Source organism: Budorcas taxicolor, chromosome 20 (genome assembly GCF_023091745.1).
Source record: "Budorcas taxicolor isolate Tak-1 chromosome 20, Takin1.1, whole genome shotgun sequence".
Lineage (NCBI taxonomy): Eukaryota > Metazoa > Chordata > Mammalia > Artiodactyla > Bovidae > Budorcas > Budorcas taxicolor.
The window spans coordinates 69,590,669-69,734,847 of record NC_068929.1 but is presented as its reverse complement, the minus strand read 5'-3'; the positions used below and the strand labels follow the sequence as shown (position 1 = coordinate 69,734,847).

General features: G+C 49.7%; 1 protein-coding gene across 1 annotated transcript; it reads left to right on the top strand.

Moving 5' to 3' along the window:
* The first annotated feature begins 62,370 nt into the window (after window positions 1-62,370).
* On the top strand, window positions 62,371-117,690 carry UBE2QL1 (ubiquitin conjugating enzyme E2 Q family like 1). The gene is made up of 2 exons (XM_052659180.1): window positions 62,371-63,186; window positions 116,373-117,690. The coding sequence occupies exons 1-2, from the start codon at window positions 62,395-62,397 to the stop codon at window positions 116,502-116,504; spliced, it is 924 nt and encodes a 307-aa protein (XP_052515140.1). The 5' UTR covers window positions 62,371-62,394; the 3' UTR covers window positions 116,505-117,690.
* Window positions 117,691-144,179: the final 26,489 nt, after the last annotated feature.

The window sequence follows — 144,179 nt, the reverse complement described above, 5'->3', positions numbered from 1 at the left end:
TTGGAACATTTTCTGCCATACATTCTCATTTATTCTGAGAATCAGATTCAGCTGAAGTTTAAAAAAACTGCAGCTCTTCTACCAAGAGGGCAAAACAGCTGGTTTCTGCCTTTCTCTTTGAGACTTTTCCCCACATTAGCAGTTCTAGCAGAAGGGACTATTTGCCACTCTGTTGCTTTGATGACGATCATGGTGATGGTGATGATGATCATGATCATGATCATACCGAGGCCAACATCTAGCATTTTGCTGAGCCCTTTATATAGATTATCTCATTTATTCTTCATAACCCTAAGAGGAAGCCACTATAATGTGCACCATACATGGTCAAATGGAAGCCAGAAAAGCTTCCCTAAATACAGAATTGAGAAGCAGAATAATTCCAACTGGTGAAGGATGCTGAAAGCATTTTTCCGTAAGTACTTCATTGACACATGAATGTTCAAATAAATCAGATTTACCATTTATTCTATTAGGGTCATATGCCAGTGAAAGTGCGTGATTTGTGCCATAAAAATAATAATTTGTGTCTTGGTTTTACACTGGTAATTATTGAGAGGCAGTAAGATTTCTCTTCCACTTTCTTTGACTTGAAACATCTGTTGTTCCACCTGAAATTCTATGTGATGAACCTGTGACAAGATTACACTGCTGTTGCCTACAGATTGTCATGTAAGCCAATCAGAAGATGGAAGTATGCAGTTGACATTCACCATTAAGTTTTGATGAAAAGTTTTGCCACAAGTTCAAGAGGAGACAGGGATAGCATTATGAAAAGAGGGAAAAGCTGAGACATCTAACTCTTCAGCCAGTTATACACACAAACACGGAAATACAAACCTTTTAGACTCCATGCCAGTTTTCACCCTGTTAGCTCCTTCAGTACGTTGCTGAAGTCCTGAGATCTCAAACCCTGGTGTAAAAACTGATGACATTCAGCAGAACTCTAAGTCTGTCTTAAACACTCGGAAGAGAAATGCATTGGGTGCAAGTAAGCTCTTCCAAATATGACAATCCAGAAAGCAAATCCTCACCTTGCAGAAAATCATTGTGCCCAAGGGTGGAGAACACCTGCTTCTGGTTCTGATCAAGAAAGAGAACCGGGACACTGCCAGCAAAGAGCACCCGAAATAAGCAAACAAGAAGCAGCTTGTGTCAGAAGACGAAGAAAAATATATCAAAACCCTTCAGTCTGGAAGACGGAAGCTGAGAGGGGCCGTGGTCAAGGTCTGCACAACTTTGGTTGTGAGGGATGCCAGAACTAGTGTCAACCTCCTAACCTTCTGGAAAATGGCTTTAGTTGTGCCAGTATTTCTCCTGTGAGAAGCACATTCCAAAATGGGCTTGAGCATCCAAGACATTTTTAAAAGAAATATTGGTGAAAGAAAATTGGGAAGGAATCAGAAAAGACTGGGAGAACCATCAGACCGAAGTGAAGTTCTGACCCCAAGAAAAGGAGAGAAAGAAGGATGCAGGGAGGGAGGGAAGGCGTGAGGGGAGGAGGGAGGAAGGAATGGGGAGAGCTGGCAGGCTAGAAGCATCTTAGATGGCAGGGCAGTTCTAGGGAGAGTTAGGAAAGACTGCTATGGAGCCTTCAAACCCAAATTCCTCGCCAGCAGACTCCCACATCTCTCAGGACAGACATGACTTAATATTCCTGCCTCACCGAGTCACTGGCTGGAAGCAGTCCCTGGGAGCAATATATTTCCGAGCAGAGCACTGGGGCCTCTGGTCCATGCTGGCCGCTGCACTTAGGGATCTGAGAGCTGCTTTTTCGCAGGCACCACATCAGGTCAAGTAACAGTCAAAACCACAATCATGACTATGGCCATTCACCGACAGCCTGCTCAGAGACGAGCATTACGCTAGATGCTTTACATATATTAAGCATAATTTTCAAGCAGCCCTCCAAGCAAGGTACATTTGCTCCCCAAGCTGAAGCTTGGAAGGGTAAGACCCTTGCCAAGACTATACAAGTGGTTGAGGCAGAGGTGACAATGAATCCTGAGTCATATTCTTCCCACAACAAATAGATAAGAGGACTTTCACTTCTGCAACAAGACATACTGACTCCCCTGAACTTAAGCTAAAAAAATAAAAAAGGCAGTTTTTTTAAAAATATAAACAATGCTGAATATGGGGCTTCCCTGGTGGCTCAGCAGTAAAGAATCCTCCTGCAATGCAGGAGACAAGTGAGTCACAGTTTCAATACCTGGGTCAGGAAGACCTCCTGGAGGAGGACATGGCAACTCGCTCCAGTGTTCTTGCCTGGAGAACCCCATGGGCAGAGGAGCCTGGCGGGCCACAGTGGACGGGGTCACAGAGCGTCAGACACGACTGAGCGACTGAGCGCTCAGCGCTGCACATGCCTGCACAGCTCACAGGTGACGAGATGTGAGAGCGACACCTCACACTCTCCAGCAAATGACTCCTCACAGCCCTAGATGTGGCCCTGGGCCCTAGGTGATTCCAAATGGCATTCCTTGAGTCCACCCGACTGTCTACAGATGGAGCTCGGGTGTGGCCAGCAAGGGACAAAGTCCTAATACTTCCTTGCTGCATGGCTGTAAGAATCACCTTGGTCATCAGCGTTCTCCTCCTAGAATCAAGGTCATGTCCATAAACACATAAAACCTCCAGCATGGCACCCGGCACGTGACAGGCCTTGGACAAACATGGTCCTCTTCTGTGAGCTTCTACCAAACACGCACAAAGTCAAGCTGTTCTTCTTGTACCACGAACTAACTCTCCAATTAACATTAGCTAGAAGGCAATGGCACCCCACTTCAGTACTCTTGCCTGGTAAATCCCACGGATGGAGCAGCCTGGTAGGCAGCAGTCCATGGGGTCACTAAGAATAGGACACGACTGAGTGACTTCACTTTCACTTTTCACTTTCATGCATTGGAGAAGGAAATGGCATCCCACTCCAGTGTTCTTGCCTGGAGAATCCCAGGGACGGGAGAGCCTGGTGGGCTGCTGTCTATGGGGTCGCACAGAGTCGGACACGACTGAGGCAACTTAGTAGCAGCAGCAGCAGCATTAACATTAACTAATAATAACTAATGATAATATTATTAATTATATACTTAATATAATTAATAATAATAATAACCTGCGGTAGATTTTTACACTCTCTGCGTAACGCCATCCACACACCCCCGCGTCCTTGCTCTGCTCTGTTAGCCCAGTTCTGCGGGTGGACTGGGTGGGGCAAGCAGGCGCACCTCCCTGAACAACAACATGAGACCCTCAGAGGAGTAGACTGCATAGTCTGAAGATTCTCATCCTCCGGCAACTTGGGCTGCAGCCCTCATCTCCCCTTTGAGAGTTTTCAGGCCTCAAGAGGAATCCCAAGGGACTTCCCTGGTGGTCCAGTGGTTAAAACTCCATGCATCCAAGGCAGGGGGCGTGGGTTCAATCCCTGGTCAGGGAATTAAGATCCCATATGCCATAGGGCATGGCCAAAAAAATAAATTTTCTAATTTAAAAAAAAAAAAAGAATGAACTGCAAGTACTTGCCACCCCAGGGCCTGGCTGGACCCTGATGCCCCTGCCTCCTTTCTCTGTTGGGTTCCTCCCTCTATGTGAAAGTGCCCTTGCACGCCTTTGTCCCATACTTGGGGAACTCACTTGTCTGTTTCAGGACTGTTTTCACTCCCTGCCTCAGGCAGAACTGTAATTCTCTGGTCAGAGCTCTGGCATGTTGGAACCTGTTCTCTCCTGAGAAGGCAGTGGACCCACTAGAGGCTAAAACCAGAGACCCCACCTTCAGGCAGGTGAGCGTGGTGGAGACTGCAGAACCCAAATAAAACCCACCCTTCCTTCTTCCATGAAATTAGAAGACTCTTGCACCTTGGAAGAAACGTTATAACCAACCTAGACAGCATATTAAAAAGCAGAGACATTATTTGCTAACAAAGTTCCATCTAGTCAAAGCTGTGGTTTTTCCATAGTCGTATATGGATGTGAGAGTTGGACTAGAAAGAAAGCTGAGCACTGAAGAATTGATGCTTTTGAACTGTGATGTTGAAGACTCTTGAGAGTCCCTTGGACTGCAAGGAGATCCAACCAGTCCATCCCAAAGGAAATCAGTCCTGAATATTCATTGGAAGGATTAATGCTGAAGCTGAAATTCCAATACTTTGGCCACCTGATGTGAAGAAATGACTCATTGGAAAAGACCCTCATGCTGGGAGGGATTGGGGGCAGGAGGAGAAGGGGATGACAGAGGATGAGATGGTTGGATGGCATCACTGACTCAATGGACATGAGTTTGAGTAAGCTCTGGGAGTTGGTGATGGACAGGGAGGCCTGGCGTGCTGCAGTCCAGGGGGATGCAAAGAGTCAGACAAGACTGAGCAACTGAACTGAACTTCCTTCTTCCATAAAAATAGAAGTGAAGTCTGGCCCATGACTGCCTGTCTGGTCCACACTTCCCAGGTATGCATGGCCTTGACACTAAGAAATTCAAGCAGAAGCAATGTGGCCAGATCTGGGTCTGGGACTTCACATATCTGCTGGGTTTTCTCCTCGCCCACTCCCCTCAGGTCTCTGCCTGGACCTGGACAAGGCAATGACTGGCCAGCAGATCTTCCTGAGATGATGGAAATCTTCTAGACCTATGCTGTCCAAGGTGGTAGCCCCTGGACGTTTAAAATGTGGCTAGGGCAGCTGAGGAATCACATTTTAATTGTAAAATAGCCTTGTCAGCAGTGGATACTGTATCAGGCACTGGCATCCTTGGTGATGGAGAAATAAAGACATGGACGGAATATGGGTCTCGGGACGCCTAGCAGAGCAGACTTACCCCACCAGTACGGACCACTTGGCTCAAAACTGTTGAGAGTGGGGGAGAAGTCAGTATCAGTATAGTGTGGCAGGGTGGTTATGGCAATGACCTGCAGGGGTCACTTCGTCAGTTCCAATTCCACTTAGTTAGCTCTGCCGCTTAATATCTGTGTGACCTTGAGCAAGTTGCTTAATGACCTATGCCTCAGCTCTCATCACTGTCCTGGGGAGGTGAAGACTACGCAACATCAGTGGCTGCAAGAAGCAAATGGAGTAATACTGTAAAACCCTCAGAATATCATATCTCTGTAATTGTGAGCTATTGCTATGAAATCTGGGGACTCTTTGTCACAGCATCTAGCTTTGCACTTGCTGATACATGTGGGTTTGAGTCAGGCTCCACCATTTACCATTTGTGTAGACACTGGCCAAGTCCCTTCACCTCTCTGTGCCTGTTTTCTCTGTTTATTATACAATGGGGGAAACAGGCTCTTTTTCCATAGAGTTCTTGGGAGTGATAAATGACGGGAGACTGGTACAGTGTTTACACAGTGTCTGACGCACATTGAGTGACGGGAGCCAGCACAAGGAGTCTCGCCTGTGGCAAAGGTCATGAGGTTAAGGGGTCTGACAGGCAAAGGCGAGTCCAGCCTTAAGGGAGCCTCGCTGGATTTTCTCGAGCATCTACCCCCAAAACCAGAGTCTGCGTGCCGTTATGCTTTTCGCTTATGCTTCTGACATTAACAGGGGCTGTCCCCTCACCACCTCTTTCTGGAAAAAATTAATTTAGAGCTTTTAGATAATAAGTCTCCTGGGCATAATAAGAGTGTTTCAATCCAAAAACCCCTCTGATGGCTTTCTAGCCTGCCTACAGGACTCTTACAGCTGCGTATGTGATTGTTTGCGGCCTCCCCAAACGAGAAGCACAGGAAGCTCAAAACATTCTAGGAATGTAGGGGCTTCCGAGGAGTCAAAATCATTAGAATAGGTCTGACTAAGGGTTTCATTTGTTGAGCCAATACTTGCTGCCAAATTTTCATATTTTTTATTTGTTGATATAGTTGGTATATTAAAAAAAAAAACAAGTAGCAACATAGATCTTTGAGTTAAGTACCTTCTTTGTTATAACCCACTGCACCTTTGTTCTATAGGAATGTAACTTTAGTGCTTTGAGGGTGATGCAGATTAAAGAAGAACACTTCAGGGGAAATGAGATTAACATTCATTAAGGAAGAGAGCCATAAAGTGTTAACAGGCCTCTTGGCCAGAAGATAATGTAAATCACCTGAGACCTTTTGTATACAAAAAGATATACCGAAAGGGTCAGGACCGCTGCCCCTGAATGACTCTGTATCTTCCATTATGTAAAACTTAGGGTATATAAACACCTTTTAAAAATAAAGTTATGGGGTTTTTGCACAAGCTTGGCCTCCCCGTGTCGACTTCCTCTCTCTCCCTCTCCCTCCCTCTCTTTTTCAGGCTGATCCCTTGGAACGTGGAGGCTCTCCATGTCTACTTATTTGCCCGGGCTTCTGAGACCCACGCGAGAGGGAGCCCAAGGCGGGGCACCCTCTGCTGTTCAAGCGGGTGCCTGTGGCCTAACGTAGACGGTGCAAGTTTCTTGCCTTGAGACTTTATTAGCTTTCTGTGTAAACCAAGGAATATCAGTCTCTTTTCTCCACTAATTTTCCTATTACACTATCCTTTCCTAATCTCTCTTTATATCTCTAATTAAATAATTCTTTCCTAAGACACCGACTCCATCCCTGCTTCGAATTCCCTGGATCCACCAGGGCTGGACCCCGGTAGTTGAACATTCTGTAACTATTACTATAGTTACTATAGTGGTTACTATGCATGCGTGCTAAGTCGCTTCAGTCATGCCCAGCTCTTTTCAACCCTGTGGACTGTAGCCACCAGGCTCCTCTACCCATGGGATTCCCTAGACAAGAATCCTGGAGTGGGTTGCTGTGTCCTCCTCCAGGGCAGCTTCTTGACTCAGGGATCAAACCCATGTCTCATGTTCCCTGTGTTGGCAGGCAGGTTCTTTACCACTAGTGCCACGTGAGAAGCCCAATAGTTACTATCATCCGTAACTATTATTATAGAACATATCGTACAGAATAGACAGTTGTTGAATTATCCCTCTGCTCCAGGCTACAGACTGTCATTAATTTTCTTGTTCTTCAGTGATGAGCACAGTGAAGATGCTCAACAAATGTTTATTGAATGAATGAATAAATAAGTAACTCCTCTAGTATTCATTTACCTGAAAACCCAATACCTTAGCTGTTGAATTGCTGCTTCTGAGCCTTCCCTTGGATGTCCAATCACCATGGCAGTCCCGCAGCAGCCCAAACAAGGGTTCTCTGTCCCCGCCACCCTGAGCCTCCCCAGGGAAATAGCCCTTCCAACCCTCACAGAAAGGTTACTATGTAGCCTTCCCTGAGCACAAAGGCTGGCCGGGATGACTCACTCCTGTGGGCTCTTGGCAGAGGACACCTTCCAGATCATTCTCATCAATTCCAGTTTATCAAGTGTGTGACCCCGAAGGGTGCTGGGGGCAGGTGGAGACGTGAGGCTTGGATCTAAGCGCCTTGGCAGAGGCAGCACTGTGCCCCGACTCCCACAGGTGACTTTCCTGAGCGGGAGCCTGGCCGGGAAGCTCTGTTCAGGTGCCAGTGGAAGGGGAGGGTGTGCAGTCCTCCCTGCAGTCAGGGCTGGACCAGGGAAGAGCTGGCCAGTGGCAGTGGCTAGAGGCCCACCTGCACAGTGATCAGGCAGTGAGCCTGGGGGCTGTGGCCGGCCAGCCCAGGCTCTCCAGAGAAACAGAACCAGTAAGACACGCAACTTATTGATACACATGTAGGTCTCTTGCTGTTGTTCAGTCGCTCAGCCACATCTGACTCTCTGTGACCCCATGGACCACGGCACGCCAGGCTTGCCTGGCCTTCGCTATCTTTCAGAGTTTGCTCAAACTCAAGTCCATTGTGTCGATGATGCCATCCAACCATCTCATCCTCTGTTGCCGGCCCCCACCTTCTCCTGCTTTCAATCTTTCCCAGCACCAGGGTCTTTTCCAATGAGTCAGCTCTTCGCATCAGGTGGCCAAAGGATTTGGAGCCTCAGCTTCAGCATCAGTCCTTCCAGGGAATATTCAGTAGCAGCGTGAAGGCCTGAAAACCAGAGGAGATGAAAACCTAAGTCCTGATCTGGGTGTAAAAGCCCAAGAATCAGGAGTGATGACGTCCATGGGTTGGACATGGATGTCTCCACTCAAGCATGGCGAATTCATCTTTCCTCAGCTTTTCTGACCTGCTCAGTCTCTCCACAGGTGAGGGGGTCTTTGTTTGCTCTGCTGAGTTGAATGTGTTTCCTTTCTGGGTCTTTGTTTGCTCTGCTGAGTTGAATGCTCATCCCTTCTGGAAACACCCTCACAGACACACCCAGAAACCATGTTTTCCCAGCTATCAGGAGGCCCCTTAGCCCAGCCATGTTGAGAAATGCAAGTAACTGTCACACCCATGGTACTTTCTGCAACCTGAAAACCTGACTGCCAACCCAGGTGCTGGGCCACTGTTGGGGTTCAGACAAGAGCCGTGGGTCTGTCCAGCGGGAACAAGTGAATGCTGTTGGGTGGGGGCCGATCCACAGGAGCCTCTGAGGGTGAGAGCTAAGTGAGCGTGGGCTTGGCTGCCGTTCTCAGCGGTCCTGGCTTCCGCACAAGTCCGTGTGAGATGGGAAGCCTGAGTAGAGAGGTGGGGTGTCTGTGGGGACACTCAAGGGAACTCGGCTGGAGGAGAGACCAAGGGAAGAACCATGTGTGGCTCTGTGTTCTGGCAGGAAGGCGAGGATGAAGAGAATCCAGAGGAAGGACGCGAGGGGCAAGGAGTTGGTCCCAGCCACGTGGAGGTTGAGCTGCTTGCTGGGGGTTCCCAGTGGAAATGCCCAGCAGACCGTTGCGAAGATGCCCTGGGTGCTCAGTGTCAAGGTCATAGCCACAGTGGGAGGGGTGAAGGGGACCCAGGACCACAGGTCACAGATGCCAGGTATGGGCTGAGAAGTTTCAGGGAGAGTGTGTGGGGTGAGACTCGAAGGGCTCAGGGTCATCCAGGGATCATCCAGGGGTCTGCAGTGCACAGCAGAGGCTGGAGAGAAACCCAACAATGTGGGGACAGAAGGGACCTTGGAAGGTTCAAGGTGATGCGGGGCGTAAGGACCTGGAAGGGCAAGACGGAGCAGCAACTCAGACGGGAGCTGGACACAGGGACAAGTGACCACAGGGAGGGTGAGCAGGAAACACACCCATGGTTAGCAGAAAGCGAGGCTCTGGAGGGGCAGGTGGGGAGTCTCCTCCAGCATCACGTGGCAGGTGAGCAGGGATCTGCCTGAAGGGTGATGCAGCTCGCTGGTTTTAGAGTGCTGTCCTGCGGTGCTTTTGGACTATGGACGAGGGCCGCGGCAGACAGTCGCATTCTGGGTGGTTGCAAGTGAGACCAGCGCTTCTAAAGAGGCAGCATGGGCCAGGCTCCTCATAATCACCTCACACATTTTAACTCCGCTTCCCTTATGGCTCAACTGGTAAAGAATCCACCTGCAATGCAGGTTCGATTCCTGGGTTGGGAAGATCCCTTGGGGGAGTAAACGGCAACCCACTTCAGTATTCTTGCCTGCAGAATCCCCATGGACAGAGGAACCTGGCAGGCTGCAGTCCACAGGGTCGCACAGAGTCGGACACGACTGAAGCAACTTAGCACGCACGCCACGCACACAGTTCTCACAGCAACCTTGTGATGCAGTGTAGCCCGTAGATGCTACTGCTCTCTGTCAGATTCAGGACAGAGGCGGGTGCAGGCTAAGCAGCTTGCCCGAAGCTGCGTGGCTGGTGGAGGCCAGGCCAGGACTGAGTGCAGGCAGCAAGCTCCAGAGAAGAGGTTTCTAAGGCAGCAGGGCCACCAGGCACAGGAGGAGCAGCTGGTCAAGAGATTCCACCCGACAGGCTTCCTGTGTCACTTGGATAATCTTTGTAGGGGATTGAACAGAGGCCTCTAAGAGACATGTCCATTGGCCCAGCCCCTGGAACCTAGGAATGTGGCCTAATTTGGCACACACGCACACACACACACACACACACACACAGGCCTCTTCATGTGTAATTAAATTAAGGATTTGGAGGTGAGGGGATCCTTCTGTTACTGTTCAGTCACTCAGTCGTGTCCGACTCTTTGTGACCCCATGGACTACAGTACACCAGGCTTCCCTGTCCATCACCAACTCCCAGAGTTTACTCAAACTCATGTCCATAGAGCCTGTGATGCCATCCAACCATCTCATCCTCTGTCATCCCCTTCTCCTCCTGCCCTCAATCATTCCGTGCATCAGGGTCTTTTCCAGTGAGTTGACTCTTTGTATCAGGTGGCCAGAGTATTGGAGCTTCAGCTTCAGCATCCGTCCCCCCAATGAGTTTTCAGAACTGTGAGAAAATAAATTACTGTTGTATTGAGCCATCAAATTTTTGGCAATTTGTTGCAGAGGCAGTAAGAAGCTAACACACTCTTATCAAATCACAAAAGACATTCTGGAGTCTGTCCTGAGTTCACTCCCTGCTAACCCTGAGACATAGACATTCCTGTTCCCATTACCACACCTGGAATCCTAGCTAGTAGCATCTCCGGGAAGTATTTGAAAATTCCATGAGCCACAGGAACTTCACCCTGAAACACTCAACTCGGAATGTCTTTCTAGGACTTTGGGGCACCTAATGTGGCACCCACAGCAGTCAGATTTATGAACTCAGGTGAGGTGGGGTTTTGCACTGACTTGCCTGTTAGCAAGAAGAGCAAGGCTATATGACCCAGCATGGAATTTGCTCGGGTTCAAATGCTTACTAAATTTTTTTTTGTATTATACAACTTTTTTTTAAAGTCTGATCCTTTAATTTTATTTATTTGCTTTTGGCTATGCTGGGTCTTTGTTGCTGATATGGGCTTTCTCTAATTTCGGCTAGTAGGGGGCTCCTCCTTGTTGGGGTGCGTGGGCCTCTCATCGCAGTGGCTTCTCTTGCTGCAGAGCAGCAGCTGTAGGTGGGGGCTCAGTAGCTGTGGCCCCTGGGCTTAGTTGCTCCATAGAATGTGGCATCATGCCAGACCAGGGATCAAACCCCTGTTCCCCACATTGCAGGCAGATTCTTAACCACTGGATCACCAGGAAAGTCCTGTATTATACAACTTTTACTCCAATACTTAAACCCATTCTCACCATCAGAAATAATTCTCTGCCACACAGTGGGGGACGACTCATCCAGCCCCTGCCCCCTAATTGTCCTCCGCAGCCTGCCTCCATGCCTGGGACTTGAAATGTACCCAAGGTGCTAAGGCCGGGTCTTTGCAGCCCCTCCCCATCCGTGACAGCACAGCCCTCTAACGCCTTTCACGCAGACACACGTAGTTATCCTGGGAGTTAAGAGTTGAATATTCGTTCATTTCAACACCATGCCTTTTCCGACCCTTAGATAAAGGTCTAATGACTTGTTAGACATGTAAAATTGTTAAGAAACTGTCATATCGAGAGTGCCATGGGTCTGTTCATGGGGTCTGCTCGGCTGAATTATGTATGTGTACCCACAGGCAGAATATCATCATCCCAAGAGCTGTGTTTTCTTAGCTTTCACTCTTTCATGTTAATCTCGTCCGTCAATCTGAGGATAACATATTTCACAAACATAATCACAGAAGAAATTATCCAGCTTGGGTTCTGATTAAAAGCATAAATAACTTTTTTGCATAATCATAACAATAAATTTAAAAACATCCAGCCTCTAAATTGTCAAAGGACTTTTGTACTTAATGCATAAACCACTAAGATAAATGACCTTTCTAAGGTATATATTTTATCCCAACTATATATTTTATTATACTTTGCATGCTCAGTCACTTTAGCCGTGTGAGATCCCACGGACTATAACCCGCCTGGCTCTTCGGTCCCGGGAATTCTCCAGGCAAGAACCCTGGAGTGGGGCTGCCATTTCCTCCTCCAGAGGCTCTTCCTGACCCAGGGATGGAACCCACATCTCCTGTGTTTCCTGCACTGCAGGCAGAGTCTTTACTGCTGAGCCATTTATTTTTCTACAATAATTGCTAGAGTTTTAATTCCATATTTTCCAAATAGCATATGAGTTCTCATTCCTTGAGAGGGTGAATTAACACGTCTCAAAACTTAGTACTATTTATAGAAGTTAAATTGGGGACAGGGATTTTTTTATGCTAACAAGTATTAAGGAACCTCTCCATTTCAAACACTTTTACATATGTTACTGTAGTTAATTTTAGAATTTCATTTTTCCTTTATTACTTCTCGGTGCAGCTCCTTGGCCTCCCTCATTTTCTCTTTTCTCTGTTATAGGCTATTTCTTTACGGGAGCCCTTTGGGTAGAAACAGTGGTTTTCCCACAGATTTTCCAGAACTCTCTGGAGTGTGCTGAGGTTGTAAGACTCACAGCTGATTAATTCCCGCTACAGGTACCCCAGCGAACACCCCACCCCCGGTCACCTTCTTCCGACAGGAGTCAGTCATTGCTCTGAAAAGTCCCCTCAGGTCGTGTCCTGGAGGATCCGGGGATGCTCGGCACATGTGAGTGTGTGTGAGTGAGTGTGCCTGTAAGGTGTGCAACTGTGTAGGTTGATGGGGGGTGTTCAGAGGAGAGAGAGAACCATAAACACCTGGTGAGAGATGATGTTTTAACTTCAAAGTTTTATCTTCACTCAACAACCAATGGATAAGCCCCTTGGACATCTAGAAATTGAAGCAAGGTACTCACAGTCTCTTCCAAGCTGAGGGCAGCCTGCATCCTTTGGGGGAGAGGGCAGGAAAAGCGGGGAATCTCTTGGGATGGGGGAGGGTAGGGATAGCAAGGGTATGAAACCGGGAACCCAGAACTCAGATCAGAACGGGATCTCCAGTATACAGACCAGAAGTTTCCATATCTGCTCCCTGCCCAGCCCGAGGCAACCTAATGAAACTCCTTTTGTGGTTGGTTTGTTTGTGGTTTGTTTTTTAATATATTGTATACCTTTCCCAACTTCTATGCACTACATGAATAAAAAACTCAAAACATACAGGAGGTCTTACAAAGAGCAGCTGTCCTGGGCCCCTTGCTTCCCAAATGCCCTCTCCTCCCTGCTGTTTCCTCTTCCAGTGGTTCCAAGCATATCTCTACAAAATGTGCTTGTTAAAAAACCATGGCGCTGGGAAAGACTGAAGGCAGGAGAAGGGGGCGACAGAGGATGAGACGGTTGGATGCCATCACTGCCTCAACGGACGTGAGTTTGAGCAAACTGCTGGAGATGGCGAAAGACAAGGAAGCTTGGGGTGCTGCACTCCAGGGGTTGCGAAGAGCCAGACATGACTGAGTGACTGAATAACAATGATGGGCTTTACTCAACCTGTCCACTGCGTGTTGATCTCATGCTTTGACATGTGAAGGCTTTGCTGTGCCCCACCCCTACTCCCCAAAAGGGCATCTCTATTTTCAGTTTCCCTATTGGTTCCTTAGTAATTTTAGTAATGCCCTCTCATCTCTTAACTCCATCAGCTATAAACCACACATCCCTCAAATGTATGAGTGACTTAGCCCCTAGCAATGAGCTCTTCAGGGCTTCACCTGTAGGGCTGGCTCCACACGTTACAAGGCGGCCAGCAGTGATACCCTCCTGAGACTCTGAAGTTTTTTGAGAACCAAACAGTGTGTTTTGAATCCAGTCCTTTTATCGTACTGTTCATTGTTTTTCTCATGTCTTTTAAGGACTGGCCTTGTTCACATCTTCCCCACCACCTTCTCCAGTATCTGTTCTATCCAGTCAAAGCCTCCTTCTGCTGGAATGACCTGTAGGAGTTCCCCATCCTCACCCTCCTAGCCTGGATCCGCTTTCCAGGCCACATCACTGACATCTGGGAGCTTCTCTCCTACTGGGTGTGGCTCACTGTCTGCTGGACCCCCCATCTTCCTCTTGTTTGCCTTGCTCAAGTATAAACTTAAGTGAAAGTGAAAGTTCCACAGTCCTGTCCAGCTCTTTGCAACCCCATGGACTGTAGCCTGCCAGGCTCCTCTGTCCATGGAATTCTTCAGGCAAGAATACTGGACTGGGTAGCGGTTCTCTTCTCCAGGGGATCTTCCCAACCCAGAGATCAAAACCAGGTCTCCTGCACTGCAGGAGGATTCTTTACTGTCTGAGCCACCAGGGAAGCCCAAGAAAACTGGCATGGGTAGCTGATCCCTGCTCCAAGGGATCTTCCTGACCCAGGGTTGAACCGGGGTCTCCTACCTTGCAGGTGGATTCTTCACCAGCTGAGCTACCAGGGAAGTAACTTTAAAATATATATATTCTTTAATTATGGAAGTATGATAGCTCATTCACAGGAGACTTGGAAAATATAAAACAAAAATGTAAGTAACTTTTGATGAGAGAACACTGGTCAATAGAATTTCTGAATCTTCACACATCTGAAATGTGTTCACCCTGCCTTTGTAGTTTATACTTTGATAGTTTGGCTGGGTAGAGAAATCTTAGTTCCAAGCGACTTTCCTTTAGAACCTGAAAGGCCACTCCATTATCCTTTAGCATCCAATGTAGATAACAAGAGATCTAATTTCAAACCAATGTTTATTTACACAAAGAGCCTTTCTGCACCCTTGGTTTTCTGAAATCCCCCCAGCAATGTGTCAGGGCTGGGAGGGGGGTGGGGGGGGGGGGTCTCAGTCATGGCACTAATAACTCAGTGGACTGTTTTAATCTGAACACTTGTGTCCCTTAATTCTGGAAAGTCCTCAATCTCTGTTATATATTATTCCTTCCCTCTGTTTTCTTTAATTTACGCCTATTAGTCACATATCAGGCCTCATACATTTTTCCTTCAGGCCTTTTGTTTTTTTCTCCTATTCTACCCTATTGCTTCCCAGGTGTCTTCTAGTGGTAAAGAACCCACCTGCCAAAGCAGGAGACATAAGACACACAACAGGTGTGGGTTTGATCCCTGGGTCAGGAGGATCCCCTGGAGAAGACACCCACTCTAGTATTCTTGCCTGGAGAATCCCATGGACAGAGGAGCTGGTGGGCTATAATCCATAGGGTCTCAAAGAGTCAGACACAATTGAAGTTTATGCTTATATATGTGGTCTCTTCTGCTGTTATTCTGCTGTCTGGAAGATTTTCTCTATTTCATTTTCCAACTTTTCAATTTTTTTTTTGTCCCAGCAATTATCTTTTACATCAAAAAAAGCATTCTCTTATTCTCCGATTGTTCCCTTTCTTATTTAGTAGAAGTGTTATGTCTTGAATCTCTGGGAACACTAAATAGTGTGGGGGGTGTCTCTTCACACGCAGTAAAGGGCTCTCTTGTTCCCTGTATTAGTTCCATTTGCTTTGCTCTGTTTCTTCTCCTTTTTCTTTCTTTTCTTGCAACGCTAACAGGGCTTTGCAGCCACTGTGAGCACTTTTCTCCTCAGTTGGTCCCTGCTTACCCATTGCTAATGAAGTGCAAAGCAAGAGCTCAGCTGCCTGTGGGCTGTGTGTGTGTGTGGGTGGAGCACTTTCACTCGGCTCAGCTGGGGATGGTGGGGTACAACCAGCATGTTTCAGGGCCCTAAATGCCACACAGGGAGGATGCTGCTTGGAAAACCAGTTCCCACAGCTAGCTGCCTGGATTCTCCCAAGACATATCACTGAGTATCTTCACAAAATAATTCTGCTTTCAGGGAAGGGAGGCAGGTGAGATAATAGGGATTGTTTGTGTTGGCTGCTGTCACTGTTGCTGTTTTTAGATAAGCTTAGTCGCTAAGTCATGTCTGACTCTTTCGACCCTGTGGACTGGGCCCACATAAGTCACAGCTGTGACTGTGACCACATGCTCAGTCCTCTGAGTCCTCCTGTGTGTGTGGCTCAGTGACTCAGCCGTGTCTGACTCTTTGCAACCCCATGGACTGTAGCCCACCAGGCTCCTCCGTCCACGGGATTGCCCAGGCAAGAACACTGGAGTGTTCTTCCAGAGGATCTTCCTGACCCAGGGGTCAAACCCGGGTCTCCTGCACTGCAGGCAGATTCTTTACCAACTGAGACCATGTTTTTGCTAGGAAATAAATTCCCAGGCATGGAATGGTCTTCCTGAGAGATGGAGGAGTGTTTGATCCCTAGAAAATGTACAGCATCTCCTGCAATTATGTCAAAATCCTCTAAGTATAAAGAACAGGGGAATCAAATTGGATATTTCTGTGACGCCAAAATTGGTGGAACCAAACCCCAGCTGAAAATTGGTCTGGTTTTCTTAGGTCAAGATGAAGCAATTTCTAAAACATCCCTGACGAGAACAAAAATCAAAGTATGATGTTTTGCAGCCAAATGAAACAGAACTCTTTCATCATGTCAAAACGAGGATGTGGTCTATTCTCAAATGTGTATTTCTGCTATTCACAGATTTCTCTTGCTTCTTTATAGGCATACTCCTCAAATGATGTATGAAACCAGATAGCCTTGCTTATGAGTATGAAGCTTAAAATTGAGAATGTTGTAGTGGTCACCTAGTTTCGGTTCTAATTTTAGAGACAAAGAAACTAAATCCCGTGGGAGGCGATAGAAGAAGGGACCCGGTGTGGGTGGGGTGCTTCCCTGGTGGCTCAGTGATAAGGAATCCACCCGCCAATGCAGGAGACACAGGTCTGATCCCTGGGTCGGGACAGAGCCACATGCGCGTGAGACTGTGGACCGCAGCCACTGAGCCTGTGCTCCAGAGCCCGGGAGCCAGAACTACTGAGGCCGACACGCCCTAGAGCCCGTGCCCCACAGTGGGGGATGTTGCTACGATGAGGAGCCTGTGCACCACAACCAGAGAAAATCCCACACAGCAACGAAGACTCAGCCAAAAACACATCAGTACAATCATATAAACTGGAAGAGACCTGGGGTCAAGAAGGGAAGACCTGGGTTTGGATCTAGGTTTCCTAGTTTGAACTGGCCACATTGCCTGGGATGTGCTTCCAGTTGGTTAACATGTGAGCATGAATCCTGATAACAGAAATCTGGGGTGTTCTAGGTCCCAACAGACCCTGAAAAATAGAAAAATTATCTGAGACGTATAGGATGAGCATTCCAGATGCCTTACTTTAAAGGACAGGGAAGACCCTAGACATTCGCTCGAATCCATTCTAAACATTATTGCTTCAATGTGCAGCTGAATTTTCAGAAACCAGATTGTTCTCCGATATTCTTCATGGAGCTCTCAGAAGCAGTGGAGAAGGATCTGAAGAGGGGTCAGAGATTTGAAGAATCAGGTGATACACTCCGATGCCTTCCCTGTTCAGGAGAAAAACAGCGCTTATAAGCAATTTGACCAAATGACACAGCAAGTTAAACAACAGAGGCCAGAGGAGCTGCAAGCCACAGGAATGTGGATGTGTGGATAAATGCTCACCAACACGTTCTCTAAGACTGTTCCCTCCAGAACCACATGCACCATTAAAAAACAGGTCAGGAAACCATGATTGGTAAAGGTAATCTCTGGGTGATTAACATCATATTAGAGACATGTGGCTAGATCCTAGTTGATGAGTTTTAGCACTATTTAGCATTTATTTCGGAGAAGGCAATGGCTCCCCACTCCAGTACTCTTGCCTGGAAAATCCCTTGGATGGAGGAGCGTGGTAGACTGCAGTCCATGGGGTCGCGAAGAGTCAGACGTGACTGAGCAACTTCACTTTCACTTTTTACTTTCATGCATTGGAGAAGGAGGTGGCAACCCACTCCAGTGTTCTTGCCTGGAGAATCCCAGGGATGGCGGAGCCTGGTGGGCTGCTGTCTCGGGGGTCGCACAGAGTCGGACACAACTGAAGCGACTTAGCAGCAGCAGCAGCAGCAGCATTTATTTAGTATATGAAAGTGAAAATGTCAGTCAGTGAGCCGTGTCTGACTCTTTTTGACCTCATGGACTGTAGCCTGCCAGGCTCCTCTGTCCATGGGATTCCCTAGACAAGAATACTGGAGGGAGCAGCCAGTCCCTTCTCCAGAGGATCTTCCCAGCCCAGGGATTAAACTGGGGTGTCCCGCACTGCAGACAGATTCTCTACCATCTGAGCCACCAGGGAAGTCTCTCATTTTGTATACAGTAGTGTTTAGTGCTATATAATATATTTACATGCACATTTAAATTCCTGTTAATTTCTCTTTTGAAATTTTTATTGAAGTATAGTTGATTTACAATGTTGTATCAGTTTCAGGTACAGCAAAGTGAATCACTTATATATACACATATACATACCGTTCTTTAGATTCTTTTCTCCTATAAGCCATTATGCAGTATTGACTACAGTTCGCTATGCTATTCTCAGTTCAGTTGCTAGTCGTGTCCAACTCTTTTCGACCCCCTGGACTGCAGCACTCCAGGCTTCCCTGTCCATCACCAACTCCCAGAGCATAGTCAAACTCACGTCCAGCAAATCGGTGATGCCATCCAACCATCTCATCCTCTGTCACCCCCTTCTCCTCCTGCCCCCAATCCCTCCCAGCATCAGGGCCTTTTCCAATGAGTCAGTTCTTCCAATCAAGTGGCCAAAGTATTGGAGTTTCAGCTTCATCATCAGTCCTTCCAATGACTATTCAGGACTGATTTCCTTTAGGATGGACTGGTTGGATCTCCTTGTAGTCTAAGGCACCCTCAAGAGTCTTCAACACCACAGTTCAAAAGCATCAATTCTTCAGTGCTCAGCCTTCTTTATGGTCCAACTCATATCCATACATGACTACTTGAAAAGCCACAGCTTTGACTAGACAGACCTTGTCAGCAAAGTAATGTCTCTGCTTTTTAATATGCTGTCTAGGTTGGCTATAGTTATCTTCCAAGGAGCAAGCATCTTTTCATTTCATGGCTGCAGTCACCATCTGCAGTGATTTTGGAGCCCAAGGAAATAAAGTCGTCACTGTTTCCATTGTTTCCCCATATGTTTGCCATGAAGTGATGGGACCAGATGCCATAAGCTCATGAGTTTTAAGCCAACTTTTTCACTCTCCTCTTTCACTTTGATCAAGAGGCTCTTTAGTTCTTCACTTTCTGCCATAAGGATGGTGTCATCCATGTATCTGAGGTTACAGATATTTCTCCCAGCAATCTTGATTCCAGATTGTGCTTCATCCAGCCCAGCATTTCATATGATGTACTCTGCATATAGGTTAAATAAGCAGGGTGACAATATACAGCCTTGACATACTCCTTTCCCAATTTGGAACCAAGTCTGTTGTTCCATGTTCAGTTCTAACTGTTGCTTCTTGACCTGCATAGAGATTTCTCAACAGGTGGGTAAGGTGGTCTCATATACATGCAGTTTTTATTAGTTATCTATTTTATATATGTGGCTGTGTATGCTAAGTCACTTCAGTTGTGTCCTACTCTTTGCAACCCTGTGGACTGTAGGCCGCCAGGCTCCTCTGTCCATGGGATTCTCCAGGCAAGAATGCTGGAGTGGGTTGCTCTTTTATATATAGTAGTGTGCATTTTATATGTAGTAGTGCCCTGGGATTTCTTTGGAGGGAATGATGCTGAAGCTGAAACTCCATTACTTTGGCCACCTCACTCGAAGAGCTGACTCATTGGAAAAGACCCTGATGCTGGGAGGGATTGGGGGCAGGAGGAGAAGGGGACGACCGATGATGAGATGGCTGGATGGCATCACCAACTCGATGGGCGTGAGTCTGAGTGAACTCTGGGAGTTGGTGATGGACAGGGAGGCCTGGAGTGCTGCGATTCATGGGGTCGCAAAGAGTCAGACACGACTGAGTGACTGGACTGAACTGAACTGAACTGAACTGAACTGAGTGTGCGTTTTATACATAGCAGTGTGCGTTTTATACGTAGTAGAGTGCGTTTTATATGTAGTAGTGTGTGTTTTATACACAGCAGTGTGTATTTGTCAATCCCAATCTCCCAGTCCATCCCTTCCCGCTTGTTAATTTCTAAATAAATGCCCATCAGCATCCAGAATCCCAGTGGAAAGTATTTGTTTCCCGGACCAATTGGCACACACAAGGTCCTCTTTTATCCATCTGGGCTCTCCCACGTCCTGATTTGGCCCAGGGGGTTTCAGAGCAGGACCGAATCAGCTGTGGGTGATGACCCGGGCTGCTCCTGACCACAGGTCTCCTGACTGTCCTGTCTGATGGATTTCTGCGTTCTTAGGAAGTAGGTGGTTATGGTCAAATCCTGGGAGGGAAATGTCAAGATAGAAGAAAAGAAGCTTTGAGAACATGGGGTTGAGGGGTGGGTGGGGCGTCCAAGCCACCCGAGACGCTGTTTATGAGGCCAGCGGAGGCCTGCTTCCCCCTGACCAAGCGGTGACGATGTCCGCAGGGCCGTCCCGCAGGGCCGTTCCCGCAGAGCAGCGCTGCCCCACCCTCCCTGGTGGCCGCCTCTGAGTGTCCCTCATCCTCCTCCGGGCTCCAGCTCGCTCATCTGTGAGATGAGGCTCTGGGGACAAGGCCCCCGGGGGCTGTCCCAGCACCATGTTGCTTATCACAAATAAGAATAAAAACTGTCTCCCTGCGGAACATGCAGCCAGCACCAGCCCCGTCAGCGGCTTCTCTGATCTGGCGGCAGAGTGTAGTCACTGAAGTCTGTGGAGTTTTTGACTCATTCCGGGTTGCACAGAAGTTCCAACTTCAGCATGCCTTGGTGAGAAACGCGTTAAAAATGTCTTTAAAAGCAGTCACGTCCACTTCAGTGTTTCTCCAGCCGAGGGACCTATTTTATCTTGAATTATGACGTCGACAATGAATTTTAGACACCGCTGCTGCTGCTAAGTCGCTTCAGACATATTCAACTCTGTGCGACCCCATAGATGGCAGCCTACCAGGCTCCGCCATCCCTGGGATTCTCCAGGGACCAGAGGTGCGAATATACCTGTCTGGTTACGTAATGCAGGTGGATGATCTTGTTTAAATGAGTAAGCTTGATTAAAAGCCTCCACAGACGCTCCTATCAGTACTTTGAAATTGATACGGTGACTTCCTTTCTGGCACAAGCACCAGTGAGCAGGAAATCTCGGTCATGAAGCCCATTCCTCTTTGACCAAGTCCCATTCAATAGGCTGCCTGCCTCGCTCACCCTCAAGGTCAACAGCACGATGGAGGAGTTAGGGAAGTACAGTGATATAACTCCTGACTCATGACGGCCAGGGCTGGGCGTCCACCCCAGAGGCTACATAGCTGTGGTCACCTCGTCTGGTCGGCCAGGTCCCTCTCAGAGAGGCCGTCTAGTTTCTGGCCTGCTGCCCCCTCTCGATTCCAGCAGCCCCAGGAATGCCTGTTCCAAGCCAAGAGCTTCCCTGGAAAAACACAGGTTTACGGCAGAGCCAGCTGCTCTGTGGGCAACGACCTGACTCAGCAGGACAACCAAAGGCAAGGTCAGACAGGAGCCGGCGGTGAGCACAGGGCCCCGGCGTCCATTCTTTCTCTCCCGCTCTCACTCTCCCTGCCTTTAATTTTGTTCTGTGTTCACAGGGTCCTCTTTTAATAAAGGCAATCGAATCTAAAAAGAACAGAGGATTTATTTAAATGTCAACCCAGGAAACTCTTGGGAATGAGCTGGCGGTCATAAGGAAGAAAGATGTGTGTTTTCAATGACAGAATTGTAGGCTGAAAAAAGCACATGCAATCTAAAGGTTGAGAGTTCTGTTTTCTTCGGTGGGAATTTTTAGGACTCAGGCCCAGGAGGCAGCATCTCAAGTGATCATGAGAGAACGGCTCCAAGGAGGTGAGGGGAGGAGCTAGCTCACAGAGAAGTTTTGCAACAAAGGACAGGGAGCCTGAATATTAAGAGGTTATTGATAAATAAAGCAAACCATTTATCCCGAGGTAAGGAATTTGGCACCTTCCTATCGTATGGAAGTGGCAGGAGTCCGGCTGCTGAAGCCTTTCCTTTCACGGGCTTCTCAGCCACCCGGAGCCAGTGTCCTGCGCTCTTCACATGCTGAGCTTCCTTTGCTCCTGTTGTTCTGTCCCTCAGTTGTGTCCGACTCTTTGCGACCCCCTGGACTGCAGCACGCCAGGCTTCCCTGTCCTTCACTATCTCCCGGGGCTTGCTCAAACTCAGGTCCATCAAGCTGGTGATGCCATCCAACCATCTCTTCCTCTGTTGCCCCCTTTTCCTCCTGCCCTCAATCTTTCCCAGCATCAGAGTCTTTTCCAATGAGTTGGCTCTTTGCATCAAGTGGTCAAAGGACTGGAGCTTCAGCTTTAGCATCAGTCCTTCCAGTGAACATTCAGCGTTGATTTCCTTTAGGATGGACTGGTTTGATTCCCTTGCAGTCCAAGGGACTCTCAAGAGTCTTCTCCAACACCACAGTTCAAAAGCATGAATTCTTCGGTGCTCAGCCTTCCCTATGGTCCAACTCTCACATCCGTACAGGACTACTGGAAAGACCACAGCTTTGACTATGCTCACCCAAGGGAGTGGCTGTAGTCTGATGACTGCTAGATGACAGGTATTCTCCTTCCTGAACATCCTCAGGGCTCACTGGTTCACATCAGAGGGCTGGAATTGCCGAAGACTGTGACATCCTTGTTTACTGATGTGGCAGGAAACCCTCCATGTCTCAGAATGCACCATTCCAAGCACAGGTCTCCTTCTGAGACTTCTCTCGAGCTGCAGGTCAGCAGAGCCGGGGTACTCTGCACCTTCCGCCCCCAGCACCTTGAGGCCAGGACAGACCAGTGGCATGGTGGGGAGAGTGGCAGAGGGGCATGCCAGCTCCTTGACAAACAGGGTCCTGCAGACGGAATAAGCCAACCCCCCAGGCCCTCTAATTTCAGATCCTTGGCTGGTCTTCCAGAGAAGTTCATTTCTCCCCCCCACCCCCTCATCCAGTGGCCTCCATGAGGATTTCACACGGATGTGTCTAGAATGGATCCCTCTCAATAGTCCAATTCCAGAGCAAGCAGACTTGAGAAACAAAAAAAAATCAGACCAGACTCTTGGGACCGATCAAGCAGAAGTGAGTGCAGACAGTGGTCTCTGTGTGACTGTGATAAGACAGTGGGACGCCCACAGCGTCACCAGCTCTGAGTACCGTCCAGGCACACACACTGCCTCCTCACCCAGGACACCACCACCTCAGCACAAGCCCTGGGCTGACCTTCCCACCTGAGTACCAGCCTTATTTCCTTTTCTGCCTCCAAGAGAGCAAAGCCAGGAGGATCCCATGGGGGTAAATGGTGCTTCCTCTCCTGACTCATCAATAAGTCAGTATCACGAATAAAAACTGCTGCATTGGGGGTTTTGATTTTAGTTTTCTCAGGGGGGTGGTGTATACCCTGAGAAAACCATCATTCTGAAAGACACATGTACCCCGATGTTCACAGCAACACTATACAACAGCCAGGACATGGAAGCAAGCTGGATGTCCATCAGCTGATGAATCGGTAAAGAAGCTGCGGTACATCTAAGCGATGGAGCAATTACTCAGCCATAAAAAAGAATGAATTCGAGTCGGTTCTAATGAGGTGGATGAACCTAGAGCCTGTTATTCAGAGTGAAGTAAGTCAGAAAGAGAAAAACCAATACTGTCTATTAATGCATATATATGGAATCTAAAAAAAAATGGTATTGATGAACCTATTTATAGGGCAGCAATGGAGACATGAAATTAAAAGACCCTTGCTCCTTGGAAGGAAAGCTATGACCAACCTGGACAGCGTATTAAAAAGCAGAGTCATTACTTTGCCAACAAAGGTCCGTCTAGTCAAGGCTATGGTTTTTCCACTGGTCGTGTATGGATGTGAGAGTTGGACTATAAAGAAAGCTGAGCACCGAAGAATTGATGTTTTGAACTGTGGTGTTGGAAAAGACTCTTGAGAGTCCCTTGGACAGCAAGGGGATCCAAGCAGTCCATCCTAAAGGAAATCAGTCCTGGGTGTTCATTGGAAGGACTGACGCTGAAGCTGAAACTCCAATACTTTGGCCACCTGATACAAAGAACTGACTCATTAGAAAAAAACCTGATGCTGGGAGAGATTGAGGCCAGGAGGGGAAGGGGATGACAGAGGATGAGATGCCTGGATGGCATCACCGGACATCAGTGGACATGAGTTTGAGTGAACTCCAGGAGTTGGTGATGGACAGGGAGGCCTGGCATGCTGCAGTCCATGGGGTCACAAAGAGTCGGACACGACTGAGCGACTGAACTGAACTGAACTGAATGGAGACAAAGATGTTGAGAATGGACTCATGGATATAGTGGCGGAAGGAGAGGACAGGACGAACGGAGAGAGTCGCATGAACTTACATACACTATCATGTGTAAAATGGATAGCTAGTGAAAGTCGGGAGGTTTTACATCAGAGAAGAATGCAAAGCTCCCTGGGAAGAGCTCAATTAATAGCTTCCAGACCCCAATCTCTTTTTGATAACACTGTTGACATCCCATGCAAAAACCTAATAGGAAAGAAAATGCACCTGAAAAGGTTAGATTTTCAACAAGATTGTTCCCAGCATGAGTAACTGAAATAATTGATAGACAGAAAGTGGATTTGAACTGTCACAACCCAGCCCCCCAGACCTGGCGAGCCTTTTAAAGAAGTAAACCTCTGTTAGCGAAACTACTCAAGTGTAAATGATCTCGACAAGCAGGCTTTTGACACAGAAGAGGGAGTTTAACAATAGTTTGTGACAGGTAAGTTTGAATGTGCAGAATTGGAGAAGATAACATTTCTCCACTGTTTCTTTAATTACAGCTTTGAGAGAGGAGGTTGTCAGTTCCACCTCTTTCAGGAAACTGTCTTGTGATGTCTCTGTTAATTAAGACTGTCTACCTGTTGTCAGGCTTCCAGGGCAGCTCAGCTGGTAAAGAATCCGCCTGCAATGCAGGAGACCCCGGTTCGATTCCTGGGTCGGGAAGATCTGCTGGAGAAGGGATAGGCCACCCACTCCAGTATTCTTGAGCTTCCCTTGTGGCTCAGCTGGTAAAGAATCTTCCTGCAATACGGGAGACCTGGGTTTGATCCCTTGGTTGGGAAGATCCCCTGGAGAAACGAAAGGCTACCCACGCCAGTATTCTGGCCTGGAGAATTCCATGGACTGTATAGTCCAAGGGGTCACAAAGAGTCGGACACAACTGAGGGACTTTCACTTTCACCTGTTGTCAGGGAGGCTCCTCCTCATTCCCCAGCCTTGCGGTAGGTCTCAAGCTGGGGTAGTCAGTGCAACTCTCCAAAAGAGGGCACAGTGGACAGGCCATCCACTTGGACTCACATAGCCTACTCATGCTTTTGACAAGAAGTCCCTTCCAGCACGAGAGCTACGGCGTGTTCATGGCATGAGCCCCCTGGGAACCAAGCAACAGTGTCCGTCGTGGTCATCCCTGAAGAAGAAATGTTGGAGCCACTGACGTTTTCATCACCTGTTGTCTGCAAAGAGATAAAGTCCGGGAACATCTGCACCCACTTCTCTTGAAAGCCCTGCTCAGGAACGAATCCAGAAGGTCCATGTAACTACTTCCCCCCCCAGCAGGTAGAACATAACACCATTCTTGCCCCACCAAGGTGTGGGCTCAACTCCATGACCCTTGATTCCAAAAGACAGAATATGGCAAGGGGAGGGAATAACGTTATGGTGGAAAAATCTGGGAATCTCCACTCCATATGATCAGGGTTATCCTGCCCAGGGATGTCATGTCCAAATCAGGTGCCCCTGATGTGATGGGCTACAGAAGACCTCCCCTTCCTCCCCCAAACATCCTCAGTATCGACATGAAAGAAAACCTCCAAGAAGATAAATTGAGGGACATTCTAACAATACCTAGACTTCTCAGGTGGTTCAGTGGGTAAAGAATCCACCTACAATGCAGGAGACTGGGGTTCGATCACCAAGTGGGGAAGACACCCTGGAGGAGGGCGTGGCAACCCTCTCCAGTATTCTTGCCTGGAGAATCCTATGGACAGGGGAGCCTGGTGGGCTACAGTCTGGAGGGTCACAAAGAGTCAGACATGTGTGAGCACACACAGCACACAGCGAATAATAACAATTCTGCAGGGGTTCCCCGGGTAGATAGCTGTGTTTAATGACACCCAAAAGGACACCTTGACTTGGAGCTTTATAAACCCAAGGGATCTGTTGAGAATGTTGGCCCCACGCCATTAAAAGCGTTATCAATGGACTATACTTACAGCTCATAGCCGACTGAGCATGATATTTGGTGGATTCTGATAAGACTCCTCAAAGAACTAATTCCAGCCCCAAATCACGATGGACACCATCCCAGTGGAACCAGACTTGTGAGACCCACGTTATTCTTCCCACATGTGGCCTGGGCTGCTTGAGCGGTGCTATTACCTGGCGGACCCGTGCCAGTGGGCCATGTCTGCTCTGAGCCTTCACTCAGGGAGCCTGAGAGGGACCCACACAGCACTCCGAGTCTGTCCCACCATCCTGTGGTGTGGTCCCTCTGAACAGGGCACGTTTCATCAGCTGTGCCCTTGATAGATCCCAGCGAGGAGTGGGCAGGATGGAGGGAGAGAGAGGAGATGTAAATTCTCATAGGGAAGAGCATCACCTCCTACTTGCACTGAGAGTTTAAAAAACGTTCTCCTGTGTGTGGCATCACAGAGCTTCCTGTGTGATGCCACCAAACACCCACCCATGGAACACGGATTCCAGTTCTACCTCCTCCACTGTCCAGGGCTAGGAGAGGACCGAGAGGAGCTGACCCACCCCCGGAAGATGACAACGCTGATGTGATGTTGGCACAGCAATGAACAGCTAAGCAGTTTTAAAACTGACAATGTTGAAAGAAAAAAAAAGGAAGACTGGAAAATCTTGCCAGAGGAATAGCTGAATGTCAGCAAGGAGAAAGAACCCTGAATAAACCCAAAATATGTTTTAAGGAAACCCTGAAAATGCTTCTGCATAACATTATCTCCCGCTGCTAGAACTGCCAATTTTTAGTTTTCTCACTATTTTTATTTTCTTGAGAAATGATCATTTTTATAAATAGCTTTCTAAATGTCAAACTAACTGCTGAATAATTTATCTCGCCTTATCCTGAATAACTTGTATTGTTCAGTCGCAAAGGCGTGTGAGACTCTTTGCAACCCCATGGATGGCAGCACACCAGGCTTCCCTGTCCTTCTCCATCTCCTGGAGTTTGCTTAGATTCATATCCACTTAGTTAGTGATGCCTTCCAACCATCTCATCCTCTGTCATCCCCTTCTCCTCCTACCTTCAATCTTTCCCAGCATCAGGGTCTTTTCCAATGAGTCAGCTCTTCGCATCAGGCGGCCAAAGGATTGGAGCTCCAGCTTCAGCATCAGTCCTTCCAATGAATATTCAGGGTTGATTTCCCTTAGAATTGACTGGTTTGATCTCCTTGCAGTCCAAGGGACTCTCAAGAGTTTTCTCTGATACCACAATTTGAAATTCTTTAATGCTCAGCCTTCTTCATGGTCCAACTCTCACATCCATACATGACTACTGGAAAGACCATAGCTTTGACTAAATTAATCCTTGATTAATTTTCTTGGGCATCACGAAAGGGTGGGGGGAAGGGATCATCAATGTCTGGAATGCAGTCATCTCTTTGAATGTCCTGTTGGCTTTGGCCATTCAACAGTGACAGCCCATGGCCAAATTCAGGTAAGGCAGATTGAAGCCACCGAGGATTAAAGACAGGAGGCACGGGAGTGCTTCCTCTGTAGCGACAGTGAGCCTGTGACTCTGTTCCTCAAGGAACAGAGTGTACGTCTACCTGGTCCAGAGCACTGTGGACACTTGTCTACTTGGACGTACTGGTCTCCTTTGTAGGGGCTGCAGAACTAGCCTGCGTCCAGGAGAAATCCAGGAGACTTAGCTTGACCTGGAAGGAGGTTCTGCAAGGGAGCATTTGCATCACCTGGTGTGTTAGAGGTGCACTGGCTGAATCAGGAATTGGGGTAGAAGAGGGACAGTGACCTGTGAGTTAGCACACTCTTGGGGTCACTCGGATGCACCTTCATGGGTGAGGACTCCTGGTCTACAACCCTGGTTCTCAAACCTGGCTGAACATTAAAAAATAATAATAATAATAATAATAAACTGATGTGTCTGTGGAGCTTACGGTCCATTGACATGGCATATGGGATGGACACAAAGGTTTTCAAAACTGCGCCAGTGATTCAAATGGGCAGCAAAGCTGGGGGCTACTGGTCAGGAACAACCCAGAAGCTCTGCGTCCACATCCTGCCCCAACACACGCATCGTGGGAATCCTGCAAATGTCTTCCAGAGCCCAAATACTCCTTGTCTCCCAAGGTTGTTCTAGAACAGGGCTTATTCTTCTCCTGCATGTCAGAATCTTCAGAGGAAGTCTCAGAGATTTTCATTTAATTGTTTTTAAATTGTTATTTATTAGGTCATTCTATTGTGCAACCAAGGTTAAGACTCAAGGATTACAGAAGCATCCCACATTCTCATCTGGAAGGATTTCTCCTTTCCCAAAAAGACGCTGAGTCATCTCAGAAACGGGCTTGGCGATGTGATACTGTGATTTGTAAGGGATAAGCCGGGAGGTTGGGTTGACTCATGAGGTGATGGCAGTGCTCAGTCAGTTCACGAGTGTCCAACTCTCGGCAACTCCGTGGACTTAGCCCGCCAGGCTCCTCTGTCCATGGAATTATCTAGGCAAGAATACTGGAGTGGGTTGCCATTTCCTCCTCCAGGGGATCTTCCCACCTGGGACTGACATGTACACATTACTACACATCACGAAGAAGAACCTACGATATAGAACAGGGAGGTCAACTCAGTCCTCTGTAATGACCTGTATGGGGAAAGAATCTAAAAACGGTTATGTAAATATATATATAACTAATTCACCGTGCTGTACCCCTGAAAAGAGCATGACTTGTGAATCAGCTTTACGTCAATAAAAAGAAAAGAAAGAACGAGATACTTGAGCCCCGGTTCTGGCACAGAGCTCCTAGAACCCTTGGCGAGTCCTGTGTCTAGCGTTCTGTTAATGAGATGATTTTGGAAGGCAGTAAGGAGGAGGGCGGGTGGGCAGGGACTCAACCTTTTAGAGTGCTTTAGACGGTGGATCTTTCCGTCCCACCCCGAACTCACGGGAGCAGAGGCTGGAGATTGAACGACGCAACCAATCCTTCCTCTGTACTGAAGCCCCCATGAGAAGCTGGAGTGGGAGGGCTTCTGGCTTGTGAACAGGAGAAAATCCAGGGACTCTGGCGCTCAGATGACCGAGGCTCCCAGCCCCTCCCCCACGCCTCGTGCTCCGCGTCTCCGCCGTCTGCCTCTTCCCGAGGTCCCTCCTTTTATAATAGGAGAGCCAGGAAGTAAGACGTTGCAGCTCTGTGAGCCGCTTTAGGAAATTAGTCAAACCCGAGGAAGGCGGGGAATCACTGGACCTATAACCGTAGGTAGGTGGGAAGCACAGGTGAGCGGGCCTTGGAAGTGGCCTAGGGAGGGAGGTGGGTCCTGTAGGAATGAGCCCTCAGTCTGGGGGACTGGACTGTGTCTCCAGGTGGGGGTGGGGATGGCGGGACCTCCAGCTGGTAACACGGAACTGTTTGCGGGGTGGGGCAGGGCGCTCCACACCCAGCGGGCGGAGTGGGAAGGGTCAGGTGGGAAGCCTGCAGGAACACAGCAGACTGCTTGGAACGCAAACCCCTGTCAGAACAGGAGGAAACTGGGAAAGGAAGGGGGTCAGATCTGGACAAAATACAAATCGAAATCATAAGACCAGTGAGCTCTGCACAGTCTCCTTTAAACACATATATTGTTAAAGGAGATTGCTCAATATGCAAACTCATTCAAGTCCCGCTCCCTTAAAAACAAGAGTGCTGTCTACTCTCCGCAGTAGTTTGACACCATTTGGCTCCTAGGTGTTCACAAGCCCACCCTCCTGAGGGACATTTTAGATGAGCCCTGGGTTCCTGCACCTGTCTTGGGACCCGGGCACATCAGAGATGTCTGAGCAACACCTTCTAGGATCTCAGCTTCCTGGGCTGCCTCTTAGCAAAGCTCTTTCCTTCCAGGCATTCCTGCTTCTATAAAGAAACGAAAAAGATGCCTCTCTTCCCCTTTAATTTAAGGAACATCCTTAATTAGGGCAATTTGATTAAAATCTTTTAAATAAATAATCCCAAATTTCATTTTAACATAACCAGTTTCAAAGTAATTAAAATGTCCTGGAAGATGTGAATCAAATCTCCCAGAGAAAATATCCTGGCCTCCATTTAAATTTCTAAAACAAGTGTGCAGATTGCTACATAAAATCATCTTGACTCAGCTGCCGCTTCCTCCAAGAAGCCCTCTGTGACTTACCCCCAAAGTAGACAAAGCCCCTGCTCGAGGGCTTCCCGACTCTGTGGACCTTTCTCCCTGTCACTCAGCATCCTGACCATTGGTCCCTAGCTGATCGACCCCTCTCCATCTGCCGAAGATGCAGCCCTCTGGGTGGCTCTGTCTTGCACCCGTGGTGCGTGGCCCAGCGGCTGGTGCAGGTAAACAAAGAGCTCTTCCTTGGACTCCAACAAGCCCGTGCTCTTTCTCTCATCTTGCAGCGTCCTCCAAACAGTCGGGTTGCCCAGGGGCACTCGAAATCAGGAGGGATTCAGGAAGCTCATCACCCGGCAGGGAAACTGAGCACCAGGAGCAGGAGAGCCTGCACTTCAGCAGGGCCAGCTGCAGGCCGCTCGGTCTGGTTCAGTCCATCCTGGCTCGCTACCGCTCCAGATGAGCAAACAGAGAGCAGCGGCCATTCCACAGTTTGGGAGATCAGAGAGCCCCGAACGAGACATTAATAAATGCTACCACGCTGAGGGGGCCCTGGAGAAGGGCAGACATGATTCAAAGTGGAGGCTCCTCCTGCTGATTCCCTGGGACTGAATGTGTCCCAGGAATCTCTGGTCAGAGCTACAGTTCTGGCATTTGTCCTGGACTGAATTGTGTCCTCCAAAACTCACATGTTGAAGCCCCAGCCCTCCAAGTGACTGTATTTGGAGGCGGGGCTTCTAAGGAGGTGAGGAAGGTCAAAGAGATTGGAGGGTATGAGCCTGATCCAGGGTGTTCTTCATGGAAGAAAGGAGACATGCAGATGGGCTCTCTCCCCCTCCCCTTGTCTCCCTGTGAGCACACAGAGAAATGCCATGTGAGGACACAGCAGGAAGGAGCCATCTGCAAGCTGAGGAAGGCGGTCCCACCAGACCCAGCCCTGACCTCAGACTTCCAGACTAGAACGTTGAGAAAATAAATTCCTGTTGTCTCAGCTGCTCTGTCTGTGATTTTTTTTTTTCTTTTTTTGGCTAGGAAAGCCCTAGCAAACTGATGCAGCATCAGTCATTTCTGCTTTATCAATAACTCTGTGTTTGATTTCATCATGTAAACCTGGAAAAATAAATAAGATGACTGGCTTTGGAAGGTGGAACCGCCCGGAGGAGAGAGGTTTGCTTGGCTTCCTCAGTATTCCAGCAGGAGGCCTTGCAAGTCAGCAGCTCAGAGTTCACTCACATGTGGCCCTAGGCCTTCTGTCCTTGCCAAATGCTTTACCCTCTTTCTGTAACCCAGAGGTTTGCCGCGGGGGCAATGGTGTCCCTCCACAAGGTTACTTGGCAGTATCTGGAGACACTTCTGGTCCTCACAAGGGAGGGGGTCTCTGTAGACATCCAGTAGCTATAGAACCAGAAGGCTGCAAACACCCTGCTATACAGGGAAGGCCACCAAAGAACAAGCCCTCCCCAGGGACGATCGTGCTGAGAAACCTGCTTGCACGCCCCCTCCAGACTCCGATTCTAAGTTGTCAGTGTTTTCAGATGCCACATTCATTCATCCAAACCAGTCATCATCAGTGGAAGAATGTAAATAATTATGAAATCAAAACAAAGTCGTGGAAGAAAATAAAAAGCAAGCAAATATGTCAAGATTAACTTTCCAGTTGGCGTTGATTAACCTTAAACAACCAGTCTTATCACATCACCGTGCAAATAAAATATCAGAGGCCAAATAAGAAGAGGGTTCCTTTTCCACTGGCTTTGTCACTCTGGCATGTTTCCTGACGAGGCTCATGTTTAGCATGGTGGCGGGAGCCCATATGACATTCGCCCTCTGCATCCAATGTCAGCTGATGGGGAGGCATGTCATTATACCTGCGGGAGACTCAGTTCACTTTCCCAACGTCACGTTTTATAATTTAACAATTTCTCATATAATTAGACATTGTTGCGGCACGCGATATCACCAACACTCAGAACTCTTCTTGGGGGAATTTTTCCATGCCTGTGCTGCACCCAAACGCTTTCCCAGTCTTCAAGATGTTCAAATCTTTTTATAGATCTCGCTAATAAAAACAGAGAAAGAAATGGCCAGGCAGCTGCTAAAGGGGCCTCTTTACTGGAACGGTCTGGGTCCCCATGGTGACTGAGCGCCACAGCGCTTATGGAGGTGACACTGATCTTGCCCTGGGCATCGTGTGGCTGGTAGAGTGGAAATGGTCCCCATCTTGGGTAACATCTGGCAGATCAAAGGACTGACTCCTACTTTTGTGGTGCCCCAACCGCTGTCTGTGAGCTACCTGGGGCTTTTGTAGCAAAGTACCAGCAACTGCAGAGGCTCAAACGGCAGAAATGCATTGCTCACAGGACTGGAGGCCAGAAGTCCGAGATCAAGGTATGGCAGGGCCACGCTCACTCTGAAAGTGCTAACCTGCTCCAGGCTTCTCCCCAGGACTGGTAAATGGCCACAGTGGCCTCTGTGTATGCTCTTCTCAGCATCTAAACGTCCCCCTTTTATGAGGACTCCAGTCATATTGGATTGGAACTCACTCTAATAACCCATGCTATGGACCGAATGTTTTCAGTCACTAAGTCGCGTCCAACGCTTCACGCACGCACACATGAATGCACACACGGCCTGCAGAGCGCCAGGCCTCCCTGTCCTTCACCAGCTCCTGGAGCCTGCTCAAACTCATGTCCATTGAGTCAGTGATGCCATCAGACAATCTCATCCTCTGTCGTCCCCTTCTCCTCCTGCCTTCAATCTGTCCCAGCATCGGGGTCTTTTCCAATGAGTCGGTTCTTCCCATCAGGTGGCCAAAGTATTGGAGTTTCAGCTTCAGCATCAATCTTTCCAATGAATATTCAGGGTTGATTTTCTTTAGGATGGACTGGTTTGATCTCCTTGCAATCCAAGGGACTCTCAAGAGTCTTCTCCTGTGGACTGAATGTTTGCCCCTAAACTGATATGTGGAAGCTTTAGTCCCCAGTATGATGGCATTAGAAAGTGGAACCTTCAGAAGGTGATTAGGTCACCATTGTGGAACCCTCACAAATGGGATTAGTGTCCCTACTAGAGGACTTTCCCAGGTGACGTTAGTGGTTGGTAAAGAATCCACCTGCCAGTGCAGGAGACCTGGTTCAACCCCCGGGCTGGGAAGATTCCCTGGAAGAGGAAATGGCAACCCACTCCAGTATTCCTGCCTGCAGAATCCCATGAACAGAGGAGCCTGGCCAGCTACAGCCCATGGGGTCACAAAGAGTCAGATGGTGGACTCGCACTTCCACCTTCTTTGTTTTCTAAAGACCCCGTCTGCAGGTAAGCTCACGTTCAGAGGCCCTGCTTGCATCGGTTTCTTCCTTGAGAAATGTGCTCTGGGTGTCATGCTTGCAGAGGGGCTGCAGAAGGCAGGCTTTGAGCAAAGTCCTTCATACACAGTCTCAGAGTGAATCCCTCCACAACCCAAGGGTGGGTTGAATTTACTCTCTCTTGTACAAAGCAGACACTTAAATGGGATCCACTGTCACAGCCGGGCATTGCACACTCAGGCTTATGAACAATGTCTGACCAACTCTAAAGGCCACGCCCTTTCCCAGTCCAACCTGCTGCTCCCAACAGTTTCTCTTCATCCTGGTAGTTGAGATGAATCAGCTTTAATTTAGCTCTTCTAAGGATCTGAGGGCCTTCGGAGCCCCTAGAGAAATCCACTGTGTCACTCACATGTCACCAGGAAATTCGCTTCCATGATTCTGTATTTTCAACAAAGGGGACAACTACAGCCTTCCAGCTTTGCGTGATTTTTCTAAGTCTTGTCAGCAGGGTATCAGAGAGCTGACAACTGATTATTTGTTTTCCGTTTTTTTCTAAAGAGACAATTTCTTGCCTTTGAAGCAGAAGGCAGCTTTGCCCAGCTCTAGGGGGCCCTGTAATGGCAGTGAGGCCAGCTCCCAGGTCAGTGGGCACCATCACAGGGGCATTGGATGGATGGGCCCCCAAGACCTGGACTGAGGTCAGGATTCAGCACGATGTCGTCACTTTTTCCTTTCTCGCAGCCGCAGGTTCGCCTGTCTTTCCCTCCGCCCCACAACCCAGTCCAGCCTAAACGTGACTTGAAAGACAGACTGTGTACTTTGGTCCACAAACCAAGATATTCACCTCCCGATTTAAATCATGCCCATGATGTAATGAAGGAGTCCCAGGTTCGATTCCTGGGTCAGGAAGATCCCCTGGAGAAGGGATAGGCTACCCACTCTAGTATCCTTGGGCTTCCCTAGGAGCTCAGTTGGTAAAGAGTCCACTTGCCATACGGGAGACCTGGGTTCAGTCCCTGGATTGGGAAGATCCCCTGGAGGAGGGCAACCCACTCCAGTAAGTATTCTTTCCTGGACAGAGGAGCCTGGCAGACTACAGTCCATGGGGTCGCAGAGTCAGACACGACAGAGCGACTGCGCGTGCGTGCACACATACACACACGCACGACCTAACACCATGCTGGCAAATGGAAACTCACTGTCCTGTGAGCTGGATGCATTTCCTGGGACAGACGTAGCCAGTAGAGGACTTGCCATGATCGGCAAGTTCATATAACAAAAAACCCCCTCCCGGCCCCCGTGGCTCTGTTCCCCATCATCCCCGTCTCCCCCTTACTCCTCCTTCATTTTTCACCACCTCCCACACTAGCATGCTGTGTTATTTTTTCTCATCTTCTGTTATAAAGTTGTGCCCCAGAAAAGATAAGTGCAGTCCTCAGAGTGCAGGACAGGGAAGCCTGGCTTGCTGCAGTCCATGGGGTCGCGAAGAGTCGGACACAACTGAGCGACTGAGCGACTGCACGCTGACACCAGCGGCAACCCCTGGGACCTGTGAATGTGCTCTTGTGCATGACGGCCTTCCGTACAGCTGTAATCAAGTTAGGAAGAAGCCATTAGGGTGAGTCCATGCCCAGAGAGCAGGGTCCTTAGAAGAGGAGAAGCCACGTGAACACACAGATACACACAGGGCGGTCTCCCTGCGGGGACAGAGGCAGCTGCAAACCTCGGAGCCCCAAGCATTTCCGGAAGCCGGCAGAAGCCAGAAGGAGGTGAGGAAGGGCTGACCTAGAGGATCAGAGGGAGCTCAGGCCGGTCGACACCTCGGTCTCCTACGTCTGCTCCCCCAGAGCCGGGAGAGAAGAAACTCCCGTGGTTCTGAGCCACCCAGTTGGTGGCCCTTCGTCACAGGCACCGCCGACATCATATTCCTTCCAGCAGCCAAAGACCTCGCCTGTTATGAGCCATTCAGAGTCTGGGGCAGTCTCAGATAGCTTAAATAAAATTCATCTGAGAACTTCTCCTAGCGGTAAAAAGCTGAGTTCATTTCAAACAAAAGCACACAAGCAGCGAAAAACCTCCTTTAAAATTGAATGGGGCTTCCCAAGTGGCTCAGACAGTAAAGAATCTGCCTGCCAATGTGGGGGACCCGGATTCGATCCCTGGGTCAGGAAGATCCCCTAGAGGAGGAAATGGCAACCACTCCAGTATTCTGGCCTGGGAAATCCCACGGCCAGAGGGGCCTGGAGGACTACAGTCCAGGGGGTCGCAAAGATTCAGACAGGACTGAGCATAGGTGCGTGCAAAACTGAATGATTTCTGTTTTATGGGCAGAACACAACATCCCCAGCACTTCCTGCCCGGCCGCTCTGTCGAGAGTTGGGACTTGCCATGAGCTCGTGCTCAGGGCGGCAGTCCCCGAAGGGCACCTGGGTCGCCGGCACAGATCAGCAGCAGGCAGACTGCTGCCGGATCCTCGGTGGGACAGGGTCTGAGGGCACCTTTATCACCAGCCAGCTGGAGGCCCCTTCTCTCCTTCAGCACTTTCCTGAGTTGCTGCCAACTGGCCTGGCTCAGCTTCATCCATTAAGAAAAAGTACTCACAGGGGAGAGGCTCTGTGGGCCATGAAAATGATTATGGACTCCGACCTGGAGGATCGAGGAGGGACAAAGGGAAGGTCAAAGGGAAAACGGGCAAGACCTGTAATATATATGGTCACCCACAGTAGGGCTTCTCCATCCCTCCCTGGACCCCTGATGCTAAGAAGGCTTGGTTCTACAGAGCACGTGTGTAGCTATCCATCTTCTTTAATAATGGCCATTAATTGCCCACAGTTTCAATCTAGAGGACAATACAGACGAGGGAGGGAGTTCTGATTAACTGTGTTCCTTAGAAGCTTCTGAATATTCATTGGAAGGACTGATGATGAAGCTGAAGCTCCAATACTTTGGCCACCTGATGGGAAGGACCAACTCAGGACAGGAAAAGACTGTGGCAAAGATTGAGGGCAGAAGGAGAAGGGGATGACAGAGGATGGGATGGTTGGATGGCATCACTGACTCAATGGACATGAATCTCAGCAATCTCCGGGAGATGGTAATGGACAGGGAGGCCTGGCGTGCTGCTGTCCATGGCGTCGCAAAGAGCCAGACAGGACTGAGAGACTGAACGAAGCAGCTGCTAACAGTTACCAGGCTGCCATCTCCACAGCTCTTCTCGGTGGAATTCCCATCTCAAGTCCACGGTCACCGGGGCAGTGATAAGCAGCTTGTTGCCCCGTCCCAGCTGGGCATGTGAGTCCCGTGGGGGACCCTCTACACCCTCTGGAAGCACTGTCTCTGACTCACCAGCTTGGCCTGGAGAACACACCAGGAGTGGCCTGTCTGTGCCAATACTGTGCAGGACCAACGTGTCAAGGGACACAGACCACCCCTCTCAGAACCTGCCCTGGGCCCAGCAAGTCGCCGCGGGGCTTCCAGACCCAGGGTGCAGCCCTGGGGGAGGACACTGTCCACGTGGGGCCACTCTGGCTCCAGCTGCTCAACCAGCCACACTGGCCGTTTAAATCACTGCCCACGGCACAGAGTGCGATGGCTTCCTGCCTGTCTCACCAGACCAGCAAGCCCAGCCCGGCCAGAGGTGACGCTGGGAAAGCAGTCCAATTGCCCAGATCTGAGCCTCACCCAGGAGGCTCTGTGTAATTGGCCCTGGGGAAGTGGACGTCAGTTTACCCCAAGAGAGCCCCACGCACCCACCCCCGTGAGCCTATATGTAGCCAGATTGAGATGGCTGAACTAGAATATTAACCCCTGCCATTTCAGTGTTGCAGTCTATACTATTCTTTTAATTATAAAAGCCTAGCCTCGTCTACCACATTTCACAAATACTTCTTGAGTGCATGAATGAGTGAATGAATGAACAAATGAAACCTTATCTGACTTCTTCAGGTTCAGAAGAAGAGCTTTAATTTTTAAAATTTATTTATTTTAATTGGAGGCTAAGTACAGTATTGTATTGGTTTTGCCATACATTGACATGAATCCGCCACGGGTGTACATGTGTCCCCCATCCTGAACCTCGCGCCCACCTCCCTCCCCATCTCATCCCTCGGGGTCATTCCAGTGCACCAGCCCTGAGCACCCTGCCTCATGCATCGAATCTGGACTGGCAATCTGTTTCACATGTGATAATATACATGTTTCAATGCTATTCTCCCAAATCATCCCACCCTCGCCCTCTCCCACAGAGTCCAAAAGACTGTTCTATACATCTGTGTCTCTTTTGCTGTCTCGCATACAGGGGAAGAAGAGTTTTAAAAGTGATCTGCCAATTCTGAGACATAGAGATGAAGGTTATTTTCCCCCTCAACAGTGATTCAGTAGAATTTGTTATTTGGCAGGAAAAGGGCAATGCTCTATGAAAAGTGAATAATAAGTTTTTCACACCTGCAAAATTGCCTCACAGCAGACCTTGTTTGACCCAAATAAACCAAGAGTAATTTGACTTTGGAATTAGATTAAATATGGAGCGTTGCAGACATACGCCACAACTTAGAAAATGGAAGCAAATGGAAACTGATGAGTAAAAGGAGTTTCTAATAAACCATTTGCAAGTGTAACGGGGGCAGTGAGCTGCCAGGGCCGTGCTGGAACTCATTAAATTTTCTCATTCTTTGTATAGCAAAAGCCCTGGTTAAATGACGTCTTATTTATCGAGCGTCAAACAAACAACATCTCATTAAATTCAACTCTTGGCTCAAACATTTACACAGTAGGAAAAGCAATCTTTCAGAAAATCAAGAGGTTGAGAAATAATTTTGAAATTATGTAAGTAATGAAGGAAAGTCTGTGTGTGTGCCTGTGTGTTCTTAGTAGCTAATTTGTGTCTGACTCTTTGCAACCCCATGGACGGTAGCCTGCGAGGCTCCTTTGTCCATGGGATTTGTCCAGGCAAATATTGGAGTGGTTGTCATTTCCTCTTCCAGGGGATCTTCCCCACCTGGGGATGGGACCTGCCTCTTCTCGTCGCCTGTGTTGGCAGCTATTTCTTTACCACTGAGCCACCTGGGAAGGCCAGTGAAGAAAAGTAGCAGGAGCCCAGTGCAGGAGTCCCCACATCTTCATGGAATGAGATCTAGCAAAAACGTGCAGTGGTACACAGAAACGAGGGTGTTATAAATGCATAAACAGAGGCTCAGCACAAAGGAATCACCGACTGGAAGAACATGGGAAAAATATTTGCAAAGGGAAATAGTAATAACAGCCTCCTATTTACCAGGTCATTTTTTTTTTACTTCATAAGAAAATATATATTTAATAATGTTCTCATGTTGCTGCTGCTGCTGCTAAGTGGCTTCAGTCGTGTCCGACTCTGTGCGACCCCATAGACGGCAGCCCACCAGGGTCCTCTGTTCCTGGGTTAAGCTACGTGTTTGTTAAAAAGATGCTATGTTAACTCATATGCTGTGCTCTTCTGGATTAATATGACCTTGAGAACAGAAAAGATGTCTTCTTTCTCCTGACCTCCATGTGCAAACCCTACGCCTAATGCCATTTTACTGCAGAGCATACGTCTGGAGTATCTTCCACTAATTATATCATTTATAATAACATAAAAGCAGGTAAAGAATCCGCCTGCAATGCAGGAACCGCAGGAGATGCAGGTTAAATCCCTGGGTCGGGAAGATCCCCTGGAGAAGGAAATAGTAACCCGCTCCAATATTCTTGCCTGGAGAAGCCCACGGACAGAGGAGGCTGGAGGGTTGTGGTCCACGGGGTCATGAGGGGGCGGACACTGCGGAGCACAGAGGCCACAGGTACGCATGACCTGCTTTACTGCTGTCGCGTCCAACTCTCTGCGACCCCGCGGACTAGGGACCAGGCTCCTCTGCCCATGGGATTCCCCAGGCAAAAGTACTGGAGGGGGCTGCCATGCCCTCCTCCAGGGGAGCTTCCCAACCCAGGGATTGAACCCAGGTCTCCCACATTGCAGGCAAATTCTTTACTGTCTGAGCCACCAGGGAAGCCCACATGTATATATAATATATACAAATAGTACTGTATAATATATGAACAAAGCTAGTGGAGGTGATGGAATTCCAGTTGAGCTATTTCAAATCCTGAAAGATGATGCTGTCAAAGTGCTACACTCAATATGCCAGCAAATTTGGAAAACTCAGCAGTGGCCACAGGACTGGAAAAGGTCAGTTTTCATTCCAGTCCCAAAGAAAGGCAATGCCAAAGAATGTTCAAACTACTGCACAATTGCGCTCATCTCACATGCTAGCAAAATAATGCTCAAAATTCTCCAAGCCAGGCTTCAGCAGTACATGAACCATGAACTTCGAGATGTTCAAGCTGGATTTAGAAAAAGCAGAGGAACCAGAGATCAAATTGCCAACATCTGCTGGATCATGGAAAAAGCAAGAAAGTTCCAGAAAAACATCTACTTCTGCTTTATTGACTATGCCAAAGACTTTGTGTGAATCACAACAAACTGTGGAAAATTCTGAAAGAGATGGGAATACCAGACCACCTGACCTACCTCCCGAGAAGCCTGTATGCAGGTCAGGAAGCAACAGCTAGAACTGGACATGGAACAACAGACTGGTTCCAAATAGGAAAAGGAGTACATCAAGGCTGTATATTGTCACCCTGCTTATTTAACTTCTATGCAGAGTACATCATGAGAAACGCTGGGCTGGAGGAAGCACAAGCTGGAATCAAGATTACCAGGAGAAATATCAATAACCTCAGATATGCAGATGACATCACACATCACAGAAAGTGAAGAACTAAACAGCCTCTTGATGAGAGTGAAAGAGGAGAGTGAAAACACTGGCTTAAAACTCAACATTCTGAAAACTAAGATTATGGCATCCGGTCCCATCATTTCATGGCAAATAGACAAGAAAACAATGGAAACAGTGACAGAGTTTATATTTTGGGGCTCCAAAATCACTGCAGATGGTCACTGCAGCCATGAAATTAAAAGATGCTTGCTCCTTGAAAGAAAAGTTATGACCCACCTAGACAGCATATTAAAAAGCAAAGACATTACTTTGCCAACAAAGATCTGTCTAGTCAAAGCTATGGTTTTTCCAGTGGTCATGTATGGATGTAAGAGTTGGACTATGAAGAAAGCTGAGCACCGAAGAATTGATGTTTTTGAACTGTGGTGTTGGACAAGACTCTTGAGAGTCCCTTGGACTGCACAGAGATCACCAGTCAATCCTAAAGGAAATCAATCCTGAATATTCATCAGAAGGACTGATACCGAAGCTGAAACTCCAATACTTTGGCCACCTGATGCAAAGAACTAACTCATTTGAAAAGACCCTGATGCTGGGAAAGATTGAAGGTGGGAAGAGAAAGAAATGACAGGTGATGAGATAGTTGGATGGCATCACCAACTCGATGGACGCGAGCTTGAGTAGGTTGCAGGAGCTGCTGATGCATGGGGAAGCCTGGGGTGCTGCAGTCCATGGGGCTGCAAAGACTCAGACGTTACTAAGAGATGGAACTGAACTGAATATAAACATGCTATATGTTACATATTATACTATTCACACTTAAATATAATGGTTTCCATTATGTTTAATTAGTATTAATAACCATAATAATTTTGTATGTATATATTAAATCTTTAAATATATATCATATTGGAGACCCTAAAGTCTCTTTGAACTTTCCTTTTTAGATAGGTTCATGTTAAAAGCAAATGTGTTATTCTATAAATAAATTCATTTGTATTCTTTTTTTTAAGACTCCACATATAAGCAATATCATAAACTACTTCTCTTTCTCTGTCTGACTGACTTCACTCAGTATGATAGTCCCTAGGTCCATCCATGTTGCTGCGAATGGCATGACTTCATTCTTTTTCACGGCTGGGTCGTATTCCACTGTGCATGCACACCTCATCTTTATCTATTCTTCTGTCAATGGACATTTAGTTTGCTTCCAGGTTTCAGCTATTGTGAACAGGGCTGCAGTGAACAGTAGGGTGTATATATCCTTTTGAACCGTATTTACAAAACAGAAACAAACTCACAGACTTAGAGAACTTATAGTTGCCAGAGGGGAAGAATGGGAAGATGTATAGTAAGAGAATTTGGGACTGATACGCACACACTGCTGTATTTAAAATAGATCATCCACAAGGACCTGCTGTAAAGCACAGGGAACTCTGCTCGATAACTCTGCTTGTAATAACCTAAATGGGAAAAAAAATTGAGAAAGAATAGATACATGGATATGTACGACCGAATCACTATGTTGTGCACCTTAAACTAACGCAACATTGTTTATTAACTATGCTCCAACATAAAATTAAAAGTTAAAAAAAAAACAGCAGATGAATTCAGCTTAGGAAATGAGCAGCCCCGGGGCAGCTACATTGAGAAACTCCTAACCTTGTTTCAGCTACCCCCTCAGGGAACTCTCCTTGGAGACAGGGTAATATCTTCAGGATGACTTCAAGACGTTCTCTATTTACATATTTCTAGTTTAACACTACTTTCCTATCTGAATAATTTAATGTCAGTCCCGAGTCTGAATATTTTTACATTTTCCTATTACAAAACTCAGCAAACTCTAGACTTTTAACAAGGCAGTTTGCATGTGCCCTCGTGACCTCAGAGTCAGTGACGTCTGCAGATCATCAGCAGGTGAATCATTATTCCACTTTGCAGGCAGACTGCTTCTACGTCACAGACATAGCTCTTGCGTGTTACTTTTAAAAATAGCTCACTCTGGTTGCATGCCTGGGCTGTTTGTCCCTGCTTCTGCATTGCCTTGGAGAGGTTCCCAGGCTGGGGGCCCAGCAGGGCTGGGCTGGGCTCCAGAGTCTCCTGCAGCCCAAGGCTCATCCACTGGGAGATGGGGGAGCAAGCAGCTCCTGGCCCAGGAAGCTGATGCACCTATCCCTCAGGGGCCAACCTCCCCTCCCCCGTGGTGCCAGCCTCTCCTCCCCCACGGGTCCCAGACCCCTCCCCCATGCTGCCAGCTCCCCTCCCCAATGGTGTCAGCCTCTCCTCCCCCACGGGTCCCAGACCCCTCTCCCCCATGCTGCCAGCCCCCCTCCCCCACAGTGTCCGCCCCCCTCCCCCATGGTGCCAACCTCCCCTCCCTCACGGGTCCCAGCCCCCCTCCCCCATGGTGCCAGCCCCCTCCCCCGTGGTGCCAGCCCCCTCCCCCGTGGTGCCAGCCCCCTCCCCCGCGGGTGCCCACCTCGGTCGGCAGGCCACTCCTCTCCCTGTGTGTCTCTGCGCCCTTCCTTCTCTTGCTGTTGTTGTTCCGTCTCTAAGTCGTGCCCGACTCTTTCTGACCCCATGGGCTGCAGCACGCCAGGCACCCCTGTCCTTCACTATCTCCCAGAGCTTGCTCAAACCCAGGTCCATTGAGTCAGTGGTGCCATCCAACCATCTCATCCTCTGTTACCCCCTTCTCCTCCCGACCTCAATCTTTCCCTATATCAGGGTCTCTTCCAATGAGTCAGTTCTTCGCATCACATGGCCAAAGTTTTGGAGCTTCAGCATCAGTCCTTTCAATGAATATTCAGGGATGATTTTCTTTAGGGTTGACTGGTTTGATCTCGGTGCAGTCCAAGCAACTCTCAAGAGTCCTCCAGCACCACAGTTTGAAAGCATCAATTCCCTACAGGGTCCCTAAGACCTGACCCTTCCCCTCTTCAACAATGGAGCATGGGCACAGAAGTGAAAAGAGCACTGGGTGAGACCACCCACGTTAGGAGAGAAGACGACAGACGGCCCCCTCTGCCCTCCACTCCCTCCCTGAGAACATGCCCCCAGCAGCACACTCCCTGGGCTCCTGGCGCACACCCTCAGGTGCCAGGTGCTCTGCTGGACATTGAGGGCTGCAGAGGAGAAGGTGAGGCCCCAGCTCACAGGCAGTCAGTTCTTCACCCCCGGAAACAGGCAGAACCCTCTGTTACAGCGACAGGAATGCGCATAGCAGGATGAAGGGAGCCCCGCAGGACTCAGCTCCCCCTCCCAGCCCGTCTGTCCTGAAGAATCAAAGCTACTCCATTTTGTAAGGTTCCGGGAAAAGAGCCTTTGGAAATCCCCTGACCTCACCCCACCACCTACGAGCCAATCAGAACCCTTGGCCAGCCCGGGAAATTCAAATCAAGCCCGGGAAAGGAGAACCAATCAGAACTCAACACCTAACCCTTCACCAGAAGGTCACCAATCAGACTCGGAGACTCCCGTTTTTCAAATTTTTCGCGCGATAATACCCTATATAAGCCATGTAACCCAGAGCTCAGGGCTCCTCCCTATAGCTGCTGCATCGGTATCAGTGGGAGCCCCAGCTCGAGCTTGGTAATAAAAACTCTCTTGCTTTTGCATCGGATATCGGCTCCCTGGTGGTCATTGGGAGATTTCGCGACTTGGGCATAACAGTCCCAGATCCCACCTGGGTGGTCCCAGCGCACCCCAGCACCACTTTCTGGGACAAGCCCAGGGGAAGCTTCGGTAGTGCCAGGAAAAAGGGAAAATGTGAGCCCTCCGGGGCTGGGGGTCAAGTGTGTGTCTGCCTGAGGGTTGTCAGGAAAGACAGAACAAATGGCCAGGAAATAGTTTCGCATATTGAGGTTCCAAGGGCTTCCCGGGTAGCTCAGCTGGTAAAGAAGCCACCTGCAGTGTGGAAGAGCCCGATTCAATCCTGGTGGGGAAGATCCCCTGGAGAAAGAGTAGGCCACCCTCTCTAGTATTCTTGGGCTTCCCTGGTGGCTCAGACAGTAAAGAATCTGCCTGCAATGTGGGAGACCTGGGTTCAATCCTTGGGTTGGGAAGATCCTCTGGAGGAGGGCATGGCAGCCCACTCCAGTATTCAGGCCTGGAGAATCCCCATGAACAGAAGAACTGGTGGGCTACAGTCCATGGGGTCGAAAAGAGTCAGAGGTGACTAAGCCTGCCCCAAGCACATTAAGTCCCAGGGCCACTGTGCGGCAGTCTGGGCATGAAATCACCGCACAGAACAGTGTTTTAGGGACAAATGAAAGGTGCGCCCCAGCCGCCTTAAATGTGAGTCTCAGTGACCCAGTGCTTCGCAATCGAGCTGGAAAAGAAGGTTGGAACTAGAAGCCAGGGCCGTGCGGAGCAGGCCAGGACTGTGCGCAAGGATCCCAGCCCTGTGCAAGGCACCGTGGAGGGTCACAGGGCCAACAACGGTGCAAAGGTGGGGGTGGGTATATTCGCTTACTAGGGAGGCCCCAACAAAGTACCACGTGGTCACAGTTCTAGAGGCTAGAAATCCACAGTGAAGGAGTCGGCAGGGTTAGTGTTTCCTGAGGCCTCCCTCCTGGGCTTGCAGACGGCCGTCTTCCCCCAGAGTCCTCATACGGTCTTCCCTGGGTGCCTCGGGTCTGTGTTCTAATCTCCTCTTCTTCTAAGGACACCAGGCCTGTTGGATTAGGCTCCACCCTCATAACCTCATTTTACTTTAATTGCCTCCAAAAAGGCCCTTCTGAGGTACTGGGGGTTAGAACTTTAACACATGAAGCAGAGGGTTACAGGACCCAATTCCATCTGTAACAGGTAAAAATTGTGAATGTATGTCTAGGGGTAAGGGGATGTCGACTTAAAACATAGTCACTACAAGCAATGACAGAGGATGAGATGGTTGGATGGCATCACCAACTCAATGGACATGAGTTTGAGCAAGCTCCAGAAGATGGTGAAGGACAGGGAAGCCTGGCGTGCTGCAGCCCCTGGGGTCACAAAGAGCTGGACATGACTTAGCGACTGAACAACAACAACCTAAAGCTGAGAGACACCAACATTCAAAGAGCGAAGATCATGGCATCCGGTCCATCACTTCATGGCAAATAGATGGAGCAAAAATGGAAACACTGGCAGATTTTATTTCCTTGGGCTCTAAAATCACTGTGAGTGGCAACCACAGCCATGAAATTAAAAGACGCTTACTCCTTGGAAGGAAAGAGATGACCAACCAAGACAGTGTATTAAAAAGCGGAGACATCATTTTTGCAAACAAAGGTCTGAACAGTCAAAGCTATGGTTTTTCCAGTAGGCATGTATGGATGTGAGAGTTGGACCATAAAGAAAGCTGAGCACCGAAGAATCGATGCTTTTGAACTGAGGTGCTGGAGAAGACTCTTGAGAGTCCCTTGGACTGCAAGGAGATCCAACCAGTCCATCCTAAAGGAAACCAGTCCTGAATATCCATTGGAAGGACTGATGCTGAAGCTGAAGCTCCAACCCTTTGGCCACCTGATGGGAAGAGCTGACTCACTGAGGGAAAAAAAAAAAAAAAGATCTTGGGAAAGATTGAAGACAGGAGGAAAAGGGGGTGACGGAGGATGAGATGGTTGGGTGGCATCACTGACTCAATGGATATGAGTTTGAGTTGCAAAGAGTCAGACACGACTTAGCAACTGGACAACAACAATGTTTTAGTCAGTGGGAATTGTTAGGACTTTAAGCCCAGGAGACAGCATCTCAAGCAATTCTGAGAAAACCACTCCAAGGCAGGGGGAGGGCAGGGAGGAGTCAGGTTACATAGAAGTTTGCAACAAAGGACAGGTAGTTTGAACATCAAAAGTGTTTTTGCGAATGAATGAAAACCAGACATTTCAAGGTAAGGAATTTACTGCTTGTCCATGTATGGGAAGAGGCAAGAGGCTGAGCTCGCTGAAATCATTCCGTTCATGTGCCTCCCCGCTATCCGGGGCCAGTGTGGCAGCGACTGCTCTCCTTCCTGAATGCCCTGGAGGCTGATGACTGTGACATGCTTGTTTATTGACATGGCAGGAGACCCTCCATCTGTCAGGGAGGATACGGGCTTTTCCCCACCCCCCAGCCATGCTCAAATAGACATTTTTGGCTAATTCAAATAACTGGCACCCCGCGTGGCACAGGTAACCAAGAAAGGGGAGCTGAGGAGTCTCAGGGAGCTGTGAGCCTCTAGGGTGGGAGGCACTTTCAGGCACAGAGGACAGAAGCGGAGTAGGGGCAGGGATGAGGGACTGGGCAAGCCTAGCACATGGAGCAATTTGCCAGAGGAAGGGGACCACCACAGGACCCCAGGGTGGGCATAAGAGCTGGATGCACCTCTCCTCCTTGGCCCAGAACCAGCCCTGCTGGGCGATCGAGGCCAGTAGTTCAGCACACACATTTGATGTGAGCGAAATGTCAGGGCAACCAAGAAGGACCCTCAGCTTCAGGGGCTCCTCCCCTCCTCGAAAAATATAGTCACAAAAATGCTCTGCCCTGCAAGACAGCAGTCTCCGTATAAACTCTTCTATCCAAAACCCCAAACGTTGTTTATATAATGAGTTTGAAAATAAAAGAAAAATATTAGAAGCCCTTCTTCATGAATTCTGATAAGGATATTATTCTGTTCAGAGGCTTCCTAATTATAAAGCTGCACAATAAACCCCAATTCCAGCAGAGTTATTCTTCTTCATCAGGCAGATGGTAATTGCTTTCAAAAATATATATATGTGTGTGCACGATTCGTGGCTTATCTGCTTAAGCTATCTGTTTTGGAGGAAGTAATATCTATCTTCTTAAATTGCCTAATTTCTTATTCTGCAGAGGCTCACTCGGAATAAAATCTCTTTTCAAGAAAATATTGCTGTCTAGATGAAACAGCAGCACTAAAACTATAGAATATTTTCTCAGAAAAGATGAGATTGCAAAGTGATAGATTCAGAGGGAGGTGTCATAAACGTTTGCTCCCCAGCTAAAGTGAATACAAAGAACAGCAAGGAGGTTTTAAGCTGTTCAGACGCTGGGGCACAGACACATGGGCAGGTTGGGATGCGGGTGGCCTCTGGGCTCATCCAGACCCCCAGGAAGTGGGTGGGGGAGTTGTAGGCATTTTAGGAGTAATCCAGTGTTGATTACCCCCAGGGTCACAGATAACCATCTTCTTTCTTCAAAAGTGACTTGACACCAAGTGGTCCAGCCATAGATGGAGATAATGCTTTCCTCCCTATAAGATGTTTCAGGGCAACAAATGCTTTATGGTGTGTTGAGGGGGTGGCAGTTACATCATACAAGCAGGAGATGGTGTAGGACACAATGTTACCACAGCGGAGCAAAGCCTATTGGAAAAGAGAGAAGTCAATTCAGCATCATCTGTAAAAGAAAATCATGGCTTCCCAGGTGGTGCTAGTGATAAAGAATTCAACTGCCTGGACTTCCCTGGTGGTCCAGTGGCTAAGGCTCTAAACTCCCAAGGCAGGGGGCCCGGGTTCGATCCCTGGTCAAGGAACCAGATCCCACGCGTTGCAGCAAAGTGTTCGCATGCAGCAACTAAAGATCCCCTGTTCCGCAGCTAAGACCTGGGGCAGCCAAACAAATAAATAATCTTTTAAAAAGAGAATCTGACTGCCTTGCAAGAGACGCAAAAGACTTAGGCTCGATCCCTGGGTTGGGAAGGTCCCCTGGAGGAGGAAATGGCACCCCACTCCAGTATGCTTGCCTGGGAAATCCCATGATCAGAGGAGCCTGGTGGGCTACAGTCCACGGGGTCACAAAGAGCTGAACACACTGAGTGCACACACAAACACACACACACAAAGAAAATCACAGGAATCGACTAGCCTGGATTAAGACAGGACAAGTAAGGAAATATCCCAGGGCCTTGTACATGGGAAGGATAAGTACGGTTGTACAAACCTTGGACCCTCCCAGGGCTAAGTAATAATTTACTCTGGGAGAGTCACCTGCTTTCCGGGCAGTGGGGCTCATGCTGCCCCGGAGCCATTTATGCTGAGACCAAAAGCATGGAATTGCTGGAAGGTGACCTCGGGAGCAAGAACCAGAAAGTCCCATGAGACACAGCAACCATGGTCAGATGGAAACGTGCACCGTCTCTGCTTTAGAACAACAAACAGGCCGATCTGTCCTTTGCTTGTTGGCTCGTGAGCCAGTATCAACAGAGATCCAAGTCTGGGGCAAAGAGAAAAATGCTGCTCACAATATCCACGAGCGCTAAAACATAAAACCCTCTCACGTAGGAAAACAGGACATTTGAAATGTTTTCCAAAAGAGTTCATGTTACTTCAAAAAGAGTTCATGAACTTGCTAGAGATTCAATGCTTGCGTACATGCTCCAGCCCACTCACACACCCCGTGTCCAAAACACATCAATTTTTTGCAGAAATACTCATAATCAAATCTTACATTTTTAACAAGCTAAAGGACAGAACGAAACCCAAACGCGGGTTACAGAGGTAGAGAGGCATCTCAGAGTCAGTCGGGGCAATTCAGAAAGATCGTTCACAGACTCCACCCCGGTCCCGCGGTGAAGAACCCGCCTGCCACTGTAGGGGACATGGGTTTGATCCCTGGTCTGGGAAGATTCCACATGCCTCAGGGCAACGAAGCCTGAGCGCCGCGACCCTTGAGGCCCATGCTCCGTGGAGCCCGTGGTCCACAACCAGAGAGGCCCCCACAAGCAGAAGCCGGACCACCACAACTCGAGAGTAAACCCTGCTCTCTGCAATTCAAGAAAACCTTCGGGCAGCAACCAATACCCAGCGCCACCAGAAAGAAACGAATAAAATGAAAAATAAATATCATTTGCTTCTGAGATAAACATTTGATGACTCAAACCACCAGCATCTCCCCCTCAATATCTTGCTTTCATCGGGTTAAACAAACATTCTTGCACTTTGGGACACTCATAGCTTCTAAATCCATGACGAGACAGTCATAGCCACACATCTTAATTACGGCCTCTGTTTTCCATCAGAACCATGACCTTTGACGGTGGCTTTTCCCACCTTCTTTTCCCTAGTTCACACTCATTCTAAATTAAGCTAGTATGTAGTTTTTTTTGTTCTCTGTCCCCAGCCTTTTCTATGTGTTTGAAAGAGTTCTCTGCCAGGGCTTTCTCGTCATCTGATTTGTCTGTTGAAGGGGCTCTTGCCACCAACCTTACGATAAAACCTTCCCCTAAATCCTGTGCCAGGAATTCTGGGAAAACATCTGCGCTCAGAGACCCCGAGTCATTGCCATGGTCTCAGCTGCCAAGCAGCAGTCATGACTCGCTCCAGCGCAGGGCAGTCAGCGCCTCCTTCCCGCGTCACCTGGCTGTTCGTGTGGTCCATCCCTCAAAGAAATTTGGGAATTCCTCTGGGGCAGGCTGCCTGACCGGAGACACTATCCCCTGCTTCAAAAGCAGACGGAGACCGTATATCACTGGAACAGCAAAACAACTCCTCCCATGAGACTGTCACCCCTCCCTGTCCTCGCTGCCTGAACACGGGGACCACTGCACAAACATCTCCGGGAAGGCAGCCTCACCAGTGGGGATGCCTTTGATGAAACCATGGGCTTTTCATATATCTGGAATCTAGAGAAATGGTACTGATGAACCTACCTGCAAGGCAGGAATAAAGGTGCATGTGTAGAGAGCGGACTTGTAGACACGTCGGGGGAAGGAGAAGGTGGGACAAATTGAAATAGTCTCACTGACGTATATGCTCTACCACGTGCAGAAGAGCTAGCTGGTGTGAACGTGCTGTCTAACACGGGAGCTCAGCCCAGGGCTCGGAGGCAACCTAGAGGCCGGGGGTGACGGGGTGAGAGGCAGGGACGTGTGTACACACAGCTGACCCACGCTGCTGGACAGCAGAAACCGACGCAACATTGGAAAGCAATTATCATCCACTTAAAAATAACTTTTAAAAAATATAGGCTTTTCTATTTAAATATTCATTACTGGATTAATTCATTTAGGCGTGTATACAATTATTCAGTAAAAAACCATGTTCAGAAATGCCATCCCCTGAAAGACAGCAGGACAAATTTTATCTCATGCTGCTTTTGAAGATATCTGTTGTATATCTTTAAATCTCTTTTGCTGTTCTTTCAGCTTTGTTTCCTCAGACGGTGGTTCTCTGTTTGGGTGGTTTTTTCTCAAGCCTTTGGTGGCATTTCATTCTCTGCGTATGGGATTGCTCAGGACCCCCTGCTCATTCCCCGGGGAAGGCTGAGGCTGAATTTGCTGTCTTCCATGATTGCGGGTGAGGGACATGAACAGAGGATCAAATTGGCGCTGGTCATCCAGATAGTGTTACTCACTCATTCGGGTCCAACTCTTTGCAACCCCATGGACTGTAGCCCACCAGGCTCTTCTGCTCATGGAACTCTCCGGGCAAGACAACTGGAGTGGGTAGCCATCTCCTCCTCCAGGGATCTTCCTGACCCAGGGATCGAACCCAAGTCTCTTGCATTGTAGGTTGATTCTCTACCGTCCGAGCCACAAGGGAAGCCCATTTGTCCAGATAAGCAGCTTCTAATTCACCCTAGGACCTCCAGTAGCTCCCATGCTTTCTCCGAACTTTGGGTGCATCTTCCAACGCTGCCTGTGGTGGCCCAGCCAGGATCACCTTGGTGACTGTCCAGAGTCCCCATCCTATTCTTTATCTTCAGATCAGTTCAGTCGCTCAGTCATGTCCAACTCTTTGTGACCCCATGGACTGTAGCACTCCAGGCCTCTCTGTCCATCACCATCTCCTAGAGTTCCCTCAAACTGATGTGCATTGAGTCGGTGATGCCATCCAACCATCTCATCCTCTGTCGTCCCCTTCTCTTCCTGCCTTCAATCTTTCCCAGCATCAGGGTCTTTTCAAATGAGTCAGCTGTTCACATCAGCTGGCCAAAGTATTGGAGTTTCAACTTCAACATCAGTCCTTCCAATGAACACCCAGGACTGATCTCCTTTAGGATGGACTGGTTGGATCTCCTTGCAGTCCATGGGACTCTCAAGAGTCTTCTCCAACACCACAATTTAAAAGCATCAATTCTTTGGTGCTCAGCTTTCTTTATAGTCCAACTCTCACATCCATACATGACTACAGGAAAAACCATAGCCTTGACTAGACGGACCTTTGTTGGCAAAGTAATGTCTCTGCTTTTTAATATGCTGTCTAGGTTGGTCATAACTTTCCTTCCAAGGAGTAAGCGTCTTTTAATTTCATGGTTGCAGTTAACCATCGGCAGTGATTTTGGAGCCAAAAAAATAAAGTCAGCCACTATTTCCACTGTTTCCCCATCTATTTCCCATGAAGTGATGGGACCAGATGCCATGATCTTTGTTTTCTGAATGTTGAGCTTTAAGCCAACTTTTTCACTCTCCTCTTTCACTTTCATCAAGAGGCTCTTTAGTTCTTCACTTTCTGCCATAAGGGTGGTGTCATCTTCATATCTGAGGTTATTGATATTTCTCCCAGAAATCTGGATTCCAGCTTGTGCTTCTTCCAGCCCAGTGTTTCTCATGATGTACTCTGCATAGAAGTTAAATAAGCAGGGTGACAATGTACAGCCTTGACGTACTCCTTTTCCTATTTGGAACCAGTCTGTTGTTCGATGTCCAGTTCTAACTATTGCTTCCTGACCTGCATATAGGTTTCTCAAGAGGCAGGTCAGTTGGTCTGGTATTCCCATTTCTTTCAGAATTTTCCAGTTTGTTGTGATTCACACAGTCAAATGCTTTGGCATAGTCAATAAAGCAGAAATAGATGTTTTTCTGGAACTCTCTTGCTTTTTCGATGATCCAACAGATGTTGGCAATTTGATCTCTGGTTCCTCTGCATTTTCTAAAACCAGCTTGAACATCTGGAAGTTCACAGTTCATGTCCTGTTGAAGCCTGGCTTGGAGAATTTTGAGCATTACTTTACTAGCCTGTGAGATGAGTGCAGTTGTGCAGTAGTTTGAGCATTCTTTGGCATTCTTGATCTTCATTCAGTCTCAAATGGTCACAGCCTCTGTGGCAGAACGTTCATGTCATGGATTCACTGAACTGCTTTCCCTGACAACCTGCTTCAGTCTGCTCTTGTCTTTGAGGAATGCCTCCGCGTTTCAGGTCCACTGAGGATCCTCTTTCTTATTTTCTAGCAGTTATGCTGGTGGGAGTGGAACACAGTGCAACCAACTTGGAAAGGAGTTTAGTAGTTTCTTGCAGAATTAAACAAAGACATAGCCTTTGACGCACTCCTTGTCATAACCTAAAAGAAGTGAAAACATACATTTAAAAAGACTTGCATCTCGGTGGGCACAGAAGCCATATACACAGTATCCCAGACTGGGACCAACCCCAAAGTCCTTTGACAGGAAAATAGATAAACATATCGTGGTATATTCATACGATGAATCAATGAGCAACTGTTATTCAGTTGCTCAGTCGTGTCTGACTCTTTGAGACCCCATGAACTGCAGCGTGCCAGGCACCTCCGTCCTTCACTGTCTCTCAGAGTCTGCTCAAACTCATGTCCATTGAGTCAGTTCAATGAATACTACTGATCAATACAACAAAATGCCGATACATGCACGACATGCATGACTCTCACCTTGAGACCATATATTGATCATATATCGACTGACAGACGTCAGACACAAAAGAGGACCTACTGTATAATTCCATTAATATAAAGTTCAAAAACAAGCAAAGCCACTTTATGGTAATAGATACCAGAATAAAGGGTGCTTTTAGTGGAGGCTTAGGGCAGGCTAGACACACCATGGAGGGATGGAAATAGTCCATCTCTTAACTGAAGTCTAAGCTACACAGAGGTCCGTCTAGGCAAAGCTATGGTTTTTCCAGTGGTCATGTATGGATGTGAGAGTTGGACTATAAAGAAAGCTGAGCACCGAAGAATTGATGCTTTTGAACTGTGCTGTTGGAGAAGACTCTTGAGAGCCCCTTGGACTGCAAGGAGATCCAACCAGTCCATCCTAAAGGAGATCAGTCCTGGGTGTTCATTGGAAGGACTGATGTTGAAGTTGAAACTCCAATACTTTGGCCAGCTGATGTGAAGAGCTGACTCACTTGAAAAGACCCTGATGCTGGGAAAGATTGAAGGCAGGAGAAGAAGGGGATGACAGAGGATGAGATGGTTGGATGGCATTACTGACTCGACAGACATGGGTTTGGGTGGACTCCGGGAGTTGGAGATGGACAGGGAGGCCTGGTGTGCTGTGGTTCATGGGGTTGCAAATACTCAGACACAACTGAGCAACTGAACTGAACTGAACTGAAGACACACAAGTGCATATATGCTTGAAAACCCACTCAGTCATGCAATAAAAATCTGTGCACTTCACTGGATGCAAATGAACCATCTACTTTTAAAAGTTTGAAAATAAGATACTATTTTTGAGTACCAAATTTGCAGAGTTTATTTTTAATTATTTTTTTCAAAGCTGACATGAGAGCACGAACACATTTATCGTCCTGCACTGCTGGGAAGCTGCTGCTGCTAAGTCGCTTCAGTCGTGTCTGACTCTGTGCGACCCCATAGACGGAAGCCCACCAGGCTTCCCCGTCCCTGGGATTCTCCAGGCAAGAACACTGGAGTGGGTTGCCATTTCCTTCTCCACTGCTGGGAAGATAAACAGCAAAAAAGGTTCAGAAGATTCCTTTATATTCTAATGCTTTGAAAATGCATAAGATAAATATAATACATGCTCTCAGTTTCAGCTAATTACAATATTTCACTCACCACCCCTCAGCTGTGTCAGGAAGCAGGACTGACTTTCTCAGAATACTATATTTGGACCCATATTTAGACCTAATATTTAAGGTAACAGTGAATAGAGACACGTGCCACCTTGACACACAATATCAGCTGTCATTTTACACTTCCATACAATCAGAAAGTAACTGTCTTTGCCTCCAGCAAAGATAAAAAGGGCAGGAGGAATGAGATGATTATCTCTGGAAACCTCTCCAGGACCAAGCAGCTTCTTCTTCAGAAAAGAGTGCATGACTCATTTCATCAGTCAAGCATGCCTTCAACTGCCAAGAGAAAAATCTAAATTCCGTAATCACAAAAGCCATCTCAAACTCTTTCTTCTCTGCTCAAAAAGCTAAGTATAGCCCAAGAGGAAGCCTTCAGCGACGTCGTGGTAATGGTTCACGGGGTCTTCCAGGCAGTCCACACGCCGACCCCCTCTGGACTGGACCACCTGACCTTTGGAGGTCATGAAGGAACAGTGTGGGGATGTTCTGCCAACTCCTGAAAGACGCTGCAGTGAGAGAAGAGGGGAGGCAGCTGTGGGCAACGACGGGGACCGCCCTCCGCAGCCATTCCAGCACTCACGCAACTCTGGGCGGGTGAGCAGCTAAAACCCAAGGGCAATTCCCCCTTTTAGGCCTCCTCAGCACCCCTGTTTCTCCTGTTGTTTCTCAACACAGCACCTTTGTCATCAGTTTTCTAGATTAAATATCTCCTGTTGAAACACTTGGCTTATCTCTGTGTTGCTGATTTGTTGTTGTTGTGATTCAGTAGCTAAGTCATGCCCAACTCTTTGAGACCCCGTAAAATGCCAGCCTTCTCTGTCCTTTACTATCTCCTGGAATTTGCTCAAACTCATGTCCACTAAGCCAGTGATGCCACCCAACCATCTCATGCTGTCGTCCCCTCTTCTCATCCTGACCTCAATCCTTCCCAGCATCAGGGTCTTTTCAAATGAGTCAGCTCATCAGGTGGCCAAAGTATTGGAGCTTCAGCATCAGTCCTTCCAATGAACATCCAGGACTGATCTCCTTTAGGATTGACTGGTTTGATCTCCTTGCAGTCCAAGGGACTCTCAAGAGTCTTCTCCAGCACCACAGTTCAAAAGCATCCAATCTTTGGTGTTCAGCCTTCTTTATGGTCCAACTCTCATATCCATACATGACTACTGGAAAAACCATAGCCTTGACTAGATGGTCCCTTGTCAGCAAAGTGATATCTCTGCTTCTTAATATGTTGTCTAGGTTTGTCATTCTTTTCTTCCAAGGAGCAGGCATCTTTTAATTTTATGGCTGCAGTCACTGTCCACAGTGATTTTGGAGCCCAAGAAAATAAAGTCTATCACTGTTTCCACTTTCCCCTCTCCTATTTGCCATGAAGTGATGGGACTTAATGCCATAATCTTAGTTTTTTGAACGGTGAGTTTTAAGCCAGCTTTTTCACTTTCCTCTTTCACCTTCATCAAGAGCCTCTTCAGTCCCTCTCCACTTTCTGCCATTAGGGTGGTGTCATCTGCATATCTGAGACTGGTGCTCTTGATTCCAGCTTGTGTGTTCCTGACTGGACCTGGACTAATATGGGATTAGCACCAGGAGTGAGTCCAAAGACTGAGATGACCAGCTAACGGCTTAGACTTGAGCACAGAGATGGGATCGGCGCTCGTGGGAAATGGGAGCCTGGCAGTGAGTGGAAAGCAGCAGCAGCAGTCCTGCCGTGGCCAGCACCTGTGCTGCCTGAGCCGCGGGATGCACTTGAAAGGAAGGTTGGGGAGTGCACACAGCTGTTGCACTTGACCCTGACGGTAGAGACACTGATGACAGTGGAAAGGCAGAAGATGGGGGGCTCTGCACAGTGGGGAGCGAGCTGGTGGAAGGAAAACAACAGGCTCAGAGATCAGAACGCTCAGCTCAAGAAGAGTCAGAGCCAGCAGGACCCTCCACCATGGCCCTAAAAGACCATCAGGACCCTCAGAGTTGCAGCACTGGAACAGCTGAAACCAGCCCCCAGGCTGTGTCCTGAGGCTGCGGAACTATAAAGGACACGGAATTCACCGCCTTGTCAGCACTCGGATGTGAGAGCCGGGTCACGGATCGGGAAAGAAACAGAACCCGGGTGACTGAGGCTGGGGGTGACTCCGGAAGCTTTGAGAATCTAAAACCCTAACTGCCCTTGCCTGCCGAGGGAGTTTCACCACACCTGAATAAGGATACTAGCTCCTACGCCTGGAAAATGTTAGTCACTCAGTCATGTTCAACTCTTTTCGACCCCGTGGACTGTAGCCCACCGGGCTCCTCTGTCCATGGGATTTTCCAGGCAAGAATACTGGAGTGGGTCGCCCTTCCCTTCTCCAGGGGATCTTCCTGACCCAGACATCAAACCCAGGTCTCCTGCACTGGCAGGTAGATCCCCTACCATCTGAGCCACCAGGGAAGCCATTCTGTGCCTGGAGGCCCCATGCTAATCATACCCAAGGGAGTCCTCCCCGACACTCACCTGCCACTCCCCCCTGCCCCCAAACCAGAGCCCAGCTCACCCCAAGGGAACACGTGTCAGGTCTGACCCAAGAGGAGAGAGCCTGTACTCTGGGAGAAAGCAGCAAAGCCCTGCCCTGTTTTGGCACAACCGACAGCATGCGGATGAGGCATCTGGCTAAGGCACCAGGCCTGGGGTCCAGGCTCCCTCGCCACCACCTCCTGTGAGCCTGGCAAGAGGCTCACTGCTGTGACTTCAGAGTCTGTGCTGTAAAATGGAAAGCTGAGTTTTCAATTAAATGATAAATCCTTCATCATCCATCGTGGGTCTTGGGTAAGTGCAGAACACTGTCTGGAATATTCCTGGATGTCCTCAAGCTCTTTCCTTTAGAGCTTTCTAGAGCAACTTTCTAGGGAGCACTCAGAGGGCGATAAAGACATCCTCCCCAGAACCCCGGCTCCAGGAGGGCCGGACTCGCGCACTGTGGTCTCTGCAGTGACCACATGCAGCGGGTGCTCACAGAGCAACGGTGCGGCACCATCTGTCCAGGTTTGAACCTTGGCTTCACTGACCATTCACTGCATCATTTTGGACCAGGTACTTAATTTCTCTATAAAGTAAGGCTAAACATGCTGCCTGCTTAAGAGGTGTTAGGTCCCATCACTTCATGGCAAATAGATGGGGAAACAATGGAAACAGTGAATGACTTTACTTTGTTGGGCTCCAAAATCACTGCAGATGGTGACTTCAGCCATGAAATTAAAAGATCCTTGCTCCTTGGAAGAAAAGTTATGACCAACCTAGATAGCATATTAAAAAAGCAGAGACATTACTTTGCCAACAAAGGTCCGTCTAGTCAAAGCTATGGTTTTTCCAGTGGTCATGTATGGATATGAGAGTTGTACTATAAAGAAAGCTGAATGTTGAAAAATTGATGCCTTTGAACTGTGGTGTTGGAGAAGACTCTTGAGAGTCCCTTTGATGACAAGGAGATCCAAGTAGTCCATTTTAAAGGGAATCAGTCTTGAATATTCATTGGAAGGACTGATGCTGAAGCTGAAACACAATACTTTGGCCACCTCATGTGAAGAACTGACTCACTGGATAAGACTCTAATGCTGAGAAAGATTGAAGGCATGAGGAGAAGGGGACAACAAAGGATAAGATGGTTGGATGGCATCATCAACTCATGGACATGAGTTTGAGTAAGCTCCAGGAGTTGGTGATGGACAGGGAGGCCTGGCGTGCTGCAGTCCATGTGGTCACAAACAGTCGGACACGACTGAGCAAACTGAACTGGACTGAAGATTAAGTGAATTAAGATTCACATCACATAGTGCTTGGTATGACACAAGCTAAGAATTGCCATGGAAGTGTTGGCTTTGATGACTGGTGGAAAAACGAAGGCCATCATAGGTCATGTGCCCAGTGACATCAATGATCAACACTATGCTGCCTTGCAGTGAATTGTTTTAGCAAAAAAATGTTTTTGAATTTTGGTCATGATCTCAACACCTCCGTTCAAGGGAATAAACGATGCACATGACTCAGGTGCTGACATTTTGAGCTGGTCTGGTTGATGCCTTTTTGAGACTAGACTCCAAAAGAAATAGGACCAGCTGGAAAAAATCGATACAGCCCTTTGAGACAAAAAAATAAATAAATGGTCAAACCCAGTTCTGCATCCTTTTATAAACACCGCCACTGGAGAGAGCTGGCTCTGACATCACCAATTTGAAGGCTCATGGGCGGGTCATTGGCAGTGCAATTCCCGGACGACCGATGACCACCGTGATAACCAGCTTCCCTTCCTCCCTCCCTTGCTTCCTTTCAAGGCAGACTGGCCTCGGCTTTCTCTGCAGATATTCCCTAGCCGTTCCCCTCCCCATCCCATCACTGCTTGTGGACGGAGAAGGAACTCCGGACCCACAGTTGTCCTTAGAGTTTATCTTCTTTTGCTAAATGCTCACAATTTATCTGTCCTAATGGTGTAAACTTAATCTCTGCTGCTGCTGCTGCTAAGTCGCTTCAGTTGTGTCCGACTCTGTGTGACCCCATAGCCCACCAGGCTCCCCCGTCCCTGGGATTCTCCAGGCAAGAACACTGGAGTGGGTTGCCATTTCCTTCTCCAGTGCATGAAAGTGAAAAGTCAAAGTGAAGTTGCTCAGTCCTGTCCGACCCTCAGTGACCCCATGGACTGCAGCCTTCCAGGCTCCTCCATCCATGGAATTTTCCAGGCAAGAGTACTGGAGTGGGGTGCCATTGCCTTCTCCATAACTTAATCTCTAATAAGGTAATTTTTTAAAACTTAACTTTTTTTTTCATTGTAACTGCAACACATTCCTTTTCAGAGTGTTGGAAAATCAAATAAACAGGAAAAAATTTAACAACAAAGTGTAACCTCTACACACTGCTAGGCTGGGTAGTTACCCAGTCATTCTTCTTAGTTACCCAGTCATTCTTCTAACACAGAACCTTCTAGAATCTCCTGGGATAAGAAGGAAAGGGTCCTTCTTCCCATTGCTGCCTTTACCATGCAGTCACTGAATCAAGTCTCTGGGTCCGTTGACTGGAGGGTTGAGGGGAGAGTAAGTTGAGAATACCTACCTGTACTAATGTAATAATTGTTACCATTTCAATTTTCCTCCTTCAGTCTTTCTTCCTATACATAGCTTTATGTAGCTGTAACTATAGTGTGGATATAACTTTTCAGTGTGCTTTCTTACTTGAAATTATTATTAAGTTCATCATAAATATTTTCATTTTGCCATATAATCTCCATAGCTATAAGGTTATTGCCGCATACTATTCTCTCACGTGGATTAGGTGTAATAGGTAAGATGACCACAATCTCACCTGCCAGTCAGTCCTGCTTTGGCCTCTTGTTTCAGCATCAATATTAAATGAGGTCCTAGGTGGCTCAGACGGTAAAGTGTCTGCCTACAATGTGGGAGACCCGGATTCAATCCCTGGGTCGGGAAGATCTCCTGGAGAAGGAAATGGCAACCCACTCTAGTATTCTTGCCTGGGAAATCCCATGGATGGAGGAGCCTGGTGGGCTACAGTCCATGGGGTCACAAAGAGTCGGAGGACACGACTGAACGGCTTCACTTTTTTTCACTTTCACTTTTACTTTAAAAAAGAACAAAAAAAGCTTCATTCAGAGAATAAATTATATGATCACTCTAATAATCTTCCCAACAGCTGCCTGGGATTTCAGTTAAACCATTCCCAAACCACACAGGATGACACCCCTGCTTCAGGTGAGGCCTCCCCCAAGGCCCGCTAGTCTGTGGGGGGGACAGTCACATCTACAGAGGTCTCACCTCCAGCTCCAGAACAGGACCGATACTCAACCCAAGCAAAAACCCTGTAGTGCAAGGTACTGTCTAGGGCAGCTGGTCAACCCCAGCACAGGACTCGGGGTCACGGGGTCAGGGTGTAAGGCCCAGCACAGGGCTGAGCTGGGCCAGCTGCTGAGCTTCTTTGAAACAGCTTATTCATCAATAAAATGGGTCAGATAAAACCTGAGATGGCGTCTCTGGCCGTAAAATGATAAAACATGAGATGCTTGCCTGTCCCCACCAGCATCACCACCAGATCTTCTCACATTCCATCTTCCCACAGGTTAAATGAAGTCAGCATATTTACAGACAGACCCTGTCATCTTCCTGCTCCACTTCTCTTTAAAAATCAGAGCTGGATAGAATGGGGGTCACAAAAATGTCCAGGAGACCTGGACAACTACATCGCAGTCAGTTACAGCGAGACTTGGTCACCAGCCACTGGTCTCGCTTGGGCAGAAGCTCTTGCCCAGTCCCACCCACTGAAAAAACAGCCTCCACGGAGACGGACCTTTGTACCTCGTCCCTATCCAGGGACCATGTCCCAGGGTGCATGCACTTGCCCCAAGTCAGTGAGGACTGGCCAGCACCCTGCTCTGCTGGGAGACAACCCCAGAAAACCCAACCGCAGACCATCAGATCTGTACTTAGTTCCGGGGTGGTCTGAAAAGTTACTTTTCACAGTGAAAATTTTTAACAATTTGGAAAAAGTGAAAATGGTAGAGACATTTAGAAACAATCATCATGATGATATTAGAATGAACACGCTGGGCAGATGAATTTAGAGGGTCCTCGAGATAGATGAAAGCCAAACTAGAAACAGCGGCGAAGTCTGGAGTCAGCCCTGAGCCATCTGGGTTTTCGGGGGGGGGGGGGGCTGGGGGGGGGTGGATTCCTTCTACTTTCAAAGCTCAGTCGGTAAAGAGACTGCCTGCAATGCAGGAGACCTGGGTTTGATTCCTGGGTCGGGAAGATCCCCTGGAGCAGGAAATGACAACCCACTCCAGTATCCTTGCCTGGAGAGTCCCGTGGACAGAGGAGGCTGGCGGGCAAGAGCTGGGCACTACGGAGCGACTAGGCGCACACACACCTCCTGCACCGCGGGGCTCGTCACCGCCCCACTCGGTTCCCGATTGCGCAGCCGGGCCACGCACACCAGACCTGGCCCGCGCGGCGGCGCGATCGCTGCAAACATTGCCTCCAAGGCTTCTCTGGTTGGTCCAGCTTTGGGGGCTTCTTGCTTGAAATTTCACCAGATAAAAATACTTTTCAGTGGGTTCAAGGCAGAAAGAGAGGGGAGGGATGAAAGCAACCAAGTTGAGGGAGGCTTCCCACACTTTCCGCTGCCGGTCCCGAGGTCACCCGCGGGTACCGGAGTCCGGGCCCGCCCCAGCACCGGCGGGCGCCAGCGTCGGACGCAAAAGCCAGTAATCAGAGGTCCCTTCCTTCCCCTTTCGGAACTCAGGACCCCTGTGGCGTGGAGGGGACGAGAGGAGCCGGGCCGGGACGCAGGAGTCCATTCATGAAACGGTCATCTTCTCAAGTCCTGACTCGAGGCGTGGTGGGGGCGGGGGGGCGGCCACTCTTTAGGGGCTGGAGGCGCCCACGCTCCCCGAGTCCCACTTCCCAGCCCCGATTCTTTGATCGGTCTTGGGAAGCGCTGGTTCCGCAGACCCGGGTCCCAGATTGCCTTGTGGGACCCCAGGCTCCATCTGCGACGAGGGAATCAGTAAACAGGTTGCTTTCCATCCTTTCCCCGACGTCCTCTTCCCCTCGGGATTGTTCGAAGCAGGGGAAGCGAGGTCGGAGGTAGGTCCCCGGTCGGTGGCCGAGCCTGGATCCCGGGGAGGAAAAACTGGGGGCCTCCGAGACCCCGAGTGCGCGCCCACACACGCCCCTTGTCTCCCTACTTCGCATCCTCGTTCCAGGTCGGCCGGGCTCCCGGTGCGGCCGGCGCGCGCCGTTGTCTCCCCCCAGCGGCCGTGCGCTTGTAGCCGCCGGAGCCGGGCAGGCGGCTGGGGGGAGCGGAGAGGCTCGGCGCAGGCAGGCCCACGGCCCCGCCCCGCGCCCCCCCCCCCGCGCCCGGGCCGGCAGGACCGCCCCCTCCGCGCCGCGCGCGGCTCAGACGGAGCAGCCGCCTCTGCAATGTCAGCAGCCGCAGCGGCAGCGGCGGCGGCGGCGGAGACGCGAGCGGCAGCGGCCGGGGCCCCGCGGTAGCGGCCCGCGCGACACGGCACGGCCCGGCGGGCGCGCACGGCCCGAGCCCGCGGCCCCTTTCGCTGCCTCCGAGGCGCGGAGGCCGGCTCTGCGCGCCCCGGCGCGGCGCTCGGACTCGAAGCCAGCCCCGGCTGCGGCCGCGCACAAAGGGCCGCGGACGCCGGGCTCCGGGGACCGGCCGGGGGGGGGACGGACCACCGCGCCGCGCGCCCTCCACGCCCCCGCTTCCCCGGCGGCCGGAGCCCGAGCCCGAACCCGAGCCGGCCCCGTCATATGACAGCGGCGACCCAGCGGCCGGCGAGAGCGCGCGCTGCCCGCTCGCCTGCGCCACGGCCGCCGGCGCCGGGGGTGGCCCGCGCCGCGCCCCGCTGAGTGGTCGCTGGTCGCCGCCCCGCGCGCCCCTCGGGCTCCGGGCGCAGGAGCCGAGGGGAGCCCCCCGCCCGCGCCGAGCCTAAGATGGCCACGCTGCTCCGCAAAATCGGGCTCATCCGCCTGCACAACCGGGACACCGAGGACCCCAAGCACCACCACAACCACCGCGCCGGCGGCGGCGGCGGCGGCCCGCAGAGCGCGGCGCTGCGCGGCAAGGGCGGCGCCAAGAGCGGCGGCCACAAGCCCCCGCAGCAGCCGCACCCGGCCGGGGGCGCGGGCGACGCCAGCCCCGGGCCCGGCAAGGGCAAAGGCAAGCGCGCGGCGGAGCTGGCCCCGCGCGACAAGGCGCCGCCGCCACCGGCGGGCGCGGCGGGGGCGCCGGGCGCCGGGGGCCCCCGGGAGCGGGCGCCGGGCGCCAGGGCGGGGCCGGGCCCGGCGGCGGCGGCGGCGGCGGCGGCGGGCGGCAGCCTGGTGCCCGCGGCGCGCCAGCAGCACTGCGCGCAGGTGCGCAGCCGGCGCCTCATGAAGGAGCTGCGGGACATCGCGCGCCTCAGCGACCGCTTCATCTCCGTGGAGCTGGTGGACGAGAGCCTGTTCGACTGGAACGTGAAGCTGCACCAGGTGGACAAGGACTCGGTGCTGTGGCAGGACATGAAGGAGACCAACACCGAGTTCATCCTGCTCAACCTCACCTTCCCCGACAACTTCCCCTTCTCTCCGCCCTTCATGCGGGTGCTCAGCCCGCGCCTGGAGAACGGCTACGTGCTGGACGGCGGCGCCATCTGCATGGAGCTGCTCACGCCGCGCGGCTGGTCCAGCGCCTACACGGTGGAGGCCGTCATGCGCCAGTTCGCCGCCAGCCTGGTCAAGGGCCAGGTAAGCGGGCGGGCGGGCGGCTCGGGGGGCGCGCGGGGCGCCCTCGAAACCTGCCTCCGACGGGGAGCCGTCCCCCGGGCGCCTCCGCTCGACTTGCCTGAGCGTCTTCTCCCTTGCCCGCTTTCCCACCGCGTCGCTCCGGGTCTCCGCCTCTCCAGAATTCGGGCTTCCCCTCCCGCACGCCCTCCTGTCTCTCCTCCTCTGTCCTTCTCGCCGATCGTCCCTCCGGCTCTGCCCGTGCACCTCCGGTCCTCGCCTCAAACCCGCTGCCTCCATCTGCCCCTGCCTCTTTCCCCCTTGCCCCTCCACCATCTCCGCCTCCTGCCTCCCTCTCTGCCCCCTGAGTCCCCCTCTCTCCTCCCCTCCCGGCCCAGCCCGCCCCCGCCCAGGCCTCCTTCTCCGTGGCCTCCCCATCTCCTGTAGCCGTAATCTCCCCGCAGGAGAAACTTTATACGGTCTCAGCATCTAAACGTCCAGCCCGGTTCATCGCCCCCTTGCCCGCCACACACACAGAGGTTTTCCCCACCCCTCAATAGCTCAGGGAGGCCTTGCGAGTTCGGGCGGGGCGGGGGGTCGTCTCTGCAGAGGGCCAGCTGCCTGCCGCCGAATCTGCTCGTTGGCTCTGCTTCGTCCTGACGGGCATCTAGTGCAAGGGGAAAATTCTGCTCTTGACAAATTTCACTGGAGAGGCGGAGGTGTGGTGTGAGTCGTTCTGTAAGTGACAAGGCCAGACTCCCCCAGGAAACGCCTGGGACCTGCCTCTCACCAGGACCATTGGCTCCTGGGAGACCTAGCTCGCTCTCTCTCTCAGACCCTTGAACTTCCTTCAGTTTCCTCATGCCCCCAGGGCTTAAATCCATCATCAGGGTTAAAGATTTTTGACTACTGAAATCAGGGGCAAGCTTGATGTCTGAGTCTTCTCTCCTACTGCCCCAGATGGCAGCTTTACTGCCAAGAACCCCCAGAGAGCCTGAGAGCGGAGAATGAATGAACCTTCTGAAATCCCTTCCCCTAATCCCAGGGACAGGGGAGCCTGGATGGTGGGCTGCCCTCTACGGGGTCGCACAGAGTCGGACATGACTGAAGCGACTTAGAAGCAGCAGCAGCAGCAGCAGCAGCAGCTGCAGGCAGAGGTGTGATGGTTTTTCTCTTCCCAAGCTATATGCTCTTGATCATGTTCAGTTTGGTTGATGTTTTCCTAAATCTCTATTGAGCGTTACTTAAAAAAAAAAAAAAAGGCATAGTTTTATGTGGGTGTGTTTCAGGTTTGTGGAGAATCACTGTTCTGTTTGCTAAGTTGCTTCAGTTGTGTCCGGCTCTATGTGACCCCATAGACGGCAGCCCACCAGGCTCCCCTGTCCCTGGGATTCTCCAGGCAAGAACACTGGAGTGGGTTGCCGTTTCCTTCTCCAATGCATGAAAGTGAAAAGTGAAAGTGAAGTCGCTCAGTCGTGTCTGACTCCTAGCGACCCCGTGGACTGCAGCCCACAAGGCCCCTCCGTCCATGGGGTTTTCCAGGCAAGAGTACTGGAGTGGGGTGCCATTGCCTTCTCTGACTGTTCTGTTTAGGAGACCCCGAATGACCTCGATGTGATCATTCTACAGCCAGCATCTTAGAAGCCAGCAGTCCCCTGTCACCTGCCTCTTCAGGATCTCTCACACTAATCAGATAATGCTTGTTCTGCCCATCTCACCAGAGGCGGAGCCCCTGGGATTCCACGCCAATCGCCTTGGCACTTAATTCTTGACGAAGGTCTGTTTTCACCAAGTAACTATGCTGCTAGTCCAGCTTTCCTGGGGTTTAGCTTCCGCTTCTTTCTCCAGTTCGAAACAGCATGAATGTGGCAGCTTTAGAAAGGCGAGGTTTAATGCTTTAACATCAGAAATTCACCCTGAAGCTTGCGGTCTAGTGCTGGCTCTGATGTGATGGGAGCCTGCGACGAAATACAAGCCGCGGGGGTCAGAGGGGGTCCCGTTTATATTATCAGGATTTGTACAAATGATGGGGAAGACTTTTTCACAGAAATGCATCTGTTGTTGGTATCAGAAAGCTCTGCTAATCAGAACTCTCTAGAACACTCTCTTACCATCTTTTATCCTTCACGGTGATGATTTTGGGGACATGGGGTGGAGGAATATCATTCTGCCTTATAATCATAGAATCATAGCATTTAGGTTTGGAAGCGACCCCAGAGGTCACGTGGACCTCAGCCTGCATTTTGAAAGATGCAGGAAAATAAAGATTTCAAATGACAAGTAAGGACTTTTTTCCCTAAGAAGAGATCTGTCTTAGTAAGTTGTTAATAAATATCTGCCGCGTTCACATCGGTGCTGTGAGTGATCGTTCTGTTGGTGCCTGGGCACTTCTGTTAAATTGGGCAAGTCCTTGGGTATATATTTCTTTCCTCTGTACTCCAAATTGAGAATCTTCATACAGTCGGCAAGCTAGAGACCTCACTGTTGCAAGTAATTATCAACATTTTTATTTATTAGTTTCAAAATCTTAGTTGAACTCAGCACCTCCCCCACCTAGCATATTATTTTATACTTAACCTGTTCTAAAGTCTAGTGTGTGAAATATCTGAAAGGAAGAGGAGGACTCTCTTCTCTTTCTAAAATACCAATACAAATTTCTAAAAATACCAATTCAGTTCCTTTGCACTTTTCCTGCTGACTTCAGCATCCAAAAGAGTCGTGTAGGATACACACAAACCACTCAAAATGCAGTGTAAGGACCGGAGGAATGGTCGCTCAGCAGTGCCTCAGGCTTCTGTGCGGGGCAGGGTCCCAGTAGTGTTTGGGGGCTCTGTGTGTTAGGCGCCTTTCCTGTTTTTGTGAATTTCCTACCTACAGGTTGTTCATCGCACGTACCTTGGTTACCAAATTATTTCCATAGTTAAAGGTAATAGGCTTTGGGAAAGCAGTCAAAATACCTGATGAGGCTTTCAAAGACAACCAGGAATGCTACCAAACCAATAATTACTTTAAAAGGCAGAACAGCTCCATGCCACTTACCTTCTCCTCTCTGTTGGCACTTTCTTTTTTAGGATTCATTTTTCTTACTCGACAAAGTTAGAAAAGGCTCTGTTTCCTCTTTCGCAACTACTAAGCTTAAATTTCTGAATTGGGGATACCCTAAAGTCGATTTTTTTTCTCTGCCTTTAGACACATCATAAAATTCTTTTAGCATAGCATAGTGAAGTTGCTCAGTCGTGTCCAACTCTTGGCGGCTCCATGGACTGTAGCCTACCAGGCTCCTCTGTCCATGGGATTTTCCAAACAAGAATTCTGGAGTGGGTTTCCATTTCCTTCTCCAGGGGATCTTCCTGACCCAGGGATCGAACCTGGGTCTCCTGCATTGTAGGCAGACGCTTTACTGTCTGAGCCACCAAGGAAGACAAAATACTTTTAAGGGTCATATTGAGAAGAGATTGGTCTTCTTAATCAACGGGTCATATAAAGAAGAGATCTGCTTCACCATTTTGTGTCGAGCATTAAATGTTTGGGTTTATCACGAGATGTGACAGGTCAGTCATTTCATGAGTCATTTCACGTTACCTGACTATTGGGGGCCCCATGCTATCAGCATCTCTGGTGTGCTGCTTTAGGAATTTTGTCTGTTTTAAATTAACTTACCAAATATTTCTTCTGCATATATTCTGTGTAGAGATGGTGACATACATACCTTGCCTGTTTATTACCAAATCCTCTTTTGACTACAAAGAGACATTTTAGCTAACTCGTTTGTGAAATTAAGAGAAATCTCCATGCCTCGGAGGGTCCTGCGTAGGCCATGCCCTGTGTGTACCGGGTCTCACTCCCGGAATAACTGATGATCCTACAGATGCCCTCTACTTGCACTTGTCTGAGCAGAAGCTCCCCAAAGTGACTTCTTATTGTTGTTCAGTTGCTCAGTTGTGTCCGACTCTTTGTGACCCCATGGAATGCAGCACACCAGACTTCCCTGTCCTTCACCATCTCCCAGAGCTTACTAAAACTCACGTCCTATGAGTCAGTGATGCCATCCAGCTGTCTCATCCTCTGTCACCCCTTTCTCCTCCTGCCGTCAATCTTTCCCAGCATCTAGGTCTTTTCAAGCGAGTTGGCTCTTCACATCAAGTGGCCAAAGGATTGGAACTTCAGCTTCAGCAGTATTAGAGTCATAGTGGCTTGAGGGTGCATTAAGTCGGGTTCTATTTTCACATCAGTGTGCCTCCTGAGTGTGTCCTTTTCAATTAGTGAGACATCACCCTGGGCAGGGGAACCAGATGGTGCTTGAAAGAGAGTTTCTTACTCCTCCTCTGCCCCCTTGGTGCCAACCACGGGACTCAACCCAGCAGGAGGTCGATGCATTAACAGCAGTGGCTGCTAGCATGTACTGTTTGCTCTGTGCCAAGCTCTGGGCAGCTGAGCATCAGGGCAATCAGCTTACCTGGTTCTGCTATTCCAGCGGTCGCTGTACAGGTGAGGGAACCTCAGCTCCACGTGGTCAGGGGAAGTAAATGCAGCTCTGTGTACTAATACCAGCAATGACTGTAAGGCTCTGAGCACCAGCCCATGTTGGTGATGGTTGTCCGTGATGGCAGAGTCACACCCAGGCCAGCTAGGACCCTGATTATCTCCAGCTGGTGGTTGGAGGTGACCTATGTGGTCATCATTTGTGTCCACAGAGGACAGGGACACAGTCAGCCATCAGCAGAAGAATGAGAACAGTCAGACTGAAACACCTTCAGTTCTCAGTGTTTGAACTAGAAATAGGTAAGCGATTCTGGGGCAGTTGAGTTTCCTGACAGCAATCGTTTCTGGAATTTTGGAACGCAGCGAAGTGGCAGGTGTCCAAGCTTGTGAATGTATGATGAAGAAGGAGCAGGCCCTGCTGATCAGCTTTGTTTGGTGATAAAGTGCATCTTGGAGGTCAGCTTTAGCGCTTCAAGGGTTCTGCATCCTGGGTGTCGCTGAGTCTGGCGACACACACAGCCCATCTTCAGGATTTCTTCCAAAGTACTAGGCCTGGAAGTAGCTTTTTACCTGTTACTGCACAGTCTGCATGTCTCCCCAGGTGGCTCAGTGGGAAAGAGCCCGTCTGCCAGTGCAGGAGTCTCGGGTTTAGTCTCTGGGTGGGAGAGATCCCCTGGAGGAGGGCATGGCAGCCCACTCCAGTATTCTTGCCTGGGAAATCCTATGGACAGAGGAGCCTGGCGGGCCACAGTCCAGGGGGTCACAGATGAGTCAAACACAACTCGGCGACTAGAAGCAAGCAAACACAATCTCAAAAAGCAGCGAAGAACAGCCCTGTGGGTTCCTAAAGTGTACTGGCGTCTGAGCTATTCTAGTTCACACAACATTCTGAAAGCGCTGTGTGGGTTTGCTAAGGCTCTGACCCAAAGTACCGCATTCTGGGGTGCTCAGACAACAGGCGTTTACTTCTCGCCTTCTGGAGGCCAGAAGTCTGAGACCAAGGTGGCAGCAGGCTTGGCTTCTTCTGAGGGGAGGAGGATGTTCTCAGGCCTCCTGCCCGGCTCGTAGACGGCCGTCTGCTCCGTGTCCCCGCGTGGCCTTCCTTCTGGCTCGGTGTCCTCACCTCCCCTTCTTGTAAGGACACTGCTCTTACTGGGTGAGTGAAAGTCGCCCAGTCGCATCCAGCTCTTTGCCACCCCATGGACTATCCAGCCCATGGAATTTTCCAGGCCAAAATATTGCAGTGGGTAGCCTTTCCCTTCTCCAGGGGATCTTCCCAACCCAGGGATCAAACCCAAGTCTCCCGCATTGCAGGTGGATTCTTTAGCAGCTGAGCCACAAGGAAAGCCCAAGAATACTGGAGTGGGTAGCCTATCCCTTCTTCAGGGGATCTTCCTGACTGCCACCCCCAGAGCCGCAGCCGGCCCGGGGAGAACACTCTCCCGCCGCACACCGGCGGCCCCCCACCCCCACGGCCCTGACGCGTGGGGCTCCCCGCCCCGCCCCCCTCGCTCAGGGCTCCGAGGGCACTGCTCCGCCCGGGGACGCCACCGGAATTGAACCGGGGTCTCCTACATTGCAGGCAGATTCTTTACCAACTGAGCTATGAGGGAAGCCTGTGTGTTACCGGATCAGGGCCCACACTAATGACCTCAGTGTGACATGATCACCTCTGCAGAGATCCTCCACACACCGTTAGTTACCTTCTGAGGTGCTTGAGGGTAGGACTCCATCCTATGAGTTTCAGTGGGATCACTGCACAGCCCCATAACAAGCCCAAACAGGAATTTCTTAACCAGTTCAGGCTCTTTTCTCTCGAGGCTGTTGCTGGTTTCCAGAGTAACATAAATGACGTCCACCTGTGTGCACACAGGACCGCACTCAGCGGGGTCAGCTTGGAACAGAGACCGTGGCACCTTTAAAGGGAAGCTAGGAGAAGCGGGCGTGTAAACAGTGACAGCCGGGGCGTGGGTCATGCCACGTGACTCACCCAGGAGAGCAGATTCGAGTGTTTCGGGTCTTATGAGTCACTGTGTCACTGTGTCCTGTGCCCATGTGTAGGTGGCAGAGGTCATCCCCCATGCCAGATGACTCTGCGGCTTGAGGTCTCCGTGTGCTCGATGGTTCGGAGGAAAAAATAGCTTGTTCTGCTATCAAGTAGGGCGGGCTGGAGGACACGGACAGGCCTCTGCATCCTAAAATAGTCCCACGCCAACTTGGTGAGCTCCCACACGCCAGCTCCGCAGCGAGGCTGCTCAGCCCGGGGCTGACGGTGCAGTTCATAGCAGAAGTGACTCACTTTACCCTGAGTTGTTGTCTTTTTAGGATCAGCACATATAGAAAGAGGGGGTAAACGCCTTTCTGTTTACTTGTCTGATTTATAGGAAACGGTGTAAAAGGTTTGCTTTCCTTTCTCAGGGTCAGGAGAGTTTAGGGGCTTTTCTTTGCTTTTCAGTGGGACATGCCAACACAACTAAGAAGCTGAAGTTTGTTTTAACCCAGAGTCCTGCCCTTTCTCATCCCCACAAACAGGCATGTGTGAGTGCAGGTTTAGAAGGAAAGCAGCCTCAGTGGTACCACTCTAGGGGCAGTAAAGGGACCAGACAAATGACTTTCATGTCCATTTAAAAGATTAAAAAAAAAAAAACAGCCACTAACAGTGGGTTCTCTGAGCCACATTTCAAATCCCTTGAGTCCTAGATTCTTACTGGGTTGATAAGGTGGTGGGAAGGGCTTCACTAGTGGTTCAGTAGTGAAGAATCTGCCTGCCAGTGCAGGAGCTGAAGGAAACACAGGTTCGATCCCTGGGTGGGGAAGATCCCCTGGAGGACGGCATGGCAACCCACTCCAGTGCTCTTGCCTGCAGAATCCCATGGACGGAGGAGCCTGGCAGGCTACAGTCTATGGAGTTGCAAAGAGTTGAACGCAACTGAAGTGACTTCGCACACCCACGCATGCAAGGGAGTGGGGAGATGGGATGGGATGGGGAGGGTGACTCCTGTCCTCTCTGCTGGAGGTGGTCGGCCCCAGGTTCATGAGATGCTCTGGGAAGGGAGTGGGGAGATGGGATGGGATGGGGAGGGGTAACTCCTGTCCTCTCTGCTGGAGGTGGTCGGCCCCACATTCATTAGATGCTCTGGGAAGCCTTTAGATTATTCCAGTGCCCACGTGTGTGCCCAGTCGCTGAGTTGTGTCTGACTCTTTGCGACCCCATGGAATGTAGCCCACCAGGCTCCTCCATCCATGGGATTCTCCAGGCAAGAATATTGGAGTGGGTTTCCATTTGCTCCTCCAGGGTATCTTCCCAACCCAGGGATCAAACCCGTACCTCCTGCATTGGCAGGCAGATTCTTTACCACTGTGCCACCTGGGAAGCCCACATTATTCCAATGCCAGGCCCCCATCATCGAAGATTCAGATTTCTCGTGGATAAGATCAGGCCCTAGTAGAGTCCTGCTGGAAAATCTCCTACTTGATTGTAATGGACGACAAGGGCTGGACCAGAACTGCTCATTTATTCCACATCCACCATCTGTGGTCCCTCCTCCCACCAGCAGCCAGAGCTTCAGGTGGTGGTGGGTGTAATGAACTCTTACCTGCCCCCCCCACCTTGTTTGAACTCACTGTCCTGTGTCCACCCTGCCCAGCCCTCTGGAAGTCCTGCTTGTGTAGAGGAGACCATCAGACAACCCAGGCCTGCTTCCCTGGACTAAGGAGTAGAAACCCTGCAAAAAGGGAGCGTGAGTGTCAGAAACGTCCTCACCTCGGATCAGACACAGCTCCAAGGGCTCAGGTGCAGGACCACCCAGAACTGTGGATAATTAGCTGGTTCATGCACTGTAGGCATTGAGTGCCCGCTCTGTGCCAGGCACACACTGGGCACACAGTGAATAAAACTTGTGGAAAGTGCGGGTCACCAAGAACTATCCAGTGATTGCTATTCAGTTGCTCCATCACGTCCGACTCTTTGCAACCGTGTGGACTGCAGCACGCCAGGCTTCCCAGTCCATTACTATCTCCCAGAGTTTGCTCAAACTCATGTCCATTGAGAAAGAGGTGCTATCCAACCATCTCATCCTCTGCCACCCTCTTCTTCAGCTGCCCTCAATCTTTCCCAGCATCAGGGTCTTTTCCAATGTGTCGGCTCTTTGCATCAGGTGGCCAAAGTATTGGAGTTTCAGCTTCAGCATCAGTCCTTCCAATCAATATTCAGGGTCGATTTCCTTTAGGATTGACTGGTTTGATCTCTTTGCTGTCCAAGGGACTCTCAAGAGTCTTCTCCAGCACCACAGTTCAAAAGCGTCACTTCCTCATCGCTGAGCCTTTTGTAAGGTCCTACTCTCATGTCTGTGCATGACTGCTGGAGAGACTGTAGCTTTGACTACACGGGCCTTTGTCAGCAACGAGATGCTTATCTAGTAGGGATGATGCGAAGCCCGCTCACATGTGTCTGTGATACGCCCAGCAGCCCTGCAGTACTGCTTGCTTAGTATTTAGAAGAGGCCCGTTCACTGGTGTGTGCAGACTGGACCCCTGGCCATGGCCTGCGTGTGCACTGGGGACTTATGAGAGGCAGGGTTCAGGGGTCAGCAGGGTTCTCCAAGCTCCTGCGTGACTATCCCAGCAGGAATGCTCATGCAGATACCTGATTGTAACACTGAGGGTTAGCCCGCTTTTCTAAGTATTGTTTCACTGCTCAGTTCGGTTCAGTTGCTCAGTTGTGCCTGACTCTTTGTGACCCCATGGACTGCAGCACGCCAGGCTTCCCTGTCCATCACCAACTCCCAGAACTTGCTCAAACTCATGTCCGTCAGGTCCATGGTGCCATCCAACCATCTCATCCTCCTCTGTTGTCCCCTTCTCCTCCTGCCCTCCATCTTTCTCAATCAGGGTCTTTTCCAGTGAGTCAGTTGTTTGCATCAGGTGGCCCAAGTACTGGAGTTTCAGCTTCAGCATCAGTCCTTCCAGTGAATATTGAGGACTGATTTCCTTTAGGATGGACTGGACAAAGGACCCCAGATGGAGAGTCTCAGGGAAAGAAACAGAATTGGGACCAACCAGGTGGCGTTGGTTAGGAGAGGAGGGCCGGCTGGGATTTGGGAGCCGGGGGAAGTGGCCAGAAGGTGCCACTCCCTTCCTGGCGGGTCTGGGGGTGGTCTAGCTCCTCCTTCCTGTCCCCCAGCCTGGCTTCTCCCCGCCCTGCCCCGCTGTCTCCCTACAGGCATGCCATCCCCCACCTGGCCTCCTGAGGTGCCCGTCCAGCTGCTCCATCCCCTTCCATCCTCCCTGCGGGCCTTGCTCTGGTTCCTCTAAACCCTCCCCTGGCATTCTCACGCCCCTGGTCATGACCATTATAGAATACATCCAAATCCCCAATCAGCGCCCACCCGGGGTGTGGCTCTTCCCACCAGGGCCCCCGGGAGGTCCCTCTCCCACCAGCCCCACCCTCCCAGGGCACACCGGTAGGTCTCCCCTTTTGCTGAGCTCATAGACCCACCCTGATCTGGAAAGCTTCATCACTTGAGCCCCTTCCATCCCCCAAAACCCTGCCAAGACGCCTTAGCTCCCGCAGAAGGCTCCTCCATGACTCCTCCAATAACGCGAGGGCCCTGTTCTCTAATACCTCCGCATGGTCTGGAAAATGTTGATTTCTACGCTGATCCTGCTAGACTGCATTACCTATCTGCAGCTCTGTTTCACGTTCGCCTCACCCAATACCCAGCATATCATATGTGCCAAACAAATGTGTCCATTACCAATTTGCTCAACTGAGCACACACCCCATCCCTTCCGCTCATAGCTATTTGAAATACAGTAAGACTGTGAATTTGCCAGGTGCTTCCTGCGGGCCAGCTGCTGTGCAAATGCTTTTAGTGGGTCATCTGATTAAATCTTTGCAACAGCCCATGGGGTAGATGCTGTTGTTAGTCCCATCTTACGGAAGAGGAAGCTGAGGCTCGCTGAGGTTGAACCTGTGCCTGAGGCAGACGGCTAGTAAAAGGGCAGAGCTGAGAGGTCACCAGGCAGTCTGCCAGAGCCACCTGGTTCCCATGGGGTGTCCCACTGGTGGGTGGAGCCCCCCCAACCCGACCAGGTAGCACGTGCAGCTTGGTTTTTCCTCATGGGTCCCCATGCTCCTCAGGGATAGCTTTGTAAGGATAACATGATTGGTTTTGCTACAACTCAGAATTAATACACAAGAGGTGGGACTTGATGTAGCCATCAAATCTAATCTAAAATTCTGTAGTTTGTGGTACAGAATTATCCACAAACTTGAACAACTGTATTGGCCCAAATTCAACCATCAGGAGCTTGTATCTATTATGTTAAATGGAAGAATGTTTTAATTCTTTCAGACTATAGGAGAGAGAGAATTATTGCTGCTTTATTTCTTCTATACACAAAAAGGAAAGACATTTTAAAGATTCTGAAGATAACTGGAGAAAGAAATGCTTTCTGAAGGTAATGGTTACATTGGTGAAGCCACACAGGTTGAAGAAATTACTACTTTAAAAATAGTTTCTGTAAAATAATAATTCTCCATCACAATATTTAGCAAATATCCCCAAGATTTTTTATTATTATTAAGAGTTCTTGATGAGAGAAGGAAATCCTATCTTTTAGTGGATCAGATTACATTTTAAAAGTGAATTCAGCTCACTTGGGAATTGGAGGAGAAATTTCCCAGAAAAATATTAAGGGGGTACTTGCCATTTTTTGATGGTACAAATCAGACATTTCCAAACATCAGAATATGAAATTACAAAATGTTATTATATGGTGATTATGATAAAAAGCAGCTATTCTTGTTTTGCAAATTTGGTCATTTTGTGCACACACACACATGCGCGCACACACACACACAACAATTGCTTTTGCCTTACCAATACATATGAATGAGAGTGATTTTGACTGTCAGGCTGGGAGCCGGTTTTTCTTTCCAAGAGACACCAGCTAGGAATTGCATGTAACTGTACAAAATAAGCTTTCATTGCAGTGAGGATTAACCTATGTCCCTCTTCCACAATTAGAGGCATACCCTACCCTACTCTGCTCCCCTGCCAGTGGAAATAACATGAAGGAAACTTGAAACTGAATTTGTTACAAGCTTAAATTAATTGTAACAAGATGACATGCACTTTTACAATGTAACTTTTAAAAGTCATCTGAATACTAAATGAATCATTTCTTTAATCTCAGTTTGTACAAGAGGACTATGTCTCAGGGAAGCTTCCTCTGTAGATCACGTGTGAGGGGACACACTCCCCTGAGGTTGGAGCCCCTCCAGCTTGGCCTGGGGAAGGCAGAGCCCCGCAAATATGTGGGCTAGGGTCCTCAGGAACCCCTTCATCCAGTGAACGCCGGAAACTAACACAGATGAGCTGCCCATAATGGCCCCTGTGGTCCCTCCCTTCACAGAACTGCTTGTTTTTCCTTTGATCACTTTTATAATGCATATTAGGAAATATTGTAATCATAGCCCATAAAAGACAAAGTTTCTCTATAAGGATCAACTGGTAAAATTACATAAAGCGTAAAGTAAATTATTTCAATCCATAACTAAAACTAATCTAATAAAAAGTGACTTTGAACCCTACTGGATTGAATTACAGTGATTTTTGTTTCAGTAATTTTATTTAAAAGATCCTGGCGTCCGCCTTTTCATAGCCAAGAGAGATGGATGCCTTTTGGTTATTCTTGCAGATCAGAGAAGGAACCAGAGGCCCTAGGAGCCCCTTCCTACAACCTCAGACCCCACAAGGCCACCCTTAGCATCTGTGGACATCTGGAGACCCCTCCTCAGAACAATGCATCAAATGCACAAAATAAAATTCACAGGAAAACAGTCAGACTTAGAAATATAGCTATTACCTTTTTAAAATGATGAACTAAAATATGAAGTTAAAAAGCATGACTTTATTGACACATTTAGTATCAAGACCTAGTTAGTGGGGTCCAGTGGCTGAGACTCCGCGCTCCCAGTGCAGGGGCCCAAGTTCTATCCCTGGTCAGGGAACTAGATTCCACAGCCAAATAAATAAATAAAAATAAATATTAAAAAGAAATCTATTTACTGTCCTAACTGGACATAGAAACTGACGACATTTCAAGCTATCTACAACTGTCGCCTGAGTTTTAAATGTCTGGGGTTTCTCTTGGTAACAAAACGAGAGCAATGCTAAGTCTGCGCTGCTTTGTTACTTCCAAGCACAGCTAAATGAAGTGCTGAGCGTCAGTTCGGAGTTAATGGAAATAAAGACAGCTTTTGCGTCTAAGTTCATGTTCCTTTGAGGATTCATGGCCCCTGGAGCCCATGGCTCTAGGTGTTGACAGCTGTCTTGGGAAATAACTTAAATCTTACCACGCAGCTCATGGCCAGAACCTCTGGGGATGAGGTTCAGGACCCCAGCATGTAGCTCAGTCATGGTCTTGTTGGGTGGACTTGGGATAAAGCCATGGGCCTCAAGCAGGAGCTGGCTGCACCCCAACCCCTCCTCCCAAGCCTGCTTCCCACCTGAGCCTTAGTTGCCTCACCTGAAAATAACCCCACATCACAGGTGTATTATGATGCTCAAAGGAAATGATGGCCACAGGTGCCTTGCATACAGGAGGTGATCAATAGATGCTCCTTCTTCTTATAAAAGTAGAATTTTATTGAAATAAATACATAAGAAAAGTACAACCAAAGATCCAGAATTGGTTTTCCACTCAATATCCATCATAGGAAGCAATCTCCTTTCATAAGTATTAGTATTTCAGAGTGATATTGACATTCAGTTGGTTCAATTTTTTTTTATATTTGACCATAATTTTCTAATATTCACAAAAACCACATTGCAGCCCCCTCTTTGCTCTCTCAGAACTATCACCTACCCTTGTGGACTCTTGTCATCACCTGTTGACCCTCCATCATCAAGTCATTTTATTTTGTTGATTTCTGATAAGAGTTGATTTCTGATTTAAAAAAACCATGATTGTGTTATTCAAGCACAGATTTGAGAGCTGCTTTTTCAACTTTACAACCTTGCCCTCCAAGAACTCTGTTTGTTAGCAGTGTCTTTAAATTACCTTAATTTCTGCTGCTGCTAAGTTAGAAAATCACATTGAAGAATATAATCATTTCACACATTTATCTTCTCTCAATCACATCTTGGTTGAGATGCTTTCTTTATTACAGAATATGAAGTCCCCTTGAAAACTTTTGGGCTTCCATTTTGTTTCAAGATGAAAAGCTGAGTCAGAAATCAAATTTTAAATCTTTTCAAGTGCTGTGGTTTCCAGCAGTTATCACAGGTCACACAGAATGAACACAGATTGCCTCAGTACAACTGAAAGAGAGTTTCACTTAGTGGTTCTTTGCCTGACTGATAACCTTTAGGGAAAGTCTTTTCTTTTTTTTTTTTAAGAGTGTATATACATGTATATTTGTATATATGTATTTATTTGTATATATAAGAATAAATATACATATGTATTTATATATATACACACACATATGTATATACATTCTTGTCCCTCATTGGCTATTATAAGATATTGATCGTAGTTCCCTGTGCTATGCGTTAGATCCTTGTTTTTTATCTGTTTTATATGTAGTAGCGGTGTGTATGCTAATCCCAAACTCAAGGAAAAGTCTTTCTTTAATGAAATTCATGAGAAGTGTAGTTGAAATGTTCAACCTACCTTTGTATACAATATATTACAATAATTGGAAGATAGTCAACAGCAAACACCCATCTTCTCTTATTGCTTACTCAGCTAAGGTTCTGAGCATTGGCCTGGAAACTGGGGTAAGGCATCCTGCATTTGACAAAAGAGTGACTAGATGGCTTTGGGGTTTCTTCCAGCTCTTAAGACTCCGATGAATGGAACCAGCATTCTCACAAGGAGAGGGAATAGTCTATGGTTCATTGGTCCTCCAGGATGTGTATGTTGTTTCTGTTGTACTCCCACTGATTTCCCACAAAGTTAGCAATACTGAAATCTGAAATTCAGCCTCTGAAATCACCAGAGACATGAAGCCCCCTCCCATCCCCAGGGGCTCTCAGCTTGCAGGGTGCATCAGTCTAAGAAGGAGTGTGAGCTGCTTTGTGGAAGTAGAGTCTGTAACAACATCTAAATCAATGTGTGGGCCTGGGTGGTGGTGCCATAACTACCTCTGTAGGTTGGTAGTGTTTTCAGCACTGTAGTCAGCAAATAGAAATGGTTCTACCCAGAACCAAACGGCTCTGCTCAGATTGTTTATTTCACGGGCATTTATGTCTCTTTTCCCCTCCTGTAAACTCATTATTTGGTTGTCATTGAACCTTCTGGTTGAGATCATTTCAGTTGCCCTACCCTAAGAAAGGCTTTGCAAATGGCATTAGTGGTAAAGAACCTGCCTGCCAATGCAGGGGATGTAAGAGATGAGGGTTCAGTCCCTGGGTTGGGGAGATCCCCTGGAGGAGGAAATAGAAACCCACTCCAGGATTCTTTCCTGGAGAATCCTATGGATAGAGGAGCCTGGTGGTCTACAGTCCATAGGGTCGCAAGGAGTTGGACACGACTAAAGCGATTTAGCATGCACCCCAAGAAAAAATACCAATAGCCCTCAATCTGCAGCTTGGCCCCAACCATGTACCACTTAGAAGTCTCAGAGGACAGCCGCTCACCCCATTCGGATGAGGAGACGCCTAGCAGCTGTTGGTCAACCCCTGACTTGATTGCCTTTGGGGCTAGGATGACGGCCATTGTCTAACCTTTTCAGGGTGTTTGAAGAAGGGAAAGATAGATGGTCTCATACCATCTCTGTGGCCAAGAGAACCCCGGGGTCTTCAGAGCTGGGTCTTGATCAGCACCCAACCCAGAACGACACCCACAGCCCAGAACTCTAAGCTCAATTCTGGGAGGAAGTGTAGGAAGGATGCAGCCAGTGGGCGGAGGTGAGAGCCACAGGCCTGCATGGAGGAAGGAGTGAGCATGCTGGCCCGCAGGGGCCTCTGATAGAAGTGGGCGAGCCAGACCCCCCTCTTGGAGCAGCGCTTGCATTCTGCATTGCTGCCGACGGAGCACTTCTACTTGTGTGGCTCCCTGGGGATCCAGGATCAGAGGAAGGCCAGCCTGAGGAGCAGGGCAGACTAGCAGACCCAAGGGTACAGTAAGTGCCTGTTCTATTGGGCTCCCAAGGGCAATGTGATTGAACCAGACCATTACTCCTCAAGTGGGGACTAGGGGCTTTGTGATAATTTCCAAGAGGGATCTTCTCTCCCTTTTGTCTCATTGTGTAGCATCATTAAGGAGGCATTGTCAAATATTCAAGTTTGAGGGCTACTAATTAGAAAGATCTCGTCTTAACAAATAGGTGGGTGAAAAGTGGAAACAGTGACAGATTTTATTTTCTTGGGCTCCGAAATCATTATAGGCTGTGACTGCAGCCATGAATTTAAAACACGCTTGCTTCTTGGCCAAAAAGCTATGACAAACCTAAACAGCGTATTAAAAAGCAGAGACATCATTTTCCCTACAAAGGTCCGTGTGCTCAAGGCTACGGGTTTTCCAGTAGTCATATCCAGATATGAGAGTTGGACCATAAAGAAAGCTGAGTGGCAAAGAATTGATGCTTTTGAACTGTGGTGCTGGAGAAGACTCTTGAGAGTCCCTTGGACTGCAAGGAGATCAAACCAGTCAATCCTAAGGGAAATCAACCCTGAATATTCACTGGAAGGACTGATGCTGAAGCTGAAGCTCCAATCCTTTGGCCACCTGATGCAAAGAGCTGACTCATTAAAAGAGACCCTGATGCTGGGAAAGATTGAGGGCAGGAGGAGAAGTGGACAACAGAGGATGAGATGGTTGGATGGCATCGCCGACTCAATGAACATGAGACTGAGAATATTCTGGGAGACAGTGGAGGACAGGGAAGCCTGGTGTGCTGCAGTCCACGGGGTGGCAAAGAATCACACACCACTTAGTGACTGAACAAAAACAATAACAATTAGGAAGAAGACAGTCTGCCAGGAAGGGCTGGACAGAATGAACTTGTTCCAGGACTCCTCGAGGTAAAAGACCACCCTACTAGTGTGCATTCAGGACATAAAGAGACTTGTCCAGAATTCCTGTGGAGCAATCCCCGGAGTCAATGGAAACTTTCTTTCTGTGCCATTGAATTAAGTCGACCCAAAAAGTTAAAGGAAAACTTGAGATTTTTGCCACAAGGAAACACTTCTGACATGTCAGCTTTCTAAATCTATGGTGAATTTCATAATTTGTTTGGTCTTCAGAAGAACAATGCAGTGTTATTAACTAGTCTTATAAGTCAAGCATAGTTTGAGTGATAGAATTTTTCATAAGTCATCTTTCAGAAGTGTGAAATGCCTAAATCACCCATTATTTGCTCCTTAGTATTTCCCTTTCTTTTTCATGTTATTTTCTCTATATAATTACAGTGAATATTGGTGTATTGTACTCAATCTTCCTTTTCCCCATTTCCTGCTAGTCTCATTTATCCCAGTACTTTCTGCGAGGCTTTTAAGTCAGTTCAGTTCAGTTCAGTCACTCAGTCATGTCTGACTCTCTGCAACCCCATGAACCCTTTGCAACGCCAGGCCTCCCTGTCCATCACCAACTCCCGGAGTTCACCCAAACTCATGTGCATCGAGTCAGTGATGCCATCCAGCCATCTCATCCTCTGTCGTCCCCTTCTCCTCCTGCCCCCAATCCCTCCCAGCATCAGAGTCTTTTCCAATGAGTCAACTCTTTGCATGAGGTGGCCAGAGTATTGGAGTTTCAGCTTTAGCATCAGTCCTTCCAATGAACACCCAGGACTGATCTCCTTTAGGATGGACTGGTTGGATTGCCTTGCAGTCCAAGGAACTCGCAAGAATCTTCTCCAGCACCACAGTTCAAAAGCATCAATTCTTCGGCGCTCAGCTTTCTTCACAGTCCAACTCTCACATCCATACATGACCACTGGAAAACCCATAGCCTTGACTAGATGGACCTTTGTTGGCAAAATAATATCTCTGCTTTTGAATATGCTGTCTAGGTTGGTCATTTCCTTCCAAGGAGTAAGCGTCTTTTAATTTCATGGCTGCAATCACCATCTGCAGTGATTTTGGAGCCCAAAAAAATAAAGTCTGACTCTGTTTCCACTATTTCCCCATCTATTTCCCATGAAGTGATGGGACCAGATACCATGATCTTCGTTTTCTGAATGTTGAGCTTTAAGCCAACTTTTTCACTCTCCTCTTTCACTTTCATCAAGAAGCTCTTTAGTTCTTCTTCACTTTCTGCCATAAGGGTGGTGTCATCTGCATATCTGAGGATATTGATATTTCTCCCAGCAATCTGGATTCCAGCTTGTGCTTCTTCCAGCCCAGCATTTCTCATGATGTACTCTGCATAGAAGTTAAATAAGCAGGGTGACAATATACAGCCTTGACGTACTCCTTTTCCTATTTGGAACCAGTCTGTTGTTCCATGTCCAGTTCTAACTATTGCTTCCTGACCTGCATATAGGTTTCTCAAGAGGCAGGTCAGGTGGTCCGGTATTCCCATTTCTTTCAGAATTTTCCACAGTTTATTGTGATCCACACAGTCAAAGGCTTTGGCATAGTCAATAAAGCAAAAATAGATGTTTTTCTAGAGCTCGCTTGCTTTTTCAATGGTCCAGCGAATGTTGGCAATTTGATCTCTGGTTCCTCTGCCTTTTCTAAAACCAGGTTGAACATCAGGGAGTTCATGGTTCACATATTGCTGAAGCCTGGCTTGGAGAATTTTGAGCATTACTTTCCTAGCATGTGAGATGAGTGCAATTGTGTGGTAGTTTGAGCATTCTTTGGCATTGCCTTTCTTTGGGATTGGAATGAAAACTGACCTTTTCCAGTCCTGTGGCCACTGCTGAGTTTTCCAAATTTGCTGGCATATTGAGTGTAGCACTTTGACAGCATCATCTTTTAGGATTTCAAATAGCTCAGCTGGAATTCCATCACCTCCACTAGCTTTGTTCGTAGTGATGCTTTTAAGTCAGTAAGTCACAATATTTACAGAGGTAGCGTATTAGAAAATATTTCAGAATGCTCTAGAAGGTTTCACTCTGAGGTTGGCTGAGTGAACGCTTTGAACCCTTTAAAACGTATTCCTTGCAAACCTTAAGCATGTACCGTGTGTTAAGTTTAACATACAGTGATTCCAGTATTATTTTGACTTAATAAAACTTTTACTGTTGTACAAACCAGAAGAATGTGCAACAGACAGTCTGGGGAAAGGGTTTGGTAACAACTGAAAGAGGAGAGAAGGCCACAAGTGAAGAAGAGGGTGGAGTTTCCTCAGCGCTGGGCCTTGGGTGGGGCACCCCTCCAGTTCTTTATGCTGCCTGTTGCTGCTAAATTGCCTCAGTCCTGTCTGACTCTTTTCAACCCTATGAACTGTAGCCCACCAGACTCCTCTGTCAGTGGGATTCTCCAGGCAAGAATACCGGAATGGGTTGCCATTTCCTCCTCCAGGGGATCTTCCCGACCCAGGTATGGAACCTGTGTCTGTTACCTGTCCTGCATTGGCAGGTGGGTTTTTTGCCATAGCGCCACCTGGAAAACCCTCTTTACGCTGGTATAGACTGCAAGGTTACCCGTTCTGACACTGTACTGGCCTCAAGCCATGCTCCGGCCAGGGGAACCAGGTGCCAGGCCTTGATCCAAAGATCTCCTCAAATCCAGTTAGGCTTACTTAGCATTTGTATTATGATTTTATACTGAAATTTTGTTCCAGAAGATTCTAAATTTTCTGTGGACTCTTGGGATTAAGCGGAGTTGGGGAAACACATTCACCTGTAGACCCAGATTTCAGTGATGCTTACTGAGCTGTGATGACATTTGGTATTTCCTTGGCATGCAACCAAATTCTCTCCCCAATATAGCATGGTTTAAAATCCTGTGCTGGGAACACTGAAGGGCTTCCCTGGTGGCTCAGACGGTAAAGGATTCAACTGCCATGCAGGAGATCTAGCTTCAGTCCCTGGTTTGGGGAGATCCCATGGAGCAGGGAATGGCTACCCACTCCGGTATTCTTGCCTGGAGAATCCCATGGACAGAGGAGCCTGGCGGGCTACAGTCCACAGGGTCAAAAAGAGTCAGACGTGACCAAGCACAAGGCACACGCGTAGGAGCTAAAGCTACGAGAGACTCGAAATCCCGCATCTCACGAAATTCCCAAGTCAAGGTGGTGAGCCATCTCATCAACGGGAAAGTGCCCCAGGCATGTCCTGTAGGACTGCTCAGCGTGCAGAACGTTTGTGTGTCTGTAGGGTTCCGAAGGCCTTTATCAAAAGTGGCTGATTTCACTGTCCCCTCTGTGAGGGTTCTTGTCCAGTTCTGGCTGCCTTTCCCAGTCAGAGCTGAAGAGGATTCATCATGTGGAAGTCAGGACAAACTCCTGCCAGCCCTCCCCGGGGGCTCAGAGGCTCTGGGGTCTGCGAAGGCGGCCTTTGCAGGCCTTCCCCCTGGGCTGTGCAACCCCACCCCAAGTGCGCGCGCGAGCCTCAGGCCACCCTGAGCCAGACTAGGGCCCCCACAGTGGGAGCATCTCCCTAGAGGAGGAGTACCTTCCCCCGGGGGGAGCACTTTGGTGCAGCTCCCAGGGGGTTTGTGGGGCCATGAGGACTAGCCCAGCCCTTTCGCCTAGTAGACACCCCACAGCTATTATAGAATGAAGTTGAGTTGGTGACCTTCCAGTACCCAAGACCATGAATCATCAAAGAAAGATTAAAGGTGTTGAGTGCACTGTAATTACAGTCTCAGTAAAGTGGACATTTTTAGCAACAGACACTCCATCAAGATGGTGTTTCCGGTTGACACTGAGTATTGAAATAATTTCACCCCCTGCAATGTGAGCATCTCAGGTAATATGAATGTTTTATTTCCCCTCTAAACACCAAATGTACTGATCCTGGTGTCTTAGTAAATGAGAATTCCTCTTATGAACTTTTTAATCACATGCCCTTGAAGTGTCCTCATTCGATTTGCCAGAAAACACACCAGGGGGACACTCATGCGGGCTGGCATTTAGAGTCTAGGAAAGAGTGAGAGAGGGTCCTGCCCACTGTCCTCAGATGATCAGTCCACACCGAGGGCTGGCTCTTTATTTTGTCAAGTAAGTTTAATGTGAAAGAGCTTCCCTGTAAACGTCTCTCTCTCTGTGGTCTTAGCCTGATTGGGGTTTCGATGAGGCCAGATCAGTTCATTCTCTCCTCTCCCCCTCCTTCCTCGCAGCAGTGACTTTCCTTACTCGAGCCTGCCCTGGGCTGTGTTATTATGGGAAGGCTGCTGCAGCCAGCAAGCGCCACAGTCTGGGCGGCTACACAGCAGACATTTATTTGTCACAGTCCTGGAGGCTGGGAGTCAGATCACGGTGTCTGCAGGGCTGGTCTCCTTGGAGGCTTCTCGTCTTGGTGTGTAGACGGCTGTCTCCTCAGTGTCCTCACGTGCCCGTCCCTGTGTGTGTGTCTCTGTCCTGATCGCCTCCTCTTAGTAATACAGCATGTGAAGTGAGAGTCCCATCCCACTCTTTGTGACCCCATGGACTGTACAGTCCTTGGAATTCTCTAGGCCAGAATCCTGGAGTGGGTAGCCATTCCCTTCTCCAGTGGAATCTTCCCAACCCAGGGATATGAACCCAGGTCTCCCACATTCCAGGCAGATTCTTTACCAGCTGAGCCACAAGGGAAGCCCAAGAATACTGGAGTGGCATCAGTTCAGTTCAGTTCAGTTCAGTCAGTCGCTCAGTCATGTCCAACTCTTTGCCACCCCATGGACTGCAGCACGCCAGACCTCCCTGCCCATCACCAACTCCTGGAGTCTACCCAAACTCATGTCCATTGAGTCAGTGATGCCATCTAGCCATCTCATCCTCTGTGGCATAACCCTGATTATTTAAGAATGTATTCCCATTTCAAATGGCACCGTTCAGCAATGTAAAGCCACAATTACGTTTGCACCCACCTAATACAAGGACGCTGGTCAGGTGGGATCAGGGCCCTTCCAATGACCTCCCTTCACCTTACTGACCTCTGTACAGACCTTGTCTGCAGTCACGTTCTGAGGTGCTGGGGGTGCGGGCTTCCACATAGAAATGGGGGACACGGCTGAGCCCGTAGCAGAGTCTTTCACACCATATTGGTGTTGGCCGCTTGTTCTCCTCCCGTGACCTGGATTTCCGGTTTCCCATCTTCCTGTCGTCGTCTGGAGGCCCCAGCACCTCCTCCGCGGCTGCCTCCAGAGCGAGTGTCTGGATGCTTCTCACCTCACACCCGCTCCTCCCGCAGCGCCCCATGCACACGCCCCTCCTCATAGGCAGGTCCCTGTTTTCTTCGCTTGCTCAGAATGCCTTGGTTTTTTCCTTCCCTAAAGATCGTAATTGGCTTGATTTTTTTTCATGCTTTTCTTCTCTTCCTGAAAGAGTCTTCCTGGCCCTGTGGGCTGCGGCCTTCTCCCCCTGCTTTTATCGAACCGGGGACTGAGGGCCCGCCATCTCCCTGCTGCTCAGCCCAGCCCCCTGTTTTTCTCCTGCACCTTGTAACTTTTGCCCCCCTTTTCTTTTCACGATGTTTAAACATCTCCCCACCCCTGCTCCCACATGGTCCCCCTGCTCTGCTTGGTCCAGCCATCACTGCCTCCCATGTCCCCATCCACCCTGGACCAGCCACCCACCCTTCTGTTTCTCTCTGGGTCGGTATTTCCTCTCCTCCACTTTGCCCAGGTGCTGTGCCCCCTTCTCCTTCTGAGCATCTCCATCAGCCCTGCGAGCAGGTGTCCCAGAAAAGGGGTGCTGTGCCCTGTCATCTGTTGGGGGGGTCTGCAGAGGCAGAGGACCCTGGGCAAAGCCAGGGTGCAGAGGGTTTGCTGTCGGGAAGGTGGTGTGGACATGCTGGGTGGACTGAAAGGGAGAGATGCTGATGGGCTGATGATTTATTTGAAACCACAGCTTGAGATTCAGCCATCCTGGAAGGCCACATTAATGGACCAGTTGAGGTCAAAATTAGAGTGAGTATGCTTTAATCAAATTGATTTTTGTGTTGATACACCCAAATTGTTGCATTTTTTAAAAATCAAAAGCGATATTTATTGTTCTAGATGTCTTTACCAAACTTAGATGTAGGATGCTTTCTGAAAACCCTCATTTCCATTTTTATGGTAATTCTATTCACTCAGTCTATGAGAAAACAATTCTTCATTGGTAAATGTATTGGTCGTGTCTGAAACAAGCACCTAAGAGTTTGGGGGGATACATCAGATGCAAGGTTTATCAGGGAGAACTGTTTACTCAACCATTTGCACTGTGCCTGCATTCTTGCTTTATTCAAAAGTAGAGGAATTCATTGAAATATCCCCAAGCATCTCTACCAGCCTGAGGACAGGCCAGGACAGCCCTTCTTGGTGACAACTCCTGGCAGAAGTGAATATAATTTATACACAGAACCACGCTTCTCCTTGCAGTGTCTTGAATGCCTTGTTCAACTCCAGGCCGACTAAACAAGCCCTCCCACCTCTGGTTCCGTTGGAACATGGAACTCTGCAGGGCAAGGCGGGCTTGGTTTCATCACCAGCATTGACAGAGGTCGGGAACACTGTACAGACTCTTCCTGAATGAATCTCTTCAATCACAGTTATGTTCGTCTGCGTGTCCAGATGAAACGCTTTGCAGATGACGGACACGCAGCATCTTTTCCACGACTGATTGCCGAGACCAACTGATCCCAGAGATGTTACACAAGCAGAGGGATTTTTCCATAAACTTCACAAATATCAGAGTCTAACAAAGTGTCATAAGACTGAAGCCTTAATACATGTAAGCCAAGGCGTCTTATAAAATAAAAATTCATGTTGAAAGTATTACAGTAATTTTCTTACTCAAACAGCATACACTTAGATATTTACATTTTAATTTAGGAGGATATTGCTGACTTTCACAGGATCATAGTTAAAATCATCTGTAGGCTTTTTTCTCTTCCACTTAATGCAGTTAACCACAAAAAGCCAATTAAATGAAAAACAACAAATGGGTGTTCTCTGTGGCAGCCGGCTTTGATCTTCCCCCATGATATCATGATTTATTAGAGAAGTAGATGGCTCTAATTCAGGTCAATTTAACAACAGTTGTTGAGTTGGAGTCAAATGCCCTTATGAGATTAAAGTAGGGCCAGGAAATGTTTTATTTTTTTAATTTTTTTAAAATTTATTATAGTGAAATATAATTGATTTACGATGTGCTAGTTTCTGCTGTACAGCAAAGTGATTCACATATATATGTACGTATATTCTGCTTGTATATTCTTTTTCATATTCTTTCCACTATGGTTTATCAGAGGATGTTGAATATAGTTCCCTGTGCGATACCGTAGGACCTTGCTGTTTATCCGCCCTGTACATACTAGCTTGAATTGCTAATCCCAGTGCCCCAACCCATCGCTCCCTCACCCCTCCGCCCCTTTCGCAGCCACATGTCTGTTCTCTCTGTCTGTGAGTCTGCTTCTGGTTCACACATAAGTTCATTCGTGTTGTGTTTATCCCACAGGGCTTCCCCGATAGCTCAGTTAGTGAAGAACCCGCCTGCAATGCAGGAGACCCCAGTTCAGTTCCTGGGTCGGGAATATCCACTGGAGAAGGGATAGGCTACCCACTCCAGAGTTCTTGGGCTTCCCTTGTGGCTCAGCTGGTAAAGAATATGCCCATAATGCAGGAGACCTGGGTTTGATCCTTGCATTGGGAAGATCCCCTGGAAAAAGGAAACGCTACCCACTCCAGTATTCTGGCCTGAAGAATTCCATGCACTATACAGACCGTGGTGTCACAAAGAGTCAGACACGACTGAGTCACTTTGGCTTCAGACCCCACATACAGGTGATATCCTAGTATTTGTCATTCTCTGTCTGAATTACTTCATTTAGTATGACCATCTCTAGATACATCCTTGTTACTCCAAATGGCGTTGTTTTTATGGCTGAGGATTATTCTGTTGTATATACGCACCACATTTTCTTTATGCATTCACCTGTGGTTGAATGGGCTTCCCAAGTGGGGCTAGTGATAAAGAATCCACCTGCCAGTCGAGGAGACGTAAGAGACGTGGGTTCAATCCCTGGGTTGGGAAGGTCCTTCGGAGGAGGGCATGGCAACCCACTCCATGGAGAATGGGAGTGTTCTTGCCCGGAGAATCCCATGGACAAGGAGCCTGGCGGGCTACAGTCCATACGGCCACAGAGAGTCGGACATGCCGGAAGTGACTTGCACAGCACAGCCTCTTCTTTATTCACTCATCTGCTGATGGGCACTTAGGTGGCTTCCGTGTCTTGGGTGTGATAAACTGCTTCTGTGAGCATAGGGCCGCTTGCATCTTTTCACATTAGAGTTTGCACCTTTTCCAGGTGTGTGCCAGGAGCAGGATTGCTGGCTCATATGGCAGCTCTATTTTTAGTTTTTAAGGAACCCCCAGACTGCTCTCCAGAGTGGCTGCACTAGTTTGCACTCCCACCAACAGTGTAGGTGTGTTCCTTCTTCCAGGAGACATTTCATGATACTCAGGCAAGAGCCCGCATCCACCCACGACAATCAGAGGCCAACAATGAGCGAGCTGCCGAGGGGAGCCAAGATTCAGGCGTGCTTCTGTGCCCGGCGCTGAGTCCAGAGGCTCGAAGGTCCTTACAAGATAGCACACAGCCTGATGCCCCCTACCTGAAAGACGGCCTCTCAGAAGACTGCCCTTCCCAGAGGGCGGCCAGCTATGGCCTTTGTCCACTGAAGGCAAGACTTTGATGACACACTTATATGATGCTATTGCAGTTTTTATCATCATCATCTTTTTTTTTCTTATTCTTACCATGACTATCAAGGACTCAGTATTTCCTGAAGGGGCCAGGAAAAGCATAGCTTTTGTGATAATGTGCAAATTTTTAATGTTATACATTGTTTCATCTAACATGCAAAATTATGAGCTTTTTTTCTGATTATAGAAAGTATTACATACTTATTGTACAAAATCCATCCAATAGAAAGTACAAAATAGGGAATGAACAGATCCGGAATTCTACCTGCCAGAAATAATGATTTTTTTACACACACACACACCACACATACACACGTGAGCTCACACACACACCACACACACATGCACACACACCACACACATACACATGCACACACACACACACACACAGTTGCACCAGGGTAACAGCTTCACAGTAATGGCATCGTGCTGTGTGTGTGATGGTCTGAAGTCTGCACGTCTTTTCTCACCAGTGCACCATGCACGTCTAAACAGTAGGTCACAGAGCCCAATCAGGTCGCTCTGCAAGGCTGCCAAGCGCCCAGGTGTGGAGTCGTGGGCTCCGGAGCTGTCCACAGAGCAGCCTTCTCTCTTACCGTTCTTGTGCATCACAGTCACTCACCTGCACTTGTGTTACCGTGAAAGACCCTCCCAGAAGCAGGTCACTGGATCCGAGGGGGTGGGCACACATATTGATGGGACGGTGCTGTCAAATTGCCTGCCATCAAGGTCGCTCTAGGTTGCATCCCACCAACAGCGTGAGCTTGACGCCTCTCCACTCCCCTCTACTTGTTATTCCAATGCGTCCTTCCTGGTCTCATTGACAAAACAGATCTGGTTCTTTCTTAGACCCTACACTGAACTGCCTCTCTATTTATTGACTTATTTGCCTCTGTATTTGTCTTTTTTAATCGAGGTGTAGTGTATTTTCAATGCCGTGTTAGTTTCTGGTTATAGCGCAGTGACGCAGCTCTGCATCTGTATGTATACGTACACTCTTTTTCAGATTCTTTTTCCTCATAGGCTATCACAAAATATTGGATATAGCCCCCCGTGCTGCAAAGTAGGTCCTGGTTCTTTATTTTACATATTGTTGTTCAGTTGCTCAGCTGTGTCCAACTCTTTTCGACCCAGTGGACTGCAGTGCGCCAGACTTTCCTATCCTTCACTATCTCCCACAGCTTGCTCAAACTCATATCCATTGAGTCGGTGATGCCAGCCAACCATCTCATCCTCTGTTGTCCCCTTCTCCTCCTGCCCTCTATCTTTCCCAGCATCAGGGTCCTTTCCAATGAGTTGGCTCTTCCCATCGTGTGATCAAAGTGTTGGAGCTTCAGCATCAAGTGTGTATTTGTTCATCTCAAGCTCCTAATTTATCTGCCCTCCCTTTTCCCCTTTTCTAACCATAATTTTTTTTTCTATATCTGTGGGTCTATTTCTGTTTTGTAAATACATTCATTTGTATCTGTTTTTTTTTTTCTCACATCTAAGGGATATTATATGATATTTGTCTTTCTCTGTCTGACTTCATTAAGAATGAAAATATCTAGGTCCTGCAAAAACATTTCTTTTTTTACACTGAGGTATAGCATCTGTATTCGTTTGCTAGGGCTGCCATAACAACGTACCACAGACTGGGCGGCATTTATTTTGCCGGCGGCATCATTCTGGAGGCTGCAAGTTCAATATCAAGGTGTGGGCAGGGTCAGTTTCTGCTGAGGCATCTCTCCCTGTAGGTGGGCATCCCTCTGTGCCTGTCTGCACCCTAATGTCCTCCACCCATAAGGACCCCAGACCTATAGGACTAGGGCTTGCTCCGGACTTCCCAGTTCTTCCCAGGTGGCGCTAGTGGTAAAGAACCCGCCGCCGATTCAGGTAGATGTAAGAGACGCAGGTTCAACCCCTGGGTCGGGAAGATCCCCTGGAGAAGGAAATGGCAACCCACTGCAGTATTCTTGCCTGGAGAATCCCATGGACAGAGGAGCCTGGTGGGCTACAGCCCATGGGGTCTCAGAGAGTTGGACACGACTGAGCAACTAACACTTAACACCTCACTAGTGACCTCATTAACCTTGTGCATCTGTGTGCTTAGTCACTCAGGCATGTCCAACTCTTGCGACCCCGTAGACCGTAGCCCACCAGGCTCCTCTGTCTGTGGGATTCTCCAGGCAAGAATACTGGGGTGGGTTGCCATTTCCTTCTCCAGGGGATCTTCCCCACTCAGGAATTGAACCCGGGTCTCTTGCGTTGCAGACAGACTCTTTACCGACTGATCTATGAGGGAAGCCCTGATTAACCTTAATTACCACTGTAAAGGCCAAATTTCTAAGTAGAAATAAGGGCCTAGATCAGCTGAGGAGCTGAAGACCTGATGGGGTGAGGACCTGCTTCCTGGATCGCTTACATTCTGGCCCCTGGCGGCTGCTGGCTGGGCCACCCCTGTCCCCCGGGCTCTCTGGGGAGCATCTGGCCTCCCTCGGAGGGAGCTGGAGAGAGAGCAAGAGAGTGGGCCCGCAGCAGAGGCCCCATCCCAGAAGGGACATCCCATCAGCTCTGCCGTGATCTGTTCCTGTGACAAGTGACAGATCCTGGCCATACTCACGTCACAGGTCACCAGGGGCAGGAACCCCAGGAACGGGGATTTGGGGCCACCTTAGAGGCTGCCCATCACAGGATGGGCCGTGTTTGCTGATCTGGTCAGTAAGGCTTTGTTTTCATTACATTTTCTAAACAGTTGTTATTGACATATGGGGAAACTATCAAATTTTCACATATCCATAATGTATTCATATAGATGTACGTCTGTTTCCATCTCATTTTTACTGTGACTTCTTTCTTTTGGCCTCACGTGCAGAGAGAATTGGGTTAATCATGGCCCACCCGTCCTCTCTCTCTCTCATCTTTTATTGAAGAAAAGATGGCTAATTTTGCAGTAGTTCAGTTCATTCGTCTTTTCGCAGCAAGAACTGTGTGTGAAGACCCGTCTCCTCACACTTACATCACAAGATACACCCCTGTATGTTCTTGCAGTAGCTTTATAAGTCTGTCTTTTGCATTTTGAGTGTGGTCCATTTGCTTTGTGGGCGATGAGAAACCCAGCTTCTCCGTGAACTGCAGGGGCCTGGCCGTCTTCCACTGTCCTTTACTTTTTTGCCTTCATCATCGTGTACAGTCCCCACATACATGGAGTCCTCGTGGGCTCAGCTCACCCATCTCCCAGCTCTGCACGAACATTATTCTGTCCTAGGAACACAGCCTCCTAGCTTGCTACTCTGTGCAGCGTCAGGTAGGACAGGACCCCCTCTTTGCTCTTCTCAGCCCTTTGTGGATCATTCATGTAAATTGTTTTCAACTGTTTGTCAAGGATTTTATCACAGTAGGGAGCTCTCATTGCTGCAACAGAGCACACCCGGAAATCTCAGGGTCCACGATGAGTACGTGTTTCCTGCACAAGGTCTGATGGGGGCTGGCGCCACTTCCCACTGTGTGCCTTCTCCATCGAGAGCACGTGAAGCACGTTGTCAGATTCCTAGCCACGGAAGACGAAGGTGGCTGAGCGCAGCAGCTCCTACTGGCCTGCCCACAACGGATGTGCCAACCTGTCACTGTCCACTGGCCAGAAGTAGCCACACGGCCACCATTCAATGTGCAGGAGGTGGGAATACAGGGCAGGAATGCCCCCTACCCCATCAAGTTCCTCAAAAACAGCCACATGTCAGGCTCAGCAAGTTGTACACATTAAATACAAACAGCATTGGCCTGTCAATCATGCCTCACAGGGGTTGAAAAAAATTGCTAAGCCTTTAGGATTTTCTGCGTAGGCAATTCTATCATCTGGAAATAACGAGGTCAACAGGCGATTGCATCCCGGTGGCATGAAAAAACTCTTAATACCATGAGAGGCAGGCCAACAAAGCTGGAGCCGAACGATCATTTTTTGCCACTTCAAATATCAAGATCGAACAAGCTTGATTTTTGTATTTTTGTATCACAACACAAGCCAACATGAATACCACATGACAAAGCCAGGAAATTGTGAAAAATCGCCCTGTAACATTTAAAATACCACTGCAAAACATACCTGGGGTTACCTTTCCCATTCCCAGGAAAAGGGCAGTTTTGATCATTTAATTCTTTCACTCCCTTTGATATCTAATTAGCACCTCCGAAATAAACCCTATCCCAAATTGTCGATTGTACACGTAACCACTGCGTGAGCTGCTTTCTGCCAAAGTGGAAGAGGAAATTTGTCTTCTGTAAGCGCTGGCTTTGTTAAAGATGCTTATTGGAAACCTCTGATCGGAACTGGTGTGCTGGCTAGTTTTAAGTCTTCAGGGACTTCCCTGGTGGCTCAGATAATAATGAATCTGCCTGCAATAAGGGAGACCCGGGTTCGATCCCTGGGTTGGGAAGATCCCCTGGAGGAGCAAATGCCAACCCACTCCAGTATTCTTGTCTGGAGAAACCCATGGACAGAGGAGCCTGGTGGGCTAAAGTCCGTGGGGTCGCAAAGAGTCAGACACGACTGAGCGACCAGCACTTCACTGCACGGCTAGGAGGATGTTGGTCTGTGCTCACGGTATCTGGGTGGGACCGTCCGCCGCTGCCATCTGTGCACCATGGAGATGACCCCTCCATCAGGAGCGCTAGCCCTTAGGCTGTTACTTAGGACGAGAGCAGGCAGGGGGGTGGTATGGTGAGAACAGGGTTTTCTGTCATCAGGTAAGCTTGGTATATCCTGGCTTACTCAGAGCCGTTACATTTCTTACGCTGATGATACGGTGATACTTCTTGTGAAAGCTGAAACGCACATGGGTCCTACAATGCCAAGTTTGGTGCGGTGAGCTCCAAGTCTAATTCCAGCAGCTGGCTTGGGTCTCTGTGGGTGCATGCTCAGTTGCCCAGTTGGTCCACCCCTTTTCGACCCCATGGACTGCAGCCTTTGGGTCGCTGACCGACTCCTGTCTACCTCTGCTGACACAGAGAAGCGATTCGCCCCTGCATTCTCCACGGGATCATTTGCAAAATTACGACCGTGGCCACCTCCCAGGGGAGGATTAGATGAGCTAATGTGTGAAATGCCATGTGGGGCACCCATGTCCCACTTCCCCCTGGCGTTCCGGCCGGGACGCAAGGGAGCCTTTACCGCATCAGTGCTCGTGACTCTCCCGGATCCCTGCTTCCCCCTCGGGGAGCGGCTGGACCACGTGCGGGGTGCAGGGTGAGTGGTCCTGTGATGCCTCCATGGAGGTCTTGGGTACCCAAGACCATGAGCTGGGATGCCTCAGCCTCACGTGTCCCTTCCAACACACAGTTGAGAAGGGGTTTGTTCCCCTCCAGTCTGTGCTGTGTGTTCATAGGTATATGAAAATGTATCTGTGGGCGTAAAATACATAATCACAGCTGACCTGAGCTTGCCATGCAGACTAACTCCATACATTATATCCATGGTTAAAGTTAGGTATCCAGGGGACTTTCCTGGTGGTCCAGTGGTTAAGGCTCTGCGCTTCCACTGCAGGGGGCCTGGGTTCAATCCCTGGTCAGGGAACTAAGATCCCACATGCTGGGAGGTGTGGCCAAAACATAAACAAACAGGCTCCTCTGTCCATGGAATTCTCCAGGCAAGGATACTGGAGTGGGTTGCCATTCCCTTCGCCGGGGGATCTTCCCAACCTGGGCATTGAAGCAGGGGTCTCCCACATCGCAGGAAGATTCTTTGTGGTCCCAGCCACCAGAGAAGCCCATTAGAAACTTAAGTTTCCAAAATGGAAAAATAGTTCTCTTAAGTTACAGTAGACTAGCAACTGACAGCCAACGTGGCTTTCTCACGCTTCCCACCAAATATTTCAAAGCAGAGTAAAGCCAGTCTACAGACCCCAGGTTGTGGTGAAGGACAGCACGGTGCTTTTTGCAAGGCATCCACCATGGGGCAAGGAGAATGGGCAGCCTGCAGTCAAAAGTCCCAGAGTCCCCAGTGGCATTCGGGAAAGGGTTTTGAAGACAGTGTTTAGGGTGAGGGTCAAAGGTGCCTGATCAGCTCAGGGACATGTTTTTTGACTGGTTGGTGGTGAGGTGGTTGTTGTTGTTCAGTTGCTAAGTTGTGTCCCGCTCTTTGTGACCCCATGGCCTGCAGCACGCCAGGCCTCCTTGTCTTTCACCATCTCCCAGAGCTTGCCCAAACTCATGTCCATTGAGTCGGTGATACCATCCAACCCTCTCATCCTCTATCGTCCCCTTCTCCTCATACCCTCAATCTTTCCCAGCATCAGAGTCTTTTCTAATGAGTCAGCTTTCGCATCAGGTGGCCAAAGGATTGGAGCTTCAGCTTCAGCATCAGTCCTTCCAGTGAATATTCAGGACTGATTTCCTTCAGGATTGACTGGTTTGATCTCCTTGCTGTCCAAGGGACTCTTGGTGGTGAGATAACCAAATACTGGGAGTCAACCTCATCAGCCTTCTGGCTCCAGCAGGTCTGGGATCCCCATGCTTGTGGGGAGCCTACAGTTAACTTCTTCCACCTGGTGGGGGTTTTAGTATCTGAAAAACAGCTCAAGGGTACAGCTCGGAATATTATCTACAGTCCTCAGGGAGGAACTAAAGGTCCTTGGCTTTGTTTTATGGCTGAACTGTTATTGTTTTGTCTTACTTGACTGTTTTCCTTTGTGTCCTCATTGTTTGACTTCTCTGATTAAATTTCTTCTTTGGAACTCCGAGAAGGCCAAGAAGGCTAACGTTTTTCTACAGACAGGAGGCGGGGGACACAGAGAGGGGTGGGGGCAGCCTGTCCCTGGGAGGGGCCACGCTGTCCTTGTTCTGTTCAGTCACTCAGTCGTGTCTGACTCTTGGCGGGTCCTGCTTGGTTTCAAAAACTTAAATGATGGTTCTTCAGAACATTTGATTATACTGTTGTTTACTCAGAAATCTTATCTATAAGAATTACCTTATTTAATTTGTGTTACAGTTTAGATGTCTTGAGAATATATTTGTATAGTTTTTATTAGGCTTAATAGCAAGTCTATCAAGTAAAAAGTTCACATATCTGCAAAACGCACTTTGCATTGGGTATACAAACATTATCTGTCGGATTTGTTTTTCCTCAAACGCTTTGTCCTTATGAAAAGTGTTAAAGTGTTAGTGGCTCAGTTGTGTCCAGCTCTTTACCACCCCGTGGACTGTAGCCCGCCAGTCTCCTCTGTCCATGGAATTCTCCAGACAAGAATACTGGAGTGGGTAGCCATTCCCTTCTCCAGGGGATCTTCCCAACCCAGGGATAGATCCTGGGTCTCCTGCATTGCAGGCAGATTCTTTACTGAGAATCTGATTCTTATCTGAGAATTATCTTAGAACTATCTGATTCTTACCTGAGATTCTTGTCTGAGAATTCTCTATCTGAGCCGCCTGGGAAGCCCACTGTGCTTGTGCAGAGGCATGGTTCTGCCCTCTGGGGCTCCCTCTGGTTTTTTTTTTTTTTTGGCTATACCAATTGTTATTGTGTACAATTATATTGACCAAATAGTTACCCAACTTGATCTTTATATAAAGAAAACAAAATTAATTGGACTTGCCATGGTGTAGTCTTAACATTGAGGTTATGTAACAATGTATAAATCAGAGACTCCTTTTGGTCCCATTGTGGGGTTGGGTAGATCTAGGAAGCTGCTGCTTACTTACATAATGCGGGAGGGAGGTTTACAAATCAGTGGGGTCCCAGCTCTAGCCTTGACTCCGAATTTCTTTCGGGGTGAACCCTGCTCCCCACCTACCAGCATCCCTTTCCACCTTTTGCTGTAGAAGGTGATAGTTGCTGTCTCTGCCACGCCAAGAAGCAAGACATAAATGAGAAAGGTCGGTTGAAAATGATGTAGAAACCATAGCAGGCTTTGCAGGGATCGCTGTCAACTTCTAGAACAGGTTTCGTTTACACAACATTATAAAGCAGAAAGTACCCACAGGTCAGGCATCAGTCAACCTAGCACCTCTATCTCCATCATGATGCCCGCCCTTCGGCATGGTCTGGCAGCCGGCTTGTGACACACCCGTGTCCCCAGAGGGGAGGGGAGGGGAGGGGAGGTTCCGTGTCTGCCGTTTTCAGCATGCACACAGGTTTTGAGAAAAGATAAGCCCCCTACCCACTATGTGTAACAACAGACCCGTATCCTCCCGGGAGGGATTGGAGGGAGGAATACGCTTCTTCCACTGGCCCCAAAGTTCAGTCCCTTTGTACAAAAGAGGAAAATTAATTTGGGCAGACAATGAAAGGGAACAAGTATAACCCTGATTACCGTGAGAGGAGAGGGTGAGGCTAGGAGAGGATCCCACAGTCTGATATAAAGAAATAAAGTGATCCTTTCTGTAAAAGGGACTGGCACAACGGGGTTTATTGCCTTTAGAAATCTATTTAACATTTAAATACAATTGTGAACTGCTCAATTAAAGATTGGACCGATATTGTGCAAACCTGCTGATACCCTAGGCATGTGTGGGTGGGAGCCACTCAGTCTTCACGTTTGCATCAGTGAGGATTGCTTTACCTGGTACAGCAGATCCGTGGTGGGCAGGGAAAGTGAAAATGTTAGCCAGTCAGTCATGTCCGACTCTGCAACCCCGAGGACCGTAGCCCACCAGGCTCCTCTGTCCATGGGATTCTCCAGGCAGGAATACTGGAGTGGGTTGCCATGCCCTCCTCCAGGGGATCTTCCCAACCCAGGTCTCCCGCATTGCAGGCAGATTTGTTACCACTGAGCATTCAGATTCCAGCTCCACCTGCAGTGTGACCACAGGCTGTTTAACTCTGAGCCTGTTCCCTCCTCATGAGGGCCGGTATCGAGATCTCTCTATGGTGTGGATTAAGCAAGCTGATACATGTCACTCTGTCAGAACTGGGAGCAGCCCAAGCTTTATGTTGTAGTACGTTGTTCAGTCACTAAGTCACGCCCAACTCTTTGCGACCCGTGAACTGCAGCACACCAGGCTTCCCTGTCCTCCACCGTCTCCCGGAGCTTGCTCAAACTCATATCCATCGAGCCGGTGATGCCATTCAACCATCTCGTCCTCTGCCACCCCCTTCTCCTCCCACCTTCAATCTTTCCCAGCATCAGAGTGTTTTCCAATGAGTCAGCTTTGCACATCAGGTGTCCAAAGTATTGAAGCTTCAGCTTCAGCATCAGTCCTTCCAAGGAATATTCAGGGTTGATTTCCTTTAGGATGGACTGGTTGGATCTCCTTGCAGTCCAAGGAACTCTCAAGAGTCTTCTCCAACACCACAGTTTGAAAGTATCAATTCTTCAGTGCTCAGCCTTCTTTATGGTCCAACTCCCCATACATGACTGTTGGAAACACCATAGCTTTGACTATATGGACCTTTGTGAGCAAAGTGATGTCTCTGCTTTTTAATACACTGTCTAGGTTTGTCATAGCTATCCTTCCAAGGAGCAAATGTCTTTTATATTTGTGGCTGCAGTCACCATCCTCATTGATTTTGGAGCCCAAGAAAACAAAATCTGACACTATTTCCACTTTTCTCCGTCTATTTGCCATGTAGTGATAGGACCGGATGCCATGATCTTCGTTTTCTGAATGTTGAGTTTTAAGCCAACTTTTTCACTCTCCTCTTTCACTTTCATCAAGAGGTTCTTTAGTTCTTCTTCACTTTCTGCCGTGAGGGTGGTGTCATCTGCATATCTGAGGTTATTGATGTTTCTCCCAGCAATCTTGAATCCAGTTTGTGAGTCATCTAGCCCGGCATTTCACACGATATTCTCTACATAGATGTTAAACAAGCAGTGTGACAGTACACGCCTTTAGGTACTCCCTTTCCAATTTTGAACCAGTCTGTTGTTCCATGTCCAGTTCTAACTGTTGCTTCTTGTCCTGCACACAGGTTTCTCAGGAGCCAGGTAAGGTGGTCTGGTATGCCCATCTGTATGTTTATTATATTACAAAGCATGTGTTGGTTGAAGATTCCCAGCGAAGTTTATAAAAATCACTGATTGAATTCATTTCTCTACTTGCTATAGTTCTGACTTAATCAAAAAGAAAAGATTCTGTAGCACCACCCCTATACAAATAAAGAGCTGAAATCAGAACATCCCTAAAGCAATGGCCTGAAAGCAGTAATAGCCATCCCAGGTGCTTATGGAAAATCACTTTCTAAATGTTTATTAGGTCAGCCAGAATCAGCCTGTCCGTTTCCTAAGCTTTTCAGGCAGAGACTAGAAATTTGAGTTTAGAAACGACTTCCTTTCTTGATTGCAATCTTGAGACACTTTTCTGGTGACAGAACATGGTGTTTTCTAGAAAGATGCCCACCCCTTCCTTCTCAGCACAGAGTAAGCTATTTCATCTGTTATCTTTGCCCTGCATTTTCTTGCAAACAGAAAAAGCAGGTGCTGGGCTTCACTTGCACTGGGTCCAGCACCTGTGTGACATCCTGCCTGTGGCTGGATGGCAGTCTGCAGTCCTGATGGTTTGCAAGCCTTGCCTTTATCCAGGTGTTCATAGCACGCGGCCACAATACTGAGTGCTGGGTGGTAGGGCTCTTAACACTCCTAGTGCTTTCTTCATTTAACGATAAAATAGCGTAAGGAAGGCAGGGTAGGGAGCTGGGGAGCAGGCTGGGTGGCGGGGGGGGGGGGGAGGGGAGGCAGGGGACATAATGCAGGGGCAGAGGCCCCAGCGGCGGAAGTGAGACGCTGGCGTGCGATGGGTGCTCACAGGGCAGAAGCGCACAGGCTTGAGCACCTGCCCTGGTTATGGGTGCTGCCTCTGAGTTACAGGTGCTGGGTTTCACCCCAAGACCGTCCAAAAAGCGCACCTGATGAAACACTCTTAGTTTTTAAGGTCAGGTGCACTAGGATTCCTGTGTTAGGATGTCTTTGCACCATTGACCTGGCTCAGAACAGTCCGGGGTCCTCGGAAGTCAGGGTGGGGAAATGCCTGCCCTGGTAGGGTACTGGGGGGGTGTCTGCAGTCTGGGTGCGGAGGGGGGGGTCTGGGTGGGGAGGGAAGGCAGGGGGCCGGTCCCACTCTCACCTCCCTTCCTTCCAGCCTCCCTTCCTCTGCCTCTGCCCCAGCACTGCACCTCATTAGCACCTCATTATCAGCCAGCACACAAAACTGTCAGAGTCAAGTTCTCCGGGAAGATACACCAGGCGTGATTCAAGTTTACTACAAGCTGCTTGCTTATTCAAGGTTTTTCACACATAGATGGCCACTTTTCCCAGGAAAGAAAGTTCCGCGTTTTTTTAAATTGAAGTGTAGTTGATTCACAATGTCATGTTAGATTCTGGTGTACGCACAGTGAGTCAGTGTATGTTTCATATATATATGTAAATTATATATATATATTCTTTTTCAGATTCTTCCCCTTATAGGTTATTACAAAATACTGAGTGCTACCCAATAGGCTCTTGTTAGTTATCTGTTTTATATACAGTTGCGTGTATCTGTTAGTCCCATCCTCCTTGGTAAACATAGATTGGTTTTCCTTTACATTTTTATTGTAGTATAGGTGATTTACAACGCTGTGTTAGCAAAGTGAATCAGTTATACGCATACCTGCGCCCACTCTTCTTTAGATTCTTTTCCCATATAGGTCATCACGGAGAATTGAGGAGAGTTCCCTGCGCTTTGCAGCGGGCCTTTATTAGCTGTGTGTCTTATGTATAGTAGGGTGCATATGTCAGCCCCAGTCTCCCAGTTTGCCCCTGCCTCCCGCCCCCCAGTAACCATCAGTTTATTTCTACATCTGTAACTCTATTTTGTAGATGAGTCCATTTCTGGGGGAGGTAAGTCAGACAGAAAAAGACAGATACCAAGTGATAGCGCTTATATGTGGAATCTGAACTATGGCTGCATAAGTTTGTTTTCTGTCTGTGGGTCTATTTTCAAAACACCCCATTTTAAGGCCATGGAGGTGGGACAGGGCTGTTTGGCCAGGGCCCCCACGTTGACTCATTGTGGGATGGATCGGAAACCTGGGACCCCCCCAAAAAAAGACACAGGTGCATCCTGAAAGCGTGCAAAACCCACCCCAGACCTCAGCCAGTGCATGCAGAGGTGCCCCGCGCGTGATGCGTTCCTGGTGACGCTTGTCTGGCTCTTTCCATTACCTGCAGCAGTGTTTCAAGGCTCATCCTGTTAGCGATGCACACCCGCCCACGAGTCTCCTTATTTTCCATTTTTACAACCAAAGCACCATTGTCTTCACTGGACTTAGGTGCCTCCATGACAGCTGCCGTCCCTGGGGCAGGAGCGCCCCACCCTCCTCAGCATAGGGAGAGGTGAGGGGTCAGAAATCGCTCCGTGCCCATCCTCAGGGGTGGCCTCACCTGTGAGCCCGGGGACCACCGGCTCACATCAGTGCTGGAGCACCGTGGTGGCGTGAGGGGGTAGGGCCAGCAGGACAGACCCTCCCACATGGCCCCCGACCCCGGTCAGCCCCCGCAGCCTTCTGCCTCAGACTGAGTCTCCTTCCGCCACCCCCTGCACTTCCCCCCGGCCACCCCGCCTCTGAGCACCCTCCAGGAGAAGGCAGCCTCACAGACAGCCCAGCTCAGGCCATGACCCCCACCCCAAGCCAAAGCGATGTCGCGGGAGCCAGCATCCCAGGCCAAGTTCAGGGGCTCCTGGTTTCAGCCCTGTTAGGGATTCTTGGTCACTGCCCCGGCTCCCAGCCCTCACTGGGCTTCTCTGGTGGTTCAGACGGTAAAGCATCTGCCTGCAATGCAGGAGACCCGCGCAGTTCCATCCCTGGGTCAGGAAGATCCCCTGGAGAAGGGAATGGCAGCCCACTCCAGTATTCTTACCTGGGTAATCCCATGGATGGAGGAGCCTGGTGGGCTACAGTCCATGGGGTCACAGAGACGGACAGGACTGAGTGACTCCACTTTCACTTTCTCCCAGCCCTCACTCGGGGTGACCTGCAGGTGTGCTGGGCTGGGGTGGGGAGCGGAGCTTGCAAGGAGTCCCCCACTTTCTTCCCCCAGGACAGGAGGACCCCAGCCCCCACTCACCCCCCCCCCCCCACCTTCAAAACCGGAAGGGCTGGCCAGCAGGCCTCCTAGGCTGAGCGAGGGACTCTTGCGGGTGCTCCAGACTGAGAAACAGCTTCCCAGAAAGCTGGTAGTTTAGTCCTTCAGTCGTGTCCAACACTTGTGACCCCGTAGACCGTGGCCCTGCAGGCTCCTCTGTCCATGGTACTTCCCAGGCAAGAACACTGGAGTGGGTTGTCATTCCCTTCTCCAGGGTAGCTGCCCAACCCTTCTCCAGGGATCAAAGTCAGGCCCCCTCACTGCTGGCAGGTTCTTTACTGAGCCACCAGAGAAGCACCAGAAAGTTGGCGGGGTTTGTGCAACATAGGAGGGAGGGAGGTACACACTATTGGGTGAAAGATAAGCTCAGGAATGTATTGTGCAAGGAATACAGCCAATGTTTCGTAATAACTGTCAATGGAAAGTAACCTTTAAAATGGTATGAACAATAAAAAATTCTTTTAAACTTATGTAGAAATACAAAGTAAAGAGAAAATGGGGAAGTTAGAGAAAAACGGATCAGAAGGTTAATAAGTTGGATGCCCGAGGTGTCCATGCAGAGGCTACAGTGGTCGCCCTGGTGACCGTGTCCAGCAGGAAGTGACCGGCACCTGGGAGGCGGGGGGAGGCTGAGCTGCGGACTCCAGGGTTCCCGCCCAGGGCATAATGTGTGAACCAGGACGTGTGCACCGGAGACCCAGTCTGTGTGGCTCTTCAGAGACAAACCGTGTTCTGGGCTGCTGTCCGAGGCTTCATCATGTCCCCATCTCAATAACTTCCTCCTCACCCAGCACACTGAGAAAGAGAACCTAGCTGACCACAGACCCTGCCTTCTCAGACCCATTCCACTGGAAGCAGGTGGAAGGCAGGCGTGGGATCTCTCCAGTGAGCAGAATTGAAATTTCACGTCATTAGGAACACCACGGCTTTCCTGAAATTCAGTGAAGTAGTGAAGATCAGGTCTTCCTGAGTAGCTCACATGGTAGAGAATCTGCCTGCCATGCAGGAGACCCCAGTTCGATTCCTGGGTCGGGAAGATCCCTGGGAGAAGGGATAGGCCACCCACTGCAGTATTCTTCGGCTTCCCTGGTGGCTCAGATGGTAAAGAATCCATCCGCCTGCCATGTGGGAGACCTGGGTTTGATCCCTGGGTGGGTAAGATCCCCTGGAGGAGGAAATAGCAACCCACTCCCGTATTCTTGCCTGGAGAATCCCATGGACAGAGGAGCCTGGCAGGCTGGAGTCCCTGGGGTAGCAAAGAGTCAGACATGACTAAGTGACTAAGCGACTAAGCACGGACACACACACACAGTAAAGATTAAAGTAATCCGCGGTCTTCATCTGTGTCACGTGTCGGGTGTGGGGGCAGAGGGTTGGCCTGATCCTGACCCAAGAGGTCCGGTGGGTAGGAAAACACTCCCGAGCCCTATTCACTCACCAGGATGCCGAGCTGCCCCTGTGAGAAGGCTGATGATTGTGATGGAGCCAGGTCAGGGGAGCGTGACCAAGCTGATGAAGATTCCCCGCAGGGGTCTCCCAGCAGGGCAGAGGGTCTGCTCTCCGGCTTCTCCAGGCGCCAGGATCTGCTCAGAAGCAGCAGCTGTGCTGTGTTAAACGGGCCCTCCAGCTTGGAGACGGGAACACGCTGTCCTCGACTGGCCTGTGGCCAGCAGCTCCTCCCACGCCATGTGTAGCAGACGGAGACCACGGATGCCGGCGTCCCGGGGAACAAAGCCCCTGGGGGGTGAAGGCGCCTGGCTGACCGAGGTCCCCAGAGTCGGGCAGGAGCCGAGGTCCCCATGATGGTGGCCGGAGGGCCAGACGCTTGGTGCTGAAGGCAGATTGGGTGCCCTGATCAGCTCAGAGCGTGCACGTGGGGTGAGCTCCAGGAAGAAGGGTGCAGAGGGGAGGGGACGGAGGAGCTCAGGGAGCCTGGCGCCCTGCACCCAGCAAGAGCAGCCAGGCTCGAGCATCCTGTGCAGCGAAGGGTCGGTACCTGGTTCCCTCGCCAACTCCCAGGAGCTGCTGTGTGTTCTGAGAGCCGGCCTGGCCTGGGATTCAGCTGGGGGATCCGGTGTGACTTTGAGCACGTGGTTGGCGTCTCTGTGTCTGTTTCCTCACCTGTGAATCAGGGTTGATGGGCTGACGATAGCAGAGCCGACCTGGTGGGGGTCCGGGGACCACCCCACACCCCACGTAAGGAGTCTATGCAAGCCGGGTCCTGAGGACAGTGCCCAGCAGAGCAAGGACGAGCTGCCGCCACCACCACGACTGCCTTTAAAGAGTGAAGTCCAGCTGCCTCTGCCTGTGTCTCACACAGCTGGTGAAACCCACCGGGACCCAGTTGCTGAAGCAGAACTATTGGCAGAGCCTCCAGAAAAAAATAATTCTGAAGCAATTATCTTACATAATTGAAAGTCTGATCATCACGTTCCTTTTTCCCTGTTTGCTTCTCCTAAGAAAATGCAGTCTGTCTTAAAACAGATCCCATAATTGCTAGAACTTTATTTAAAATGTAGAAGAAAGAGATGCTTATGTTTTGCAAGAATCAAAAATATCCACGAACTGCGCCTTTGGTCCTGCCAGTGGCCTGAGGATGGTTTAACGGCTATCAAGTCGTCGCGTCTTATCTGCGAGGGACACACTCAGCCCCCCAGCAGACGCGGGAAACCATGGATTGTACAGAACACTATACTGTGTCTTTTTCTCTGTGTGCACATGCTGGACAGGGAGGCTTCACGTCCCGGGTGGGACTGCGGGCGACGGTCAGGCACACCTCGTTTCACTGTACATCACAGATGATGTGGCTTTTTTTTCTTTTTTAACGAATTCAGGGCTGCGGCACCCTTCATCAAGCAGGCCTATCAGTGCCAATTTTCCAACAGCATTATTTTGTACGTGGGCTCCCCAGGTGGCTTGGACAGTGAAGAATCTGCCTGCAGTGCAGAAGACCCGGGTTCAACCCCTGGGTGGGGAAGATCCCCTGGAGAAGGAAATGGGCACCCGCTCCAGTGTTCTTGCCTGGAGAGTCCCGTGGACAGAGGAGCCTGGGGGGCTATAGTCCATGGGGTCACAAAAAGTCGGACGCGACTGAGTGACTAACATTTTGCACTTAATGCTGATTTTTTAATGTTTCTATTGTTTTTTTACACACAATGCAATTGTGCACTTAATTTACTAGCGTGGTGTGTAAGCACAGCCTTTATGTGCACTGGGAAACCAGAATATTCGTGTGACTCACTTTAAGATACTCGCTTTATTTCAATGGCCTAGAGCCAAATCTGCAGTGTATCCAAGATCTGCCCGGGCATGAGATTTCGTCTCGCTGTTCAGAACAGTCTGCGATTTAAAACTTGTGAATTTTTATTTCTGGAATTTTCCATTTAGTATTTTTGGACCATAGTTGACAAGGGTAACCGAAATCACAGAAAGAGGAACAGTAGCTAAGGGGCGCCATGGGGTTAAATAACGTCGTAGCTTCACTTTAATTTCTATTAAATATTATCCAGGTTTATATAAAAGTGATGCTGACTTTGTCATCCTGAGAGGTTCACAAAAATCAAGAGAGACTATCTGAAGACATTGGTCATTTAATAATTTGGAAACCACTTTAGAGACTGTGGTGGAGACTCTGCCCGCCCAGAAAACCTTCCTTCCTGACGGCAGTGGCCGCGCGTCCTTGGCCCTGAGGAGGGTCAGTGCTGTGGAAAGCTTGCCTGTGGTCCTGCCGGGGAGGGGATGCGAGTCTGGCCAATTGCATACACGCATCCACCCCTCCAGGGCTTCCCTGGTGGCTCAGATGGTAAAGAATCTGCCTGCAGTGTGGGAGACCTGGGTTAGATCCCTGGGTGGGGAAGATCCCCTGGAGGAGGGCATGGCAACCCACTCCAGTATTGTTGCCTGGAGAGTCCCATGGACAGAGGAGCCTGGCGGGCTACAGTCCAGGGGGTTGCAAAGAGCAGGACATGACTGAGTGACTAAGCGCAGCACAGAGCATTCTCTCGTCCAGACATTCCCAGTGTCCCACCCACCAGGCCCGTGCCAAGCCCTGGCCATCTCCCTCCCCTGGTGTCTCCAGTAACCTGCACAATCTCTGCTCCATTTATCTATGGGAAATACAGTTTACCTATGGGAAATACACTCCTTTGCACGTCAGCAACTTTGATGGACCTGGTGTGTCTTTGAGCAGGGATTCTCAACATCCGGCATCTAATGCCTGATGATCTGAGGCGGCACTGATGTCATAATAACAGAAAGAAAGGGCACAATAAATGGAATGCACTTGAAGCATCCTGAAACCGTACCCCACCCCAGTCCGTGGGAAAATCGTCTTCCACGAAACTGGCCCCTGGTGCCAGAACGGTGGGGGACTGCTGTCTTTCAGGGTGGGTCGACCACAAGAGCAGTGCTCCTGGTGTGTGTGCGGCGAAAGGCTGTGTGCTGATGGGGAGAGAGTCCCGGCTTCCCCCAAGGTGTGCCCGGGTTCACCCAGTTATCTTTCCTAGGCACAGCATCACCTGCTGGCGCTCTGCCTGCCTCGGGTGGACACATGCAGCCTCGCGATGCTCTGTGAGGACGTTTCCAGTAGAGGGACCACAGCGCCTTTCTGCAGAGGACATGTAGCCACGAGTGCACATACACAAAGCTTCATGCCACTCCCTGAGTGGGCTTGCCCCCTGCAGCCACCGAGGGCGGGTCCATTCCGTCCAGTGCCACAAGCGCACTGCCCCCAGTGTCCTCTGTTCCAGTGGGATGTTCTCGCGACCTGCCGTGAAAGGCACTTTGCTAACAGGCTCTGTGTGTCTTAACTATGAATTAGTAGCCAGTGTCAGAATTAGAGGACAGACCTTGTGTCCTCAAGGTGTAACTTCCAGAAAGATAGACAGCTTTTTTGTTTCTGAGATGAAAGTTTTGAGTTGATCATTTCTAGAGTCTGCCTCACAGTCTTTTTTTTTTTTTTTTTTGGTGGTTTGTATTATAAAAATAAGACCTTTAATATATCATAGAATCTTTATGGGCTTCCCAGGTGGCGCTAGTGGTGAAGAACCTGCCTGCTAATGCGAGAGAACTAAGAGATGCGGGTTTGATCCCTCGGTCGGGAAGATCCCCTGGAGGAGGGCACGGCAACGCATTCCAGTAAACTTGCCTGGAGAATCCCATGGACCGAGGAGCCTGGTGGGCTACAGTCCATGGGGTCGCAAAGAGTCAGACATGCCCAAAGTAACTTAGCAGCAGCAGAATCTTTATAGTATTTTGCAATGAGGATATAGAGGCTTTTTTTTAAATTGAAGTATGCTTGATATAAAATATTATTTAAGTTATAGGCATACAATATAGTGATTTGCAAATTTTAGAAGTTATAGTTCATTTATAGTTATTATGAAGTATTGGCTGTATTCCCTGTGATGTACAGTATGTCCTTGTAGCTTATTTTATACCTAGGAGTTTATATCTCTTACTCCCCCGCCCCTATACTGCCCCCACTCCCCTCTTCCCACTGGTAATCACTAGTTTGTTCTCTTATATCTGTGAGTCTGTTTTTTTTTTAATATACCGGTTTGTTTTGCTTTTTAGATTCCACACGTAAGTGATACCACACGGTATCTGTCTTTCTCGGTCTGACTTACTTTACTTAGCACAGTGTTTTCCAGCTCCATCCATGTTACTGCAAATGGCAAAATTTCATTCCTTTTTATGCTAAAGACCCTGACGCTGGGAAAGGTTGAAGGCGGGAGGAGAAGGGGATGACAGAGGATGAGATGGTTGGATGGCATCACCGACTCAATGGACGTGAGTTTGAGTAAACTCTGGGAGTTGATGATGGACAGGGAGGCCTGATGTGCTGCAGTCCATGGGGTCGCAAAGAGCAGGACATGACTGAGCGACTGAAGTGACTGACTGACTGAATATTCCATTGTTTATGTACACCACATCTTTATCCATTCAACTGTTGATGGAAACTTAGATTGTTTCCATGTCTTGGCAATTGTAAGTAATGCTGCTATGAACTTGGGGTGCGTGTATCTTTTTGAATTAGTGGTTTGCAGTTTTTTTCTTTTTTTGATCTATACCCAGGAGTGTGTTTGTATGGTGTTCTATTCTTAGTTTTTTGTGTCTCACCAAAGATGTTCCCAATAAGATCTGAGAGTAAATTATGAATAGCTGGGGTGGGGTGTGAGGATGCTGTGACAGGAGACACGCTGGGCACGGATTCCGCTTAAAACCCAGAAGGAGGGCACGGGGACCTGAATGCCCAGCACCGGGGCAGGCCGCGGGGGGCGCTGAGCCTCTGTGCCCTCGGACACGCTGGCTGCCAGGAGGGAGCCCCCCAGGTCCGGCAAAGCCGTGTCCCGCGGGCCCAGCCACGGGGCCACCTCTCTTGGCCCCGTGCCTCCCAGGCCCGCTGGTCCTCTCCTGGTGGACTGCGGGAAGCCGCTGTGCCTTGTGGAGCCCGCTGACCAGCCCTGACCACCACGCTGAAGTGGAGCGTTGTCTGTGGAGGTTTAGTGAGAGGCAGTGTGTGAAAGCGGCCCCAGCACTGGGCGCAGGAACTGACGTGAGCCGGACACGGAGCGGCTGCCCCTGCACTCTTGGACAGCGGCCACACGGGCGAGCAGGGGCTTTCGTGGCTGCCAAAACGCAACACCTTGGCAGTCCAGTGGTTAGGACTCGGTGCTCTCTTTGCCATGGGCTCAGGTTCAATTCCTGGTCTGGGAGCTAAGATCCCACAAGCTATGTGGTCCAACCAAAGGAAAAAAAAAAGAACCATTTCCAGCACCAGCTCGTTACCTGCTCAGGTGGCCGCACGGCACGTGCCCACAGCATCATTCTGCCCCCTCACTGCCTGCCCTTCCGAGCCCCTCTGCCCCACTTCCCTGCCATGGCTGGTGCTGGGTGGGGTCCCTGACGGGCAGCGGGCTCCCCCGTAAACTGACCATCCTCCAAGTCCAGGTATGAGGCCGGAGGCTTCCCTCCAGGCGACTCCTGGATTCCAGTCAGCTCAGGGACCCTCACATTTCTCTCCCTGCAGTTTAAACAACATCACTGTAGCCACACACATACATGCATGCACATGCAAGCCCACATGTGAGCATTCGTGTACATACACGCACATGTATATACATGTACACGTGCATACACACACACACACGTTCTCAGACCCATGGCCAAGGTGGAATCAACTCGGCCCATTTCCAGTCCACGTCAGCCTCTCCCTGATGCCTCACTGGACCACATCCAGCGGGAGTGCCTTCCCCGCTGGCCAGCGGTTTCAGAGCCGCCCTTTGATTTGGGAAAGCATTTCTCTGAAGTGGTCTCGTTCACTGCAGAGTCTCATCTGTCCTTTAGAACTTGTAAGCTGACCTGCTTTGAATGGCAGAGCTTCAGAGAGAGGTGAGATCACTGCTGTCTTTCCAGGCGGACCTCCTTCCAAATCCGCGTGTTCCTGTGTTTCCCTCAAGCCGAGCACAGGTCCCGTCTGAGCGTCTCCTCCACGTGCAGCGTCCTCGAGAGACTACACTGAGCACAATACACGCTTGAAACCCACATCGGGGAGGTGGGGTGCACAAGTGCTTTTAGACTAACAGTAACACATTCTAAGACTTTAAAAACAAATTACAGCCGCTCTGTAATTCAACACAGGAAACGAGTGAAGGAGCCTCAACACTTTGCGTGAAGAGTCTGTAAGTCCCTACTAGTTTTAAAGGAGCAAAGCTTGTAATTCATGGGCAAGTGAACCACGAAAATGTCGTGAAAGTATGTTGGCAAAGGAGAAAAATAGAAGAAAATCTAACCAAGTGAGAAATGTCAAATGAATATGTTTATGTCAACCAGTTAAAATGATGTTACTGAAAGGGCTAGGAAAGCAGCCCTACAAATACAGAATACTGGACTTGCCTGAAGATGTTTTTGTGACCGGATAAGCCATCATAATATCCCACATTTTTATTCCAGGAGGGCAGAACGGAGTTAACTTTGCCAAAGAATAGGGATAAGATCGTCTGTGATGATTTCAAAGATGAAAATCCACATTTATTTTGTCCATCCTGTGCCTGACACTGAGCTGAGCATCCTACATGTGTTAACACATTAAGTCCCTATAAAACCTCAACATCACATAGCACTGTTTTTATGCTTATTTTCCAGGTGAGGAAGTTGCAGTTCAGAGAGGTTAATTAACACATCCAAGGTCACACAGCCAGGAGGTATTGGAGCAGGGCTTTGAGGCCAGGCGTATTGAATTCTTCACCCCCGCCCGTCGCGCGCGCACCCACACACACACACCCCCACATACCCTAGCTTCACCAAGTGTCTTCCCATCCTTTTCTGAATACAGCCATGTCTTTCAACCTCCACTCTGGGGTCCCTTGTCCTCACCCACCATGGCCTGGCAAACACTTTCCACCCGTATTTCAAGGCTCAGTTCAAGTGTCTTCAGACGTGGAAATCTTTCTGAACCCACAGACAACGAACCCTACCTCTTCCCCTTCCCTCTCCCCAAGGTAGACCCCACCCTCCCTGCTGAGCTATAAGTTCCATGAGGATCAGAATCGTTTCCAGTTTAGAAAACCCTGCAGTCCCAGTTGGAGGAGGAAATGGCAACCCACTCCCGTATTCTTGCCTGGAGAATCCCAGGGACAGAGGAGCCTGGCGGGTTACATTACACAGGGTCACAAAGAGTCAGACACGACTGAAGTGACTCGGCATGCAAGCATGCAGTCCCAGTAACCAGCCCAGTTCGTAACTCCGGGAGGATTTGCGTGACTGTTTGCTGAATGAATGGAGATGGACCGTCCGCCCCTTGCTCAGGGCCATCTTTATTCCATACACCAGTGGCTCGCGTTCGGGGCTGATTTTGTCTCTCAGGGGACATCTGGCGATATCTGGACCCCCTTGCTCAGGGCCATCTTTATTCCATACACCAGTGGCTCGCGTTCGGGGCTGATTTTATCTCTCAGGAGACATCTGGCGATATCTGGACCCCCTTGCTCAGGGCCATCTTTATTCCATACACCAGTGGCTCCCGTTCGGGGCTGATTTTGTCTCTCAGGAGACATCTGGCGATATCTGGAGATGCTTTGGATGTCATGGCTCATGTAGTGCCATTAGCATCTCCACGGACGCTGCTGAACATCCTCCTGTGCACAGGACACCCCCCAGCAAAGAATCAGCCAGCCCGTGTTGCTGGTAGTGCTGGGGCTGAGAAACCCTGACGTACCCGCTCCTGTCTCAGCACCGACAACACACTTCAGCTCTCTCCCCGCGATGAATCTAAGGCCCTGCTGCAGGGGCCGCAGTCCCTGTCTTTCTACGCCCAGGATCCAGCATACTGAGTGAGCGAATGAATGAGCGAGAGGTGAGCAGGAGACAGAGACAGGCAATTCAGCGCACACACTGGGGTGACAGCAGCCGCAGCAGACCCCGCGGCTGGTGCGAGGACCTGAGTCTGGGGTCACCCGTTAGCTCCGTGGAAATGTTCTCATGTTGTTCACTGTGATTGACACACTCCCCCAAAACAAACAAAAAAAAAAACCCTGAGCAAAATAGAGAGTTCAAACCAAGCACCACCCAATGGCTGTGCTTGGCAGATGTAGCCCCAGGGAGCTGGGTGCTTGTGAGCACTGCTCGGTGTCAATATTACAGTGAGATTTTGAGCTTTTTAAGGTGATTGGGGCAGAACCCTATGGTTATGTATAACTGTACATTTACAATCGGGAGCAAGGCTGACGGTCATCAGGAGAGAGAGGGTACTTTTCTGAGCTCTTAGAGCACAGAGCTATCATGTAGGCTGAGTAAACTCTCAGATCAGGTCCTTTAGCATTAAAGTGGAGGTGTTTTAGGGAAAAACAAGAGTTATTGGAAGGGAAATCTCCAGGAAAGACTGTCTGAGTATTAGTTACATGGAAACGGATAAGAGAAACCATCAGGTTAGGAAAATAAGAAAAACTGTTCTTAATTCGTTGTATACACCTTAAAGCTCTCAACATGTTTTGAAATTCAGTAGCTTATCTGGTGTTCCTAGTGCTGCTGTGAAGTGGGTTTTGGCCCTGATCTATAGAGGGACGCACAGAGGGTCGGGGAGCAGAAAACGGCAGCCCACTCCAGTCTTCTTGCCTGGTGAGTCCCGGGGACGGGAGCCTGTTGGGCCACCGGCCATGGGGTCATACAGAGTCAGACATGACTGAAGCAACGTAGCACGCACACACAGAGGGTTAGAGAAGTCAGGCTGCAGTTTTCCCGAGTCCAGACTCCAGGAGACTGCTCCCTGGAAGGAAGAATGGGAGACACAGCATCACCAGGTATCAGAGAAACACAAAGCAAAACCACAGTGAGGGCTCACCTCACACTGGTCACAACAGCCACCATGAAAACGTCTACAAACAAATGCTGGAAGGGTGTGGAGAAAAGGGAGCCCTCAGACACTGCTGGTGGGAATGCAAACCGGTGCAGCCGCTATGGAGCAGTGTGAGTGAGTGAGTGAAGGTCAGTCGTGTCCGACTCTTTCCGACCCTGTGGACTATATATACAGTCCATGGAATTCTCCAGGCCAGAGTACTGGAGTGGGTAGCCCCTTCTCCAGGGGATCTTCCGAACTAAGGATCAAGCCCAGGCCTTCCACGTTGCAGGTGGATTCTTTACTATCTGAGCCACCAGGGAGCAGTAAGGAGGTTCCTTGAAAACTGAAACTAAAGCTAGCGTATGATCTAGTGAGTTCATTCCTGGGCATATATCTGGAGCAAACTCTAATTCAAAAGCTCTTTAATTCATGCACCCCCACGTTCATAGCAGCGCTGCTCACAATAGCCCAGACATGGGAGCAACCTAAGTCTCCATGCACAGGTGAATGGATAAAGATTGTATATATTAATATTTGTACATGCATGCGTGCTAAGGCCCTTCACTCATGTCCAACTCTTTGCAACCCCATGGACTGTAGCCCACAAGGCTCCTCCATCCATGGAATTTTCCAGGCAAGAATACTGGAGTGGGGTCCATTCCCTCTTCCAGGGGTTCTTCCCAACCCAGGGATTGGACCCATGTCTCTTGCATCTCCTGCTTTAGCAGGTGGGTTCTTTACCACTAGCACCCCCTGGGAAGCCCAATGCATGCACATATATTTCTATATACATATAGTAGTATATATATACAGTGGAATATTACTCAACCATAAAGATAAATGAAATATTGCCATTTGTAACAACATAGATGGACCCAGAGATTGCCATTCTAAATGAAGTCAGAAAGAGAAAGATATTAACACCATATAATATCATTCATATGTGGAATCTGAAAAAGGTGATACAAATGAGCTTATTTCCAAAACAGAAACTCACAGATACAGGAAACAAACTTGTGGTTACCAAAGCAGAGGAGGGATAAAATTAAGAATATGGGATTTACATACACACACTACTGTATATAAAATCCATAATAAACAAGAACGTACTGTATAGCACAGGGCACTGTACTCAATATCTTGTAATAACATAAAATGGAAAAAATATATGTCCATAATGCATGTATTCAGAGAATTAATATAAATGTGTGTGCACATATATATGTATATATGCATATATAACTGAATCACTTTGCCATACACCTGAAACTAACACAACATTGTTAATCAGCTACACTTCAATTAAAAAACTGAAGAAGTTCCCTGGCAGTCTAGGGATTAGGATTAGGTTAGGATTCATTGCTCTCACTGCCTTGGCCTGGGTTCAATCCCTCGTTGGAAAACTAAGATCCCACAAGCCACATGGCACTGTCAAAACAATTAAAAAAAAAAAAAAAAAGAATGGGAGTTGGTTCAATGTCAGAGTGGCCTGGACCATCAAGGGGCCCAGGGTGGACAGAGTGCCCCTGACCTTCCCGGTGCAGTGGGCTCCTCATGGGCATTTCAACAAGCATAGCTCAGCTGCCCTGGTTTTCAAGCCCAGTGTGTTACTGGGCGATGCTTAAATAGCCAGTCAGAGGAGGACAGGCGGTCTGTGCAGGGGTGTCTGTTAGCTGCAAACTCGGCCGTAAGACGCGAGGCGAGAGGGAGGTGCTGGAGGCCAGCTGAGTGCAGGGGAGATCCCGAGACCCCGGCTGCCTCACACACGCTCTGTCTCCCAGCTGCTGAATTGACTGGGTGCTGGTGTTTTATGTTCATAATTCTTCTTGGGGAGAAGAGGTTACAAAGACTGGTCTGTTCGTTTGGAGTTTTGTCTGTTGTTTTCTGTAACAATTGGGACTTTCACAAAGAATGAGCCAAGTATATGTTCATGCCAAGAGCACAGGAATATTCCAAGATTATTGTGAGCTGGTATTTGTCCGGCTGCCGTTAGTTCAGAATTCTCTAGTCATACCATAAATTTTCAGTATCATAGAAAAGAATGATAGACATGGTTAGAACTGGCATTTTATGGGAAAGAAATTAGCTCTTGATACTTGTTCCCACTTCTGTGGAAATTGATACTGACATCCCTGCAAAGATACAGTTGCCTGTGTTTAATGAAACAATGCTGGACTTTGATCTTGGCTCACACAGTGACGATTATAAATGTCTTAGCTTCTCGTGGTCCCTTTGTATCGTATAACTACCTCCCATAAGCAAAGCAAGAGAGGCACTGGGACGTTTCTAGCAGTCAGAAAACGGTGGTTTCCTGCCTTCTTGTCCCATTTTCCTTCGCCGTTTAGCAGCTCATGTGACATGGCTGTTTCCGTTCAATCACCCAGTCGTGTCTGACTCTTCTCGACTCCATGGACTGCAGCACGCCAGGCTTCCCTGTCTTTCAGCATCTCCTGGAGTTTGCTCAGACTCATGTCTATTTAGTCGGTGATGCCATCCAACCATCTCGTCCTCTTTTGCCCCTTTCTCCTCTTGCCTTCAGTCTTTCCCAGAATCAGGGTCTTTTCCATTGAGTCAGCATCAGGTGGCCAAGGTATTGGAGCTTCACTATCAGCCTTCCGATGAATAGTCAGGATTGATTTCCTTTAGCAGGAGATCAACTGCTTTGATCTCCTATTTGATGTGGACCAAGCAGCTAATCGGAGAAGGAAATGGCAACCCACTTTAGGACTCTTGCCTGGAAAATCCCGTGGACAGAGGAGCCTGTTAGGCTACAGTCCATGGGGTCGCAAAGAGTCGGACACAACTGAGTGACTTCACTTCATTTACTTCTTACTTTATCACTGGAGAAGGAAATGGCCACCCACTCCAGTATTCTTGCCTGGAGAATCCCATGGACAGAGGAGCCTGGTGGGCTGTGGTCCATGGGGTCGCAGAGAGTTGGACATGACTGAAGTGACTGGACATGCACGGAGCAACTAATTAGAAGAGGTGGTCTCGCCCTTGACTGGCAGCTGAAAAAGTTCAGCCAGAGACATGGCCAGAGGGACAGAGCAACACAGGGGCTCCGGAGGCTGACTCCTCGGCTGGGCGTGGCTCTGAGTCTCCCCTGCTGGAAAAACAGCAAGTGTTGGAAAGGAACGAGAAGCCCTGAATTTAGATGTGTGACACAGCCTCCCATTCTCAGGTCGTAGGGGTCGGTGCCATTTCCCCCGTGGTTTCAGATGTCTTCCCAGGGGCTTGTCAGTGGGTTATCAGAGCTCGGATAGGGGATCTCACGCACCCAGCCACACAGACATGGGGGGGCTACCTTTGCGGGGGGGACAGGTATGCGGTGAGGCCCTAGGCATGAGTCTGGTTCCTGTCCGGGTCCCCTTACACAGGTGGTGCTTGGGCATCACATGTCAGGAATGCAGAGAGACTGCCCAGAGCGCATCGTTAGTGAACGTTCGCCTGTTGAGAACAGCGTGCATGTCTTCACTAGTGGGTGAAACTGCGGGTGTTTCCCACCGACAAAACGTGTGTATGAGGTGCTCAGGATGAGAAGCGGATCTGCCAGGACAGGCGAGCGAAGGGAGGTTGGGTGCAAGGACGTGTGCCTGAGGGGCTCAGACAGCGTTTCCGCTGACGGGCTGTCACGTGGGGACTGGCCGAGCCTGGGGCAGTAAGAACAGCATCAACTCATCTGACGGGGAGTCCGGCCCCGCCCCGCTCCTGTGGTCCTTCGTCCACCCATCCCCACCACCGCCAAGGTAAACCTCCCTCCCCAGGGGAATGGCCTGAGCCCCGGCCACTCAGTGGGGTCCCCTGGTTCCTTCTCATGGTCTGGAGCCTGTGGCCGTGCCAAGATGAACCAGACCCTCTGTTCACTGCAGCCCCACGTGCTCCGTCCTTCAGACCATGGCCTGCCCGGGCACTGAGAACTGGGCAAACCTCTCCCCTCGCCCCCCACCACCAGGGACTGTGTAGGGGAAGCGCCGGCCTCACCTGAACCCCTCCCTGGGAACCCTCAGGGCCAGGCTTCTGCCTTCGTGTCAATGGCCCTTCTGTCTTCTCAGGAGCTTGTTCCCTCGCAGCATGAAATACAAGAAAGTCGCTTATTGCTCCTGAGCTTGAATGTGAAAAGTCAGAGTTTTCAAGTGTGCGTGTGTGTGTGAATGTATAAATACACACATTATACATAAACGTGTTATCACTAAGTTGTAATTAAAGGCACCCTGAGGTGGGAGGGAAGAGAAGTTAGAATAGCGTTTTTGCCTCCAGCGTGACGCGCTGCATTCTGCTTGGATGCTCTTTTGATAACGCTGGTCCTCCCAGAGACCGCCTGCCAGCATCCAGGGATGAGCGCCTTCCAAGGACCCCAGCAGCACCCGTGTCTCTCCCTCCCCTAAAAGCTTGCCTGCCACTGGACTCCTGCATCTGTTTGGTACCAAAGCCACGATGTTCCCTATCTCTCCTTTCATCGCGGACTTCAGAAGTCCCCGCCTCTGTGAGTGTTCTTCACAAAGAGGGCCGTAATCGGGATCACTGCTGGGCGCTAACCTGCTTTTTATCTTTTCCCTCTCACCCAGGGGCGGATCTGTAGAAAAGCTGGCAAGTCGAAAAAGTCCTTCAGTCGCAAGGAAGCCGAAGCCACCTTTAAGAGTTTGGTGAAGACTCATGAAAAGTACGGCTGGGTCACCCCGCCCGTCTCTGACGGCTGATGTTCGCGATGTGCACTAGACGCTTAAGCTGCCTCTCCACACACACACACACACACACACCTGACATCTCCTCTCCACGCTGAGCACCCTTCTTCCTTTTCATAACTCCAGCCTTCGGAACGGAATCCTGAATGCCAAGGAGACGCCTAAGTTATTTATGATCAGATGTGTTTACAGAGAGAAGAAGGGGGAGCCAACGCTGTTCGGGATTAGGTTTCGATGATAAATGAACGATCATCTCTAGGTCACTTTAGAACACACGTCGAGATGGTGACGTTCCCCCACCCGCCTGCCCTCCCCGCCCCACCCGCACCCCATCATTGGGCCCCTAGCTTCTTCTCCTGACAGCAGCTCCAAAGAGCAGGCAGGAAACTCAGCTCCCCTCGCTCGACCCATTGACACGCCCCTAGGAACGCCGTGCCCCGTCCCGTCCCTGTTTGCTGTGCCCCGTGTCTCTTTCTCTCCCCGGCAGGTCAACGTCGTAACTTGAAGACGCGTCTTTCTGTGGCCCCGGGTCATGACATGTAGACCTCATTTGTGCTCTGTGACCACTGGTTCATGAGAACAAAAAAATTTAATATGGCCAGGTTCTTGGGATGGAAAACAGCAACCGCCCTCTTGGCCAGACCGTGATCCCAAGGCCGACGCCGAAGCGCGTGCGGTCCGCAGCTCAGCCCACGCCCGTGGGTGAAGGCGAGGTGCTGTGGCCGCAACGGGGCACACAGGTGCAGACGCCGGGATGGGGGGCGCTCAGAGAAACGGTGTTGGGTTGCGGACGGGGTCTCTTCCGACATCCTCAGACGCTCCTACGACGTTCGTGTTCCTGTCTCCTCTCTGCTGGTCGACCCACCACTGAAAGCAGAACACAGTGCCCCATTCGCTGAAGTCGCCTGACCCATGTCCTTCCGTGTGCTCGTGACAGGGAATGCCAGAACTGCCTTCGGAGACCCGGTGACGGTAGGACAATTTGCATGGCCCAGTAGTCACTTGTGTGTCCCCGAGGCCACGACGCGTGAGCACCCTCGCTAGGATATAAACTTCTGTTATTTAATCTCCCCACAATTTCAGTTTTCTCTTCTGTTAAGTTACTTAGACCTTTCCAAGAAGTTCCATGAAATGAGGAAACCACGGTTTCTTATAATATGCGGGAAGAAGTAAAATGTTCATTCCAAGTGGAAAAATCTTATTGGACACATTTTAAATAAAATCACGCATACCTGAATCCGGTCATTGTGGGCTCTCCTTCCACTGAAAGTATTTAATCTATTTTCGGGCTTTCCAGGTGGCGCTAGTGATAAGGAATCCACCTGCCAATGCAGGAGACGCCAGAGACACAGGTTCGATTCCTGGGTTCATAGTTCAGATGCTACACATGCCAGGAAGGCATTCTGCCACAAGTTGCAGGAAAGGAGTCTCAGGAACCCATGGTCTTTTAAAAAATCCAGTGGATTGGAATGGTCCCCAGAAGCAGCCCGAAAGACAATCGGAAACTAACTGGAAGGACTGATGGGTTATTTGGCCAAACCTGGATGTTGCCAGTCATAGTTTAGCACCATGAAGGAAGAGGAAACATCTTTGCTCAGTCTATTAAATCCTTCAGGCAGTTTCGGGTGCTTGGCGCCCCACACACCTGTCCCACGTGGCCAGAGACCTGACACCAAACCTTAAAGCCAAGGGCAGCTCCTCCCAGTAGGGTTTGTCCTTACCCAAATCTACTCTTTATTGCTATTTTAATTATTTCAACCATGTTCTTACGGCCCCAGATACATAACGCAGTTCTGTGCAGCTAAGATGCTTGACCTCTTCAAGTTCCCTCTGAGTAAGAGTAGTCATAAAATTCGATGACAGTGAACTTAAAGCGTCCGTTCACCTGATCCTCCACGGCAGAATTCTCCATCCTGGAAACGTGACATCCAGCCGACGGTCCCTGGGCCCCTGGGCTCCAGTCTGTAATGGAATCACATGTGGGAGAGTGAGGGCCTAGGGCAGAAGCGCTGGTCAGGGAGAGCACCTCGGTTTCTTTCTTTCCAGAAGTCCCCGCTTCCAATTATAAAATAAAAGTAACTTTCTACTAGGAACGTAGGTACATATTTGACCCAAAGCTGGGTCACTTGAGTGCTGCTCACTAGCTGATCGAACAGCTGGGCCATGGCTGGTTCAGGTGCGGCCAGGTGGGGGGCAAGGTGACGGCCAACAGCAACAGGGAGGGAGACCGTTGGCTTGTCTGCATTCCAACCTATACAACCTAGACTTCCTGTGCGTGGCGTTTCTATTAGGTTTGTTAGAAACCAGAAGTTTTAGAAGAAATACCTCTTCGTTAAAAATAAAAAAGCTAGTCTTCACTTAAATTGGGAAGACTTTTTTATTTTAAAAAGCAGCAGGGAATAATTTAAAACTCAACTATTGTTTTGACTCTTAGAAGCAAGAATTCCCTTTTCTCGGGGCTGGAGGCAAACATGGTAGGGTTGGCCAAACAGCAGAAGCTGGAGGGGATGTTCCGTGATGACCCTGCGTGTGGGTCCTGCCTGCCCTCTGGGTTGGGCTGGCTGGGTTCATGTTCCCATGCGGGCCAAGAAGCCCATCCCTTTGCAGGCAGACAGCAGGGAGGAATTGGACGGGCCAGCACATGTACAAGGCCTACCATCTCCACACCCCTGCTCACAGACAGGAACTTGAATCCAGCCAGTGCCCACAGAACCGAGGGAGGAAAAATGCAAACCCCCACATGCCTCCTTTCCAGCCAGCACTTTTCTTGGACTGACTGCCCAAGCCCCTGGGTGTCCCCTCCACAGCAGGCCGGGGGCTGTGCGTGCGACCTGGGTGTAGCTTATGGTCTTTCTGAAGATCAGAAACGACTGCTGCTTAGGAAATTCGTTGGCTTCTCTGGTGTCTCAGATGGTAAAGAATCTGCCTGCCCTGCAGGAGACCCAGATTCCAATTCCCGGGTCAGGAAGAACCCCCTGAAGAATGGGATATTCCACTCCAGTATTCCTGCCTTGAGAATCCCATGGACAGAGGAGCCTGCTGGGTTACAGTCCATGGGGTCACAAAGAGTCAGACATGACTGAGTGACTAACACTTTCAGTAAGTTCTCTGTGATCAGTAAGGTTCCACACACTCACACAGAGTCTCTGGAAGACAAACAATTTCTAAAAGTCATTACTCAGAAAAAAAACAGGGTTTAGACCTCAGTTTTTTGAGCCCCCAACTTCATTCCATTTATTGCAATTCATCTTATTTCATGAGCAGAAACTTGGGCCTCATGAAAATAGACCCAGTAGAGAAAGACAAACGCCCGCAGTGTCTGTGTGACTGGTGAGTCGCGTCATCTGCTTGAGCCTCAGTTCCTTAATCTGTTGCTTCCCTCATAGCCCCGTCATAGGGTTGGAAAGATCTCTGGAAAAGGGGTAGGCTACCCACTCCAATATTCTTGGGCTTCCCTGGTGGCTCAGATGGTAAAGAACCCGCCTGCAGTGCGGGAGACCTGGGTTTGATCCCTGGGTTGGGAAGATCCCCTGGAGAAGGGAAAGGCTACCCACTCCAATATTCTGGCCTGGAGAATTCCATGGACAGAGGCGCCTGGTGGGCTACAGTCCAAGGGGTCTCAAAGAGTCGGACAGGACTGAGTGACTTAACACAACCTTATTCCATGAGAGGGAACTTTGGCCTCATGAAAAAGACTCAATACATAAAGACAAACGCCCGCAGTGTCTGTGTGACTGGCGAGTCACACCACCTGTTTGAGCCTCAGTTTTCTGGGCTGTAGCCTCCTACCAGGCTGGCATGAGAATGGACTTGAACAATGAGGAGAAATGCTTGGGAAGCAAAAAACTGTCATGTGAACTGGAAGTGTCATGTTTAGAGTACGAGGAAATGTATATTTCAACGCACTTGGATGAAGGCTCAGATTGAGTAGTTACAATGGCTCAAACGCAATCAGCTTGAAATCCTACGCTGGCTTTCTGTCCTCAGCCCCCTCCTTTAAGTCAGTCAAGCACATTCAGTGAGCATCTTTCCAGCCACTCAGACACAGGCGATGTAGAAGTTAAAGACGCGGCTCCTTCCTGGAGGACTTCAGCAGACAAGAATAGCACACAGACAGCTAAATGCTAAATTGCATCGCAGCAGTTGTGGCTCAGAGGGTTCCTGGCCGATCACCAGGGAAGATTTCGGAGTGAGTCAGCTTTGAGCTATGGCTGGGCAAGAGGGAAGGCCAGGGTGGGGCAGGGTCTCCATCCACACTGGCCCAGGAGGGGGCACTTGTCCCTTTTCCCTGCAGGGACCCTGTCTGCAGATCTGATTCCTGGAAGCAGGACAGCCTACTGACCTCTGGGGCTGCCCCCTTCCCTAACAACTGGATTCCCACGTTTCATCTGAACCCTCCCAAAAGCGTGCAGGATTTTCACAGAATGTGCTTGCTAGAGAAGCAGAGCTGATCCCAGCTGCAGTGAGGGCTGATCCACTGAATCTGGAGGAGCTTCAGTCTAACTTGGTACACCCTACAGTGGAGGCACCAAGCCCAGCGTGGCTTTCTAAAGTCGACCACAGAGGTGACACCAAGGCCACTGGGTGGTGCTTTCTGGCCCTCCGTGGTGCTTCCACAGACCATTCGGCAATTCACACGACCCACATCCCAGTGCATGCCTTTTAGTTCACTATTGGGTCCAAAGAGCCACAGACCTTCCAAAGTTGGGTGGAAATCACCCAAAGTCATCCACTCTGCGTTGAAAGCAAGTTGCTGCAAAAGACAGTTTGTCCTCCCTCCTGTTTTGGGAAGCTGTAGTGAGGGGCTTGGAGCTCAGTCCATGTGGCCACAGCACTTTTCTTCCCCTCCCAAGACATTAAAATAATAGACAGCTTCCCTCCTGAACTTTCAGCTGTGATGCTATGATCTGACTCCTCTGTTTGATTTTTGCCCCCTCCAGTTTACCTAGTATTGAGTATCCCTGGATCCCAGGGCCCATCTGACCCGTAAGATATGACCAACCAATGAACTGGGATAGCCAAACACACACTGTTGTCATCAGGGCCGGCAGTAAGCAGTGTCAGCTCGGTTCCAGAAGAAACACGGGCACCCAGTGTGCTGGCCAAAAACGCATGATCAAGGCAGAATGTTTAAAGAGAACGCAGATCCGAAAGGACCAGTGTTTATCACCAGGTCGTAACAGGGCTAAGTAAATAGGAGAGTGGACGGGGGTGGGGGAGGCGGCTCCAAGGTCCTCCTCTTGGGTCAGGAAGGCAGTATGTGGTGAGGAGATAAACACTGTACCCCTTCTCACTGCAGACTCACCACTATTTCCTGCTGAGTTCCAACAAGGAACTGTTTCTCCTGCCGGAGGTAAATTAAGACACGCGATCGCTTCGGATGTCGAGGTCTTGGGACTCACTGCTGGTGATACTCCTTGAGCTAAACTAGAGCTGCTGTGGCCTGAAGTGCTGGGTTTCCTGTCCCGCTTGTCCTTTTTACTGATGCCGTTTTATCTCGTGAACACTGTCGCCATGGTGACCACGGTAGAATGCCATCTACAGCTGTGGGCTCTTGGACGCTTTCAGACTATCACCACGATGCACGCTGAGGCTTCGCTGTATTCTCCTTCCAGAGTTGTCCTAGTCTGGGATCCGCAAATGCGAGAGGGGAAATCACGTGTGCCATAAAATAAATAGGAAAGAAATGTCGACTGTTAGAAGAGGTCGAATGCCCGAGTCACATAACCTAGAGGCAAGGTCCTAAGAGGGAAAACCGTGATTCTGAAAAGGCTCTACCATCAGTAAACGTCTCTCCGTGGAACGTCTGCTGCGCCCTCGCATGCTGCGTCCGCGTTTGCCGGAAGTCCTCTGGATTTGCACGGACCTTATCCTCTGTGGTTCGCTGTGGGCAGCTCTCTGACGCGCGGTGTCCTCTGGTTCTTTTGTGCTCTATTTGTGGTTTGTCAAAGGAAAATTCTGAAGCATGTCTCAGGTATTCTCTATAAACATCGATGAAATGTGAAGCAAAGCTAAGCCTTCGTGTGATTTAGATTTCTCCTTCAGTTGTCACATGCATTATAAACAGGTTTCCGAAGATCCCCATTAAAGTTTCTCAACATAATTGACATTGTGTGCTTAGCACTATAGTGTCGCCTAAACTAATACTGAGGCACAGAGATACTTCTGTAGAAAACTCTTATGGAGTGGTAATTCTGGAAAGTGACAGTTTTCATGTAACACGAGCTCACTTTGAGGGTTTCCCTGGTGGCTCAGTTTTGTGAAGAATCTGCCTGCCACGGCAGGAGACACAGGAGGCGATCCATGGATTGGGAAGACCCCCTGGAGGAGGAAATGGCAACCCACTCCAGTGTTCTTGCTTGGAAAACCCCATGGACAGAAGAGTCTGGTGGGCTACAGGCCATGGGGTTCCAAAGAGTTGAACAACTGAGCCACCAAGCTCACGAGCTCACTTTATTTAAAAGAAACTTCAGCCAACTTTTCACACCAGTTGGCTTTTAGTTTTAAATTGTTTATCAGAGAAGCTTCTCAGCCCTGGTGTCAATATTTGAGACTGTTTTCCAATCAAGAGCACATTTTTCTTTAAAAAAAAAAAAAATCTCTAAATGTGATTTGGTATTAACAGGCGAAGGTTTTGGAATCAAACAGCCTTGAATCCCCTCTGCCTGTCATCACGTGTGAATAAGGAATTTAGTCTCCCAGACGCGGTCTCTACTTTCTGAACGAAAATTAGGAAGTGGCCGTTTACAGTGGAGTTTGCTGCGACAAGACCAGCACTAAGCAGGAAGCAGGGCGCCCCTCCCTGGCATACAACTGGCACTCAGAGCATTTGGGGGAAATAACAATGAGACTGACCTGGAATGGTCAAGCTGACAGCTTGACTTGGCTGTTAGAATCTACTTTAAGTTGTTCGTTTCCTTCCAGGTGAACTCACACCCTTTCCTGTGAGCAAAGGCAGGGAAGGTCCTCCATCAGCTGGGCGCTGGTTCTGCCTCTCTCTCGGGCGATGGAGAGGGACGTGGGTCCAGTCCTACACTCTTCCCGGAAGCGTATCCAGGTCCAGCTGGTGGGGGAGCTGATGCGGTGGCCTGGGTAGCCTGTGTCCAGGGACATTTTTTCCCTAAGGCAAAAGTTAAAGGCCCAACGGGACTGCAGCTGACCCCTAACCTCAGACATGCGGTCTGTGTCTGTACCCGGACGGATCAAGACCACATAAGATTCATGCCCTTGGCCTCCACTGTGTCTGTCACTTAGGCGTTTATCTTGAGTTCTATTTCCATGCTAGAATAACTGCTTCCTGTTAATCAAAACAAGTTACTTTCACTTAAACACAGGGATAAAGTAGAAATATGGAGGTAGATGTGTACACTATCTGTTTGCAGAAATGAAGTTTAAATAAACTGTGTTTAGTCTACTCAGCCTCCAAGGGTAGGGATTGCGTATAATCTGGCAGGGACTGGTCCTTATAGAAGCAACAGGGTCAGAACACGGTGAGTTTTGAAAGCAAAGCATGTTTTGTTGTTTAAATTTATCCCAGAGAAGTCTGGTAAAGATTTTTTTTTTTCAAGTCATGAAAGGTTTTTCAATAAATATTTTGAAGATTGTTGTTGGGTCGCTAAGTCGTGTCTGACTCTTTGCGACCCCATGGACTGCAGCACACCAGGCTCCTCTGTCCTCCGCTATCTCCCAGAGTTTGCTCAAATTCCTGCCCATTAAGTTGGTGATGCCGTCCAACCATCTCATCCTCTATCGAATCCAGTCACGTAACTGTAAGCAACATGAATGAACCTTCCCGTAGGGAACCATTCCTTTTTTTTTTGTTTTGTTTTCTTCCTGTTCATCCACGTTGGCAACGTTTTTAATTTCTTGAAGACCTTTTAGAACTACTTTCTCACATCATCTCCATGAGCAGCGTTTTGAGGTGGACTCATGAGCAGTGCCATGCTGAGGTTGAAGATAGAAAGCAGGAGTTAAAGCTTCATTGATTTTTCTAATCTGATTTCACTTAAACGTGGTCAATTACTGCCCTGTGTCACTTAAGCTTTACATCATGTAGATCCTAAAACGCCTTTTAAATCTCTAACTTCAAAGGCTACTTCTAGCTACAACGGTCCAAAGCTTACCAATTTTAAATAATACAGATAATTTTGCAGGTAATCTCTTACAGATAATCTCTTCTAAGACCTGGAGGCTCCCAGGGTCTCCCTTCTCACCTGCTGGGGGCTTGTGTCCTCTGTCCACCATCCTCAGAGCCCTGGACTTCAACAGCATCCAGGGTCTGCCTTTCCCAGATTCAAATGGCAGGAACAGAAACCATTCTTAGCAAGTGATCGCATGGAGCTCACTCAAATTTACTCCAGAAAGTTAGTGTTGGAAATAAAAGCAAAGGCTCTGACTTCACATCTTCACGCCAAGTGTTTATTTAATAAACGAACTAGAAAGGGCCTCAGCGGTCACTGGAAATGAATGACCCGGTCATTTAAATTGGTTCAGTCTGCCCCAGGGGAAGTCCTCAGCCTAGAGCCTGTTCCCATCACATGGGGGTTTTGAAACTAGTCTGTCCCAGTGACTTCTCATAATGAAAGGACTCTGCAACATAAGAAGTGTAACCTAAAGACCTCACTTTTCAGAAGGATGTTTCTTAGTCACAGAAAAAAAGTGAAGTCGCTCAGTCATGTCCAGCTCTTTGTGACCCCATGGACTGTAGCCTAATAGGCTCCTCCGTCCATGGGATTTTTCAAGCAAGGAAACTGGAGAAGGTTGCCGTTTCCTTCTCCAGGAGATCTTCCCAACCCAGGGATCGAACCCGGGTCTCCCGCATTGCAGGCAGATGCTTTACCATCTGAGCCACCAGCAAAGCTCATTTTAGATTAAATTCAGAGTCCACGGTTCTCATCCAATATATTAAGAAGCTGGGACCAGAGGTGGGAGCCTGGTTATTCTGTCATGTTTTCCTAGATGTAAAGATACATCTGGTGCTTCCCTGGTGGCTCAGATGGTAAGAAGTATGCCTGCAATGCAGGAGACCCGGGTTCTATCCCTGGGTCGGGAAGATCCCCTGAAGAAGGAAATGGCAACCCACTCCAGTATTCTTGGCTGGAGGATCCCATGGACCTAGTAGCCTGGTGGGCTACAGTCCATGCGGTCGCAAAGTCAGACACGACTGAGCGACTAACACTTCCATCTACACAAGCACTTGTGTTTGATGCATCCATTGTCTTGGAACATAAAGAATACATATATATGCCAATAAGCACATAAAATATAAATAATAGTTTCCCGGCACTGCCATCACAGGTCATCACAAGCTGGGTGGATCAAAACAGCAGCAGAATTTATGCTCTAACAGCTCTAGAAGCCAGAAGCCCAAGATCACAGAGCTGGCAAGACCATACTTTCCATCACGGGTCCGGGAAGGTTCCCCTTGCCTCTTCCAGCCTCTGGTGGCTCCTGGGGTCCCCCGGCCATGGCTACATCTTGCCAATCTCTGCCTCGATCTGTGCCAAAAAGCCCGCTCTGCCTCTTCTTATCAGGGCACTTGTCGTTTTGGGGGGACACACCTAGATAATCCAGGATGATCTCATCTCAAGATCTTTAATCACACCTGCAAAGACTTTTACCAATAAGGTTGGGATGTGGATGTAGCTTGCAGTGAGCGTCAGGTGTCAACTCGTCCCAGGTGTCACTGCTGAAACTGGCACACCCGCCCGTGTCCCAGCCTGGCCTGCCCTTGACTCTGGGGCCAAGCTCCACACTGCTGAGTCTGCAGGTCACACCGTCCAGAGAGCACCATCGGTGCCCACTCCGCCACTACCCACCTTCCGCACAGGAAGTCGGAGCAGGGGTCCCTCGTCTCAGTATCCTGGTCCCCGGGTGAGGGGTGGTGGGAAGGATGGGGGTGCCCGAAGCTTCTCCAAGGAGAAGAGGACACAGGAGGAAGCCCACCACGGGTCCACTGGATCGGAGGATCTGCAGAAGGCACCTCAGGTCCGCACGCCTCATTAGAAAAACTACCCCCAAGTGACTCCCTCGGACGGGTGAGTCACAGCTTCCGAAGGACACCTTTCCCCTTGAGCTGGATTCTCCCCTCTCAGACTCGCTCTACGTACCGAACACCTTCGGGGAGTTGAGAGCTGAGTCACCAGCCCACAGCGCCCGTCCTGCTGTGGGGTCTGCAGATGCCTCCCCGCAGCCCTGACTCCCCACCCTCCGCCCTCCTGGATGTGAACAGACACGGGTCTTCCAGGACCACAGCGCATGTAGCAGAGAAAGGGGAGGTACCTCTTCTCCCAGAAGTAGCACCCCCAGCCCTGTAAATTCATCACCAACAGCTGTCAGGAAAGACCGCCGCCCTCTGGGAAGCAACCCGGCCTAGAGCCACAGAGAAAAGCCCCTGCCCTCCTCTGAGTTTCTCCCGGTCACCTTGGGCATCCCTCCGCTTTCTCCACTGGCTGAAGGTTCAGACTGCTCCCAGATGAGTCAGTGTGGGATTTGCCCCCTGCACGAAACTGAACAAGTAAAAGTGTGAGTCGCTCAGTCGTGTCCGATACCTTTTGACCCCAGGGACTATATGTAGCTCACCAGGTTCCTCTGTCCATGAAATTCTCCAGGCAAGAATACTGGAGTGGGTTGCCATTCCCTTCTCCAAGGGATCTTCAAAACCCAGGGATTGAACCCAGAGACCCAGGAGACCCAGGTTTGATCCCTGGATTAGGAAGATCCCCTGGAGAAGGGAATGGCAACCCACTCCAGTATTCTTGCCCAGAGAATTCCATGGACAGAAGAGCTGGGGGGCTACAGTTCATGGGGTCACAAAGAGTTGGACAGGAGACAGGACTGAGCACCTTTCTTTCTCCTGCATTGCAGGCGGATTCTTTACCCTCTGAGACACCAGGGAAGCCCTGCACAGAATTGCCCTCTTAGTTATCACCCCGCACCCACTGCCACAGTGCAGCCCCCGCTCGGCTCCGTCTGCCAGGTGCAAAGCGGATGCTCTAAGGCCTGCTGATGGGTTAACAGAAAGAGAGAGCCTTTTAACTGGAGGGAGGTGGAGTCCAGGGCCCAGACACAGAGAGGCTCAGTGTCTCCCCTTTCTCGGCCACCGGCTTCGAAACGCTGTGTTCAAACTTGCGGGTGGTTCCAGGCCTTGCTGATCACTTTTTTCTTTCTGAAGCTCATCCAGGCTGGGACTCAATGAGACACCAAGTGGTACAGGTAATAATCAATCTGTCCTCAGATCAGATTCTCTGCAGGGGTAAGTTGGACCTGGTTCTGACCATTTCTACCAGAACTGGTGACCCTGGAGACCAGGCCTGCTCAGAGCCCTGGGGGAGGGTGTGTTGCTACAAAGGATTCGGCGGGTCAGCCAGTGAGATGAGACTGCAGGAGAAATTGGCCCATCTGATTCCAAACCGAAAACAGAAGACTGCATTTCTCAACCACAAATAGCACATCAACCAGCCAAAGAGGCAGGACCTGTTCAGAAATATCCGTCTACAGTTCACCCTGTAATTTACTTTCTTTGTCGTAGGAAGAGCTATATGTTTTGTTTTTTTTCCTCCGAAGCTTCCTTCCCTTCCCCATAATTATGAACGTTGGATGGAACCAGGAAATGTACCAATAAAAGATTCCTGTCCTGCCCAGAGGCCTGGTCAGGGTCCCCGTTTCAACAGGCCCAGTGGGACCCCCAGAACAAAGAGGCCTCTGCAGGGGGACTTCATGGACCCAGAAGGCATAGAGTTCACATAGATGGGCCCAAACTGCCCACTTGAGCTTCCTAACATGCTATTGATGTGGGTTCTTTTTCTTATTTTTTTTTCCCATTTTGGTAAAGAGGAAAAGCCATATATTCCCTATAGTTTTTTCCCTATATATATGTGAGAAGGCAGGAACGAAAAGGGAAATTCGTGGTCAGAGTGAGTCCCTGTGAACAAGAAGGGTGGGGCAGAAATAAAAATATTTAAAGTGCTGTGGCTAAGGCATGGCATTGGCCTTCCTTGGTGGCTCAGTGGTAAAGAAGCCACCTGCAGTGCAGGAGATGCGAGTTCGATTGTTAGGTTGGGAAGATCCCCTGGAGAAGGAAATGGCAACCCACTCCAGTGTTCTTGCCTAGAGAATCCCGTGGACAGAGCAACCTGGCAGGCTACAGTCCATGGGGTCACAAAAGAGGCAGACATGGCTTAGCATGAACAGCAGAGCAGCGGTGAAGCTGGGATTCTTCTTGCTCAGAAAGAACTTGATTTCCCCACAGCCCCAGGGCCCAGCCACCCACGCACCCCAGCCTGCAGAGCCCCTGGGCCTCTCAGCAGGACCCTCACATCACCGGACCACCGTGGGAGTGGGGGTCTCCAAAGAGCCTCCCTGCCTGCTCATGTAGCATCTCAGAATCAGCAGGCATGGGAGAGGAAGTCCCAGGAAGGGAGCGGTTAGTGCACCCCGCCTCCAGGCTCCCCCAGAATGTTCCAGAAACAGCAGGTGGCAATTGCAGAGGACAGCCTGAGCCAGGCCGGCCACCACCGCTCCTGATCTCCAGGGGCCAGCATGATTGGCCCGAAACGGACGCCACGGTCTCCTCTCCCTGTGTGAAAGTGTGTCCAGGGGCGCAGCAGAGGCAAGCGTGGGGCCTCAGGTTACCCCAGGAGCTCACCCCAGGTCACTTTCCTCCTCATGGTGTCTGTGGGCAGGATTACAGAACCCAGAGTGGGCAGCTGCCTCCCCCAGTGGATTTAAAGAGTTACCAAAAGCGGGGTCCAGCTGCTCACGGCTCAAAAGCTGATAAACAGGCCAGGCTGATGGAAAGGAAAACTTTCTTTATTTCAGATGCCAGCAACTGGCAGGTGGGGGGGCAATGGGAGGGCAGACTTCTGTCCAAAGGCTGAGCCCCCACCCCAAACAATCAGAGGCGATAGACAGAAACAGCCCAGTCTGCTCTGATGGTCACCTTGAAATTGGCCATCAGTGGTCTGATCAGCATCATCTTGATGGTTGTAGGTACAGTTAATCTTCAGTTTCAAGGTCAGTTTATTTCCATTTCTTCGAGGCCAGTTCTCAGAATTATGGCAGCTTACATCGTGGCTAACTCTGGGCTCGTCTAGTTAACTCCTTCCACCTGGTGGAGTTTTCGGCATAAGACAGCTCACAGGATACAGCTCAGAATATTATCTACAGCCCTTGAGAAAGACCTGAAGGTCTTGACTGTGCTTAACGACTACTTTACTATCATTTGGTCTCCTTTGACTGTTTGATTTTGTTTCTGCATGTTCTCAAGCCACTGATTAAACTTACTCTTAGACTGAAGTTTTTTTACAGATAAAGGTCAGGCTGAGGGCCTGGAGGGCAGGGGCAAGGACCTGCTCTGTTTCAAAACCACTGGACCCTGTCCCCCAAGAGTGTTTCTCACTGGTCAGATGTCCACCCGATGGGAGATGCCCACCAGTGGCACGTCCGCGTTACTGAGTCTTTCTCCATCCCAATGCCAGAACACGACTGGGACGCCTAGAAGCTTGGCAGAACCGTGCCCCGAGAATCACCTCGGCAAATGTCTCCCCCAGCTGACATCTTGGCCGCTGGCTGGGTGAGCTATGGCTGGAATGCTTATGAGGTTTGCAGATGGCCGGAGTCTGGAGGGAACGCTAATTCCACACGTCTTGGGAGGAAAGCCCACAGGCAAAGCCAGGAAGCTGGAGTGCTGGCCCAAGCAAGCGAGGTGAAATTAAACCCACAGCGCCGTAAAATCCTGGATCCGGGTTCCACAGATGGAGGCTGAGAGGCCATCTCGGTAATGCACGGAAGAAGAGGACCTGAGGTGGAGCAGGGTGACAGGCTTGCCACCTCCAGCGCTGACGCAGGTGGCCTCCTTTAGATCTGGTCCATGGTTGTCTGGGGATAGCCACCATGTGGGCAACGCTGGGACCACAAGAAGCAAAATGATTCTAACTTCAGACTTCTCACTTCTCTGCTTGAAGAAGTCCAGGAGAAGTGAAAACTAGGGAAATCCTCCTATTCCAATGCACCTATGAAGCTTGGGTTTCGTAAGTGGTGCTTAAATTGGGTTAATGTTTAGACTTCCCAGGTGGCTCAGACGGTAAAAGCATCTGCCTACAATGCAGGAGACCAGGGTTTGATCCCTGGGTTGCAAAGATCCCCTGGAGAAGGAAATGGCAACCCAGTCCAGAATTCTTGCCTGGAGAATCCCATGGACAGAGGACCCTGGCGGGCTACAGTACATGGGGTCACAAAGAGTTGGACACGACTGAGTGACTTCACTTTCTTTCACTTTGGTTAATGTTTAAGTGCATAGTGTGGGAGTTCCTTGGTGGCCCAGTGGTTGAGCATCTGCCTTGCAATACAAGGGACATAAGTTCAATCCCTGGTCCGGAAAGACCCCACATGCCTCCTAGCAGGTAAGACCATGCACCACAACTGCTAAGCGCAAGCTTTGGAGCCCATGCTCTGCAACAGGAGTAGCCACTGCAATGAGGAGCCTGTGCACAGCCACTAAAGGGTGGCCTCCGCTGCCGGCACCTGGAGAGAGTCCCGCGCAGCAGTGAAGACCCAATGTCACCACAAGTAAATAGATAATGCATAGTGAACATATAAGAAAGTAAGGATGGTTCTCAGAAGAAACAAATAAGGCGGAACCCCAAGTCCAGCCAGAGACGTGAACAGAATGAGCCTTAAGGCCAGAGGCTGAGCCTGCACCCTCAGTGGTTCCTGTCCCCAGGGGTGTCCACTTGTCTGGATACGTGGAGACAGGACAGGAGATCTTACTGAGATGCTCCCATACTTCCAAGACATTCAAGGACTCAGCCTCAATTACAGGTGAAGGAGGAAAGCTTGTTTAATTTTGTAAATATTACTATTGCTGGGTATGGATGTGAGAAAGCTGAGCACTGAAGAATTGACAGTTTTGAACTGTGATGTTGGAGAAGACTCTTCAGAGTCCCTTGGACTGCAAAGAGATCCAACCAGTCCATCCTAAAGGAGATCAGTCCTGGGTGTTCATTGGAAGGACTGATGTTGAAGCTGAAACCCCAATACTTTGGCTACCTGATGTGAAAAGCTGACTCATTTGAAAAGACCCTGTTGCTGGGAAAGATTGAAGGCAGGAGGAGAAGGGGACAAAAGAGGATGAGATGGTTGGATGGCATCACCGACTCAATGGACATGAGTTTGAGTGAACTCCGGGAGTTGGTGATGGACAGGGAGGCCTGGCATGCTGCAGTCCATGGGCTCGCAAAGAGTCAGACATGACTGAGCAACTGAACTGAACTGAACCAAACTGAACTATTGCTGGTTTAGTGACATATAGTAACAGCCTACAACAAAATGTGAATAAAAGATGATTTTACTAAAAACAAACAAAAAACATATCTGGAACCTTAGGGAGATTCCATTCCCCGGAGGCCCCTTCTGAAGCCGTCATCCATTCCTGGGATTTTGAAAGGCCTTGAGTCCTGGCCACGTTAGGACCAGAAAGTGCAAAGATCAGGAAATGCCCGTTTTTGGACCCTTTGCTCCTAGGGCTTGCATTCTACACCCTTCTCTTAAATTTGGTGAGAAAGTCAGTATAGACAGGATTGAGGAAGAGTGTCTGCCTAGGATGGGTGGCAAAGAGGCCAGCGCAGGTTCTAGGAGACACCGTGGAGGGCAGGTTGTTTGTTATGGGACCTGCGGGATTCTCCAGTCAAGTGAGCATTTAGGATCTCCCGGTGAGGCAGGCATTATGGAGTCAATATTGGGGCAGCATTTGCCAAACTGCATGACAACCGGGAGCGCCAGGCCAGGCGGCAGGAACTCGCCCTGGACACAAGAGGTGAGCTTGGCTCCTGCAGTGGGGAGATGGAAGAGCCCATAGGTCCCGGACACGCAGCATCCTGGTACCTCCATCACAAACGCATCAGTGTTTTAACTAAGAACCACACCTGCCCTTTTCTTGAAATGTAAATTGGACCGGACCATCCAAGCAGGTTTGCAATTAGGTCAGCCGCTCTTCTGGGGGTCCCAAGGTCACTAGGACCTCCTTGGGCCTTAGGTGAGCCCAAGTTGGAAGGAAGGGAACCTCCACCAAGCAAAGAGCAGGCATTAGGCCAAAGGCAGAAGGTCTGAAACAGAAAGAGAGAGATGATGGCCCTCCAGGTGGGTGCATGACGGCAGGGCTGGCATGGGCACCAGGGTCAGAGGTCAAGAGGGAGCTCTCCCAGAGAGAATCTCCTCAGGGCTGAGGACCCAGGACCCTCTCCTGGGTCTCTGGGTCCTGCCTCAGCCTACTGAGCGCTAAATACCTGGACAAAGCCTGGTATAGGTTGCACCATCCAACACGGCAGCCACTTTGGCCAATCCAAACTGAGATGCTACAGACTTCAGAGCCTGAGTGTGCCAAGAGGAATGTGAAATATCCTAACCACAGTCTTCATCCCGATTATGTGTTGAAATCGTATTTTAAATTTTTTCACTTGTTTATTTATTTGCCTGCACTGGGTCTTGAGTGCAACACCCCGGATCTCTGCTGCATCAGGCAGGACCTTCTGCCTCGGCACACAGGTTCTCCAGCTGTGGCTCAAGGGCTTCATTCCTCCGAAGGATGTAGGATCTTAGCTCCCCAACGAGAGATCAAACCCGTGTTCCTTGCCTTGCAAGGCAGATTCTTCATCACTGGGCCACCGGGGAAGTCCCTGAAATCATATTTTTAGATAGATCTGATTAAATAAATAGTTCAACTTAATTTTGCCAGTTTATTCTCACTATTTTAACTATTTCCGATGGACAGCACCGCTCTAAGGCAGCATCCTGGAGGATGGTCCAAGAATGCCCACCCCCTGGTACCCACAATCCTGTGTAATCAACCCCTGCTCCCCACTCCACTCATGTGACCGCTTCAAGCCCGAGGACACGGCAACATTGAGGGAAAGTCACTTCCATGACTGGGTTACAAAAGCTGGTGATATTGTTTTGCTGGCTGCATCTCCCTCAGGTTCTGCAGGGGCCCACATGGCAAGGACTTGAAGGTAGTGCTGTTGAGGAACTGACCCTGCCCACCACCAGTGAGGCTCTTCTCCATTGCAAGTGAGAGGCGGCTAAGGCCTCATGAATATCTTGATGGCATAAAAGGACCCAGCAAAGCCAGGCCCAGTTCCCAGCTCAAAGAGATTGCCAGGAAATGAGTGCTTGTTGCTTTAAGCCCCTAGGTGTGTGTGCTCAGTCAGTCATGCCCAGCTTACTGTGATCCCAAGGATGGGGGCCCTCTCCAGGCAGGAACACTGGAGTGGGTTGCCATTTCCTTCGCCAGGGGTTCTTCTCGACCCAGGGATCAAACCCAGGCCTCCTGCATTGCAGGCAGACTCTTTACCATCTGAGCCACCACGGAAGGCCTAAGCCACTAAATTCAAGGCTCACTTGTTGCACAGTGACAGCTGACAGATAACCCCACCAGACTTCACCCAAGAACGCAGGTTCCTCTTGTCTCAGGCCTTTGGGCTTGCCTGTTCGGGGTTAAGTCCTCTGGACAAACAGTGCAGACGCAGCCCTGAGCAGGAATAAGTTGGTTCTCAGAGTGGGAGGCAGGCCCAGATGGCACCTTCCTGAGGTGGAGTGTGACCCACGGCCGCAGCTTTGCAGCCGCCCCTCAGCCTCAGGAAAGCTGCCTCTCTGTGAACCACAGCCCCTGAGCATCTATGAGGCCTCAGGCATCACAGTTATAATAAGATGATTAAACTAAATGAGGTGCTCCACCCTGTCTCTAGTTTTCAAGCTCCCAATTATGACTCCCACCTGGATGGGCTTTTCTGGAGTCCGGGGGACATCAGTCCCTACTCTGGTTTTCTCTGCGTGCTCATGGTGCCCTGGGGCAGTGAGGTATCGGGCAGAGGGGAGATCCCGCACCAGTCCAGGGGGGCTGCAGGCTGGCTCTGGCCTGTGGCCCCCGAAGAGCTCCACACAGGCCCAGCACACCGCCCCAGCCAGCAGGCCCTCCAGACATCCACCTCGAGTCACTGGGCCACCACACTCGAGAGCCTGATCTGGTACACCTCCGAGGTCCCCAGAAAGGACCACAGGCACACACATCCCTGATATATACATACACCCCTGACGTGCACACAGACACACACTCCCAGCATACACATACACATCCCCAACATATACATACGTCCCCGACAGGCACACACACACACACACACAGAGTCCCAACATACACACACATGTCCCCGACATATACACACATCCCCGACATGCACACACACACACATACACTCCCAACATACATACACACATCCCCGACATGTGCACACAGACACACACTCCCAGCATACACATACACATCCCCGACGTATACACACATCCCTGATAGGCAAACACACACACACAGTCCCAACATACACACACATGTCCCTGACATACACATATACCCCCGACATGCGCACACACACACACACTCCCAACATACACACACACACTCCCAAACTACACACACACGTCCCCGACATATACATACACCCCCAACATGCACGCATGCACGCACGCACACACACACATTCCCAACATATATATACACCCCCGACATGCACATGAACACACACACTCACAACATACACACACACCTGACACACACTCTCAACATACACACACATGTCCCCAACATATACATACACCCCAACATGCACACACACTCCCAACATACACACAAACACTCACCTGACATACACACACACACTCATGACATATGCACACACATCCCTGACATATACACACATGCACCCTCGACATACACACACACACACATTCCCAGTGTACACACACATATACATACACCCCCAACATGCATACACACACACAAACACTCCCAATATACACACACACACATCCCTGACATATAGACACACACGTCCTCAACATACACACACACATACTCATGACATACACACACACACACCTTCCATGTACACACACACACACACACCCCTGACATACACAACACACCCTCGACATTCACACACACATGGCTCAGGATTATCCCCACCCCAGGCCATCGTGGACATCCCAGGAGTCATTTAATGACACTCAAACCGAAAGGCATCTCCAGGCCGCCCCTAGCACCAGGAGTCTGGCCCCGTACACTGCTGGGGAAAGGTGAAAGGGGGAAGGTGAAAGGGCGCAGCCTCCCGGGAAAACAGTCTGGCAGCTCCTCAGAAAGTGACACACGGAGTGGCCACAAGACCCAGCCAGTCCACGCTTGGGTGTACACACGATGGATATGCAACCATACGGTCACACACGAAGTTTAACACCACCACCCCATCAGCCGAAAGTGAGAACAACCCCGATGTCCACCAAGCGATGAATGAATTTAAAAGGCAGTGGGTCCATACGATGCAATGTTAGTCAGCAAAAAGCTGCAGTGAAGTACTGACGATGCCATAACATGGGTCACCGTGAAGACGTTACGGAAACAGACGAGTCTCTTCCCTCCAGTCCTGTGGGGCAGTTCTGGGATCAAATCTCGCTGCCCTTCAAAATCAGATTCCCTGGGGATTCCCAGGCCCTCTCTCTGACCCCCAGGCTGGGAAGCCTCTCATGGGGCTCAGAACCTTCCCAGCAGCACGAGAACTTCTTTGGTATCATTGTTCTCCAGTATGAGGGTCGCCCACCTGGAGGGTACGGGATGTGATTTTGACGCGATCGCGCCCCTCTGGCCGTCTCGCTGTGGCTTCTCCTTTGTCCTTGGACGTGGGGTATCTTTTTTTTGGTGTGTTCCAGCATCCTCCTGCTGACGGTACTGTACAAGCCTGCTTGAGCTCCCCCTGCGGCTGAGGTTCAGGAAAGACCATGTGTTGTATGACAGCATTCGTAGGAAATGTCCAGAATAAGCGAATCTGTAGGGACTGAAAATAGGATGAGAAGTTGTCAAGGGCTGGGGGAGGATTAGGGAACTTGAAGGGGTGATGTTTAAAGCGGCAGGATCTCTTTGGGGTGATGAAATTTCTAAATTCAATTGCAGTGGTGATGACCGCACAGATCTGTGACTGTGCCAAAAAACACTCGCCTTTGTCAAGGTCCTCAGAGAACAGAGCCAAGAGGGTGTGACTGTAGAGAGGATTATTTTAAGGAATCTGCTTCACTCCACTGATATAAACATTAATCTCAGCCAAGCAGCAACGTCACAGACACACTCATGATAATCTTTGACCACACACCTAGACACCGTGGTCCAGCTGAGTCAACAGAGAAAACTGTCCAACACACCATCAGATCGTCGTACACTTTAAATGACAGTCTTATATGATAAGTGGGTTAGAACTCAATGAAGATACTTCTTAAAAAAGACTCTGGCTGCATCTCCCACTGACGTCAGCCCCGGAGTGCTGAGCACACACCGAGCCAGCCCTCCAGACAGCACCCCACACCCCCGAAATCCTGCTGGCGATCAGGGGACCAGATACCGGCCCTCCCACCCAGAGCTCACAGCATCAGTGCCTGCTGTGGCGTGGGCTGGCTCTGGCATGGAGCCTGCCGAGACCAAAGGATTGCACATCCGGCTGTGAAAACCCACTGGACAGCAGAGCTGGCCAAGGAGAGCCGCTCAGTGGTCAGAGGAGTGTGTGTGAGCCCCTCACGTTGTTCAGGATGACGGTGGGATTCGATTGGGGTGGGAGAGGGGTAGGAAGGCTCTAAGCCCGACCACATTTTAACCAGAGCCACACTTCTCTCTTTTATGACGTAAGGATGTTTCTGTAAAATAAGGTTGGAAAATGGTTTTTAGTTGAATAAAGCGCTGCTACCGATACGTGGGGGCGGTGGGCAGGAGACGAAGAAGCCCCCCGCTTCACCACTGCAGCTGGGAGCTCCAAGGAGGAGCACGTGTGGTTGCTGTGGTTTATTCACCAGGTCCTGACTCTTGTGACCCATGGACTGTAGCCCACCCGGCTCCTCTGTCCATAGCGTTTCCCAGGCAAGAATACTGGTTGTTGGTATCGTTCAGTCGCTCAGTCGTGTACAATTCTTTGTGACCCCAGGGACTGCAGCCCGCCAGGCTTCCCTGTTCTTCACCATCTCCCCGTGTTTGCTCAAACTTGTGTCCATTGAGTCGGTGAGGCCATCCTCTGTCATCCCCTTCTCCTCCTGCCCTCAATCTTTCCCAGCATCAGGGTCTTTTCCAGCAAGTCGGCTCTTCCCATTTCCTTCTCCAGGGGATATTCCCAACCCAGGGATGGACCTGAGTCTCCCACATTGACAAGCAGATTCTTTACCTCTGAGCCACCAAGGAAGTTCGTTGATCATGGTTCCATCTATTTTTCCGGGGTAGTCTCTATCCCAGGCCTATCCCTTAGTATCTAAGCCCCCATCTCCAATAGCCTGGGCATCCTTTACCCAAAATCAAATCCACGATCTTTCCTAATGTGCTCTTCCCATTGTCTACGCAGCTCTCAAGCATAAAACCCATGTCCTGTAAGCCTCGTCTCTTTTCCTTACACCTCGCACACCAGTTATTCATCAAGAACTGTGTCTTGTGTTACCAGGATGCGTCACTGTTAATCTTCCCTCTCCCAATGTGTTTGGTTTTGGTTCAGCTACACATAACAAAAACCCTCCAAACAACAGAAATTAAATAAGCTTTCACTCTCTGTACACAGTTAATTCAGAAGTATAGTCTCTGGCAGAAGTCCAGACTTAGTTTCTGGCATTAAAATTCTGGAGTCTTCACAGTTCAGTTCAGTTGCTCAGTCGTGTCCGACTCTTTGCAACCCCATGGACCACAGCATGCCGGGCCTCCTGGCCCATCACCAACTTCCAGTCCCTGGGGGTCGGAAGCTGGAGCACGTGGTCTCACCCCCAACGGGTCTCCCAACCCGGGACTGCGGCGGGCATTGCAGCCTCCACTTGGAGCTGCTGTCACCGCACTGGGTGGGCCTTTGGAGACTACTCAGAGCCAAACACCAGCCCAGGGGGCTTCCTTGTGCTGGACCTTTTCCCCCAGAATACTGCGTCAGCTGGGCTGGCCGGCTCTACCTGCCCAAGGGTGTGGACCCTCAGTCCTCAATTTTCCCAGAGTCCCCGAGCAAGCTCTATCATTCAGTGTTTGGGGCCAGATGACAGGTGGGCCCCCCAACCACAGCAGAGGCTCCGCGGGCAACCCCAGGGGGCAAACCTGCAGCCTGAGCTCTCTGTTTTCCTTCGCCACCCTCCCCAAAAAACACGTGTGGGCCACAGGCAAGACCCAGGCCCAGCTCTGACCTTCTTATCTAGGACTGGTTTAACGAAGATGGACAATCACTGGGGGGCACCAGAGGGCAATTTTAATAGAAAAGAGAAAACGCCAACAGATCTAATTTTGGTGCAGAGCAGAGTCTCATCAGAAATTTGTGAATATGAGCTGTTCTCTTCCCCATGCGTGTGGTATCACTTATCTTCTGGAAATGGTACATAGGTCTTTGCAGCACTTTGCTTATGAACAATAGAGAATAACCCCAAACTCTCCCTCCTTACAGAAAAGAAAACTGGGTTTCTCCCCACCACAGACTCCCCCAGCATCACCCCCAGGAAGGAGAGGATGCTGTGTCCCACTTTTAGGGTGTCTCTTAGCTTCTACCCCACAGTTCAGCTCCTGAACTTCCCCCATCTTAAAGAGTGCCTCTCAAACCCCAAGACACCACACAGCCTGAGCTCTCTGAGAACCTGACAGGATGCACAGGTATCTGTTAAACACTGTCTCTTGGCGTGTCTGAGAGACACTTTCCGGAAGACATTAACATTTGAATCTGTACAATTTGTGTCACTAATCTCCCCTCTGCCTCCCCGTTCTGGGTGTTTCATGTAGGTGGAATCAGTCCATACATAACTCCGTGTCTGACTTCCCTCTCTGAGCACAGTGCTTTCAAGTTTCATCCACGTTATATCGAGATCCCGTCCATCGTGTGAACAGGCCACGTCTCCTCTGTCCACGAGCTCGCTGATGGTCGGCCGGTGGGCGTGCGGGCTCTCCCACCTGCGGGTTGTTGTGAACAGTTGTGCTGCAAACACTGTGCATTGCTGCTCACTTTGCTGCTTTCTAGAGGAAAGTGAAATGTGAAACAGTCTCCCCATCGCCTCACGCCCACACCCCCAGGCACGGGTGATTCAGGGCAACCCAGTATCCCATGAACCCTCAGCCTCAGGAGGCCCCTGGTGGGGCAAGGGGCAGAGCTTAAGGACAGTGTCCTTGTGGTGGGGTCAGGGCAGCCCATCTTCCCTGGAAGCCCCCTGGACATTCCCAGGCTCTGCCCCCAGCCCCCTGGATCAAAAGGGGGTTGAGGCCGCCCCAGGAGTCTCAGGGTTAGCCAGGCGAGGGGCCCTGAAAGAGAGGTTCGGGATTTGGGTGGAAAAGCATCTTGTGTCTCTCGGGCATCTGTAGGTGAAACAGGACTTACAAACCCCTAAGTTCTGAGTAAAGAATCTGCCTGCAGAGCGAGAGACCCAGGTTCGATCCCTGGGTTGGGAAGATCCCCTGGAGAAGGGAATGGCAACCCACTCCAGTATTCTTGCCTGGAGAATCCCATGGACAGAGGAGCCTGGTGGGCTACAGTCCATGGGGTCACAAAGAGTCAGACACGGCTGAACAACTAACGCTTTCTGAGTATTCAGTGCACACATCTCAAACTCCCTCCTTCCCCTCGCATTAGTCTGGGGTGTTTTCCAGATTCAGCAGAAGAGCACTTTGAAAGCTGCAGGGGATCAAAAGCCCGGGAGGGACGGAGCCCCAGAGCCACTGCCACCACTGGTTCTGCGACACGGATCGGGCTGCCCACCCCCCATCCCAGCCTCCTTCACTGTGCACCGCCGGTCACAGACCCAGACCTTCAGAAACGTGTCTGCATGAAGAACGCAATAAGCAAGGTATCGGAAAGCATGTGTGTCTCTCACGACTTTGAGAAATGCTAATAAGGTGGCCCTGTCCAGGTTATGGCGGGCCGGCTCCAATTTCCAGAGTAGTAGCAGAAGAAAGGAGAGAAAACTTTTATTACAAACTGGAAATTGGATCAGGTAGGAAATTATTCCTCAAAGTCTTCCAAAATGAATATTTTTCCTTTTCTACTGGAGCTGTGAACACAATTTAGTAAGCTAAGGGAGGAAGTATTCTTCCTGGGAAAACAGCTTTCTTTCGAGGCTGTCTTATCATTTCTGTTACTGTTCAGTTGCTCAGTCGTGTCCAGCCCTTTGCGACCCCATGAACTGCAGCACGCCGGGCATCCCAGTCTTTCACTCTCTCCCAGAGCTCGCTCAAACCCATGTCCATTGAATCGGTGATATCATCCAACCATCTCATCCTCTGCCATCCCCTTCTCCTCCTGCCCTCAATCTTTCCCAGCATCAGGGTCTTTTCCAATGAGTTGGCTCTTGGCATCAACACCAAAGTATTGGAGTTTCAATTTCAGCATCAGTCCTTCCAATGAATATTCAAGGTTGATTTTCTTTAGGATAGACTGGTTGGATCTCCTTGCTATCCAAGGGACTCCCAAGAGTCTTCTCCAACACCACAGTTCAAAAGCATCAATTCTTCTTTGTGATCCAGCTCTCACATCCATACATGACTGCTGGAAAAACCATAGCTTTGTTGGCAAAGTGATGTCTCTGTTTTTCAATATGCTCTCGAGGTTTATCAAAGGCTAAATGAAGCCATAAAGTGACATAAAAGTCGCTCAGTCATGTCTGACCCTTTGTAACCCCCTGGACTATACAGTCCATGGAACTCTCCAGGCCAGAATACTGGAGTGGGTAGCCTTTGCCTTCTGCAGGGGATCTTCCCAACCCAGGGATCGAACCCAGGTCATTGCAGGAGGATTCTTTCCCAGCTGAGCCCCAAGGGAAGCTCTGAGGTCATAAAGGCGGGGCCCTAAGCTAGGACAGAGCCACCATAAGAATACACCAGGTCTCAGACATGCACGGGAGGAAGGCCACGGGAGGACCCGTCAGGGAGGTGACCATCTACACACCGAGGAGCGAGGCCTCAAGAGGAATCAGCCCTGCCCGCACCCCGATCTCACACTGCCCACCTCCAGAACGGTGAGAGACGAAGCTCTGAGCTGTCAACTCCTGCACCTGCGGTTCTTGATTCCCGCCGAGCCAAGGTGCGAAGCCTGGAGCAGGGCTGGGAGGGTCCACTCGCGAGGCCCTGGCCTTGGGAGCCTGGGGCTGGGGCCACGGGGTGAGGGTTCCAGGGAGGGATGCTTGCCCGTGTGGGGTGGGAGGATGCCACACTTCAGGGGTGAGGTGGGCGTCACCGACAAGGGAGTGAAAGCAGGAAGGTGGCAACTTCGGCCTCAGGGGGATTTCCACCCAGGGAGAGGTGAAGGGGAGAGCCAGGCCCCCTGCTGGTGTGAGAGCCAGGGAGACTCAGGGAGCAGAGGAGGCTGACACCCATCGGGGCCCTCCTCTCCGCCGGGGACCCCTGCCTTCCAGGCCCCCCGGGGTTGAGCCCCTCTGCCTGTTCCCGTCCACCTGCACTTCTCCTCTGATGGCACAGGGCTGTCCTTGGAGCTCCATCTGTCCCCCTAGCTCTGCCTTGCCGCTCAGCTCCAGGGAGATGACCGCTGTTCCCACTCCCCCGGGCCCGCCTCTTCCATAGCTTGTGTCCCACCACCCAGCAGGTGCTCATCACGGACAAGCCAAGCAGAGCCAGGCATCCCCAGCCGCCTGCTCCTCACCTAGGTCCGCTGGATCCCTCCTCTGGCCACCCAGACTCTTGGGTGGTAACTGAACTTGGGGTCTCCTCCACCCCACCCAAGCCATGCCCACCAGTGTGAATGCCTGCTGGGCTGGACTCAACTATAACCATCCCTCTGCTTTTCCTCCTCCCGCTCCCCCACGGGCCTGGGCACTGGGGGCAGAGGTCAGGCCTCTAGGACCACTTTGATCCCAGCAGTCAGGGCATCCAGCAAGCTGTCTAGCACCTAAGAGAGGCACATCCGTCAGTTTGGGGGGAAAAAATGAATAAATCCCCAAGAGAAGCTACAGTTCATTACTTCTAGACAATTCTGAAAACTGTGCATGAGCATTCTGCTGAATATTAACATTTTAATGTTTACATAAATAAAAGATTCATTGCTTTATGGCTAAGAGACTTTCACAGTGTCCAAGAAAACTAAATTCTGAGTGAGCTTTTTAACATCCCACAGTGTGTGTGCATGTGTGTTAAGTCGCTTCCACTGTGTCCAACTCTTTGAGATCCCGCCAGGCTCCTCTGTTCATGGGATTCTCCAGGCAAGAAGACTGGAGTGGGTTACCATTCCCTTCTCCAGAGGATCTTCCTAACCCAAGGATCGAAGCCAGGTCTCCTGCTTTGCAGGAGGATTGTTTACCTGATGGCTCAGTTGGTAAAGAATCTTCTTGCAACGCGGGAGACCTGGGTTTGATCCCTGGGTTGGGAAGATCCCTTGGAGAAGAGAAGGGCTACCCACTCCAGTATTCTGGCCTGGAGAATTCCATGGACTCTATAGTCCATGGAGTCGCAAAGAGTCGGACATGACCGAGCAGCTTTCACTTTCTTTCAACGTCTGAGCTACCGGGGAAGCCCCAGGATTGGGGGCTCCCAGAAATGTCAGTTCTGGCTGAACCCAAAATGAACCTCAGCATCCAGGAGCTTCCGGTTTACACCTAGGGCCTGACCTGTCTCCTGCCCGAGCCAGTGACCAGCAGAGATGGATGGAGGGCACCATCTCCCTGGAGAGGAGGCAGCCCTCCCAGAATGCCACTCCTGTCCAGGAGGGTTTGGGGTAAATCAACACCAAGAGCAGCTTCGTGATCCAGACCAGCCTGCTGCCTCCTTCCTCATGTCTGAAGCAGGCCCTGGGTCTTGGCAAACCGGGCTGTCCAGACGTTGGGCCTCTGGCCGAGACGAGCTGTTTTTCTAAAGGATCTCGTGGCAGTCCTGGCAGAGATGAAAGAGAACGGCCTTCCTGCAGCACGGCCTGCCCGGCAACGCTCTGAAGGGCCATTGACACCGAAAATCGCTTGCAAGGCTTCCTCCCGCTAAGCCTTCGGGTGCCCCGGCTTATCCCGGAAATTTCACTGAGGCTCAAGGTCCATGATGCCAAGAATACAAGAAGGTGAAACCTGACCGGAACCTGAAATCTGTCCAGACCAGACTCCCACGGAGATCCGTCCCTGACCCCTTCCGTCACTGGTGCACACATGATGGACTCAGTCGTCTGCAGAGGAGTTGCTGCATTGGCCCCTGGGCTGAAGCCCCTAGGTGCTGAGCACTCAGGCCAGCAAGCCAGGTGACACTTAGTGGAGGAACCCGGGGTTGGCGGGGGGGCGGGGGTGTCTCGCTGCTTCTCCCCAGGGCTGTGCAGGGGCTGGTCACCTCCTTCCCACCTTAGCTGAAAGGGGCCCTGGAAACACTGATTCTCTTCAGTGATTTCAGGTTTTCCTGGGTGGGGAAGGAAGAGGTGAACGCTAGACAGACAAAGAACAGCTCTGCCCCAAAGGGAGAAGGCCCTTCAGCAGGAGACCGGTGCCTAGTGACGCTGCTGCAGGGGTGGGGTGGGACGGGGGCAGGCTCCCCACCCCGGGAAGGGCGGCAGTGGGCACAGGCGACATTCTCGGGGTGCAAGTGGAGAACAGGAGAGAAAGCGCAGTTCCTGGCGGCCAGGGCGGCCATATGCCTTCCCGGGACAGTAATCAGGGTGAGGGCCACAGCGTCCTGATGGGGAATCGATG

What these genes read in the sequence shown, in the direction of transcription:
- UBE2QL1 (XM_052659180.1), top strand. Translation starts at nt 62,395, where the DNA reads ATGGCCACGCTGCTCCGCAAAATCGGGCTCATCCGCCTGCACAACCGG. An exon ending in CCAGCCTGGTCAAGGGCCAG is followed by an intron (nt 63,187 to 116,372) that starts GTAAGCGGGCGG and finishes CCTCTCACCCAG; the next exon opens with GGGCGGATCTGTAGAAAAGC.